This window comes from Doryrhamphus excisus, chromosome 5 (genome assembly GCF_030265055.1).
Source record: "Doryrhamphus excisus isolate RoL2022-K1 chromosome 5, RoL_Dexc_1.0, whole genome shotgun sequence".
NCBI classification, from domain to species: Eukaryota; Metazoa; Chordata; class Actinopteri; order Syngnathiformes; family Syngnathidae; genus Doryrhamphus; species Doryrhamphus excisus.
The window spans coordinates 20,354,879-20,499,057 of record NC_080470.1 but is presented as its reverse complement, the minus strand read 5'-3'; the positions used below and the strand labels follow the sequence as shown (position 1 = coordinate 20,499,057).

At 43.1% G+C, this 144,179-nt stretch overlaps 1 protein-coding gene across 11 annotated transcripts; it reads right to left on the bottom strand.

Moving 5' to 3' along the window:
* Window positions 1-32,442: 32,442 nt before the first annotated feature.
* Window positions 32,443-92,969, bottom strand: LOC131129213 (ephrin type-B receptor 3-like). 11 transcript variants are annotated; one of them, XM_058072495.1, is made up of 16 exons: window positions 92,360-92,969; window positions 64,130-64,194; window positions 57,764-58,436; window positions 53,209-53,364; window positions 52,155-52,490; window positions 50,541-50,665; window positions 49,821-49,983; window positions 48,498-48,606; window positions 47,231-47,283; window positions 46,864-47,091; window positions 43,734-43,981; window positions 43,237-43,452; window positions 41,965-42,150; window positions 41,194-41,393; window positions 38,125-38,280; window positions 32,443-35,933 (listed from the first exon to the last, which is right to left on the bottom strand). In XM_058072495.1, the coding sequence occupies exons 1-16, from the start codon at window positions 92,421-92,423 to the stop codon at window positions 35,825-35,827; spliced, it is 3,087 nt and encodes a 1,028-aa protein (XP_057928478.1). In that variant the 5' UTR covers window positions 92,424-92,969; the 3' UTR covers window positions 32,443-35,824. The 11 variants fall into 11 exon arrangements, with proteins under 11 accessions (XP_057928478.1, XP_057928486.1, XP_057928477.1 ...); XM_058072494.1 differs by having other exon boundaries at window positions 32,444-35,933; window positions 46,864-47,103; XM_058072497.1 differs by having other exon boundaries at window positions 32,444-35,933; window positions 41,965-42,114; window positions 46,864-47,103.
* Window positions 92,970-144,179: the final 51,210 nt, after the last annotated feature.

Genomic DNA, 144,179 nt, shown 5'->3' with positions numbered 1-144,179 from the left:
CTAACTAACTAACTAACTAACTAACTAACTAACTAACTAACTAACTAACTAACTAACTAACTAACTTACTTACCTACTTACCTAATTACCTTACTTACTTACTTACTTACTTGCTTACTTACTTACTTACTTTCCTTACTTAACTTACTTACTTACTTATCTACTTACCTACCTACTTACTTACTTACCTAACTTAACTTACTTACCTACTTACTTACCTACTGACGTACTTACTTACCTTACTTAACTTACTTACTTACTTACCTTACTTACTTACCTTGCTTACTAACTAACTAACTAACTAACTAACTAACTAACTAACTAACTAACTAACTAACTAACCTACTTACTTACTTACTTACTTACTTACTTACTTACTTACTTACTTACTTACTTACTTACCTACTGACATACTTACTTACTTACCTTACGTAACTTACTTACTTACTTACCTTACTTACTAACTAAGTACTAACTAACTAACTAACTAACTAACTAACCTACTTACTTACCTTACTTACTTACCTACTGACGTACTTACTTACTTACCTTACTTAACTTACTTACTGACTTACTTACTTACCTTACTTACTTACCTACTTACCTACTGACATACTTACTTACTTACCTTACGTAACTTACTTACTTACTTACCTTACTTACTAACTAAGTACTAACTAACTAACTAACTAACTAACTAACTAACTAACTAACTAACTAACTAACTAACTAACCTACTTACTTACCTTACTTACTTACTTACTTACTTACTTACTTACTTACCTTACTTACTAACTAAGTACTAACTAACTAACTAGTCATGTTCATGTTTCTTGTTCTCTCACCCTGCCTTCCTTTCCATGTATTTCACGCCAGGCACATTTAGTGTTTTGCTAACTGGTTAGCATTGCCCTAACTGGACTGGCTTATGTGCAGCAATTTTATGTGATTATCTTTTCATAATTTTACTTGCATTGGATAAAAGTGGAATATGTGACAAATTAGATTTTTTTTTCTGGCTGGTTTAATTGTATCCACAAATTAGCTAATGTTATTTTTAATCGTAATCTAAAGCAAACAAAGGCATTCTACATCGTTCTACGTTAACTCTGTGACTGGCCTTTTACACGCTTGAGACAAATAAATGGTTTTGGTTGCAATATAGGACCCCGCTTTCCCATTTCACTGAGAAATGATGATCCAATATTCTGCAGATTAGACGCAAACACTTATTGAAATGACAGCATGCATAATGTACTTACATAGCATGCTAAGGCCCAATATATAATTAGTGTAATACTCAACGCCATCAAGGCAAAAGGCATTATAAAGCAATATGGAAGAGTTGTGATTGCTTGATTGCTTTGATTTTCATTTCAGTCCATCTTTGCACGGATTAGCCATATGAACTTGGGTGATCACATGACCTCAAGGATGCCTTATCATTTCAATTCATTGAAAGTCATATGTATCCTCTGTATGGAGAGAAAATAGTTCCTTAGAAAATAGTTCCAGTTTTGATGACTTTGGGCCCGACAATGTCACCAACATCATGCAACTCATATAATGACTCTGGACTTGACTTGGATTTTAGTTTCATGACTTAAAAATATGTCATTTATTTTTCCAAAAACAGAAGAACACAGGAAGCTGAGGTCAAACGCTTGCTAAATATTGGAATGCAAACAGTACTCTTCGGGAAAACACAACTCATTACTACATACATTACATAACTGTGCATATGTTTTGCTTTTTCTTTGGCTTTTTGGCAACATTCATTTTATAAAAGCTGCCCAGATGCCAGCCTCTCAGGTTCAACCAACAAACAATGAAAACCAGAATATCTTCATCACTTTCTACAAAACACCCAGGGCATTGTGTATGTAGTATCTAGTATCTGCAAATAAGACTAAAGAGTATTTTGACAGTCGTGTCAAAGTGGCCAGTATGCATGCAAACGTTTGGAACAAAGCGTCTCTTCCAAGATGAAAGCGACGGTGACGGCCCGCTGCTCCCAACACTTCAAAAGCACAGCATGACCTCCAAAATAAATGGCCCCAAATTCCCTCCAGACTCAGGTTTTGGTAATTAAAGAAAGGATCATCAGTAGCGACCCAGTCTGCCGAAATGACTTTGGAACCTTGGTTGGCCTTCACACGGACTTTATGTACTTCACCTTATATGGTCATTTACAGAATGAGGGTGAATTCGTGGCATGGAAGCCCTCCCAAATGGTGTTCTGGGTGCAGGTCCTGCAGCATCTAAATCTTTACGTTGCAGTTTGCAAGGTTAGAAACCCCGGGGCAACGAGTGCAGCAACCACTCCACGCATCTGTGATCCCATGACATGTAGAATGCTTACATGTTCCTGCCATGCTCTTCTCACCAGAATAACTTTACATCCATTTCCCCAAGACACGACGCTGCAGTAATTGAAGTCTGAAACAACTGATGAGATTCCCGCCTGCATCGTTTCATCGTTACATCGTTACATGACTATGTAAGCAAACATCAAGGCTTCCCCTTCTGTGTGCTTACATCATTTCTATGTATGATGATAGAAACATGCAAGATGAATGTACATGATGACATAGGACGTACAGTTGTATACGATCAACGCTAGAGTACCCAAAGGAAGAAGGAAATCCCATGGACCATGGTGGTCTATTGGGCTTGGCATATGCAGTACACATGCAGTACATATGCAGTACACACTGAATGAGAAAACGTAGTTGTCCCATTTGGGACATTTGGGATTTCGAGTGATGCCAACCATTACTGATAAAATATGCATATTTAAGCAAATGTTAGATATTTCGTTTGCCTAAATTCATCATTTCCAAGTAGAAAAATGGTTAAATTAAGTCAAAAATCAAATATTGTTGGTTGAGGACACATCCAATTAAAACTAACCTCCAATAAAAGTTTGCTGTTCCAGCTACCAGGTCTGGTGCTTGTGTGTCTCATTACCGTAACACGTAAAGAATACTACAGTATAAAACACTATTTCATTCACATTCATCTTTGAATGCATCTACTGAATGTCTTACGTTTGTATTTAAGTTCATTTAGCGAGGCATTACTGTATTGCAAATCACATTCGCAGACATGTAGTATTCTGCACTGGTCACTAGGTGTCAGTAATGTTACATTGATGAGGAAACTGATGAGCCACGGCAGGATGAACAGTACAGAAAACGGAAGATAAAAATGCTAATGCTAACTTGTGAGTGTACATGTTGTCTTTTTGTCATAACTATTATTATATTACCATTATATTATATTACATTGGCTAATATGAGTCTAAAGGTGAATATAGGGGTTCTCTTCCATGTCGAGAGGGCTCTAATCATGTTAAAAATTATATTTACAAAGTAGTAAACATGTTTTCTATGCTCCAACTGTGACAATATTCGATTTATAAATAAGGTATCCAACTTTGTGGAAATCGACTTATCGATGTCGGGTCTGGAAGCAATTAACTTACCGTAGACGCAACGTTCTTGGCTGCTGTTTTTGCTGATTTAAGAGAATCTGTCCTAATGGAGGAAAATACCTATGCTATGTATAAAAAGCAGGAAAATAAATATGAGAGTAAAGGTGAATATAGGGGTTCTATTCCATGTCGAGAGGGCTCTAATCATGTTAAAAATTACATTTACAAAGTAGTAAACATGGTTTCTATGCTCAACAATATTCGATTTATAAATAAGGTATCCAACTTTGTGGAAATCGACTTATCGATGTCGTGTCTGGAAGCAATTAACTTATCGTAGACGCAAAGTACTTGGCTGCTGTTTTTGTTTTTTTGATTTAAGAGAATCTGTCCAAATGGAGGAAAATAACTGTTATGTATAAAAAGCATGAAAATAAAGTTTTTGTCTGAGTCTTGGGTATATTATAGATTATAAAGCAAATATTCACCAGTACTGTGTGTTACACATACGTGGGCGTTTGCACCATTCCCCCTTCCATTCAGTTTTACTCAATTGCCTGCTCTCACGGTATTTGCTGTCTGTCTCGCTCTGTCAACGTCTCAGCTTGTGAGGTCTCCGGTTACGGTTCCTCCACGCTAGTTCATCTTGGCCGTGTGCCACCACCCCCGCCAATTAGAATGTTGACTCTTTTTTTTTACAGCAGACATTTGGGCTTGTCACGGGCATAAAAAGCCCAGGTGTAAATAATAACACTAATGGCGGGCCCCAAGTCCATTAAGTGGCCTGGTAAAGCGTGTCAGTCAGTGAACAGGCACAATAGCAAACCCCGCAAGTGGTTTTCACCTGTATGGAATCCAGCCATCATTCATGCAATTAATCATCATTCCAGACGCGGAGTCCTTGCGTTGACATGTCAAAACGTCTGCAGTTGGAGTGTGGAGGAGCTGCGGTAATTTATGGTTAGCTTTCCCGGCAGTGAGTGCCTGCAATCAGCTCCACCTGATCGCCAACTAAGAACACGAGCGGCGGCTGAGGCGAGCAGCTCCGCACAATTAGTAGGTTATTGATACCAAATTCATTTCCAACAGTTATTATCTGCTATGCAGCTTGTGTTAAATACCCTCCAACATTAGTTGGTGTGATGTAAGCCACTGAAATGATTCATGCACGTCTTGTCTGGTTTTAGTCATAGGGTTCTTCTACGCACGTAACAGTGATTAAGAATCTGGGCAAAACGAGATGAATGAAACAAGGGCTAAATTATTTGTAAACATTAGGCAGGATAAAGTTGCCAGTACTTGCCTATACTACGAAATACTATATACTAATCACACAGAGACTGTTGGTTACAGGAGTTCCATAGAAACAATTCTTACGTACTGTATATGTGTATGGTTTAGTAGCTGCACTGTGGCCCAAAAAAAAGGCCTTCCAAAAGGTCATCAACGGTTGGTTGCCCCCGTCCTTCACTGGATGACCTTCACAGTGCTCGCTGTGCTAAAGTGTGTTAAAGACTCTTCCCATCCTGGTCACTCCATGTTTGAACTTTTGCCTTCGGGTAGACGTTACAGGTCAATTAAATCAAGAACAAACAGACTTAAAAACAGTTTTTACCCGACCGTCATAATAATCCTTAGCATCGTGCAATAGCATTTCAATTAATTTTATGCTTGACTGAATGTTTTATTTATTTTTAATTTATAATTTTTTTAAGTCTTATTTATTTATTCTTAATGTAGTTGATATGTGAATGATGCACTGACTCAATTTCGTTGTACTTGAATTTTACTCAATTTTACGTTGTACTAAAGGACTATTCTATTCTATTCTAATACTAATCAGCAGACGGTCACAGGGTGACATTGGGTGATCTCATGCCAGTCAGCCCCAGACATGAACCCCCACACCTCCAATGGGGGGGCTCAGTACTGTGTAGTCTAAGGATGCAGGAGATGAGTTGGTTTTGCAATACTTTAATGTTGGGGTGTCAAATTTATTAATCCAGGTTTTCTTCCCAGCCGTCAGTCACTAAAGCAGGTGATTTGAATGATGAACCTCCTTTTGGTTTGAGGGAAGGAGCTTGTCAATGACATCATCTGCTGGAGAAACTGCTAGGAAAGAAAAGCTGCAGTGCTCGGGCCCTCTTAGACACGTACTTTCATGGCTTCACCTCCATCGAGCCTGAATTGTTGATTGAAAAATAAACATCATAGTATCATAGTTAGGAGACTACATTCTGTTTTGCACCTGGACGGCACATGACATTGAATGTTTGGGCCGAGCGTTGCCCACCTGAGACCAATTAGTCATCAGGCCTCCATAAGCCAAGCTCTGTGACCCGGTCATTGTTGGAACGGACTGGCGCCACGCTTGACCGGTCCTCGTTATGTCACCTTGTGTGTTGTAGCTCTGTTGACCAGTCCTCCCAGTATCTGTGGGAACTTTGTGCCAGCAGCACTTTTGGTTCTCCTTTTTGGGTGCGGCTTCGCCCAGCAGTTTGATTGTAATGATTCTTTCTTTTTTAGTCTTGGAGTATTACTTTTTGTATTAAACATATTTCTCTACACATTTTATTGTATTGTCCTCTGTGCATTGGCATCCAAGCACTGTCTCGTGTCGCCCTTTAATGAAGATGTAGATGGACGATTCTCCCAGCATTACTGGTTCAGCCACTTTGGATCACACGCACCCAACACCAGATTGCACAATACTTGGTACACCCAATACTTGGTAAACCCAATACTTGGTACACCCAATACTTGGTACATCCAATACATGGTACACCCAACACTTGTTACGCCCAACACTTGTTACGCCCAATACTTGGTACGCCCAATACTTGGTACGCCCAATATTTGGTACACCCAATACTTTGTACACCCAATACATGGTACACCCAATACTTGGTACACCCAATACTTGGTACACCCAATACATGGTACACCCAATACTTGGTACGCCCAATACATGGTACGCCCAATACTTGGTACGCTCAATACATGGTACGCCCAATACTTGGTACGCCCAATACTTGGTACGCCCAATACTTGGTACGCCCAATACTTGGTACACCCAATACTTAGTACACCCAATACATAGTACACCCAATACTTGGTACGCCCAATACTTGGTATGCCCAATACATAGTACACCCAATACTTGGTACGCCCAATACTTGGTATGCCCAATACATAGTACACCCAATACTTGGTACACCCAATACATGGTACACCCAATACTTGTTACACCCAATACATGGTACACCCAATACTTGTTACATTGTTACACCCAATACTTGGTACACCCGATACTTGGTACACCCGATACATGGTACACCCGATACTTGGTACACCCGATACTTGGTACACCCAGTACTTGGTACGCCCAATTCTTGGTACACCCAATACATAGTACACCCAATACATAGTACACCCAATACATAGTACACCCAATACATAGTACACCCAATAATTAGTACACCCAATACTTGGTACACCCAATACTTAGTACACCCAATACAAACGTATCCAGTAAGGCACAGTCATTCGGCAATCTCCATTGGGAATGTTACACCAGTTATTCCATTTCCCGCATCAACTGTGTTCTGTTCTTGGTAAAAAAAAAAAAGTGGTCGTGCCAACCTGCCAAGTGTTGAAGCCCTGCTGTTGAAGGTTTGAAAGAAACCAACATTGTGGAAGAACCTGCGCTTCACTCATTGGACTCATTTTCACGAGAAACGTTGCCATCGTCATCCTCTTCATGAGAAAATGCTACTGGATTATCGGAAAATCCGCATGCTTTCTTCTGACGGGTATTCTCTGCACTAGCTGAAATATTCTATTCATAGACCAGAGTTGGACTCTCAACCGCCTGCACTTACTTTGAAAATCAAAGTCGGTAAAGACTTTAATCGCAGCGCGTTCAACAAATAAAGACAATCTGTCAGCTTTTATTGAACGTGAACGCGTGTGCGTGAGCTGCATGCCATTGTGGGAACCGGCTTTGGCTTTATCTCTTTGATTGATTATCCAGCCGCCTTTCAGCAACCTTAGCATCTTACCATCTATGCCCCCCCCCCACCCTCCCCCAATCTTACACATGTGCACACAAGCCATTCAGGGGGTGAAGGATGCACAGCTCAGGGCGTATTAGCCACCTGTGGGCAAGCCAAGTGCTGCGTAAACACCCATGGGGGGGGGGGGGGGGGGGGGGGTGAAGCTTTGGCGCCCTGTCACCCCTAATCTAGGAGGACACCTAATCTCCACAATCCCCTATAGATGCTTTGCCATCACCCCCAGATGGATGGGAATAATACCTGCAGCTCTGCTGGGACAAGATGAATGCAGGGAATCTTAGAGGAAATTATACCAGGATACAAAGATTGGTTAAGTGTCGCTTTAGAGTACGATGCCTCACTTTGGAAAAAGTGACATTAATCCAGCTGCAAAGACTTTACCATATTTGCTTTATATACACTCTATACTTCCATAAACATTTCTATAGTTTTGTGTGTGTAAGATTCTGTGATTGCTTGTGTGGACGATAGATAGACGAATCAATAACTAGGTAGGATTTAATAAACTTTGCTTCTTCCTGCTCCTATTCAGACGTTTGTAGCAATGAGGTGTATATGTATATGTGATGTAAATTAATGAAGAAAGAAACATGACCATTTTCGAGTTACAAACGGCATTAACATAATTGCTATTAGCAAATATGCATCATATTTCATAACAATAGATCAGTTTCAAGTTCAATTTGGTCCGTTCGCTGCACCATTTTTTTTTCGTATTATCACTTGGGTGGTACTTCCTCAAATGATTGAACAAATTTGTTGCATTGTTGGTTTTTGAGGGCATCAACCTTTGGAGACACCCAAACATGGAGTAACCTTTCTTCCAAACGATAGCCTCATCTTCCAGGGATAACCCCATATAACGGTGGACATCGACTTCACGGACCTCAGACTTCAGGAAGTACCGCAAGTAAGGTCAACTCCGATTGGCCGCCATGATTGATGGAGTAAAAATGCTCCCAGTTGATCGTTGTAATCGACCTGAGATTTATCGCCCAGCGCTAGATGTTTCTATGGTCTTCACAGCAGGAACTGTAACTTATTCCAAGGCAGTTTTACTTTTCATTGCACGGTTTAATGAGAGCCTCAGACAGAAGAAAATAAACATTATAAATAAATTACTGTCAAAATCCTCGGAGCAAAGGCATCGCTAACAGCCAGCAAGCACCACTTAAACTGCATAAATGACTATATCGTGTTTTTTGAGGTGATTTTGATGTAGGAACTCTAAGTATCCTGTAATGTTGAACACATTTGGACATGTCAAACATTTAAAGATATGATTTAATGTTGGTGCAGCTGTAATAACCCATTCAGGAGACATGGCTCTTTCCACTCGCTCTCTAATTGTGGTTGTTGAGCAGTTTCCTGTTCGTAACTCAGCCAAAGTTCAAAAGTGTGCCCTTGACCCATAACCTTGCCTTTGCGTAAGGATGTGGGCGGGGAGGGTGGAGAGGCGGCGTAACAATAAATAACACTCGGATTGAATGTGAAGCTTGTTTGGTCATGCCTCCAATAGCGAATCAGATATGCTCAGCAAGGACAGCCGAAAACGAACTTCTTCTGAAGGACATCAAAACACATTCCTTTGGTTTAAACATCTGCTAAAGTGACTGGTCAGAGGCGGAGAGCGGAGAGCCGTGTTTTTACTGGAACAAGGACCTTTCTGTGGAAGTGGATCTGAGCTGCATCTCCGCCCCAAATCCAGTTGCCCGTACCCGAACGTCAGAGCGGTAATTGCACGGCTGCACTTCAAATAGCACTCAAAAGGTGATGGCGAGGTGGGGGAAAAAACAACAAGCAATTAGCATTTTGCAAGTACCACTCAGGCGGTTGGAGTGCTAATGAACAATTCTATGATCCATTAATCTGGATCTCGTTTTCACACGGGCGCCATCGCAAAGTGCCGCTTGAAGTTCTTTAGTGGTTCTAATGTAGACAATGGGATTACCAGCGGTATTAATCAGTCCAAAGCTAGTGTGGATTCACCACTAATGCAATAAGAAATAGTCGATGAGGTGATACCTTTTATTATTTATTACCTTTGTGAGCCACGGATGGTTGTATTTTTAATTTATGCATAGAGCGGCAAAAAAGACAATAACAAAGGGCTTCAGTGTACATTGTAGGAAATTTGAAGAACCCAATAGCCTTCCATCATAATGTGTGTTTATGTGTGTAATGTTGTGCCCTGGACTCAAACCAAGGTCTGCTGAATGAGAGTCGAGAACACTAGCCATCAAGCTAAAAGTCCAGTCCATCAACTGAATGTCCAGATCAACTCTTCAGGTGTCGGAGAGTGATGTTGACCGACATAAATCTGCCCTCATTTGGCTCACAGCACCAATGGAAGCCACCTGGTTCAGCCAGAGCCGCGTTTGACTCCCAGCTCAAACTGAGGTCCGCTGGAGGAGAGTGGAGAGCGCTAGCTGACTCTCAAGGTGTCGGAGAGTGAGGTCTACCAACGTAGTCGTGGTGTAAGAATACTGGCATGCCAAAGACGCCAATGTTTGGGCCATAACTGTGTGGAATCCAACCAGATCAGCCTAATTCATCCAAAGATGGCATGCCAATATATTTGGCCATGACTGCCCATGCTGGCTAGCAGCCGTCATGCATGCAGGCTCAAGTTTGCTCAAGGATGCCATTCATAAACCTTAAAGATCAATTCTCCCCAAAACTTGGACCCCACTAAACCTCTCATCCGACATCGGTAGCCCAACACCATGTTAGCTTGCTGGGTAAAAGCACACGGTTGGTAGCTTGAAAAGCAACGTCAATGTTTTGTGGGATCTTTTTCTAAAGAGGCTTTTGTTCTTATGAATGGTAAGATAAAGACAAACAAGCAGGTGTCCCAATACTTTTGTCCATATAATGATGATTGAGGTGCATTATTTCCTTCCCGTCGTCCTTGATATTGGAGTCGACTGAGGACACCTTGCTTGGTGAGAAGCATCCATCCACCAGGAAGCATCCTTTCCTGGTATCATATCACCAGGACTGAGAAGTGAAACGTCAGAGGATTAGAAACCGAGTTGACAAGACAAACGTAGCATCATCAGACAAACACCTTTGTGTTGCTTAAATAGACAGGTAGGGTGCCCGGCATCGACCTTGATGATGTAACCCGCAGCCAAGTGCCAGAGGGGAAGAGGCGGACTTGGAGCTAAAGAAACGGTCTGCGGTTGAATTAAAATGACTTCTTTGTCAGAACAAGAATATAACGATAATAACCTTGGCTATAGCAAAGAATTGCAATAAAAGTTTTTCCTCCAATGATTAGTATACAGAATATACGTGTACTTGTCATGAGGGTTATGGTCCGACACCACCCCCGCACCTCCTGCCCGCTTGACATTGATGTTCTCCCCCGATTTCGGATCAACATTTGCAATAAAAGGTACTTTTGAAATGAGAATCAGCTCCAGAGTGCCCCCCCCTCTCGTTTTAATTGCCACTGTCCACTCAAGACCCAATCCAGGTTTAATTCCCAAATGTGCCCCACACATTTCTTAAACTAAAATGGAAAATAGAAAATGTCCAGGTTCTAATGAGGTAACTAATGAATGATCTTGTATGATGATGAACGTAGCAATGGTGCATACACAAAACACAAAAAATATATATATTTTTTTCTTTTAAATAAATAGACACTAATATTTTTTTAATTAATTACGTTACTTTTTAAAAAAAAACAAAATTCCTAAATTTCCAGGGCCATGAATGCTGAATTGTAAATGTGCGCTCGCCACTTTATACACATGAAGTTGGCATTGTACAAGTGATTCTTCTTATTTTACTACTCTTTTTATGAAATTAAACCAAATTAATAAAATCATAAATAAATTAATAAATGAAAAAATAAATCAATCATAAATAAATAAATAAAATTGAACAGCACCGAGACTCTGCGGGGCGGCTGTTCGTCTCGACCTGTTGGGTTCAGGTATAAAAATAGAGTCGAGGGCTCGACGATAGATAGATGAAGCCAGAAGTCTTAGTCAGTACAGTTCGCTTTGACTCGACCTTTAAATGCGGGGAGGGGGCCTGCCCCTCAGACTTATTGGAGGTGATGGTTCCATAAGAGAAGAGCCCTCCAACTAAATGCTCTACCTCCCATCCTACCTGTAAGAATTCAAGGAGTGCCAAGTCATTGTACATTCCGGGTGTGCAGTGTTCTCCTGGGTTGATGGAGTTCTAGGAGCTCTTTAAGATCTACTGGTGCTTGACCGTTTTGTGCTTTATATGCGAGAAGTAGAATTTTAAACCCAATTGTACGTTGGACAGGTAACCAGGGCAGCGAGGCTCGATGAGATACGAGATCTGGTGCCGGTTCAGATTATGAATCCTGGAAAACAAAGATGATGATAATGATGATGATAAAATGCTATCAATTATCATAGAGCTCGGTAAATTAGCTCAACAAGGCAAGGTTATCAGTGTATCATTTCCACCTCCTGCCGGGACATTTATCTCCCATCCATTATAAAAATGCTTGACAGGTGGCAGCCGGCAATGAGCAGGCATGGAGAGATCTGTTACACATTCCTTCATAAATAATGAACGGCTGTGGAAAATCATTCCATCAGTTTATCACAAATATCATAAAAATGGTAATGGTAATGGTTTAATTTCATTTGAACATGCATCAGATTCCAATTGAGTGCATCCCATAATCAGTTCCCAGTCCCACATGTCCAAAAGGAGTAGGAAGAAGCAAAGCTTATTAAATCCTACCCCTCCATCTGGTACTTTTACAATCAGTAACTGTTACATTTGTTCACTTCCTGCTTTCCATAATACAGTTTAAGGTTTTTTTTGTTTTTTTTTTTAATAATGTACCTCGTACCGAAGTAGGAGGTGATATGAGCATCCAATGCCATAATGTGTACCATAGTAAGTGTCAATATAGTGATATATATAGCACATCATGACTGGTTCAAGACTCTTCATCCTTGTATTTAGCAAACATCAACTGCTTGTATTGTTTCTTGAATTGGCTCATCGTTGTGCATTGTTTGATTTCCTTACTCAATCTCAATCTCAAATATGTTCATCATGTGCACGGTCCCACGACTGAAGAAAACGGGCTAATGTGCTGAATAATGAATAAACACGGTGCTTGTGATAATCATATTCAGTTTGGTGGCCTCGTCCTGCAGGAATGGCTACTCATCAGATGCCCCGTGAATAATCCCGGCAGCATTAATGCTCCATGTGAACCAACTCAATTTTCCACTTTGCCCTCCCGCCTCGCTTCTCTCTGCGAAAATACTTGAATGCGATCCCGGTGTTGGCCATGTGTCTCCTTCAAATGGCACGCACTGATATGCAAAATGGCCGATCTCCTCGACACAAAGACAGACAAAGAACATGTCAAACTGTGAGTCCCTGAATTGGAGTTGGGGATGCAGGGGGCGGGGCCGTGTTGGTGTCATGGGGAGGTTATGCAAAGTGTGTGTGTGTGTTAGCGATGGCGTCCAAGTGTATAAGCAGATGCACGGCAAACACTGGAGTATCTGTGCATGCGTCTTCACGTTCGGCTGTTTTCAATGATCGGTTCCGTCACACATCACCTTGTCACAGCATGTCACAAAAGCATCCGTGCACCAGTTTCCCAAGGCTTTAAGTACGGGGGTGGGGGGTGGGAGGGGGGGTCTGATGTTGCTGTGGGGCCCTAAGCCAGTTAATGATAGCAGGCACCAGAAGTCTCACAGATGGCTAATCTAACCATTGTCTTCCTCACCTAGCCCCCCCATGTAGCATGCCGCTGCTTACCTCTATTCCAACTGATGCTAATCCTGTTTAGCAACATTCGAAGATCTCTGAATGGCTGATCCCCTTCGCTATTCATCCCTCTAACTTCGTCTCCTTTAGTTTCTCCTAATGATAAAACAGGATGGCTGGTGAAGGTGGTTATCTTCAGGAGACATGGCTGCCGGTGCGGGTGGAAGGGCACCATCCAGGGGGAACTGAGGAATGTTCACTTTCTTTCAAGGCGAGTTCATGCCTCGGGGGCTAATTAACCATTATACGTCATAGGTTTTGCATTCGCTAATATGTGGGGGATGACAGATACGGTGCTGACACGCTCAGACTGCAAGACCTGCCCCCCCGGGAGGGGTCAGCCTCCCTCTCTCCTCTTATCATCTGTCACTCTACATCCACCGTGTCAATCTGAGCTACTGTCTGGCTCGCTGATACGGCCAGAATTGCAGTTATCTGGTGGGAGGTGTCCGTGTGATTGAGCTATGCTGGCTATTGATTAACGAGTTCCTTCGGTGACACGGGTGCAGCTTCTTGGCGTTTGCATGTTTATTGAAATCTTTGTTTCTTTTGCTGCGGTCCAGGTTGCTTTTAGCTAGAAAGTTGAGTAAGACCCTCAAACAATGCACAACGATGAGCCAATTCAAGAAACAATACAAGCAGTTGATATTTTAATTTGAATATTTTAAAATTAAAATTAAAATTAAAATTAAAATTAAAATTAAAATTAAAATTAAAATTAAAATTAAAATTAAAATTAAAATTAAAATTAAAATTAAAATTAAAATTAAAAAAACTTAAATTATATTAAGAAAGCAGGAAGTGAACAAATGTAACAGTTACTGATTGTAAAAGTACCAAATGGACTGTGAACTGATTATGGGATGCACTCAATTGTGTTCAAATGAAATAAAATGTTCAAATGAAATAAAAACATTACCATTACAATTACCAAAGTATTCCACTCATTCCGTCTGACCTGAAAGCAGACCGGTCGGCAAACATGGCCGACGACCTGGACAAGAATGTCATTCAGCATCTCAACAAAAATAGTCAGTTTGGCTGAATTACAGTTGATATCGTCATCCTGGATATGAATATTGCTTTGCTTGCATTTATACAAATATGTTGTCATGATGTACAGTCAGCATTCACATCACTAAAACTCACTGCTAGTTATTTATTTCTTCCACGCTAAGTCAGCAATAAGTTACTATTACAACATTTGAGGCCTAACGATGTAACGTTGGTGCATGTAAAAACTTCAAAAGTCAACTTTGTCCTCAAAAGTTGCAGCCAGGTGAACAAAAGTTCATAGGAAGTCGTTCCGGGAATAACTACAACCACAGAGTGTGGATGATCTAGACGCGGCTTCAACAAACGCCTTCAACGACGGCTGGCCAAGATGACTGGAATTTCCATCTTCACAGTTTTCCAAATGTGCCAGAATGACTTCCCCCACGCTGGATAGTATAACGCCGAAGTCAACAGTTGCAGGGCCACCTGGACACCATGGACAGAAGACATATACCATGTCCACATACGGACATAAACCCGCCCATTGTTCCAGTTTTCACCAATTAATGGCATGAACCTTGACTCAAAGCAAGCAGATGAGCCCACTGTGTTGAGTCTTCTGTTCTTGTCCTTTCACTGCTGTTGCCCCGCATATCAAAGCGGTTACTTTGCTAGCTTGCTAACAGGACATGTTGCCATTTATACAGATTGGAATAAGTGGATAAGTAGCACAAAGGCCCCCGCAGAATAGGGAATGACTTGGAAGTCTTTCATCGCTTGCTGAAAAGGACATTGTTACCGTCCGACCCCATTGCTGATTTCCATGGGCGCGGGGGATGGGTGTGGGGGGGGGGATTACAGGCGACGAAAGAATCCACTTACCACATTTTGTTTTGTATTTCCATCTTTTCTTCTCGTCTTATTTGCTCAGTGTCGGTTGTATGAAAAGGAAGAATTATTGGCAAATGGGATTTGCGTCTGTCGGTGGCGCCCAGGTATCGGCCCGCCTTCACATCAAAGGCCGTCGCGATGCTTTGAAGTTTAGCGTGACGAGCGACACCTGTGTCGTTCTTGTTCGAATCGTTCCGCACGCTTACGCTCAACACGTTTGCACGAGCCGAGCTTGGAATCTGTGATTTGTGTCGTTTGATGCCTTCCTGGATTATCCGGTATAAATTTGGGACTTTAGCAACAATGTTGGACTTACAACAAGCAACATGACCACAGAACAGAATCATTTTAGTTCCTGTCACCAGCGCCAATTCTGATTCTGATTCTGATTTCTGATTCTGAGTTCATTCGGCATCAAACTCTCACCTTAGCAAGCTTGGCTTCCATTTCATCCCTTTTTGAGAAGGCCAATTTTAGGCCTTGGTTCATTTGAAGAAAATCTGGTACTTGATTGAATTGGTGTGATTTCCAAATCCACACCAGGTAATGGCGAGGGTCCGCCCTCTTTAGATCGCTCCTCAAATGCAGGACTTTTCTTTGGAATCTTGCTGTGGACATTGGAAATGTTCCCTCTGGACGGATCTGGACGGATCTGGACGTTCTTGACGCTGAAGCACAAACAACAACACAAATGCTTTAACTACGACTTGTTCTCAACTCTGGCTTAGCGCTGGTTAAGGCCGTCAATGATTTAAGTTTTGAAGTTTGCCTCGCTTCCTCTTCCTCTCGTACGTCATACGTGCTGTGAGATCTCATATCTAAACGGATCAGCATTTACCTGCCCCCATTGTACCGTTACTTGGTCCTTGTGAGAAAGGGTTTGTGGCCTCGCAGTCTCCACGAAAAAAACGTTCAGAGTTTGTCTTCTGTCAAGGCATTAGTCTTAAAAGTTGGTGAGGACACCTGACCAAAGATGGTTCTTGTCAGTGTGTCGCCCAGCTCAGTTCTCCAGCAACCTTCTCCAAACCTTATTGATGATGCATGATGTCCGACTCTGCTAAGGGATTTGTGGACCAAAAGTCCCAAGAATGTACATTCGTTTGCTGGTCCCAAGGGTTCTATTCTGCTCTATTACAGACTTTGGGGATTATTTAATTCCTTATGTCACGTTTGCTGATTATTCCTAATGTTGTGAGAGGATCCATGGCAGGTATGAAGTGGGCCTAAGCACGACACAATCCTATGTATGGCCGAATCTGCCTCTCTGATATCAAAATGCGATGCTATGTTCGCTTCTTGAGGACGGTTCTGTCACGCAGTAATGGAGGATCTCGGGTATTTAGTGGAGAAGACTGGCCTTTTGAGTTGTCAGCTGCTGGGCTGCATGAAAACAAACGAGTATTATGTTTCGGACCTCAAGCCAAGCATCGGCAACCCCGCCTTGGAAACATTTCTCACATTCCTACCTCTTTCACCTTGCCTCATCCTCCTTACAAAAGGGACACTGTTTGAGCCAGAAACATCTCACATGTATACAGTACACACATGTTTCATATTCAAACAGCAGATTTACACACTAGAGATTGGGGAGAGCAGAAAACGTCGCCAGTCTAAATATCATATTACTTGCTGGGTTGTCCATGTTTCATTCGATCCTCATGAGGATCCTCTGAGGTCTACTCAGAAAAGAAGTTTTATTGTGATGCTCAGGGCACATTATTCCCATTCAAAGACAAGCAGCCATTACCTGAGACCCCCAGAAGAGAATGGCAGACGGCAGCATCAGCAGCTTAAACCTGGAATGCGTTTCCCAAGCTTAATGGGAAAACCCCGAAGAAGTTCTGTTCTCCCCTCTGATGAGACGGCAGAAACAAGCCGCCTCCTCTCTGAATCATTCTCCCAGGAAATGTCCTTCACCGCTGGCTTTTTTATGCAGTACAGCTCCCTCTGCCCGGACTCCAGGCACTGTAAATGGCGTGCTGGGTCAGAGTAATTGAAATCATTAATCGTGTTTTATTCCACTTTGGGGCAAAGTAAGCTTGAATTGCAAGGAAGCTAGTATGGATTATGGTCCAGTGTTGGAGCGAAGCGGGGACACAATATTGAGTTCTATGCACCATTGAGTTTCAGAGGTGGAATAGATCATTATGCAATCATAGTAAAACTACTGATTTATCACTTGCATTTATTCTCATACTGAACACAGACCCCGGAAAAGGACACACATGCTCAAGTCGCTTGGTACAAAAGGGCATTTTTAATATGCACCACACAGATCAAAAGTCGGGGTCCTTGACCAGAATCTGTCCATAATATCCTATCTTTAAAATAAAGATAGGATTTATTTTAAAGATAATATCCTATCTCTAAAATAAAGATAGGTCATTATGGACAGATTCTGGTCAAGGACCCCGACTTTTGATCTGTCAAAATCTGTCTTCGGGGTCCTTGTTATTATCCTTGATATTATCTTTAAAATAAATCCTATCTTTATTTTAAAGATAGGATATTATGGACAGATTCTGGTCAAGGACCCCGACTTTTGATCTGTGTGGTCTTTAAAATAAAGATAGGACATTATGGACAGATTCTGGTGTTCTGTAATTCTGCAGAATTACTGTTGCAACGACACATCATCAGTAGGGTAAAACTAACCTGTCTCACGACGGTCTAAACCCAGCTCACGTTCCCTATTAGTGGGTGAACAATCCAACGCTTGGTGAATTCTGCTTCACAATGATAGGAAGAGCCGACATCGAACGATCAAAAAGCGATGTCGCTATGAACGCTTGGCCGCCACAAGCCAGTTATCCCTGTGATAACTTTTCTGACACCCCCTGCTTTGAAACCCAAAAAGCCAGAATCTGTCCATAATGTCCTATCTTTAAAATAAAGACCCAACAAGCCAGAATCTGTCCATAATGTCCTATCTTTAAAATAAAGACCCAACAAGCCAGAATCTGTCCATAATAAAGACATTATGGACAGATTCTGGTCAAGGACCCTGACTTTTGATCTGTGTGGTGCATATTAAAAATGCCCTTTTTCACCAAGCGACTTGAGCATGTGCGTCCTTTTCCGGGGTCTGTGTTCAGTATGAGAATAAATCCACATAAGTCCACTATCCGTTCTTTAGATGCACACACATATGGATGATTGATTCCTTCGGAATGATGTGCGGGCAAACAGGCTAGTTTGTTAGTAGGTGCAACATTTGGCCGTACAATAACTGAGAGAGTGTACAAAAACCTAGACATATTTTTGGCACTATTTTCGTCAAAAGCCAAATTATGCCATTGTACTTGACTTGGTTATGAGCACAAACTGGGTTTAATTGGTTATTAAATACAAGCAATACAGTTCTCCATCCATATTTCAGGTATCATATATATTGGAATGTAAAGATGCATACAAGCATGGCAAGAAGGGCGACAGGTAGGTTACTCCAGGATAAGGCTTACTGAGGCATAGTCCAACGATGGCAGCACAACTGTTCAATGTCCCTGTCACCGTGCCAAATGGTTGGTTGATGCTTCGGCATAGAACGTCCAAAGCAGCTCCCCCACCATCAGATGAACCCTTTGGTACATTCAGTGATTAAGTATGATGCATCGCATATTGACATGCATGCACTGGATGATATTGCTCACACGTTGCAGCTCACAGGTTTGTTGTGTTTCCGTAAATCAAGATAAAGCTGCTCAAAGCGACACAGATGACTCGTAAATGTTATTAATTTCTGATACAATGGTGTAATAAAAGAAATGATACCGGAACATCATTTTAGTATGATTAAATTCTATAGATTAATGTTAAGTGGTCTTGTTGCCAAATTCTTACTCAGCAACACTCGGTAACCCCAACAACTTTGGAATCTCACGCAAATTAAGCTGAGCTTCCTTTAAAATCTCGGATGAACATAAATCATTGTTAAATATGTTCAAAGATACGTTTAATCTTTTACAAGGTTAAATGTTTTTTTTATGTGTAGGACGGACAAATCCTATTAGATTGAAATTATTTCCTTACAAAGAAATCCGAGTACCCTTTCTTGCTAATGGCAATTATCTGACTAAACCCTTTCCGAGAGGTGTGTGAACCCATTTTGGAGCTTGATTGAAAGCTATTCATCACAGTCAGAAGTCTCCTTGCTTCTGTGCTACATCACAGTCAAAATGGTGAAGGGCATTCCAGTCTGTGCTCACACGGAATGTTCAAGACAAACATGCTTTCGATCAGAAGAATTTAAATTATTCTTAGTGGATTTACCAGGTATGATTACCTATCATTCTTCCAAAAAATGTTTTGGTATTAAGTCGATTGGTATTAAGAGAGAGCAAATAAAATCATTCATCAGTTCACACAATCAAGGTCGGATATTTTAAGACTGGGGGTAATCTGCAGATGGTCATACTCATACCTGACTCCTTGGTGCCTGTTCATAGGATCCTGATTGTACACGAGTACAGATAGAACAGTTGCTCTTAAAGTTCTGTATTGGATGCATTTAACTCTTTCTAAAGTGTCCCAAAACAACCTTTTGTTTGGTTCACTTTGGTACAACAACTTGAATAGGTAAACCAATGAATGAATAAGTCAACAGTGCCATGAAAGAAAGTACTGTTGGATTATGACAGGAGTATTCAAACTGCTAGCTTTGTTTCATGAGTTGGCAATGTACACACTGTCCTAATAATTAGATTAGATTAGATTCAACTTTATTGTTATTGCTCATGTCACTTGTACAGGGCAACAAAATGCAGTTAGCATCCAACCAGAAGTGCAATTTTTATAAGTACATTAGTATGGACAGATCTATGTAAATAAAACTATACAGGCTATGACTATAATACAGTGAGGATATGTACAGGGATATAAATGACTATAATATGGCTATTGTAGATTATACAGATTATAAACAGTATGGGTATGACAATATATAATAACAGTAATATATACAGTATTGCAATGGAGTGACTGGGGTATGGAAATGACTATAATATGGCTATTGTAGATTATACAGATTATAAACAGTATGGATATGACAATATATAATAGCAGTAATATGTACAGTATTGCAGTGAAGTGACTAGAGTAGAGTATGGTTATTGCAGATTATATAAATTATAAACAGTATGATTAATGAATCAACAGATAGTATATGTACAATAGTGCAATAGTACAATAGTGCAATGAAGTGATGGGGGAGGGCATAGGTCAGCGGGGGGATGTAAGTAGTGGAATGGGTGGGCAATGGGGGGCAGAGTTCAGCAAGGTAATAATAGCATGGTACCAAGATGATGGCAACACCAGTTTGATCACTGATCAGGATTTACCTTTACCCAACTTAAGTCTGCAAAACTAAAATTGTGTTTGGTTTGGAAATCATGTTTGGTTTAGACCTGCGATGTTTAATGGATGGACCGCTAGGCTTTGCTTAGACCTGCGATCTTTATTGGATGGACCGCTAGCCTTTGCTTAGACCTGCGATCTTTATTGGATGGACCGCTAGTCTTTGCACTAAAGTACAAAAACAGCAAACATTGCCCGGATGCAAACATATATTGGTAATACATCGGTAAACCAATTCCCCGAGGTTAGACATCTCAGAGGAAACAGAGGAAAGCATGGCTGGACCATGCAGGTTAGAGTGGGCTTTGGGTGTCAGTCGGTACAACTGAACCAAAATACGTTGGTAGACGTCCTTCTCTGGCACATTAAGAGTCGGGTTGGACAATGAGTGGACAGTCTGAGTGTTTAGCTTAATGACGCTCATTCTGCGGACCTTGGTTTGATCATACGGACACTGTGTTGTTAACTGCCTGATGCACAAATTCTTGATTGTCTCAGTCATAGGTGGTGCAGGGACTACGGAGAAGGTGTAGCAAAAGCCACACCAAAGGCATATCATGATAATCACAGCTTGTCTCCGCCATCAACCAATTGATCCACACCCCTCCCAGGCTTCGTCCTTTGGGAGGAACAGAGCCATCAGTGTGTTCAAGGTTAACCACGCTTACATGTGCACAGACATGCGTGTTTATGTGTTACAAGCATGTGCACAGCGGTTTGTACGTGTGCGACAAACATGTTCCCTGCAAAGTTAATAAAGTCCAAAGATAATCAGCGGTCCATTGAGAGGATGTACGTCCCGAGGAAGCCAGTAAACACAACCACATGATGGCAAGTTCGCTGTGATAGAATTGAGCTTTTGACCGGAGGGTCGGCAGTTCAAACCAATTTAAAAGGTCTACACAGAAAGGTATGTGACATGTCTGTTTCTCTCTATATAACTTGGGAAATGCTGCCTTTAAGAAAAGAACAAACTGTTCCAATAATTCACGCTAACAAAAAAACGCTAAGAATATATCACCAGATATAATATTTCAGTCACAAATACAAAAAGGGTAAGAAAAACCTTTATTTCGGCATGTACTGTGTACGTCTGCAGGGGCGGGTATGAGCTGGAAGGTGCTACACCCAAGCTCAACAGACGAGGATCCGACTTTTACAACAAAGTGTCAGAGTTGCATGGACTTCATATACAAAAGGTAACAAAACAAACGATTTTCAGTTGATATAGAAATAAATACATCAAGGCATATTTGAAAACATCAATCCTCATGATGATTACGGTGTCAGTGCCGCGCCAGGGGGTTTGCCAACCCTCTGAAAAGTAAATAAGTGACAGAGACGGATTTTTTTCTATTTGTGTGATTTTTTTTTTTTTTTTACTATTTGACGCAAACCTGAATTTAATTAAATGTACATGGAAAACAAATGTACTTATTCATGTTGATTTGATTTTGTATGAAGGATTATTTTATGCAAAAATAACAAAATGAGTATAGAATAAATACTTTGATTAAATAGCCATTTGTCTTACTTGGGCACACAGAACAAGACACAATTATTGTAATGATAGAAGAATAGATTGGTTAAATGACACTTAAAAAAAGGGGCACTAACATAACATGGTGGCTTCTTGACAAAAACAAGCTCCCAACTAACCGCTTAAAATATTTTTTTTCAAGACACATTTGGGGTGAAGACCAGAACTAGAAGGAAACTCCAGCTGCCACCAAGCTGAGGCAGCAAGATCGCCAAGGCAAAGCGTGTAAGCCAGGGGTCTCAAACTCAATTTACCTGGGGGCCACTGGAGTTAGGGTCTGGGCAAGGCTGGGCCGCATCAGGTTTTCCAAAAAAAAAAACGAAAAAACGCATTTATTAAAAACAGAAAAATATACAAACTTTTTCAGTGCTTTGGTTCCGATTTTCTACAATAAAAGCTCTGATAAAACATTCCACTGTTCTCAAATATCTTATTTTTTTATATTTCTGCACAAAATAAGATGAAAAATAAATAAAGCTTGTGACCTAAACGGTAGCCTTCAAGTTATTTCCTTTAAACTTAAATAGCCAAAAACTTACCACTTCCACACGGATAGGGAGGATAACTATTAACAGTTATTTAACCTTTAACATGAACATTAATCAAACGTAATAATTTTTTCTGGGTACATGATACCATACAGCATCAATATCAAACTTGCGCGGGCCGCACTAACATTAAACTTTCATATCAAGGCGGGGGCCTCATACTAGTGTCCTTCGGGCCACATTTGGCCCACGGGCCGAGTGTTTGAGACCCCTGCTGTAAGCAAAGATACCGGAAAAGTTGTAGATCGTGATCGGCGTTCTGACACGCCCGCATCGATTGCAAGCCATTGTCCGTGGAGTCCACTGACTGTTTTTGATCTGGCGGTAATACGGGACAAAGTGCTTTTATTTGTAAATATGGTTGGCAAGCCTACCCCCCAGCCATGAGCCTCACCGTACGTCACGTCATTTCAACCGTTTAATGTCGGGTTGAAAGCCAAGAAAAGCAGATTGGAAATGAAAATGTAGAAAGTTGTGTGCGGGCGGCGCCTTTATGGCTGCGCTCCACTACAATTACATCCGTAGGCACAGAATCTCTCGCTGGGGTAAATCACGGTCGGAGATCAAATCAAAGTTTGCAATGTCACGCTTTCACGCATCTCCGTGGGAGAGAATTGAGTTGAGTGCAATGTCACATTTAAATCCAATTTATGTTATTGGAAATGTTATGTAAATACAGTCAAGCTAGCAGTTAATAATGCGCCAGGAGACGAGATAGCTATTGTGTCGCGCTTCTCTGCATATGTGATGTTTTTCATCACATCAAAGCCGACCGATGGAGCATGGTCGGTCGGAGCTGTGTCGGTATTCTTGTTGTCAAGCGCGTCTCTGCTTTTTTTACCCTCTTTTCTCAAACCTGTCGCTGGGAGCTGTGTGTCAACGCAGCAAAGCGATGCCTCTGAAGAAATGCACACGTTTTCAGCGGAGTATGACACAACATAAAAGTAAACATGAATAACAAGAGCGATAACCGCACGCAATCTCAAATGCACTCCGACACGCGCAACCAACGCAACCTCAGTTTGAACACTTTCATGATGATATATCGTGAAATAGGACTAGACTCCTAATATTGACTTCCTACAGACAGCACTGAGAACGGCACTACGGCGGCCATCTGGAATTGGTGTGTGCCATATTTATTTCATAGTTCAGATCCACATGTCCACGTTTGGAATTGGCCTGATTCCAGCCAGAGATGTCGGATTCCATTCCGTTCTCTCCATGCTGTCATGATCTACGCCTGAACTGAGCCACAAGATGAGAACTGTGTCACTTCAAAGACGTACCGTAAATCCGGTCTAAGGAGGCACAGACCTCCGCCAAGGCGGAAGTCTGGAGTTTGGCTGCCCAAATTGAGCAGGCCGAGTCCTGTAGGGTCGGAGGGTAGGTAAGGGTAGTTAAGTCAGAAGAATAAATTTTTTGACCAAAACTGAAAAAAGTGCAATAACAACTCTCCCGATAGCAGAGTAGATCCCCGCCTTTTTGGATCGTAACCTCGATCCAGACAAACCAACAATTGGCGAAAAACTCTCCTCCACTCCAAACCATTCCGCTAGCTTGACGCAAATGATCTCCGCTGATATCAGATGAACATCATCCGGGTTTGAGCCCTAATTGTGTTTCCCATAATTGAACCTTTAAGGTATAAAATAGGGGCTCACCACTCATGATCATTTTCGATGAACAGCCCTCATAGTCCAACTTATGCTAGCTAAGTAGCCAAACAAATTCTATGTCTCGTCACACAACTATGGTGCGTTCAAGGACCGCCCAACAAAGTGTGAAATGCTTCACGAACCAAGACTGAGTGAGGCATAAAGACATAAACATGCAAGTATAAATACGACATCAGGGTTGCCAGGTTTGTATACGCAACTTTGGACTTTTTGTAAAGTCGCTTGCAAATACCAAATTTGTTTTTAACACATATTCCTCTAGCCTATGATTCCATATTCTGACTACATAGTAATAATACTTAGATACGTGTACATTGTAATTACACCAACCTGTAAAAATGCTGCATCTCGTTGGTTGCTAATGCTAGTGCATCGTGTTTGTCTTCTGAATGCTTATGTTTGTATTTTAACTCACCGACATTTAAGCTTGAAAATAACTTCCCGTGATTTGTGGTTCATAAGGTGCTACTTTCTTCCCAGGCTTTGAACCATGCGGCATCGACAGTGATGCTAATTTATGGCTAAAAACAACATTGCCCGTGCTGCTTTTAGAAGTCGTGAAGTGGAAGCTAATCACGTTTTACGTCTTATGCAGACATCTCTGACACATCGTAAGCGTAGAAATACCACGGCTTCCGTTTGGATTACTCAGACCGCAAACACACCCCCAACAACAAAAATGGAAATATTTTAGGGGGTGTTAGCAAGTGGACCAAAATGTTAGCAGGTTGTTGAAGAAAATATCCGGATTGAGATATTTCCTATCTTGGAAGAAAATAGCTTCTTCCCACTTGACACAGCTCCTCTCCAGACGTTTGAAGTTTTCTATTTGGGTCGCTAAAATACCAAGTATTGACTTTAAAAGTCAACCTTTGGTAGCAAGACTCACATCACGGTTTTATTAGGAGGGGTTATACACATACGCGGGATGGGGGTAGGAGGTTGGAGGGGGGTAGCTTTTGTTCCGTGTGTTAAATATGACGGCTGTAATGATGGAGAATGTAATGAGTGGTAATTGCCTGCACTAACTACGCCGCTATCAAAAGCCGTTATTGTTCTTTATTGGACATCATTTACACTCTTGATAGCACACTCTGCTAAATTAGCCTTGATGCAAATCTTTGCTAATGTGCAATGTGTGAGCAGTGTGTGTTTAGCCTAGTCTGGGTACGGCTATTAAAGCCAAAACTCCGAGTGTCGCTACAAAGCCAACAACTACCATTAAAGCATCTAAATCGATGATTTAAATCTGTCTGCGTTTCAACACCATGATGGCTTCTCTGTTTACCAGCTGTCCTACTTTGGCTTTTTTTTTATTTCACGACTGCGCTCATCCTTCCTAGAAAAAGAGGACACATTTTACCCAAGATGCATCACGATTTGGCCTCAGTATGACCCCGACCAACGCCACGATGCCAGCGTCTGTCCGCGGGCGGGGTCACGCTTCGGTCAGCGTCAACCAATCCGAATTCCCAGCTGTGATCGCAGGGCTGCGATTGGTCCAACGTCTGACCCCAATGATGTGATTGGACCGAGTGCAGCGTAGTCAGGGCAGACACAATACTGTATGAAAAAAAAAACAACAACTTGTTTTTCCGAATAAAAAAAAAAACGCTGCGGCCGTCCCGCTGTGTTTACCCGTAAAAGTCGTTTTTACCCTTTCTTTTTCTGACGACTCCAGGCGACTACTGTTTGCAGGTCAGCGTCAATGCTGGAAGGTGACGCTGAGTCGGTAATGAGCTGACACTTCCAAAAAGGCCAGAAGAATGTTAGCACATTAGCCGTCGCCCCCCGCGGCCGCACCTTTGTTTGGCTGCCACTTGACATTAGCCTGCTTTTCCTCGCCCTTGTTAGCGGTCCTTGGGGAGGTCAAGGGGTGAAAGGGACACCTGACCATAGAAAGGCGTGTCTTCGGGCATCCAGTCGACCACTTTTTAGTCGCTAGCCGCAAGTCATTCATCAAACAGATTGAAGCGTAACGCCATTGTTTGGGTGCGATCTTGCTTTTGATGAATAATTAGGAAGTCCTTGTAAAACTCTCTTTTCAATGCCGTTGTCTTTTTTTTTCTTTTCTTTTTTTCACGGCTGTCTCAAAGTTCCTCAACCGTGCTGGACTGTTTAACTCGCCGTAAATCAAGGACAGCAGGGAGGACAAGGTATGATTGCTTTCCCACCCAGGAAGTAATCACAGCGGAGCTGCCACAGCTCTGATTAAGACTGATAAATATCGACGAGCAGTTAATGAGATGTCAGGCGGGAACAAGGCCCTTACCTTCATGGCCGCCGATGGCACCAATGGAGAGGAAAAATGACCTCCAATTGGCAATGTCACCGCCGTCTTTTGGAAGTGTGAAGCGTAGGCTCTTTGATTTTCTTGAGCCTTGGTTAGCAAGCAGATGGATAACAGGAAGCAGTGGCGGACATGTTGGCTAAATGTGTGTACTCGTTACTCAAAGAGTTCTTTTAATTATTCACAACTTGGATCATTGAATTTTTCATCGGTGAGTGGACATCATTTGGTGGCAAACCAATTCATGCTGAGAGATGGTCATTATAAAACATATGAATTATGTTTTTGGTCCAAGACATGTCCAGAATGCCTTGTCTTTCTCACTGCAGACCGACCCAATGATCTGCATCCATGTTGGATTGGAATTCCGTGGATTATGGCTGCTATTGACTGTCGACCGGTCCAGGGTGGACAAGCAAATAAGATCAGAAATATGAATTAGCTGTGCTGCGTTATAGTTGTTTACAGATATTTCATATCCTTTTCCTATGAAGTTATGACATTGTATAAAAGTAGCTTATGTACTGCGTGATGTTGGGCAAAGTCTGTGGCTTTTAATTCTTCTATTGTAATATTTCACAAGTATTATTTTATTACTTATTGTATATCAAAATGTTGGGGCCTCACATTGGCTTGGACCAGATGAAGACGCTGACAGTCTAAAACGTATCCGAGATTTATGCCAAGATTTATCTATTCTACTGAAATATAGATATATTTATATTACAGTCATTTTTTCATTAGGCCCCGAGTTGTTTGGAAATCGAATCATCATTACCTCACTGAGGATTATGCATGTTTCATGTTAGGCTCCATGATTTATTCGTCACGGTATTGCTTTTATGCCCTGTTTACTATAAATTAAGACTGTAATCTTAATAATGGGCCCTGAGGACGTCCTATCTTTCTCACAAACACACACACAAACACACACACACATAAAGCAGTACGGTGTCTTGAATGTGCCGATTCCCGGTTGAAGCGCCTCGGTGTACCTGAAGGCCAGCATAGTCTCACATGCAACATTGTAAAAGCACCTGTCGAGCTTTGACCATAAACTTCAGGTCGCTGGCTTGGTATGTGGTTGAGACTGTATTGACTACCCCACCCACCCCCCACCCCCATCATCCCCCCCACCCACACCGGCAGACATAATCATCCATCCTACAGACAGACCGCACAGCTGCACCCAAACAACCAACAATAGGAGGCTTGTGTGGGGCAGAAAAGCCCGTTGCCCTTTCGGAAAGCGGATAGCGGCAGTAAGTTTTGGAATAATTTATTTTCCAAAAAGCACTTGCAGATTGCTATAATTAAAAAAAATGCATTTAAGCCTGAGATGGTAAAAACAAAAATGAATAAGTCATGAGCTTTGGTGGAAAAGATGGCACAGCTTCAGGCAAAAGTGTTTTGTTTGTTGTTTTTTTTTCTCTCCCAACACTCCCAATTCTTCTTTCCGGGTTGTGGGATAATACATCCGAATGCTTTCAACTCCAAAGTGGGGACATTTCTAATTAAATTAGCGCATCGAGCCCAGGAATGCTTACAGTGACAATGAAGAAGATGCATTATTTGTATGAAGTTGGTAAATAGATTTTGGTGTGCTTATTTTAGTGCATTATCATTCCTGCATTTCACTTTCTGAAAGCTGTTAGCTTCATCTGCAAGTTTATTGTTACCGTGGAAAAAAGCATTGATTTCATCCCAATATTTAATATATGCAATTCCATGCAGGTTTTTTTTTTTTTTTACGTTGCTTTACTTTTCTATTTTTGCAGTGCCAGACTTCTTTTAATAATGCATGAAAACAAAGATCTGCAGTCAGAGTAAATCTTTGTCGGGAGTATTTGCCAATTAGCAAATTGTTGAGTCGGAGCGGTAATGAGGCTTTCCAGTCGACCGGCGTCTGTGCACGACTCGGCTGAGCGAGGTCCGAAGCTAAACACCTCGCTATTTGTCCAGCAATTATGTTGGGTCCCCGTGTCAGCGTACAGACGTGACCAATTAGCTGTGCCCGTCTTGAATGAAGGAGAGGGATTACTGCAAAGGAGGCAAGAGGAGATGAAAAAGTAGCTTGTTGTGGGCGGCTTGTCGGGGTGGGAGGGGGTAGTCAGTAGAGAGCTGATTAGGGGGTTGTGTAGCGCTGCGCGTTTCTTCGCCGTCTACGGCTGTGTTTGGCATTGATCATCGTCCTGACCGACATGCGGCTAAGACATGCTAATGCGCGTGGATATTTATGCTAATGCCGTTCTGCTGACCGAATAAGGATTAGAAATGAATCTTTATTGACGTCTCAATCAGTTTGCCTCGCATTCTACGGCATACTCTGATGAAAAAGTTCTGCGCACGATCAATATTTTTTCATCTCGGAGTTGAGTGACATGATGTCAATAGATGAAGTGACGTACGCGGCGTGCCAGTTCATCTTGCAATCCGTTTACTGCAAAGTGACAGATTGGAAAGCGATGATGGAGCGCTAGCCAAACAGCTCAGTGTGGTGATGATGCTGACTTTGTTTTGGGAGCGGAGTCGTTGTCCAAGTGGTTTTGGTGACTGAATGTCTACTCGAACACCAGTCTTACAATGTGGAATTTAACCCGCAAAATATACAAATAATACAACCTCAGTTTTTCAACACCCCGGATTTGGTTTTTGGTGTAAACATTATGTAAATAATGTCTTGGTTCTCATACTGTCTTGGTTATTGTATAACATTGCACCTAACAAACCTTTTTGTTACCTTCTGGTATGTTGGTAACGCCCAACAAATCCTGCAAACCTTGGTTTACACAGTACTACAGTATCACGTTAGGGACATCAAATATAATAACAGTATCCATTTAGAATTACATTGTTTTTTACAAGTAAAATAAGAATTATCTATATAAACGTTTTTTGTGCTGCACAGTGGCTTCATTGCCCCCCCCCAAAAAAAAAAAAAAAAATTGGGTGGGAATGGTTGTTTGTCAGCCCTGTGATTGGCTGGACCCCGCCTCTTACCCAAAGACAGCTGGGATAGGCTCCAGCATTCCCGTGACCCTCGTGAGGATCAGCGGTAGAAAATGAATGAATGAATGGAACTGATTATTTCCTGTGGGACAAGATTCCGTACATTTCAGTTTTCATCGGACATTTTGGAATACGTTCATGATACAAATCAAGGTACTGTATGCCTTAGTAGTCACACAAAAACCTCAGAATCATGCCAGACTAGACCATAACGGGCCCCACTGTAAAGGTACATGTATCTATCTATACACACATATATGTGTGTACATACAGTATACTCTAAGTATATACTGTTCGTCAGGAGATGCCGGCCCTTTAAGTGATTCTTCATCTGCTTGAGATTTGGATAAAGATAAGATAATTTCCATTTCTGCTTTCCGCAACACGAACTGCATCCATGCAGTATCTCTCCGGTGTACATCAAGGGGGAGAGTTTGTTGCAAATATCTGCTGCTCCCATCCAGACACCGAGACCACAGAGGCAAGGCTCTACATTTCCCGTAATTGGACAGGGAGAGGAAGACGACGGGAGCCTGGGGACAAGGCGCGGGTTGGATCAGGTAGAATCTATGATCTGAGCATCTTTCTCTTATTTGCTGCGAAACAAAACCGTTGGCTCGCCGCCCTCAGAGACGAGCTCATATTAATTGGTGTGCTGGAAACACAATACTGGGGATGTTGGTGTTGTCTTATTGGCACCGTTTTATTAAGACTTGGAAATTAGCTGACATCAAGGAATAACTTTTGGCTATTTTGGCTATTCTAGCTACCTATCCATGCATCCATCCACCCATCCATCCATCCATCTACCCATCCATCCATACATACATCTATCCATCCATCCATGCATCTACCCATCCATCCATCTACCCATCCATCCACCCACCCATCCATCCATTCATCCATCCATCCATCTACTCATCCATCCATCTACCCATCCATCCATCTACTCATCCATCCATCCATCCATCTACCCATCCATCCATCCATCTACTCATCCATCCATCCATTAACCCATCCATCCATCTACCCATCCATCCATCTATCCATACATTTACCCATCTATGCATCCATCCATGCATCCATCCACCCATCCATCCACCCACCCACCCACCCATCCATCCACCCATCAATCCACCCACCCATCCATCCACCCATCCATCTATCTGCTCATCCATCCATCCATTTACCCATCCATCCATCCATCCATTCATCTACTCATCCATCCATCCATCCATCTACTCATCCATCCATCCATACATCTACCCATCCATCCATTTACCCATCCATCCATCCATCCATCCATGCATCCATGCATCCATGCATCCATCCACCCATCCATCCACCCACCCATCCAACCATCCATCCATCCATCCATCCATTCATCCATCCACCCATCCATCTACCCATCCATCCATCTACTCATCCATCCATTTACCCATCCATCCATCCATCCATTCATCTACTCATCCATCCATCCATCTACTCATCCATCCATCCATGCATTTACCCATCCATCCATCCATTCATCTACTCATCCATCCATCCATCTACTCATCCATCCATCCATCCGTCTGTCCATCCATCCATCTATCATCCATCCATCCATCCATCCATCCATCCATCCATCCATCCATCCATCCATTTACCCATCCATTCATCTACTCATCCATCCATCCATCTACTCATCCATCCATCCGTCTGTCCATCCATCCATCTATCATCCATCCATCCATCCATCCATCCATCCATCCATCCATCCATCCATCCATCCATCCATCCATCTACTGATTATCCAGGTCTGTGTCCAGGGAAGTTAAATAGCTTTAGAAATAGATCTACTCAGTGTTTCCTCTGCCAAGGATCAATATGAACACAAACACAAACCTGTTTACGGCTTCTAAATAGGTTTTTGAACATTCCACCTTATACCATTAGAGCCTACCAACATGAAATAATGCCTATATAGCCACCTTTACATCCTCTACACAATACCCATATAATACAGATATAAGAAAATAAGCCATTTAAGACAGTTCAACTTGTAGGGGAGCAGATGGGAGACAGGAAGTGACATCAAGGGCAATCTGGCTTGGGGGGTGCTGTCGGGTTGAAAGGTTCACCAAGAGAACCAACGCAGTCATCATCTTCAAACTCAAAGTCACAAAACCAGCTGTTGTCATTTATTTCATTCCTGATTATACCCCCACCCCCCCCCAGCACCACCACACAAACGTATTATTTATGTATTTCTGTATCTGTATGAAGCATGGTATGGGTTGCATCATTCAAGGTTCAGGCATGAATGAAGACAACAAGTATCGTCTGTAAAGACCATCTACTTGGTTGTACTGTGCTGTCTGCCCGTCCTTGTATAAAGTACATACAAGTACAAGTACAACCACTTTATTTACCATATTTCTCCAGACCACTTGTGTTAGATTTATTATATCTCGTTATTCTTTTTCTCATATTTTCTTCATAGTGCTTGAGTGTTTGTCTTTTTCTTCTGCATTTGAGCTACTCAATAAAGATCAAGTCCTTTGAGAAGTACTGGGCTAAACACTCTGAAGGGGAATGTATGATGTATATATTATGTATGTATTATGTATGTTATCAACGGATAAAAGATACATCAGAGACACTAACACAGTCCACATAGCGCTTATTATTCTGACAATAATTTAATTGCATTTAAAAAATATTCTCCAATAATGTGTCCTCCTTTTTAAAACCAATTAAGGTCATTAGTTGAGTTTGCTTCCAACATTTAGCAACATTTCAATACACTTCAATACTTTTCAAAGAGAATTGAACAATTGTATCACCATCCATAATACAGTCGTCCCTCGCAGTATCGCGGTTTGATTTTGGCAATTTCGCTATATCACGTTTTAAATAAATTCATGAATGATTGCAGTTTTGTGGTCGACTTTTGTCGATCATAGTACAAACATATTGAAATGCAAATGATGTGCAGTAAAGGCATCCATCCCACTATTACCCTACCTTGTACTGCATAGAGACAGCATGGATGCAGACTGAACAAAGGTCCTCCTCCCAGTTGGTGTGAAAGTGGTAAGTCCTTCCCGACTCCATTTGAAACCCTAACTAGTTAGCTAGCTAGCTTGTCATCCAGCGAGAGTCCCAATAGCATAATAGTCTGGTGCAAACAATGAATAATTGGAGTGTCATGGTGACCGTTGGGGGGTTATTTCAAGGCTATACTTACAAAGTCATAAGCAAATTTCTGTTCCCTCAGAAAAAAATGTACCGTGGTTGAGTTGGAACCCAATTAACCGCTATAAACGATGGATGACTGTATATCCCATCTTCCCACATTCCACTTTCCTTCATGGTTATTTGGGAACAGAAGATGTGAAGTGAGAGTGCAAGGGCATAAAATACTCGTGTTTCAAACAGGAGAGAACAAGTCAAAGTAGAAAGATCTGTGACACGTTTGGTTCTCTGTGTTAAATGATTCAACACACAAAAAAAGGTGAGGGTAAAAGTACGTTGTGGAACCAAAGACTCAAATAGGGAAGCCATTTTCAGGCATAAACCAAAGTCTATTTGACAGTCAGTAGCTGGAACCGAAACTTTGAATTCTCTTTTCTGATTTGTAGTTTCGAATATTACAAGTACTGACTGTGTGGCCAATCCACTCCAAGGGTCTGAGGTCAAAGTGGAAGCCATTTAATAGTTGGAAGATGTGCAACACCAGGCTCATTTATTCTTAGCGAGCTGACACGCCTTCAGAAGCCACTTCATTCTTGTCAATTGTATGTTGTTGGGAGTCGCATCAAGACATTGAACCATGTTGCCACCACAGTTCGGTTCTTACCAACACCATATGCCAAGACTAAACACTCATCAGAATATCCAAACATAATAAAAGCTGTCAAAATGCATACATTTTTTTTGTCAATTTCAGGATTTTTACTTTGGCCTTGGCTCCACCTGTCTAGTTTTCCCTCGGACTTGAACATCTCTCAATTGAGACTTGAGATGAAAGATTTGAGACTTGCAAAACGGTGGCGATCTGCCACCTCTGCTTTCAACTGCATGTTAAAGAAATTTGGGGTTTCTATGCGTTTCCCATTGTTGCTTTTGTGCCAATTTCTGTCAACAACCAGGGGATTGCAGTTCGCATGGCACTGCCCTATGAAAGGATTGGCCTAAGACCTGGTCTAACATGGACTGAACTGTACTGTTGACTGGGTTTCTATTGACTGGTACAGTCGACTGATTGTAGGAATCATTCTACAGGCAAGGACTGCAAGCCCCCAAGTGTGGGGACAGAAAGCGGTGTAAAACAGGAAGCACACTGTTGTCTCGCACGAGTTCCCCTGTGGTACGAGACAGACCAACATCAAAACACTCCAACTACTCATCTTCATGTTCAACCCAAAGATCACAGACTGCATGGAAGCCGACCACCAGCTTCTAATCCGCCGGGCAGGCTGCATAAAGCAAGATGGAGCCTGCAGGTTTTGGTGCTGCTTCGCCAGGGCCGTTGATCCGGCACGGTTCTAATAATGCAGAACGATGAGCCGAGACAGGATGATTGCAGGCCCAGACAGGAAATGAAGAGAAATAATGATAGGGCGGCCAGCCATATGTCTGCATTCACTTCATCCCTGCAAAGTCAGACGGTTGGAAGCGTTAATGGACCCGACAGACAAGACCGACGCTTTCTCTTTTGACAGCTCCGGATTCTTTTTGAAGATCATCTTGAACAGGAAGTAAACAGAAGATTGGGAAACGGGGCAGTTGATATAATGGAGTTTGACGGGAGCTCCTATTAAATGTATGTTTAACAGTCCACGTAAATAAGTTGGGTAGACGTAAGCACGTAAATAGTTTGACGGATGTTTTTCAGTCTATCTTTGCTTGCTTTTGCTTCTCTTTCAATCAACACTTTGTTCACCGATCACGGCTTTTTGACAAAAATGTACAACAAAAATACAAAATGCAATGTATACAGCATTTATTTAGTTTAATCATCGATTCGTTAGCTAAATCCTTTTCAGGGTTCCATCTGATTGTTTCAAGTCCACCTTCCCATCCGGGTGGGGCGGTAGGGGAGTGTAGGGGCGGGCTCGGGGCACAAATAAATACATAGGGAGGGGTGTCAACAAATTAAACAATAATTTGATTATTTCTGAATCCAGGTACTAGTAAGTAGAAAGTTGTCCACAAGGTGTTTCTCTGCATACGTTCTATGCATATGTATTGTCCAAAGTTCTTCTCGTGAGTCCATAAAAAAGTAGTCCACAGAATATAGCATAATTCAGATATAATTGCTCCTTGTGTGGGTTCAGTTCATGCGTTATTCTCCACAGTGGCAAATAGCGGAAGCTGTATTGTACAGTATGCTTGTGTCCAAGCACACTAACCTACACACACGCCCACACGCGCACGCACATACAAAAACACACCAAAAAGGCCTAGTGGTCTGTCCATGGTGTTGCCACAGTCCTCGTGTCCTCACTCGGGGTACCTCACCTCAGTTTGACCAGCCATTTTGAAACCACAAATCTCCCAAAATGTAAGGAAGTCAAAAAGAAAGCAAAATGTGGACGAACAAAAATGAAAATGTGTGATAAAAAAAAAAAAAAACAGTGGACGAGCGAGTGATCCTGATCTTAATAACTCTCCTTCAGGTGCCGCCGCAGTCCAAAGAAGAGTCCCTGCGGTTCTTTGACCTCAGTCGTCACCCTGATGTTCCGCCTCAGCCCATCGTCGTACCTCACCCGCCTTCAGCAAGTGTCCTTTTAATTAACACCTTCAATATGAAGATGGAGAACAGCACGTGCGCAGTCAAACACCTTCTGAACTGCATTTTTTTGGGGGGGGAAGGGGGCGCTGTCATCAGGATCCAACTCCAAAGGCTCCCTAAAACACCGTCATGCAAACGTCAGCCAACACCAGAGCTTTTGAGGCTATATTGGGATGAAAAGGGGGGGTCCGATCCCTCTTGCCGACACACACAAAGTACACGATGAGTAACATAAAACAGGAAGTGGTCGTCGTGGAAAAACTCAAGAAAAAGTACATAAGTCCGAGGCACTGCAGGCCAGTTTCAAAGCATCTAATGAGCCGAGATGGGTCAGGCAGCTTGGGTTTTTCCAACGGTTCCGTCTGGCGTGGGTCCTCCCCCATGTGTCCCCCTTTATCTGGCCATCCTGCGACTGCGCCGGTCTGGGTGCCCGTTCGGTCACACCTGGACAGGAAGTGTTTGGTTCATCTGTAGTCTCATGTCCTGAATGCTACCTAGGATCTTCTTCTGGTGGCCGGCCAGGGTGACCCCTATCCGCAGCAAGTCCCTGGATGGTGGGAAGAAACAAGAAGAACATGGCCGCAGGTGGTCAGGTCATAAAGAAATAAAACAGGTAAACAAGACGAATCAAAAGGTGGATCATAAAGTTCACTTTCGCAAGGAACAATGATGAGCCGGCGGTTATCAACCATAAAACGCCACCCATGCGGCATGCTTCTGTTTCCCAGCAGGTGGGCGGAAGGGACGAGTTAAACGGCCGTGATGTGACAGTTAATGATTAAAAGGCAAGTGTAGCTACTGCATTATTTGATGTGTGTAGTCATGGAAGTACAAGAGGAAAACTGTGTAGACGTGATATTAGCATGAAGTAATTGAATGCAGTATCAGGTATGTGTTTTTTCTGCCAACGTACAGTACATATTGGCATGCCATCGATCACATGCTCCACACAGCGACAAGCTTGCTGGCTCGGTATGCCGTGTCAAATGATTCCCGGTTGCTGCCTTTGGATTGTAAATATGCGACGGGAAGTAAGACATCTTAATTTGATCGTTCTAATCGGTTTCCTTTGTTGTATTTGTCCAGAGTTTCAGACAACCTTGTTCTTGTACGGATGTTTGTGCCACATACTAGAATTATGCATTTTTCCAAATTAGCAGCCTTACTTATCGTTAAGGGATATCGTTAAGAGAACCAATATTAAGCCTGTCTGGAAACCAACCAAACAAAGGGACAATGCAGCGGTCCATGTCTGAGTCCTTCACCCTCCAAAGGCTGCGTTTTCCAGAATATGCCACAGTCCTTCTTGAATGAAAAGTAGGAATGTTTCCATGCCGTGTGAAATGATTCCCGGTCGCTGCCTTTGGATTGTAAATATGCGACGGGAAGTAAGACATCTTACTTTGGTTTCCTTCCTGCTGCGTTCACTGACTATATTAGCCCAGAGTTTTAGACTTTACCTTGATCTTATATGGATGTTTGTGCCACATAGAATTATGCATTTTTCCAAATTAGCAGCCTTACTTCATTGGATTCTTATTTGTGGCTTCATTAAGACGAAGAGCGGGAGTTTTTGGTTTGGCTATTGGTCATATTTATTTTAAGGACTTGAGCCACAAATACGGCATCATTTACGTTGCATAGTTCCGTTTTGTTTTATTTGCCCAAGAAGTACAATGTACAGTTTATGTACATGTTTAGTACATGGAATGTACTAAATAGTTTCAGGGTTGAGCTGCCGCCGATATCGTTATCGTAAAGGAAGCACTGGATAAAATCAGTGTTTGGGATATCGTAAAGAGAACCAATATTAAGCCTGTTTGGAAACCAACCAAACAAAGGGACAATGCAGCGGTCCCTTGCCCTCCTACCAGGTAATGAAATGTACGTAAGCTAACCAGCGTTCCAAATGTGCTGCGCTTTCCAGAATATGCCACATTTTTTCTTAAATGAAAAATAGCAATGTTTCCAAGCAGGTAAATCCACTAATTCAAAAGGCATGTGAGAGTGCATCATCTTCATTACTTAGGTGGAATAATCCAATCTGTCAGGGGAAACGATTAGTTTGCTGTCGGGGCTCCGCCACAGTCTGTGTCTTCTCCGTTCAATCACACCCAAATGGCGGATAATCTAATACCGCACTCGGGTACCTGACAGGGCTTGACTTGTGGCTTTTGTCTGTTTGAGTGTAAACCTGAACACAAACAGGCAGATACTGACGCCGCTCATTCATTCCCCGCAAGTCTGAATGAGGGTGCATCGTTGCAAATACACACAAATACCGTCACCGTGCGTGTTTTTCAGATTTTGTCATCCCCTTCAGCACAGCGACAGAGGATAAAATGATAATAAATGGGCGCCATTAGAGGAATTACTGACCATTAAGGGCAAACACAGAGCCATGGTACGCCACACCTGTCAGCCTGACCAAATTGAAACAAATTACCTTCACCTATATTGGCCATTATGGAGCTAATGAGGATGATTTATTTATTGTTACAATCCTAATTCATTTACTTGATCATCGCTAGCCTCCCATTTTCTTGAGTTGCATTACATAATCTCCTGTTGGTAAACACAACAGCAGGCGGGTTACTTTGAAGGTCAACAATTCCAGAATTGAGTGAATGATGCCGTACTTTTGTAAACGTTTAAAATATCTGCCATATTTCCACCATTTGGTTGTTTTTATTTATTCGGGTTAGGGTTAATTGGTCCTGACGAGCTAACTGACTCACTCTGCTGTCATCTGAGCAACCAGGTCAAAGGAAGCAAATCCGGCGTTGATGAAATTCTCCTGGTAGCGGCTCATCTTGATGGCGTCCAGCCAGTCCCCCACAGTGGTGAAAGTTGTGTAGTCGGGCACGCAGCGGTCAAGCAAGGGTTGGGATACCCTATGTGTTGGAAAGGAGGGGGGGGCAGAGAGAAAAAGAGAGAGAGGGTTAAGGTGGTTACTCCATTGCCTCTGTCGGCCAACCTATCGTCCCCCAAAACGCCTCCCCGCTGAACGCCACCTCACCACCTTACCACCTCTCCTCCTCTCTCCTTTCCTCTCCGCCACATGTGGGCGTTGCCTATGTGTGGGGGGGTGGAGCTAGGGCGGTGTCATGGTGTTGACTGTGGAGAGACTGGCTGGAGGTTTGGTCGGTGGATTCTAAAGCGGCAGCTGGTGAGGCTAACCGTACGGATCAATCTCGAGTGGGCTACGATCCGGATGAAGAACACGTGGACATTACACTAATGAACCGGTTTTTGAGTGTGTTCGATCTGGGATCAAAAGGTTGTAGCACCAATAATCAATCAATTCATTTATTGGTTGAGTCTTGAGTCTTGATTGCGATAAGAAAATAATTTTTTTATCTGTGTTTGTCTGACAGTATATGACTAAACCATTCCATGTGTTATTAAATCACCATGAAAGCCCAGAGGAATGCAGATTAGTGGTCCCCACGCATGTATGATTCCTCATTCACAGTCCTTCAAATCTGCGGATTTTTGTTTTTTTTCCAAAGAAAGCACATCTCATTCACCATAATATGTAATAATGTTTAAATATGCAATAATACATGTCAAATGTATAACATACATCTTCCTCAGTCAGTCTTTATCCTTCCTTTCTTCTGCTAGGAAGCTAAAGTTTTGATGGCCGTCAATCCCGCCTCAAAACAACAAAAGTCAAGAAATCATTGTCGTTACTAAGATTACTAAGTGTGGATTATGTAGAGGAGGCGTTAGCCTCTAGTGCTAGTCTGACCAGGCTGGATGCCACCATGACTGAGATGAGATTCTCGTTCCTTAGTGAGGCGTACCTAAACATGTACTGCCAAATTTGTACATGTTTATGTCGTTATGCTTCGCTGATGTTCAGCGGTCCTTGAAGGCACCGTAGTTGGGAGCTGTGACTCCGATTCCATTTGTTCATCGATTGTCTTACGTTACCGTCCTCAGTGGCCCCATAGACGTTTTCTCGATACTTTGCATGCATTTAATAGGTCAGGGATATTTTGATAAGATTGAGAAGTTAATGTAGGGTTAGGGTTAGGGTTAGGGTTAGGCGGCCATCAGGGTTAGGTGCCATCAAGACCTTTGAGGGTCTTGACGGCACATGAATTATGTGCAGTTTTTGGTAATTCACTGGTGGTCTTTGGACCGAACCCCAACAAAAAGCTGGGATCGACTGTCCTTCCGGTCTTTGATTCGTCAAAATCAATGTTGACCCACAATTTGGTTCGTTCCTGTCAAGTCCAACAAGGTTTAGGATTCTATTTGACAGTAAATCTGGAAGTGCATATTCACCAAGGTGATCATGCTTTTACTGTATAATACAGAATATTGCATGATCCTTCTTCACAATATGTCCAAGGAGACCAACTCAAGACCCTCTGCTGATCACAACTGCAGATAGAGGGGCCACCTTGGAAGTTTAATAAAAGTGTAACAACCCAGAGAAAAGAGGAGTAGATGAAGAAGAGAGGTGGGGAGGGGGGGGGGCAGCGTGGGATGTGAGGGAAATTTTGGGCAAGAGAAAGACCAAAGGAGCAACCGGAGAGAAAGAGCACTACTGTCTTCCCTCCTCTCTGCTCTGTTGATCCCTGTCATCCTTTTTGATGGCATTAGATTCATTAACAATTAAAAGAAGAATGAAGAAAGAGGGCAAAAAAGGGAAAAGGCAAAGAACTGAAGCTAATAACGATGATACAGAGGCTCCATTGAGTGGTGCAGATGGAGTGATTTTTAATAAGAGCTACGCTTGGGCGCTCAGGCCTGGGGCCGTGGTTAAAGCCAGACCGTGGCGGCCCCTCTTTAATGGGGCATTGTTGGCTCCTCCATCTCTAAAGCCCGCTTCCAAAAGATCTGCAAAGTTTCTAGGGACGTGTGAGCCACCAATTGGAGCACGGCAGGAACATGTTGGAGTCTCTCCAGACGTGCCGACACAAGCTAGTGTAAGAAGTGATGCAGTTTCTCCAGACTTCAGGTCATTACTGTTTGGAGAAGACTGCCAAGTAGTCCCTGGGGGATGTATGTTTGGGAATCGTACTCAAAAAACCCAACAAAACCCAACCCATATTAAAGCCAGACGACCCCCCCATCACATGTTGCTTCATTGAAATAACTTTTATTCCAAAGTATGTTAGCTAGCCTGCAGCCACCCTTCAATGCCAAACAGGACGACCATCTCTCCCCATTGCAGATTTGTCGGCAGGAGGCCACCTCTCTGCTGGCCCGTTTAAAATCTTGTTAGTGACTAATTAAAAGGCGCTCCCATCTCCTTTTTGCATCGCCTTAATCGAGCTAATTAACCGCAAGCCTAATCTTCTAAGAACGGCACTCCAGTGGCCAACCGAGACCCCGGTTTCCCCCCAGGGCACAACCCAGGATTGTCTGCAGAGCTCCCTCGGGACAAAAAGACCCCGATGCAGGGAGAGATAGGTAGGTCAACCCTTACCCAATCCCAATCGCTCAAACTCCAACGCCACCTTCTATCCTTCAAATACTTTCCAAGAAACAGCTTGCAGATACATAACGGCGGTGCTGCTAAATGTCAGTGGGGCATCATTTGGCTCCTCTGTTGGAAAAAGTAAAAGTAATTCCGATTCACGTACTGGCCCGAGTTCCATTCGTGGGAACAGGACAGACATTCATAATTTGAGATGTGCTATTGTGGTAGATCTGGCTCGGGCTTTTAGAGCACTAAATATCTGGGCACGACTTACTATTGAACGAAACAAGTCCAAGCCACTACATGGATACACAGACATGTTCCCATGTTCATATATTCCCATCCACCCCGCCTTCCTCCAACTTACCCGCTCGACTGCGTGCTGTTGGTGACCACCTTGAGGCTGGCGGCGTTGCGGATGAGTTTATCCAACGTGGCGACTATCTGAGTGAATTTGGGCCGCAGGTTGCGTTCCTTCACCCAGCAGTCTAACATGAGCTGGTGCAGCGCCGTGGGGCAGTCCATGGGTGGGGGCAGTCGGTAGTCCTGCTCCACGGCATTTATCACCTGTGGAAAGAAAGAGAGGTGGCCGTCACTTCCATACATGGTACACACAGAGATGCCCAAACTGAGATTTATACAAATGCCAACTGAGACCAACATGCTAACCGCTACGCCAACCATAAATGGATGAATGACTTCATTTTGGTCCGTAAACGCCGGACTAGCATCTTTCAACGAATATGCCTACGTCTACGAATTTCTTTTATCTCATGAAAACCAAAGCTATGGAAGAGAAATAGACCTCCCGAAGAGAACCCCCCACATACTTTAGGGACTTTAGGTCTTGTGATGTTTATCATTTACTGTAGGATAAAGATGGTGTCCTTGACCATGTGAACTGATCTGCTCCTATGAAAGTGACAGTGATAACCAAGCACAGTCGCACTCTAATTATTGAGATGGAAAGGTAGCATGTGGTCTGGCTGGAAGAAGTGATCTTGTACCCGTTCCCTCGGGACCTTGCCCTGCCTCACCCCAGTAGCGGTTTCATTGAATTCCTGTACCGTATTTAGTTTTCTACTTTTTCCATTCATATGTTCCGTGTACAATACATTTTTGCACTTTATGAACTTACATCCTGATTGCTCATGTCCCAGTACGGCCTCTCTCCGTACGACATGACTTCCCACATGACAATGCCGTAGCTCCACACGTCGCTTGCGGAGGTGAACTTCCTGTAGGCAATGGCCTCGGGCGCGGTCCATCGAATAGGTATCTTCCCTCCCTGGGGATATGCGAATGAGTAGGTGAGCATGAAATACTGGAGGGATGGAGCACAAACACAGTCACACACACATACAAGAGGGAAAGAGAGTGTGAGAAAAACGCAGTTTGAGGAAACATCGATGCACACAGCATGACGACGCATGACGTACGACACACGAGGTTAGTAGCATGGTTACGAAATAATGGCATGTAGGAACGTATGATGTTAGGATAACAATCATATAGTAGTCAACCAATGTATCAATGTATATCTCAATTGTCATGTTCATGAACATTATTAACAAATTTGCCCTGAATGTAATTGTTTGTGTTTGGTGCAAAAAATAGGAATTTTGGGTAATCAGGTAATTGGGCCATTTGGTAATCTAATATGTACTAATAGTAAAACGTCCTTGCAATCCTCCAATCGTGATTCAGCAATCATGGCCCTGCAAATTGTCAAAATCACGTTATTGTCTCCAAAAGTAGGCTAGATTTTTCCGCATAAAACACAACTTATTCACTGTAAATTGGTAATAATGTACGTAATGTAACGTAGTATGTGATGATACTACTACTACAAACATATAGCACTGTTAGAAAGTCCAACATGTTTATGTTAAAGTCCTTATGCTGCACTGATAATGTTTTTTCTCATGTGTTGAGATTTCACACTTTGTTCGGTGGTTCTTGAACGCACCATAGTTGTGGGCTGTGACACACAAAAAAGTTCAAAATTTGCAGCCAAGAGACTACTTAGTCGGTATATCATTGATACATTATCATAAGTCGTTATTGGCTCGTTATTGACCAGGCTAAAGCGAGCAACGTGTCAAAAATCGACTTTTTTTTGGAGCCTATCAATTTCTTACGGTTGTTCACCATTCACTGGGGGTTACTGTATGTTACCCCCAGGTGGAAACGTGGGGGTGCTGCTACTGTCCAAAGTAAGATCAAAAGCCCTTCTAACATGTCAATAACAATTTCATGTTTTTTCGTATGCTTTGGAACTTGAAGGTGTAGTGGATTCCTTTTGGAGTCAAGGCTATAACTTTTTTATTATTCTCATGTTTTATTTCTGTAAAAATGTTCCTTTAAACATTGAAGTACATACTGTACACACATATTCTTCCTAACTTACCAGTGAGCTGGTGTAGGTAGGGTCCGTAGGGTCATCTTCCAGGAAACGGGATAGGCCAAAGTCGGACACTTTGCACACCAGGTTGCTGTTGACCAGGATGTTCCGGGCAGCCAAGTCTCTGTGTACATAGTTCATATCTGAGAGGTACTTCATGCCTGCTGCGATGCCACGCAGCATGCCCACGAGCTGGATGACGGTGAACTGCCCATCGTTGAGCTGGCAAAAGAAAATGAAGAATGGCATGGATGAGTTGGATTGGAGAAGAAGGGCCGGCGTTCCGAGCATGACGAGTTGCATTTTTGGTAGAGTATACGTTATATATTATATAGTACATTATTATCGCCACCAAACTTTCTGGTAGAAATTGTATATTGTTACTTCGACACTTAACTTGGTGGCCATGTACATTCTGTCAAAATAAATATCAGCATTCTGGAGAAGACTTGTTTTCACATAGTTTCTGCTGCAAATATCTAAGGATAAAAGTTCATCCTCACCCTTAAAAACGAGTCCAGCGCTCCATTCTCCATGAACTCGGTCACAATCATCACCGGTCGACTCTTGGTGACGACACCCTCCAAGCGGATAATATTGGGGTGGTCAAACTGCCCCATGATGGACGCCTCGGAGAGAAAGTCCCTCCTCTGCCGGTCTGTGTATCCCACTTTGAGGGTCTTGATGGCAACGATGATCTCACGGCGGCCGGGAAGCTTGAGGCGACCGCGGCACACTTCGCCAAACTCTCCTGCGAGAGCCCAGGCGGCAGATGGCAAAGACGGAGAGGAACGATGGGAAAATGGGGAGAGACAAGGGGAGGGGAGAGAGGCATGATGGAACAGTGGAGGAGAGTGGGGGGGAGAGAGGGAAGAGGGAACAGTTAACTGGTTAGAACCAAGGAGCAAGGGAAGGCTAGCAAGTGTGGGACAGGGGGAACTGCACGACAAAGCCAGGACTCTAGGCCATAGTCAAAGGATGGCGGTGATGGAGGAGTGATTATGTAATAAACTACGGCAGTGAAGCATAATATGATACATAATTGCATGTGGATGGGGGAAGGATCAGGAGGGGGATCATTGACACAGGGATGTGGAGCTAAGCTTGGGAGGGGTCGGAGAAGTAGGCGCAGGAGGAGGAGATAGGTGGGGATAGAAGTTTGGGGGTGCGGGGGGTAGTGGATGCTTTACGTTTTGAGTCTACACCAAAGCAGGTACAGATACAAGAAGGATGCAAAGGTGACGGTGGAGAAGGTTGGCGGAGTTGGGCCAGGAATGTCGGGAAGGGTCAGGGGGGGAGAGGAAGAGGGACATGAAAAACATGGACTTGTCACTTTGGATGCTGGGAAGCGACGGGTTTCAAGTAGTAGCCTCAGCCGCAGTCGAGCTGTAGTAGTAGTAGTAGCAGTAGTAGCGGTAGTAGTAGCAATAGTAATTGGTAGTAGCAGAAGCAGCAGTAGAGGCTCCCTCCTCTGCCATCACAACGTCCTCCATTTTGGCCCAGTATAACGCTACAACTAAAGCTCACTTGGCACAGTCCTGCAGCTTTTTGAGCAGAGATATAATAACTATAAAATACAGCATATAAAACACATGTCATGTTTACCAAAATTACACAACCACAACATCAAATGTCAGGGGTGGGGGTTCTAAAGAAGAGAACTAACCAGACGAAGGAAGAGGTATTATGTGCAAGGATCTCGTGTCAACTCAAGTTACTTTTTTGGAGATTCAACAATGTTGTTGGCAATGTTATCCCAATGCACTCCAATGTCCTGCCCCATTCCCAAAGGGATCTTCCCACAGGGAATCTTGAGGAAACACAAGTCGGTGCTCCCCTGAAACTATAGTAATTGTATCAAAGGGACACCGCCCCCCAGGAGACGGCAGTACTCCATTGACAAGCTCTGAGTATCCGACTAGTAGTCGACTTTTTAACTGATGTGTGAGATCGTAATCGACATAAGCCAGTTGGTGATTTCTTCAAACGTATTCGTATGACACCGTAAACCTGCCTGTTGAGTTGTTATTAAGTTATTTTGTCATTCCCAAGACATCTTTCCTTGTCCTTGCACAGCAACTCTCCCGTTTTTTTGGGATGGTTTCACAAAGATGACATTTTGGAAAGATCGCATCACTTAGCGTTCCAAAAAAACGACCAAAAAGACAAAATCTAACATTTGCAGTAAGAAAGACCAGAACTGTGGCTGTCTAGCTAGCTAGCTAAGTACCGCCAACGGGAGGTAGACTCACAGCCAGGCAAAGTGTGAAAAAGTCACGGGTTTCATTGATGAGTGATCGGACACGCTGGCATGGCTTGGCCCAAATGTGCGTCCCTTGTCAGCTAAATATGGGATGCTTCATTTTGTTTTCAAGTGACGGTTGGTAACCCCAGTGAGACGACAATTGCAACCTGCTTAAAAAGACATTTTAGTCTCGTATTCGAGTCCATTTCTTGTAAGCCAGGGGTCTCAAACACGCGGCCCGCGGGCCAAATGTGGCCCGCAGGACACTAGTTTGAGGCCCCCGCCTTGATATGAAAGTTTAAGGATGCTGTATGGTATCATGTACCCAGAAAAAATTATTACGTTTGATTAATGTTCATGTTAAAGGTTAAATAATAGTTATCCTCCCTATCCGTGTGGAAGTGGTATGTTTTTGGCTATTTAAGTTTAAAGGAAATAACTTGGAGGCTACCGTTTAGGTCGCTAGCTCTCTAGTTTGCGAGTTAGCATGTGTCTCAAGACCCTGCAGTTGCGCAATATGTTGTAAATAAAAAGAGTATAAATGTGACTATAGTCGTGTTTTGTCATGTCTACAGGGCTCTAATAATGCTTTGTTAATTTTAATCTGAAAAAAATAATTTGTCTACCCACCAACTATATGTGGTTTATTAAGTTTTTATTATTATTTTATTTATTTATTTATTACTGATTGATTAATTTTCTTTATTCTTGATTTGTTTATTATTTTTCATCTTATTTTGTGCAGGAAAATAAAAATTAAGATATTTGAGAACAGTGGAATGTTTTATCAGAGCTTTTATTGTAGAAAATCGGAACCAAAGCACTGAAAAAGTTTGTATATTTTTCTGTTTTTAATAAATGCGTTTTTTTTTTTTTTTTGGAAAACCTGATGCAGCCCAGCCTTGCCCAGACCCTAGCTCCAGTGGCCCCCAGGTAAATTGAGTTTGAGACCCCTGTTGTAAGCCTTGATGGAGAACTTGCAATACAGAGAGCTGCTTAAGAACAATAAAAATCTTTGTATGTAGTCTGTAACGTTATCCCGGTATCTGGATTGCGACGACATATTTCATGTTAGTGGAACGTTATTTTGAGGGGCTTTCACAATCGACTGAACTGCTGTATTTGAAAGCGTTCCACCAAATAATGAGCAGCACCAAAAATTCCAAATACCGAACTTGCCACGGGTTGGACTAAGGAGCACAGCTCTTTGTGAAACCAGTCCCAGGATTGGGTTCAGCACAAAAGGGGTTCTACTCTAAACATTACGTGAGGACAGGGTGCTAGGACTGTGAGTCATTGAATTTAGCTGAGAAACCTGAAAATGACTAGAGAAGAATTTCTAAAAAGTGACAAGTGAGGTGGTGTACAGGGAAGGGGGGAGGGCATACCGATGAATTGAGTGAAAGTACCGCTTGGTGTGAAGTCCTCTAACGGTATGGCCTGGAGGTGACTAGCAGTCTTCCCCCTGTAGCTCAGGAGCTTTGGTGGGTTACCTGCGCCGATGACCTCCTCGATCTTCACGCAGGAGACGTCAATCTCTTTGGCAAATTCCCTCACGGCTTCATTGGGATCCTCATAGGTGAAGGGGTCAATGTAGACCTTCATTCCCGGAGTGACTATTGGGGATTCAGTGGCGAGAACGGGAAAGTGAATCTACGTTGCCAAGTTGAAGTTGACTAACTACCCAACAGGATAGTTTCCATCCATCAACAGGAAGCCAGCGTAGACGGTGACTGTGCCGGTAAAGATACTTACTGTACTGCTGCAGTTTCTCCGTATATTCTGACTCTGAACCGTTCCTCTGTTTTCTGTTTGGAAAAACAAAAACAATTCAATCACCTGGGCAACAGGACGGTGAAAATTCTGTGACAGTTACATGAAGCAGACATCATCCGCGGAACCGTACGCTGCACCGCGACAAGGGAAGCGCGGTGGATCCGTATTGCATCAGCGCCGGCTAGCAAATACTCCAAGATTGTAAACATGTTCACTGTCGCGACACTTTGTCTGATTCTTTCCGTACATTTCCATTTTTCCCGTCTGTATTTGGGGCGGTTGGGGGGTGGATACAAACGCGATGGCATCACGAGGGGGCCGGGATTTAGAAATTGCATGTTAATGCGCTTCCTTTGTTGTCTAACCAGTAACCAGGGCAATAATACCCAATGGTGATTTGCATCTTATTTCAAATTCTAATTTAGTTCCGGAATATTCCGAAGCCCTGCGTGTCTGTTATTATTTTCTCTGTGTTGCTGTATGGCAGCCTAAGCGGCGCTTAAGCCGAGACCCTACGAGAGACACAATGAAACGGTGTGAAAATAGAGGAGGGAGGTAGGGAGGAGGGGGGGAGCCGGAGAGATTATTATTCATTGTAGCGTGACCGATGCCCACGCTTGTCAGCCACTGCCTGAGAGGCTTGTGAAGGGAAGCGAGTGGGTGCCAGTCGGCGGTGGGTGCCAACCTTTCACACACGAATATAAACACAAATGTGGCGCTTTGCTTGTCAAATAAGTTGTGTGAGGACAAACAATATGGTTCTGGTTCCAAGTGATGTTCAACCAGTTTCCATCCTTTCAATAACTGCCCCCCCCAGACAAGGGCACACCTGGGGTCTTTGTGGTCAGAAAAGTCCACAGTGAGTGGCGAGCTTGGAGCACGGGTCTATCAGACCAAACAGCTGCTCCATCATACCGAGTCCTGTGTAAAAAGTACCGTTTTTTTACCCAACGCTGTTTACTATTCACACTTTCACAAGGCTGTCTGGCATTCGGGGGCCTCGCAGGTGGCGCACAGCAATCCACAGAGGCGGTTCTGGGGTGGTTTGGAGGACATGTAAACAATGTTGACATTTGGAGCTATCTCTGTTTATTCAAGTTGAACTGAAAATACCCTCCTCTAATGTTTCTGAAAAGTTCTGCTGTTATGCTACAAAGGCCTGGAAGGTAGATAGGTTTCCCAATCTGCGCATCTATTTTCGACACCAATTATTGCCAGATATCGCCAAGACTAATGACATGGTTACCTGAGGCAGACGATAGCGATGACCACAACGGCAATGATGAAGACAAAGACGGCGGTAGCTGATCCCACGATGAGGGGGAGCTGCTCTTGCCACAACTTGGGTGGGTCAGCTGAAGGATTAAGGAGAAAAAAAAGAGATGCTTAGCAAACTTGTAATTCCATCTGGATAAAACAGTCGGTTCGTACACTTTGTTGGATCGCAGGCTTCAGCCAAGAACACAAGCATGGCTTCTATGGCAAGTCTATGTGTAAGTCACACATAGAGTGCGGTTCTTTGTCATATCAAACTTATGGTAATGGTTTTATATCATTTGAACATGCATCAGATTGCAATTGAGTGCATCCCATAATCAGTTCCCAGTTCCACATGTCCAAAAGGAGTAGGAAGAAGCAAAGCTTATTAAATCCTACCCCTCCATCTGGTACTTTTACAATCAGTAACTGTCACATTTGTTCACTTCCTGCTTTCCTAATATAGTTTAAGTTTTTTTTATATTATTTTTGTCACGTACGTATTTTATTTTTGGCACGTAAAATTTAAAATTTAAAAATGTTTTTGTCACATACCGAAGTAGGAGGTGATATGACCATACAATGACATAATGGGTAGCATAGTAAGTGTCAATATAGTGATATATATAGCACATCATGACTGGTTCAAGACTGTCTTTAATTATAAATTTAATATAATTAAATTTAAAATTTTTGTTTTTTTTTGTCATGTACCAAAGTACGAGGTGATATGACCATACAAACGGCCAACGAGTGTCCTTCGTATGTTTCGCTCAGGTTTGGGCAAAATGTCATTTTTTTCATACATTGCTCTTGTGTACTGCCATGTACTGCCATCCCTAATTAGAGCAACCATGTTCAGATACTGTGTATATCCGCCATACTCCTTTATTGGTCACCACAACTACATTCTACACTAAGAAAAAAATAGCCATTTGCGGAACACCAAAAATGGGATGGCCAAATAATCCTTGGCTTTGGCTTTAGATAAGAATAGTACTTGAGTGAAATCAGAGGCTGTGATAAAGTGGAGTAGCAGCCATCTTTATTCAGCTGACCACCGTCTACTCGGCTCAGTCAGTCAGTTTAAGAATGTCTTTTTAATCATGAGTACCATGAGAGGCAAATCTAAGGATGATAGCTTGACTGATGGCTCGGGAGTAGATTTTCATCCATGAAAAATAGCCGTAGCATCAGCACACTCTATGAGCCTGCGAGCCGTCATTATGTTGAAAAGCATATTCAAATAACGATCTCGGGAGGTTTCCCCTTTAAGCCCCTGAATAACGAAAGCGGTCTGAGAGAGACATACTTTGCAGGTTGGTGCTGAAGTCGGCCGGGCTGCTGTAACGACCGTAACCAGCCACTGTCCGTGCCCGGACTTGGACCACGTACGGCGTCCCGGCCTTGAGACCTTCAACGCGGGCGTTGCTCCGTTGGGCCGTCATCGTATGAGCGATGGCTTCACCCTGATCCTGCAGAGGGACATAGTCAATGATAAAAACACGACAACACGTGCTGTACAAGACCCCGGGGTTGGCTCATTAATCATCATCCCGATCCGGTAGCGGCTGTTTCTATCATGGCTGACCAATTTCACTTTGTTAACTGAAGAAAAGGGATGAAAAAGTACAGAACCGAAATGGTGAGACGTGTTGGAGCTGCCTTGTTAATCCGATGGGACGAGGGCAAGACAAGAAACGGCAAATATACAGTGAATGCCTTTGTTTACTCCCCGAGGTACACATAGTCACAGTTCTGTGCACTCCTGAAAAATACTTTCTAATGGACGGCTGGAGAGAAGACTGAGGGTAATATGGGAGCATAATGGCAAGATGGCGGAGAAAGCGTGAAAAAGGGAAATAATTGGGGCCGGATTACCCAAACAAAGATGGGGAACGGGGACTTGCCTCGCTACAAGCATGTGTTTATCGGCAGCGCCATTGTTTCCTCGTTTCCAAACGCACAGATGAACCAGACCACTAGTGTCGGTGAAATTGGATCGAATTAAAGGACTTACATTTCTGCTTACCTTCTCATGGTACTTAATCTCATAATCCAGAATGATTCCGTTGGGTTTTTCTGGAGGCAGCCAGGACAGGCTCATGGTGCTCGCCGTGGCCGCCATCAGGTGAACCGTGGGTACTGCCGACGGCGCTACACAAGGAAGAAAAAAAGCAAATTCACGGTTTCAGATAACGGTCCAATCTCCTACCACGCATGTAAACGGACCGTTATGTAAGCATAATCCCGTCTTCCACTGTACATCGTCAGAGACGAACTTACAGAACAAATCAAACGGTTCTGTTCCACCCACCTTAGTTTCCATCCTGGCTCTATTTGCCTTTTCAAGCTAAGTTCTGTTGGCTTCTTTCCTCTCTTCTCAGTTCAAGTCTGGTCTGGCTCTGACTCACGTCTCCTACGTCCAGGTCTTTGTTTCGTAACGGTCTCACCGTGTACCTTCGTCTTTTTCCACATCTACACCTTCTTCGGCCACAGTCTTAACTTTTTATTACAATTCTGTCCTAAATAGTGCTGGTTTTGTCTCCACCAATACCCCTCCCGTCCCCTGGACCCCCAGGCTCCTCATTCTTCTTCAAACTTTTTTCATCCCCAGTTTTTTTCCTTCTTTGATCCCCGACCCCGTCCATTTTTTTCTTCCCCAAATCCAGCTTGTGTCTGAGGCCAGACATCCTTCTGTTCTTCCTCCCCTTGCAAGCCCACCCTACCCAGGACCTCCACCACACCTCAGTCCCTCCCAGAAGACAATGGTTACAGAGTAGATCCCCTGGTTACTCCAGCCAGGGGATTAGGCTCAGTCCTCCTGGGGGCAGATGTAGAAGTTACCATGGAGGTGGCCTCCGAGGGCTTATCGCCACCCGGGTATTTATTTTGGTTCTTAAAGTTGAATGCACATAAGGGAAAGTCTTGGAACTACATCGGGGGATAATCTAATCACAGATGATGCTCCTCCTGTTGTGATGTGACCCAGGCCGCCCATGAATGGACACTGGGGTCCGTGGTGTAGCATGCCTGTGCATGTGGCGCCGCACCCCTCATATATAAAACAATGAGCGCCTATCATGAGGCAGCGTAGAGCCTCCGGGTCCCAGACCCACAAAGAGAATACATTTCTTCAGGGCCACAAGGGTAAAGGACAAGGCCACGGAGCGAGGATGATGAGGGGGGTGGGGCCACGGATAATCCTCCATGTTGTCCAAGATAGGGCAAATTTAACAAAGCGACCAAACGCATCAAAAGCTGAACCAAAGGGGTCAGTGAGGAGCAGAACAAAAGCCTTGTTTACATGGAGACCCAGAAACGTCAGCGTAAAACCAAAGTCCAATCCAAGCCAAAATAGTATGGCATACAGTACATATGTATAGTACACACAACATGGCACGGCATTGACCTAGTTACTGGTATCGCTGTAGGCTGGCGGAGCAGTGGGTTGGGAGGATACCGTTGCTATTGCTATTTGCAGCCGTGGTAGAACAAAGCAAGCAGTGGGTGTGTGAAACAAGTCGTTTGCTAAGCTCATTCAGAACAGCGTCTTTGCTCTTGATCCCTGTTCAAAGAACAAAATCTGTACCACACGCCTACCTGCACACAAGGAATTGATCACTACTTTTGGGTGTTCACCTACCGGCCTGATTGGTGGTGATGTTGACCGCCGAGAACTGAGGCGTATACGGGCTCTTGTTGGAGACGCCGTTGACGGCCTGGATCTCGAAGCTGTACTGGGTGTGGGCTTGCAGGTTACGGACCGCCACCCGCCGCAGGGTAAGACCCAGGTGGCGCGGCGAGATATCCACGTTGTCATCGCAGCGGGAGCACATTCCCCGTTCGGGCAGGCACTTCTTGCAGATGACGTTGTAGAAGGTGTCGTCGCGGCCGCCCAGATCCCGGGGCTCGCTCCATTCCAGGACGAGCGAGGTTTCATTCACGCTGGAGATGACGTTGCGCGGAGCAGAGGGAACAGCTGCAAAAGGCGTGATGGGATGAGGAAAATAGGTTGGGAAGCGGTACGGATGAAATCTCCGTGCATAATGGGCGGCTCTTTGACAGTGCAGTCACGTACGCACAATGGAGTTCGGTTTGCATCATTTATTCAATCATCTCAGCATAACGTTGCTCTTATTGTTATTTTCATGTTAACTGGGGCGGTTTTCTCTTCCTCTTAATGAGTCTGAGAAAAAAGGGGAAACGAGTGAGAAAATGTATTGGCAGACACTTGGCAATTCTTATCCAATTACCGGAACCTTATCTCTCGTTGTGCTGCGGGACACAATGTACCCCCCCTCCCTCGCCCCCAATAAGCATCTCACCCCGGCAACAGACAGGAAACGCAGATTCTTCCCAGGTCTCCAGTGAATGCATCTGCTCCTACAGCGGCGTGTTTGCTTTTAATAAAAGCATTACGGCTACGCCAGCCAGAGATAGACTTCTCTTTGAAGGCAGCTGGGTCGGCATGATAACGTTTTGGACGGCGTTGGGAAAACAAGCAGAAGTGTTTGCCTTCTCTGTGTCGTGGTGGGAAACAAAACTTCTGTCCCAAGTGGTGATAACTCTTACCGAGGACCGGCAGGTTCAGGACTTGTGACAGTGACTTTAAAACCAAAGACCCACTTCTCACGCCGACACTTCACAGGATACGTTGGCAGGCGGATATGTCGTCAAATAAAAGCAGTTCCACTTACTGGTGCAAGGTGAGTCGGGCGTGTCTGTGTCCGATCGGTAGTAACCGTTTCGACAGGAGCAAACGCTTGCGGCTCCGGAGCTGGCACGGCTGTTTGCGGGGCAAGGCAGACAGAATCCTTCCCCTTGCTTGTACTTGAAGGTTCCAGGGTTGCAAGCTAACGTGGAAAGAGAAGGAAGAGCAAAGTGTGAAGAAACAAGAGATGGCTATCAACACCGTAGTTGCTTCACTTGGAAAAGCTCAGCAGCACAATTTAACCTCGCTACGCTTTAGCCTTCCTGGGAATCGTGTCCAAGCTGGCATGACTCACGTCTTTTCAAAAATGCTTAAGCTTGTTTGTTCCAACAACCTTTCACGCCGCCCTCGTCGCCCTCGCTGCCCTCGCCGCCCTCGTCACCCTTGCCGCCCTCGCCACTATCGCCACCTACTTTATCGTGGAAGTCCCGCACGTAATGTGCACCTGGGGCACGTGGCTGTTCTTTCATACATTCTAAAAATATACTTTAACAAGAATAAAAATCGAAAAATTGAAAATTCTGCAGTAATTTTATAAGAATAAATAAAGTCAGAATATTAAGAGAAACAATTAAAACAATAACTTTATAATATTGTAAGAATTTAAGTGGATTGAGAAAAAACAACAAAATTATTCAGAAAATGAAATTGTAATTTTTTGAAGAAAAAGTCATAATTTTAATAAGTAATGGTAATGGTAATGGTTTAATTTCATTTGAACATGCATCAGATTCCAATTGAGTGCATCCCATAATCAGTTCCCAGTTCCACATGTCCAAAAGGAGTAGGAAGAAGCAAAGCTTATTAAATCCTACCCCTCTATCTGGTACTTTTACAATCAATAACTGTTACATTTGTTCACTTCCTGCTTTCCATAATACAGTTTAAGGTTTTTTTAAAAATTTTCTCATAGTTTGATTCCACATACTGAAATGCTATGGCTTTTTAAGTAGTCCTAGCATACAACTGTTTCAAATTTAGTTTGGTTGCAGAAAAAGTCATAATTCAATGTATTTTGGAGAAAAGGGGCACAATTACAAGAAGAACATTTTGAAAGTTTGAAAAATGAAAAAAAGAAACAATTACAAGCATAAAGTCAAAATCATGAAAAGTGTCCTATTCTAGTGACAAACCGTTTTCCTCATAATGTGAAGAAATATAATGTATAATAATTTTAGTGGCCAGGTCAATGCCAATGATGCGTTGCGGTCCAAAACGGGCACCCGCAGGCGCCGTAGCAAAGCAGGTCAGCATTGCTCACGTCATGTGCAAAATATGCGCCTCTCGCAAGGAAGAATTATTACCACGGCTTCTGAGTTTGAGTTAGTTTTGGCTTCCTGTTAAAAGGTCGGAGGTCAGTGCAGCGGACCACTTAATGCGTTCCTGTCCTGCAAAGCCCAATATTAGCACACGGCCTCCAGTTGGCCGAGTGGTGTACATTAGCACTGCGTGTGTTTGTTCTTCCACCATTAATCAGAGTTATCCGCGGCCCTGGCTAAAAGGAAGTAGAGCTGGATAAACACATCAAATGTCCTTGACGTATAGCAGCCGGCTTCCTGCACGGCCACCCGCGGGCCCGGCCCATGCGGGTTCAGCTCAGTCCACCCCAAGAAAACCAGACGCAGTTCCTCTACTACAGAAGGGAGATACAAGTATCGGCTTTTCAACATGTTAGCGAATGAAAGATGTTGAGGAAGCCTCGCCATTAAATTGGCTTGAAAATGCTGATCAATCATTTGTGGCGCATAAAGGGGTCATCCTGGTGCTTTCATCCATTTCCCCCTAAGGAACCAACTAAAGAATGAGGAAGAAAGAGAGACAAGGAGGGAAAAAAAGAAAGGAAGAGGTAGAAGATGTGGAGGCAGTGAAAATGTTAATCCCGCAAGCGCTTCTCCCCCCCCACACCCGTTCCCCTTCACTCCCCTGTGTCTTATCCTCTCATGCAGAACATAGGGCTTAAGAAGCTGATTAAAATGAATTGTGAAAATGGAAAGTGTGGCGAGGGGGGGTGTGAGGGGGGGTTAGTGCTGCAAATGAGGGGAGAGGCAGGAGAGGCTCATCGATTAGTAGCGATGCAGACGTCCTTACTGTAAGTCGGATGGTGTATTAATGAGAGAAACGGCCTTCAGATTAGAATGAAATGAGGTGGGGGTGGGAGTGGGGGCGGTAGGGGGGTAGAGAAATGAAGGCGCCCTCCTTTGAAACAGGGGAGAGAGGGAGCAGAAAGAGCACGGTGAAAAACTATTATTGAGTAGCATAAAAGGTGAGGACAGAAAATGAGGCCGGACCAGGGAAGCTTGAGTAAAGAACGGGGGCCGGTCGTGGGGGGCCTTCACCTTCTGCTGCCGGGAACAAATTGCTTTCTAACCGTTCACCAACTTATAGAACCAGCAGGCCACTGTTTTAGTTTGATGCAAGAACTTGTTTCACACTTTTATGGAAGGCTGACCAAAAACTCGAAATAACCACTGACGATGGGCTATGTTTGACAAAAATAACCATAAAACATTAAGACATAAAGTAAATAATAAATAAATAACAATAAATAAAACAATAAATAATCCATAATAATAATCACAATATGAAAGAAAAAAAGTCCCAATATGAGAAACAACCAATAGAGTTGCAATTTCGGGAAAATCGCTAAATGTTAGAATGTTATGATCATAAATAATATATTATATATAATAAATAATAATTTATAATATTTATAAATAATAAATAAATGAGTAAATATTTAATAATTATAAATAATTATTATATCTCTGCATATCTACTGTATATGGCTTGTATTTTTAATGTAAAAGTGGCCCCACATTGACATTGAAATGAGCATGTCTCTGACAGCGGATGTCCAATTATTATTGTTATTGCATTATTATTGCATTATTATTGCATTAGTATTTCATAATTATTATTGCATTACTATTTCATTATTATTTCATTATTTCATTATTGTTGCATTATTATTTCATTATTACTGCATTATTGTTTCATTATTATTTCATTATTATTGCATTATTGTTTCATTATTATTTCATTATTGTTGCATTATTATTTCATTATTATTGCATTATTATTTCATTATTATTTCATTATTGTTGCATTACTATTTCATTATTATTTAATTATTACTACATTATTGTTGCATTATTATTTAATTATTGTTGCATTATTGTTGCATTATTATTTCATTATTATGTCATTATTATTTCCTTATTATTGCATTATTATTGCATTATTGTTTCATTATTATTTCATTATTGTTTCATTATTGTTGCATTATTATTTCCTTATTATTGCATTATTGTTGCATTATTGCATTATTGTTGCATTATTGTTGCATTATTATTTCATTATTATTGCATTATTGTTGCATTATTATTTCATTATTATTGCATTATTATTGCATTATCATTGCATTATTATTTCATTTTGACACAACAAACCCCCCCTGATTGTCAGAGTTGATAAGAGGATGAAGATGAAGGAGCCTTCCGAGTCCTAAAGGCAAGCCGCACACCAGACGCTTCTCCATCACCTCTGCTCATCAATAACCTTGCCACCCCCAACCCCCCTCCCCATCCTCCTGTCTCCATTTGACCTACACAACCTGAGCCTAATTTTCCGCCCTCATACCCCCCGACTCATACTTTCCATTTATCCTCCCCTCTCCTGCTGTCACCTGCACTCCATTTCAGCCGAGACCTTGCTTGGTTAAATTCACCTTGCTCTCAACCTCAGTGAACTCGTCGTGTTGTCCATCAGGCCGGGGTGGGGGAGGGGGGTGTACTGGGGTGTCCCGGCTTTCATAAACAGACAGCCTCTACTGCATTTCCATTTATTTAGCAAGCAGCTGCCAGGCGAAAGCGAGGTCAGAAGGGCGACCGGCAGACGGACGGCGTCATGTACAGTATGGCGGATTGTTTTACCTTATCGACGTTATGTCGTAAAATGACTTTGAATTGCAGGCTAAGTACTTTTAGCCAACATTAAAATGCAGTCAAACCATCAGACGTTCTGTACGATTCCGTTTTTGCAAGAAATTATTCCGTCAGGCTAAATATTGCGCGTAACAAACTGGTACCGTGCTCTTCTTTTGGTTTACGTTATTTCTTGGAAAAAAAACTTCAGTTGACGAACAATTTGGTTGTTGTCAGACCTGTTGGAGCAGATTACGCAACCATGGTATAGCGGTATGTACAATCATCTCCGGCAACATTCATGAAAAAGTTTCCGTTCTCTGAGTTCAGTTGAGTAACAAACTGAACAAACAGATTTGTTGGATGGGATTTGATGCTAAACGATGTTGAATATGAGCTTAAAAAGCCTAAGAACTTGACTAATATGAATTCCAGACGTATCGCTAAGTAGTCTGTGAGTCATAAACCAGCCAAGACTTTGATTCCAAAAATCTCAGCTTTGTTCTTTCTCTGTACAGACGGCAGAAATACTTCTATTTAGGAGGAAAAGACCACCTAGATCAATCCGTGCCGGGTTGAGCCGATGACCTCACAGTGCAACGTCTCTGTGAAACTCACCTTGACATTGAGTGTCCTTCATGGCGGGCTCAAAACCAGCTGAGCACGTGCAGGCGCCCACAGGAACCATCCATTCCCCATCTCCGTTGCAGTACAACTTTAGCGGCACGGACACCTCCAAGGCGTTGGGTACGCAAGTTCCAGGCGCGATGACCAAGGATGTGGCTTCGGCTCCGGTTGCTGTCTCTGGGAAAACTGCAAAGTTGGCTATGGTGGTGGAGCACTTCTTATAAAAAACCCTCACTGAGATGAGCGACATGCATGCCCCAAGGTCCTGGAACGCCAGATAGAACCCGGCTTTGGACAACGGCCCGAAACTCCTGACTTTAGTGTTAACAAGTCCGGAATCGAGCTTGGAAAAACTTGTATCAGGCGCGATGGTGTCCACTTTCACATACGGGTTTTCCATCCAGAAAGGACTGGTTGCTGTAGCTGAGTCCGAGTCCGACTCGTAGTAGAAGAGGTTGAAGGTCTCTTTGCAGGAGCCCGGGATGTTGGGGATGCTGTTGCAATCCCGTACGGTGAACTTCATCTCCACGTACACACGCAGCACGTCCTTCCGCGGGATGAAGTCGCTGCGTAGCCAGTTGTTCTGGTTGAGCTCTCGTACGTTGCAGACTTGGTACGTCCGAATGGGATTCATGGCGTCGTCGTAGCCACTCACTTCTTCCCACTACACGGAAACACAGACAAGAAGAGTTACAAGTGTCCTCTATCAGCGACCTTCAAACATAGAGAAAAATTGGGATTAACAATGAAAATGGTGACCGAGTGGTTAGTATGTTGGCCACGCAGTTGGGAGATGGGGTTTGAATCTCATTTTGCTCATCTCCATGTGGGGTTCTCCAATGCTCTCCAAAAACTAATTGGCTAAAGGCTACTTGGACACTCAAAATCGTCTGAAGGTACGTTAACGAGTGTGAATGTTTGTCTTTGTGCGATTGGCTGGAGACCCGTCAGGAGGCAACGGGTCGGGATGCGTTACACAAAACCAAGCTGGAAAAGTACATCCATCCATCCATTTTCCTCCGCAGTCTCAGTAGGGAAGCCCAGACTTCCCGGTCCCCGGCCACCTCCACCTTCTCCGGACTCCCTCAACACCTTGGCTGCGCCTAGAAATTCTGTCCATAAAAATTGTGAACAGAATCGGTGACAAAGGGCAGCCTTGGCGGAGGCCAACATTCACCGGAAACAGGTTCCTGCCCCGTTTGTACAAGGACCGGATAACACGTAGTAGCGCGCCACCAATCCCCTACTCCCGGAGCACCCCCCAAGGGACGCCACGAGGGACACGGTCGAATGCCTTTTTCAGGCCAAAAGTCAAGTTTCACTAAAAACTAGCAAAAACTGCAACCTGGGTACTTCCTTAGTTTTGTACATTAGAAATGTATACTTGGCTCTGTAGTGTTGTGTTCATGTTTCACCAAATGGTCGGAAATTTAGAGTCAGATAGGACCTTTTGTCTCCATGGAACAGGTATAATTCTATTTTTATCTTGGAAATATATGATACTTACATTTCGGAAAAAACGTTGAGAATTAGCACAGCTAACAGTAGTTGATGATGAACAAACCTACTTCAACCCAATTCGGTTCCTCAGTAACTTCGTCATTTTGTGTACTTTTACTGTAAAGTCAGACAAAAAAAGAACCAAAAAAATTTAAGCTACCAAAAAAATCAAAGAAACGATTTGGAACCCGACTCTTTTTAAGGAGTCGAGCCACAGGAGTCCATCTTCCACAAGGAAGCGTCCCACCAGACTGCAAGCATCCGTATTCAAATGGTCAATTCTCAAGTCCGTGCGGGAAAAATCCGAGGACAAGACCTGCAGATTCATCCAATTACAGCAGACCGCCCCCCCTTGAACCTGCCGCCAGCGCTTCACGTAGCGTAGCGGAGCTAGCGTACACGTGGCCTCACAACCAATTACACTTTCATTACACTGCAATTACTTCGCCGTCCTCTGATGGGAAGGGGGGCAGCGTGACGCTTAACCTTCATGCTTCCTGTTTCTTTCAGTTCTGCTACGTCTTTCAATGCTACCGCAGCCCCCAGCGGGTGAAGGGCTCGGGATGAAACCGGATGTCACATTTTCTAACCTTTGATGACCAGCTTCATGAAATGAGCGCGTGGAAGCGCATCAGCTGATGTCAACTGCTTAGTTTATTTGCATTGCATTCCAATAGCAAAGTTAATCCTAACAGGTGAAGAACGTTGCTCTTATTAAATCTTATCTAAAGCTTCAGATTGACTTTTTCACCTACTGATTGCAGAATGCAATTTTTTCCACTCAATCTGTAAAAATAAATAAGAAAAGGTCTAATCGGGAAATGTCCGTTTAGGGTTCCGATATGAACATCTAAAACCAAAACAAGAATCTGTCCCGTGTAGCATCCTCATGAGGGCTGGGATGTGGACGCCAGGGAGACCAGGCTATTCATCCAAGACCCAAGAGGCGCTAGATGGACATAGCCAAGGGATTAAAACGCTGATCTGACAAGGAGCGAGGAGAATGAGGAAGCAATAATCGCCGGCCGGGTCAATGGGACGACTAAAAGCATGAAGTGGCGCTGGAGATTTAGTTAAGTGTAAGACATCGCTCACCGTAGAAGGGAAGTGTTTGCAAATGTCTGCACTTGAACGTCAGTTTTGGTCTTCACAACAACGCAGTCCTTTGTCTGCGATTAAAAAAGTAAAAAACTACAATCGCTTACAAAATGACGATTCTTGGTAATAATTCTCAAGGACATCTTTACAAAGATCAAAAATTGTTTCCCTGAAAGTAGGTAGTTTTTTTGCGCAGTAAATGCATCTCATTCACTTAAGTGGATAATCATTGATAACTAGCATAAACTATGTGATGAAAAAGTACAGCATTCATGTACCACCGGTACCACAAGTACACAATTTTTACGCTTTTGGTGGTTCACTTTGTCAGGCGGTCCTTGAACTCACCATAATCGTGTGAGTCGAGATGTAACATTTGTTTGCCTACCAAAGCTTTAACTTTCACAGTCAATCTGGACGGCGTCACTGAATTTAACGCACGTAAAAACGTAAAGACCGCTCTCCTCATGGTCATGATGTCTGATGTCGCCAAGTCCTTCACATGCACGGGTGCTCAACGCTCGCTCGCGATGCCCGAAAAGGGGATTGGTCACTTGAAAGGCCTTCTGTTTCCTGGTTAGAGCCCATCTGAGGCAAAGGTCCCCTTTAACCCTTAGATGCATAAAGTGGGTCAAAAATGACCCGGTCAGGTTGTTTTCTTGAAATATCTGTGTAATGAAATTTTTTTTATCATTTCATATTCCAGGTATTCCTCAAAAAACATGTTTTTGATATCATGCCATTCACATTTTTAACTTAACTTTTATACATTTTAAGACATTTTTGTTCTTGTGTTACTACCCCAACCTTCCATAAGTGGGTCAAAAATGACGCGCACGCATTTTCTATGGAATCCAATAGGAACCTTTGATTCTTATCAACTTTGGCTATCAGGAATAAATAAACTGTAGACCACACAGACTTTATCAAAAGTGTCACCCCTCACGAAGATTATTTTACACATAAAGTGCTAATACAACAAGTATTATCTTCATATAATATTGTGTACTATGTGTCTTTCATGACTGTTAGTATTATCAACAAATTAACCTACTTTATAACTAGCTGGCTAACATGACTATATGTATTGTTGGGCATTACTCTTTTGTTTCTTCATCCATGCCTTGGCTGCTAGATACACAGCTGAAATGGTCCTACAGATGCTGGATGATGGAGAGGCAGTAACGGGGTTGGACTCTGAGTCAGAAATGTCTGATGACCTAGACTTTTGTCCAGGTGGCAATCCAAGTATGGCCTAAACATCTTCTGGTTGTGTGATGTGCGCATCCCCTATGCAACACACAATGTATCCTCACATTTTCTTTTTCAAAGATGTAAAAAAGTGAAAAAATTAAGATGTTTCTAACATTAAATAATTCTTGTGACGTTAATTCGTAATAATTCTTAAGACGTTGTGTCGATATGCTAAGACGTTATGTCGATATGCTAAGACATTGTGTCGATATGCTAAAACGTTATGTCGATATGCTAAGAAGTTGTGTTGCTATGCTAAGATGTTGTGTCGATATGCTAAGACGTGTCGATATGCTAAGACGTTATGTCGATATGCTAAAACGTTATGTCGATATGCTAAGAAGTTGTGTTGCTATGCTAAGACGTTGTGTCGATATGCTAAGACGTTATGGCACTATGCTAAGACATGGCACTATGCTAAGCTGTATTAATATGCTAAGACGTTGTGTTGATATGCTAAGACGTTGTGTCACTATGCTAAGAAATGTCGCTATGCTAAGACCTGTCATATGCTAAAACATGTCGATATGCTAAGACGTTGTGTCACTATGCTAAGCTGTGTCGATATGCTAAAAAAAAAGTGAAAAAATGAAGATATTTCTTACATGAAATCATTCTTGTGTGGTCCTAAATATAATACTAAATATCATACAAGTGATTATTACTAACCAAAATGGCAAAATTGGCATAAAAACGCATTGATTCTAGTATGGGTCATTTTTGACCCACTTATGGAAGAGTGTAGGGTCCAGTCACTCGTGCATCTAAGAATTAAGCACGAGACTGACGACCAGGCTAAAGGCTACACCATAATTCTGCGATACTTTGGATGCAACAAAAGTCAAGGAGTTTTGTCAGTCGCATACACGAAGCCCGTTTGTCCACAATGGAAGCTCCAACATCAGCAGATCTTGTGGATTTGTGATGTCACAAACGGGTTCAGGGAATGTCTGTGTGTGTTGTGCAATACCGCAAAACAAGACAGAGATGTCGTGACTCAGATGAGCCTCCTGGGATCATGTAGTCTGTTTGTTAGTGGGTCTATTTCCAGGTTTTGAGGGAGGTTTTTTTTTAGAATTCTGTATTTGACTCTTCTGTCTCGCTTCCTGCTCCCGGTATTTCACCACTGTGGTGGATCCTGAAACAACCAACCGTAAATAGCAGCACCGCCGAAGAATACACAGCATAATGATGAAATATTCCATAACCTGCATCTCCAGTGGCAAGAGACATCGCGGATAAATGCTACCTAAGCTCCCTTGGAAGTGTCCTTCACTTGAAAAGGAGCATCTGTTGCTCAAGGAGTTGTTTTTGTTGTTTATATGCTGCTTTGCATTGGTCCTTTTCCGCCACATTGAAGCTTAATGAGGGATCGGAAGATGGACGGCTGTGAGGGGGGCAAAGCCAATGGTGGGGGTTCGTCCATCTGATTGTTTCGGCTGGAGAATCTGGCACCACTAAACAGAAGAAGAAAAGCCAAGGGACACCGTGAAGGGCGGATGACTTGGAACAGCTGGGGTGGAATTTCCCTGTCCGTACGTTGGGGTGTAAACAAAATGGAAAAAAATGGGGGCCCCGCCCTTCAGAACATAAGGGCCACAGTAAAAGGGGCCACACAAAGGCTTGGGGGGAGTGCTGGCAGGCTTTGAAGTATAGTTGAGGAGAGGTCAAGACTCCTCTCGAACCCATTGTGAAAACCACATGGGAAAGAACCATGAAACTGTCACTGGTACTTTGTGTGGGGCAGACCCCCGTGCCGGGCGATGCTGCGGGCCACCGGCAAGGAAGGGCTATGCTCGTTCTTGAGGTTATTTTCATTTTTTTACATTTGAATTTCGGCAGGTAAAATGGAACATGCATTGTTTTCCATGCTAACAAGCGTGTCCGTTTGAATACTAAACATTTCCTGTTGGGAGCTTTGTTGATGAGGGTTGGCGTGACGACATGTGTAGAACTAAATCCCCACCAGGTGGTCCTCTGGTTACCCGGATCCGAAGATGTGTTGTAAGTCCAATTTTAGTGTAAGTCATAATTCATACTGAGGTCCCACATGCTGTAAACCGAACACACGGGGGAGTACATCCGATCATTAAACACCAAATACCAGAATGAAATGAAGTGAAACCGAGAGAACCAAAACCAACGCTGTGCTGCTCAGTAGCGGTGTCACCAGGCGATGCACGAGATCGGGTCTAGAAGAATGAGATTTTGAAATGTTGATAATTTCTTGAAATGCTGCCTTTTCAACTGTTAAAGAGCAGCATTTCTTTTGTAATTTATTAAACGCACGCCAATTCCATCTGGGTGCTGGAACCAATGGGAGTGATTTCATTTATTCATATCTGAGATACACTAGATATACTCTTTTCTGACGGAGAAACCTGGTCACGTGTTTCTGGAAGGAAATATGGCGCGCTTTTGGCGTCTGATTCACACAATGGACTTTTGCTCCAAGTCACCAAATGATTGACTTCAAGCTAAATAAAGCTGCACAGTAAAACTCACCCCGGTCTCAGGGTGCGAAGTCCAGGCTAATTCTGTTGTGGCCCACTTGGTGTCCATCAGTGTCTCTGAAAATGAAAGCAGAACATCCAGGTCAGACGAAGAGGAAGCCAATGATGAATGACATCAATAAAGATAGTTTACAATCACAGTCATAAAGCTCAAAAGACGAGATAAGAAGTCAGGATCTGAAATGATCCAAAGTGCAGGATTGGAGTAGCACCATGGTGGCCAAGACCAGGAACTACTGTGCGTGTCTGTACGTGGGAGCGGAAGATCTCCAGACGGGAGAAGGAGATCTTAGCGGGAGATCTGTCAAGTGATGTGGACCATTTTATTGCATCTCTTTGTTCAGCCAATTAGCCTTAATTAGACATGTGCGGTTACACAGAAGGAAGCGGGAGAAGAAAACAACCGTGTGCCATCTAGTAAAGATCCGCTTTGTGTCAAACGGATCCTTTGACTCTTGACTTGCAAACAAAGAAACGCTCTTAAAAACACAACGTGACGTGCCTTCTGAAAACCTCCTTTTCCTTTCTTGAACTCAATTTCCTACACTATGGTTTCTTCTTCTTCTTTTTGGCGATGCTGTCAGCATTGTGCTAGCAAGAAGGGGGGGGGGGTAACAAATGTGGAGTCTTTTATTACCTGGAGCTGAAGGTACGGCATGGTGCCGCCGTTATTATCTCTACCGCTGTGCTGTGCTGCAAGGCAGTCTAGCATGATGGAGTGGCCCTCTTGATCATGGGTAAAAACTTGTGTTTATCATTCGTTTAATGGGTGACCATCCTGACCACCTACAATTGATGTTTTGGAAAGCAACACGTGTTGATATGCTAAGACGTTGTGTCGCTATGCTAAGATGTTGTGTTGCTATGCTGAAACGTTATGTCGATATGCTAAGACATTGGCTCGATATGCTAGGATGCTGTGTCGATATGCTAAGATGTTGTGTCGATATGCTAAGAAGTTGTGTTGCTATGCTAAGATGTTGTGTCGATATGCTAAGATGTTGTGTCGATATGCTAAGAAGTTGTGTTGCTATGCTAAGATGTTATGTCGATATGCTAAGACGTGTCGATATGCTAAGAAATTATGTCGATATGCTAAGACGTTATGTCGGTATGCTAAGAAGTTATGTCGATATGCTAAGGCATTATGTCAATATCCTGAGACATTATGTCGATATGCTAAGACGTTATGTCGGTATGCTAAAACGTTATATCGATATGCTAAGACATTGTGTCGCTATACTAAGACGTTGTGTCAATATGCTAAGATGTTGTGTCACGATGCTAAGACATGTCGCTATGCTAAGACCTGTCGATATGCTAAGATGTTGTGTCGATATGCTAAGACGTTGTGTCGATATGCTAAGACGTTGTGTCGATATGCTAACATGTTGTGTTGCTATGCTAAGACATGTCACTATGCTAAGACGTGTTTATATGCTAAGACATTGTGTCGATATGCTAAGACGTTGTGTCGCTATGCGAAGACGTTGTGTCACTATGCTAAGACATTGTGTCGCTATGCTAAGACATGTCCATATGCTAAGACGTTGTGTCGATATGCTAAGATGTTATGTCGATATGCTAAAATGTTGTGTCGATATGCTAAGACATTATGCCGATAGGCTAATACGTTATGTCGACATGCAAGACGTTATGTTGATATGTTCAATGGAAAGCTTGATTCAGAAACCAGCAGGATTATTTTAACAGTTCAAGACTTACGGTAATGAAAAAATAGCGTTGCAAATCCTGTTGCCAGCTTCAGCTATGATGGTAAAACAACAATTTCATTTGAAAAAGTTTGACGGGCCGCCGTCTACTAATACTTGATTGAGAGCTTTGTGTCAAGACTTTTCAGGAAATATTCCCATGAAACGAAACAAGTGTCGGTTAACTTGAAGATCTGACCCCGCCGCCGCATTCAGGCGCACCAGAGGTGACAAACATCCTTCCACTCAAACACCTTCTTGTGAATTACGGCTGTGGATTTGGCAGGCCCCCGCAGCGGAGAATTCCTTAGGAATTACAGACCCTTGTGCTTTGGACACGAATGTGTGACAGTTGACAACTGGCGTTGAAATCGTTTTTTGAGAAAAATAACATTTGTGTGTAGCTGTGCCCCCCCCCCCCCCCCCCCCCCGCCCCCGTCAGGCCAGCGAGGGCTGTCTCTGAGGGAGGGGCTCCGGGAGGCTGCAGCTGTACAAAGTCAAAGCCGGCTTGCTTTGTCGACCATTCTCTGCCTCGGTGCTGATGCGGAAAATGCTTGGAAAAAAAAACAAATCACTTTTGTCCACGCGTACTCTTTGTGTCCCGAACAAGCGGCGACTTGTGTTTTCATCTCCGAACGTGCGTCAGCGGATATACGCTGCAGAACTTCTCATGACTCATAACATGACAAAGCGTGATTTGAGTCCGGTTACTGATACTTAGCTTCCCAGGTAGGAGGTGAGTCGATGCTGGGAAGGCTGGGAATGCTGGGAAGGATGCCTCTACAATGACTGCTGTTCTTTTATTATTATTATGGCTGAGACGTGTTGTTGTGTTTGTGTCGAGCTTATCATTACACTTGACCTTGCTGAGGATGACGCACACACACACATGCATGCACACACACACACACAGTACAACAGCCGGTGAGAAGAGGGTGCAACGACGAGGGAAAACGAATGAGATGTGAGGAAACGAAAGCGAGATATGCAAAACGCACACCTGTGCAGTTTGACTTTGTGGTTTGGATCATTCGGGAGTGTGTCGGGAGCACTACCCCCCCTTCCCTCTTTTCCTGATGCATCTGCATTGTTGAAGCTCATCAGGTTTGAGCTTGTATGCATCCAAAGGGGTGTGTGTGTGTGTGTGTGTGCGGTGCAAAGCCGTGCATTGTGTCCAAAGTGGAGCACCGATTCCAAGTCAATGGGGCAAAGTGACCCCTCCCTGTTGGTGGCTTTTTGTGTAAAGCATCTTGTGACAATGGCCATATTTGGTGAGTTGGAGTAAAAGGTAAAATAGTGCAGAACCAGAAGGACGGGTTGAATGGAAAAACAAGCCTAATGTCAACATGACCCCCCCCCCCACCCCCCATACAGAACATGCTTGGCTCTGCCTTTTTGCTGTCTATGACTTCACTGAACTGTTTCCAGTTATTCCAGCATAATTGGAGATCGAAGGAGATAGAAAAGCAACGAAAGTAAAACAGGCGAATGCTGACGGGAAAAAAAAAAAGAGTCGTGTACTTTTGACGGCGTGACCTATTTTCAATTCTGATCTTGAGGCGTGTTGTGTGATAGACGTCACTTTTTCAAGCTGTTCAATGAGCGCGTCTCTGTTTGAGTAACACGGCTATCGCTTATTTAGGATCCAGGTCAAAGACGCCTGGGATTAGCATAACAAGCGTGGCACTGACATTTGTCTTCTCCGCACGCCCTGATTGTGTGAGACAAAAATGGGAATGCCTGGAGAGATCACAAAAAGGCTAGAGTGTTCACGCAACACACACATATATACACACACTGGTACGGCAGGTACATGCAAAGCACCCCTTCACCCCCCCTTCTAATCCAGTAATGACAGGGCAGGGCTAATAACAGGGGAGGGCACCCAAGCATCCGTCCCTATGGCCGCATCCACACACACACACACAGCTTCTTAAAATATGTCTTTGTTCAAACAAGAAGGAAGAAGAAGGCAAGAATTGAAAGACTATAATGAGGGAAGGGAATGTGGGGGCATCTGGGGGCAGGTAGGGTAGTTTGGATGTTCCCGCAGCAACACGCATATTTTTAGTCTGGATCGTATCGATAGCCACGAAGATTTACATTTCTTTGCAAAAACAAAACAACAAAAAACTGCAGAGTCATCACTTTGGATGAAGAAGAATCAAAGCTAAAACAAAGCTGGTCTATTGGGAATGATGACATTAACGACATTCTGACAACTTTAATGGCCGGAACCAGGCTTCAATGGAATGGTCCAACAGCTTGTTTTTCACCAAAATGACAAATGTAGCATTCCTACAGATTCTAATCTCATAAAGTAAATGAAAGACTTGAACGTCCCAATGTTTGTTATCGAGGCAGACCAAATAATAATGGTAAATAATAATGGCACCGGTTCCCAGGTAACGGTACGAACCAGACTGAATTACACAATAAAATTACAGAATAAACACAGTTATCGGTGCCTCTTTCGGGTGCTAAAATAATGCAGACTCAGCCAACCACAACAAGTAAGGTCAAGTAAGTAATGCAACGTCGCCATGGAAACACACAGCCAACCTTACAAATTTCAAATGTACAAAAATGTACAAAAATGTACAAAAATGTACAAAAATGTACAAAAAAAATCAAAAATCTACAAAAATTTACAAAAATTTACAAAAAATCTACAAAAATTTACAAAAAATTACAAAATAAAAAAAACCTTGCAAATTTCCCCACTGACAGACGAATAAAGGCATATCTTATATTAATACGCCCACATGGACAGTCTGGATACTGTACGAGACAGCACTTCTTCACATTCATTTACAAATTATTTTTTTGTAAATTAAAAATTTAGAAAAATTTAGAAAAATTTAGAAAAAATTAGAAAAATTTACAAGAATTTACACAAAAAATTACAAAAATTTACAAAAAATTACAAAAATTTACAAAAATTTACAAAATTTACAAAATTTACAAAAATTTACAAAAATTTACAAAAATTTACAAAAAAATACAAAAATTTACAAAAATTTACAAAAATTTACAAAAACCTTGCAAATTTCCCCACTGAGGGACGAATAAAGGCATATCTTATCTTAAGAAGCCAACATGGACGGTCTGGATACTGTACGAGACAGCACTTCTTCACGTTCATTTACAAATAACGGAAAATCAGGTTGCCAGAATTGTACGTCAATTATCAATTTCTGCCCAAATTGTGTTGACATTGTGTAACGAATGGACATAAAGACAGGAAGTGTTAACATCTATATCTATGATATAGTTTTAGCCACATTGTAGCGGCCTAACAGAAGCATAATATAGCGCGGTTTGACGCACCCAATCAAGCATTTAAACCTGACTCCACTCACCAGTGACAGGGACTGCTCATCTTTGCTGTGATACGTAGCTAACAACCTTATGTCAACCCCAGGTTGAAACATATTCAACTTCAGCGGATCTGTGCCACCACAGGAAACTTGTGCATTGCAAGTTTTGCACTCAGCTACGACGTCTTTTTCGGACTTTAAGAAACAACGCAAACGACTGACATCACGCCGACTCCACAGAAAACAGGATGTGCCAGTAGAAGAGATTTTGGATACAGGTCGATATAATATGATATCGTTTTAGTAAAATATAATTTTAGCCCGATATCTAACCCTAATATTGGCATGAAAACGTATGGACTTGCCATACTGTATTAGTCAATGATGAAGATGAAGAAAAAGTCACATGAGTGGGGGGGGCTTTTAAAACCTGTAACGACTCCTTCCCTGAACACCCCCCCCCCCCCGTGCCTCCTCCTCCTCCATAGCTTAATTATCTCCCCCGACCTTTTTCTGCAACTGGCTTTTGTTGGGTTGCTCCGCAGTCAAACACAAGGAGCACATGGAAACCTGGCATGGGGGTGTGTGTGGGGGGGGGCACTCCAGTCAAACACTGCAGGGCCTGCTTGCCAAACACTCAAGCGTCTGTTTAGACACAGAAACGGTGAAATGTGTCAACATAGCGTGTGAGGACCCCGCGCTCAACTTATTAGCGCTATTAGCCTGATTGCTTTGTGCGCAATCTTTGTCGCTCGCCCTTTGTCATCCGCCGAGGAAGAGGAGGAGGGACAAAAAGGGAGCAGGAGGAGAGCTGCTATTGAAATTCAAATCGTTCAGCCAGCCTTTTTGCTTTTGGACGGGGCCAGAGAGCCACGATTGGAGAAGTCCACCCCCCTCAGGAACCTCCAGTTTTTGGCAAGACCTTTTAGCGAGTACACACACACACACGGGTGGTAATTGGTTGCTGTGACATCAACAGGCCAAGGAGGTGATTCCTCTGTGGAATTCCTGAACAGACTTGCCTTCAATGACGGATCCCCCCCCCCACTCCTCCATCCGCACACACATACTTCACCCCGCTAGCACTCTGCGTCAGTCACGCCACAATGGCCGTCACACAAGAGATTTTCCTTGCATTTGTGCTAACAGGGTTGCTAGCAAACGGCGATCCGCTTGCCTTCCCTTCCTCTCCTTCAATCTTCCTCGTGCATCCTCATCCTCGCTCTCAGCGGAGAAGTCTGATGAACTGTCTGTGCCCTTTGCGTTTTGTCACAAGACGCTTGCCCTCAATTATTTCCTCCCTCGTCAGGCTCAGCGCCGCCGCGGATGCAATAGCCTCCTTTCTTCTTTAAGTAAGGGAGGCCATTGGTGATAAATAAAACAAGCATACATTTCATTTTCTCTTGGAGGTTTTGTGCCTGCACAGCAGCTGCAGGAAGACTTTGATCGCAGCGAGGGAGATGCTACGAGTTGTGCAAATTGCATTTGGTGTGTGTGTGTGTATGTGTTATGTGTGTGTGTTGTTGCCTTTTTCAAGGGCTCATGAAGTCTAGCCCGGTTCCTGTACTGCCGATGGAATGGACCTCTTTGTCTTTGCCCCCCCTTTTCCCCTTCCCCCATTGCTCTCTCATCTCTTCTTCTAACCCCCCCCCCCCCCCCCCTCCTTCCCATCTCCTTCTCGCGCTAACTTTCCTAATTACAAAGCAGAGGATCTGACGGACAGGTAGCCCTGGGGGGCGACTGTCTGTAAAAGCAGGTGTGCTCACCGTGTGGAGGCTAGCGTGCACGCATGGCCGTGCGCTTTTATGTCACGATGCGGTGAGGTGATCCCCCCCCCCCCACCTCGTGACACCTCTTTTAGTTTCCTTCTTTGCCTCTCTTCCTGTTTCCATGCCCTTATTTTGTCACTACTTTACAGTGTTGTTCCATTTCTAGCGTAGTTTCTCCTTGAATGCTTTTATTTTTGTATTCACTTCCTGTCTTGCCTGGTTTCTGTTTCCTATCTTGCACACCTGTTTCTAATTTCACTCTGTTTGTTGGGTCTTTGTCGTTTATTTGCCTTGCTTGCCACTTTCTGCTATTCTGCATTATTATTATTATTATTATTATTATTATTATTATTATTATTATTATTATTATTATTATTATTATTATTATTATTATTATTATTATTATTATTATTATTATTATTATTATTATTATTATTATTATTAAAACTAATACTTTGTACCTGCACTACGTTCCTGTGTCTGCATCCGGGGGTCACAACCATGCAAAAACGTAACACATCACACGTTGTCCTCCTGCACGTTGGTCGCTGCCGTGTGTTTAACATGACCAAGTCAAACTGGAGCCGCAATTTGGTTTGCATTGGCACCCGAGAAAATATTTTTCAATCAAAAGATGTCCTGACTAAGACAAAATAAATGAATAAATCATCAAAATAATAATTAAATTAAAATTTAAAAATACAAAATAAAAAATTGAAAATGAAACATTATGAAGACTAATTAGTTAAACACTAAAGTTAGGCAAAAACACCAAATTAAGTGTTTTGGGAGGCAAAAGTATCATTTTTGGTTCATGTTGCAGAAAAACATAAAATGTTTTGCACGTTTTTCCGAATGCAAACACATTTTATGCTTCTGTTGCTCGCTGTTATTGCATATTGTTAAATATTTTTCAATAAAATCTTTGCATTTATTTGCGGCTGTTGTTGCGACCAATCAGATGATGATAATCCCAACCCACCACCACAAATAGATTACAGTCCTGCTGGAAGGACCACATTTTTGTATGGAATCCCACTAAGGAACCGGTTGGCCAACCTGCAGGCCCTTCCAACGTCCTGGGACGACTGTCCAGTTGAACACATTAGCATACAAATTAGCATACACATTAGCATACACCACCAACACATAGAGACGAATCCTGCATGGATTCACTGATTGGCTTCAGGAATTTGTTGCCAGGATCAACGTGATTTCTTCAAATACTGTCCCAGCTGCATTGTACTGATGCTGGCTTTGAACCTTCAACCCTTTGCTGTGCTGCCTAGTCCTTTGCATTAAGACACGACAAGAGAAGGTAAAGGCCTTATTTTGCCGTCCCTAACATTCCACATTTATCTTCCCTGTCTCCGAACGTGAGCTCTGTCATCTTCATGCGTGGGCCTCACTCACCAGACTGCTGACTCGTGACTTAATAACACATTTCTGAGTCTGTGCGCTCGCTGACGTTGACGTTTTACGTTTTTTTTGTTTTTTTTTTTACGAGTACTTCATAGGCTGACGCAAAGCTTTCGGTGCTTCATCTCCTTAAAAAACGGTATCGCTCAGTAGGAGTCATCCCCGCCGCGAGCTTGTCTGAAATTGTCGTCCTGTCGGTGAAATTAGAGCTTCTGGCAGGACACTAATCATAGTGTCACATGTCTGATGCTGACATCATCCTACATTGCGTTAAGCTCCTGACGGCGCAAACCGTTTATCCAAAAGTTTGGATGGAGGCAATAAATCTGACAAGAATAATAATATACCGTGTATCGTTTTCTAACAATCAAAAGTCGTGCACGAGAAGATCATTGCGTCATACCTTGGAAAGGTGCCTTGCTGGTTTGTAAACGCTACGGGCCCCCAGTCTGCCAGCGTTTAACCGCATCCAGGATACGGGCATGGGGCCAGACTTGTCAGCGGGCACGGGATGTTTACATCACATAGCATGGAAACGCCTCAAACATCTCACAGTTGTTTCCATCTTTCACATTCAGCAATTGATTTTGGTTCCGTGGTATGCTAGCTATGCTAGCTGACTGCTCCAGCCAGGAACGCATTGACTGGAGCAGCGTTTGCCTCGGCGTCTGACTTCTTGATGCCATCATCTGATTTCCTGCCGAATGCCTCAGCCCCCGTTCAGGACCACGTTGGCCTTCAGCCTGAGGATCCTCATATGGAAATAGCGACCTGATGGTGGAATTCTGCGGGCTAGTCGGCGCGAGACGGTAATCTAGTCTTTGTGTGTGGGAGTGTGTTCAAATCCACAGCTGCTGATTTCATTCTGCATTACCTGCTACACGACTGACATTCAAACCCTGATGCGGAGAAAAGGCAACCTCAGTGGGCTCTGATTGATTCATGAGACTGTCATGGAGATTAGAGGCACACGAGCAGAGCAGATCTCAAACGTCTATAAAAAGACTTGAAACAAACCAAAATAACAAGCAGGCAACACTCATCCATACTCCCAACGTTATCATTACCAGCATTTAACCATCGCTATTTATAAGCCCGACTCTAAAAGATATCTATCTATCTGTCTTTGGGAGTCAAACCTCACCTGGCGTCTTCGCCCGGGTCTTTTGTAGTTTTGGGTAGGACGTGGCCTCGTGGATTTACTGTAGCAAACTGTATGCTGCTGTATGCACGCAGCAAACGGTGAAGTTGTACCGTGTACTTAGTGTATCCATGCCAATATCTGACATCTCCATTGTTTGGAGAATGCCAGGATTGGTGTACCATCAAGAAGAAAGAGTTAGGGTTGAAGACACAGCATGAAGTTCCTGAATCCCAACGTTCCAACAGAACCACGAATGACAAAGAGAAGAAATGCTACAAGAGTCAATGGGAACGTATGTCACTGGAGGCGTTGGGAGGCGCAGGCGCAGGCTGAGCAGGATGAGGCCTTGTGGATTTACTGTAGTATGCACGCAGTAAACGATGAAGTTGTACCGTGTATTCCGAGCTGGCGTACACCTGGTATACTTGGTGTATCCATGCCAATATCCGACATCTCCATTGTTTGGAGAATGCCAGGATTAGTGTACCATTAAGAAGAAAAAGTTAGAGTTGAGGACACAGATGAAGTTCCTGAATCCCAACGTTCCAACAGAACCACGGATGATAAAGAGAAGGAATGCTACAAGAGTCAAGGGAGCGTATGTCACTGGAGGCGCTGGGAGGCGCAGGCGCAGGCTGAGCAGGACGAGGCCTCGTGGATTTACTATAATATGCATGCAGTAAACGGTGGAGTTGTACCGTGTACTTGGTGTATCCATGCCAATATCCGATATCTCCATCGTTTGGAAAATGTCAGGATTAGTGTACCATTAAGAAGAAAGGGTTAGGGTTGAAGACACAGCATGAAGTTCCTGAATCCCAACGTTCCAACACAACCACGGATAACAAAGAGAAGGAATGCTGCAAGAGTCAAGGGAACGTATATGTCACTGGAGGCGCTGGGAGGCGCAGGCGCAGGCTGAGCAGGGATGTAAAGTCAACAAAGGAGAGAAGACGATACATGGACGAGAAGCAGATAGAGGTGTTGGTCTCCGATGTATTCCCTAAAGCCGAGGCTCTTTTTTTTGGCATACCGCATGGAAAGGCCTTCCGAGGTTTATGTGTGTTTGTCTTGTCCCCGCTAACGTCTGCGCTTCACGTGCCAGCCTGATGACGACTGCTTTGGATCATCGCATCTTTGCAGCCCTGGGAGTCCGCCGCTTTTAGGACTTTCACTCCGTTTTTCTTTACTCTTTACGCTCGTGTGCCAACTGCAGCATCCACTCAAAGAAATTCAATAGCACCGCCACCGAAGACGGGGCGGCACGGTGCGATAGAAGCGACATGTCCTTCGGGAGCTTTGTGTGAATTTTCAGCGTTTGAGTGCATCCAGTCATTGAATGAATGGGAATACGTATTTGCTCCTTTGGGTGGAACTCTGGGATGATTTGGTCCGACTGGAAGTTTAAACACAGGCCAAAACACACACACATATGCAAACAGTTCCACACGTTCTTCCTAATGGGCTCCTCCGCTTGTTGGGGTCGGTGCCGCACAGCTCTAATAGCCAGTTTGGGAAAACGTTGTGTCAGCAGCGGCGGACCCGACAAAGAGATCCTAATCACAAGGGAACCACAGCCTATATTGTACACTTACATAATGCTAATGCACACAATGACTTGTTTATTTCAACATTATTAACACCTCCACCAATGAGACACGTTATTCTCCCCCTCCCAATCTGTGTTTATTCACCGGGCTGTAGTCGAGAAAGAGCTGGAACTGGGCTGTTGAATGAAAGCCGCAGCTTTCTGAATGGCTGAAACACCACAAGTAAAAAAGGCTGAGCGCCGGGCTTTGCCTCCGCGTCGCTATCGCCGCCGCGTCTCTTTGTCCCGCCTCTCCTAATTCAGTCATCTGCCAAGATATCACATCACTTTGCCGTACACTTCCAGAACATGGAGTAATGACCATGTTCGGCCTAATTAAAGATGTCCACTTCCTGTTACACCCGGAACAGCTGCCTGCGAGTCTGCAACGAGGGGCAAAAAAGCCCAGCGCGGTCTGCATGTTCCACATACCAGTGGCTTCCGATTACTTTAACACACGTTGAAAAACACGGCGATGGTAGAAAGCAAAAGATTTCAGCTTCGCTTGTTGCTGTTCTGCTTCTCATCGGAAACATATCGCAAGAGTCAACAAAACAGCTCAAATTGGACCAATCAGGAGCTGTCTCTGGGCGGGTTTATGATTTATGAAGATGTTGTAATTATTCATTTGCCAGGTATGCCCTTGTGTGCCTGTCAGGAAGAAAACTGGGAAAATGGAATAGGCAGGAGGGGAATTTTAGCAGATGAGTAATTATACTCTACACACACACACACACACACACGTCCAACCAGCATGCCTATCTTGTTTTAAAGCGGGGTGTCCAAACTTTCCCACGAGGGCCACATCGTGCAAAATAAAAGGATGCCAGGGCAACGTTGATATTAAACGTTGATGTAAACATGCTAAGAAGTTATAAAAAATATCTTTCATAATCTTCATAAATGTTCATTTTATGATTTAACGACTTTATTCTCATAATATAAAAACCTTCTCCGCAATCAAGTATTGTTTGCTTCTCACTTTAGGACTTAAAAAACGATTTTATTTGAAATATTTATCTTTTTTTTCAGAATATTACACGTTTATCTCAGGAAATTGGAATGTTTTTCTCATGAGAAAAAAGTAACATTTGACTTTCCAATAAATTCCAACTATTTCTTGTAGTTTCTCTGTTCTTCATGCCACAACGTTATTGCCATAATAATAATTTTTCCACAAGCTAATTTTCCAATCATTTATTTTGTTTTGTTTCTTCTGGATGATAATCTTTTTTCCCCCCCTCAATTTATTACAATGTTTTTTGTCTTTCCTTTTTAATAACCTTCACACATTTTCATCTCTTAATATGATATTTATTCCCATAATATAATTACATTTACCACAGCCTAATTTTCCAAAAATGACAATTTAATGTTTATTTGATTTTCATAATATTAGGACTTTTAAAAATAGCATAATTTTCTTTGATATTTCAATCCATGCTGCTCCTGAATTTGTATTGTTATTGTTGTAAAATTATGATTTTTTTCATGAAATTACAATTTATTTTATGTTAATATTTGGACTTTATTCATGTAATATTATTCATGTCATATTTTTCAATTGTTGCTGTTGTTTTTTCATGTTAGCTTTCTAATGAAATTAGATTTTTAGCATGTGGTAAACCGCGGGTGGGGGGGGCACGTTGGACACCTCTGTTTTCAAGAAAAAGCAATTCCGGTGACGTAGACGCCAAGTGCTTTTCACAGCGGCTCGTAAAAAAAGGCAGATGTCTGCTTACGGCTTACGGCCTACCTGTGCGGCCAATCATTCGGCAGTCAGGTCAAAAAGTGCGAGAACAAAAGCGCGGCTCGGGCAGTTAAAGGGAGGAATGTAACCTGGCGGGTCGAAGCTCCGAGGGCGTGTACGACTGACACGCAGCGACATACAAAACCTTTTTTCTATGAGAGGCACGCAAATTCACATCCGCCAAGTTAGCATTAAAGTGCAGATATCGGTTTCCCGATCGGCCACGCAACAGGAAGAATCAAGGGAGGGGCGCTGAAGGCGTCGGACATCTCCACGTCAAAGCGGACAGATGCCATCAGGAAGGCGGGCACCTGAGCAGCAGCTGTAATGGAAACACCGGGTGGCTAATCTGCTGTTGTGCTTTGCTTTGACCCTCGTAAACCCGTCTCCTCTGCTTTCCCAGTATGGCTCTGCTCCCAAGGAGGGTTTTCCAGAAACAGTGGAACTTCCAGTTTTGCCTTTTTTGCAGGCCAGACAAAATCCGAAACAATTGTCTGTCAACAATCATCATGGCACCCACTGGCTGAAGGAACTAGGGTTAGTAGGGTTAGTTCCGTGTCTTCCTTCAAGGGTTCCCCCGGATTCGGTTTCTGTGTTAAAGGGACGAGCGTATACCCAACCATGTTTGGCATAAAAAACATTCTATGTTCTAAAGCTCTATCACCCACTTCAGTAACGTCTTCTTGTCGTATTCCTTTTCACAACGATTCAAGTACGGGACGCCTGGGAAAGATGATCATTATTTACGGCTGGTTTGTTTTTAAACGTTGGGGCAAAGTCGGGCTGCTGTCAGAGTACCTGCCTCTCCGCACCTTCCACTCCGCTTCCACGGGATCTCATTGGCCGCTGAATCTTAATCGTCAGCCAGTTAATTAATCTCACACTTGGCTGCTGTAATAACTTGACTTGTTAGACCTCTGCTGTGTGAATGGAAATTGCCTCTTTAGCGGCTAAAAGGGCCGCTAATGAACCAGCGCAGATAGAAACAGTGTGCGTCGTGAGCGGCCATAAAAAAGCATCCATCAAGGCCAATATGGAGTTGGCCTTACGTTATACTAACATTTGGGAATGTCTGTGTGGAGCCGGAACTCCTGGTGTTGCCGTATGAGTCTTATCACCGCTGCTCTGGTGATTGACAAGCTGCAGTCTCCACAATAGACATGCAGCTTGTCAAAACATGAGCGGCGGGACTAACGTCATGTAACAAACAACCAGAAACCACACTGACCCGGTTCCGTCATTTATTCCACTTTGGAGGTTCAGGAAATCTTAGTTTCATCCTTAGAAGGCGTCACCATGAAATGACATCTGAGTCAAAAGCAAACGAAAATTTTTTTAAATTCAAATAAAATCCTAGCAAAGTTAAGTAGAAAAGCAAAAAGGTGTGTATGGTACTAGAAGACTAGTACTACTGATACAAAATGTTTTAGAGGTCAAAGGTCACATGACCTGTAAGGTATTGATAATGACTTGTGTAACAAATTCATATGAAATCTGATTCAACATTATTTGAAAAAAAAAAAAAAAAAAAACGCAAACGAGTCCGACCACGTTATCCGGTCAACCTCCCGGTCAGGGACTGCTGGGTCCCAGGGCTTATTAGATATGAATGTATTTAAGCCACGGAGAAACCACTGGATAGATGGCCCAGGCACGGCAGCCCGGCTCTGGGCAATTAAAAGAAATTGACGGATGGACAGACATCCAATTCTGCTGAGGTCCATATGGCGGGGGGGGGGGGGGGGGGGGGGGCTTCAGAGGCCCACTTCAATTACATAAAGACCTCTGTGCATTGGCATGGCACACAGAAGGCCTCCGACAGCAACAACAGAGATAAAGACCCCCCCTCGCCCCCCCACACACAGCACATGTGCACTTTCACATGCACAAAAACAGACGACTCGAACACAACATGCAGAAGCTGGGTTCTCCATCTTTCCGGACGGGCACAAACAACTCCCAACATCATCATCATCCTCCAAGATGGATGTCTGAATAGTGCATCATGATTACGGAACCATTTGCGTCGCTGACCCGTGCACAAGGACCCCCGAAGTTTACGGGAACTCCATTAGCCTTAAAGCAGCCGAGCGCTCAGGAGTTTGTCTGCTTTATGGCTCTTTGATGCGCCGGGTGTCCTGACGTCCTCAAAGCCGCCGTACGGCCGCATAAATCTGGGACGAAGGAGATGGCCGTACGTCAGCTCACGGCGGAGGACGAGGGGGGGGGCCAAACAGGAAGTGAGGCATTTTTTAAGATCATGTTTTTATTAAAACTCCCCCTTTTGACTCCCGTTTTTTTATGTTGACGTCTATCTATCTTCACTTCCTTTTTTGGGTAAAGCGAGAGCGCCATGTGGGCTACGCCGCGGGCTAATGCATTATTCAGCCTTCATCGACGTGTTACTACAGCTGGCAACTTAGAGGGAAGGGGATGTCGACCCCCCCCCATGTAACACACAACATATATCTGCACACGTGCACACAAGGCCAGCAGGCACTTGATGATTGATTTATGGGACACGCGGCGCAGCATCATCCACCCCACACATCTTCCTGTGGTTAAAACACACATTTCCACTGAAGGGGTGTGTATCCGTGTGGGCGTGCATGTGGGCAGTGACCCAGAAGGTCATTCATTAACACCGCTTTGACGGTGCGACCACTCCCCGTTTTATTTTAGACATATACAGGATATACTTTTATCTGAACAAAGCCGACCAGCTTTTTATTAGATTTACTTTACTAATTTTTTTATGTATTAAAATGTGTACTTAGCTAGGAGACCCGAGTTCAATTCCACCTTCGGCCATCTCTGTGTTGAGTTTGCATGTACAAGAAGTACTTCGGTTTCCTCCCCCATTCCAAAAACATGCTAGGTTAATCGGTGACTCCAAATTGTCCATAGGTATAAAAGTGAGTGTGAATGGTTGTTGTCTATATGTGCCCTGTGATTGGCTGGCCACCAGTCCAGAGTGGACCGCTGGGATAGGCTCCAGCACCCCGGCGACCCTTGTGAGGATAAGCGGTAGAAAACGAATGAATGAATGAAAATGTGTACTTGTCTTCACCAAGACCGTCTATAAATGGATATGTAGTTAATTAATTCAATTCAGTCATTTTAATAATTAGCTTGTGTTTGGGTTATTAATCACGTTACTAACACGTAGCCTCTGTACACGTTTCCTCCTTTACACGGACGCTTTGACAAAACCAATGTGTGTCTTAAAGGGGAATAATTAACTTGACTAAGTTTATCAGTCGCCATGACTGGTGTTTACTTCTCCTACCCGTAGGGTCTGTTGTCATCCTGCGAGGAACAGATTGAAAGTGTTAATGAGTAACCATCTTCGTGTTCATGCATAAACGCTGCATTGGTGTTCACTATGACTCCCATGCATTTGTAAAACGGTGCACCACACCCCTAACCTTGGGGGTCTCAGTAGTGGAGCCGGCAATGCGCCAGCTACGAGGTGTGGCTCAGCGGTGACCTGATTAGCTGTTGGCCCTGACCCGGCACCAGGCGAAGCGGGGAGAGCAATAATGAATCCCCAGGGAGGCCGGCTGGTAAATCTGACTTGGGATCAGTGTTAATGGGATTCTCTTTGCTCTAAAAGCAAGGCCACAATGGATTGGAACAACTAACCCTGAGTAGGGACGTCAGGGAAAATGGGACTTAGCCAGGAGTGTTGGTATTGGTAGATGGTGGATTTGGGTTACCTTGCATGGTTCCAGGTACCGGTGCGGATCACCCAGTCGTAAAAGTAACAGCAACTAATGCTTCATTATCCGTCCAGTCTTAGACAACCTACACCAGGTCCACTACAAAGGACGGTCATTTCAGTCGCTATCGGCGATCTTGGGCTTTTGGTCACCCCCAAAGCTCATGACCACAGGCGAGAGTAGGAGCGTAGATCGATGGGTGAATCACGAGCTTTGTCTTCCGGGTCAGCGACCGCATTGCTGGGGACGCTGTGCCAATGTCCCGAGATCCCGAGATACTTGAACTTCTCCGCCTGGGGGAGGACCTCACTCCTAACCCAAAGCGATGGGAATTGGAGTCCCGGTATCGGAGGTGCTGAGTCTCATCCTAGAAGGTCACATTCCCACTTCACCGCTTCCATTATTCCAGCAAATTCCTTTTAAAGCCTTTGTCAGGCCAGGAACCAAGTGCGGTACTTTTAGTGGGTATTCACAATGGATCCCCGTACCGCATTTTGGGGTTGATCATTGAAACGTCACTGAATACAGCAATAAATGTCAAAGCTTGCATTCTCCGAGTATTTGAATAAATGTACGATGGAACTAGACCAGTGGAGATCAGTGGAAAGTAAATTCTTCAGCAATGTTCTTGCGCTGGGAAAGTGTTAATATTTCAGTCCAACCAAGTCTCCGTTCTGTACCTTCAGGTCCTCGTCTATATTTAACGACTGCCAACGCTAACACATCTCCAGCTGCTCTATTCTCGGGTTAATGAACAGTTGAGGAATTGCTCGGACAAAATGGCTTCCAAATTGGTGGTTTTTTATCACGTGTCCATACGAGAAGCACTTTCTCCAGAAGAACCCAAACGCAGCAGCAGACGGCGGGGGTGGAGGAACACCAAGGACATGTGTGGGTGTTGCGGTGTGACGTCGGGAAAGAAGCGGGGTCATCAGCCGTGGCTGAGACTGTATGGATCGTCTGGAAGCAGCCCCATTAGTAATGGACTAATTAGGGAAGGCCAAGTGATTTCCAGTCCCGGTCGAAGTCGGGATTCATAAATAAGTAAATGCGAGGGCAGCCTGGATGCTTAATTAACAAAGTGTGAAAAAAAAAGTGCATGAATCTCAAGAGGGGCCGAGTCAATCTGCTTGCAGGGATGGAATATCGGCAGCGTTCTTGTCCATCTTGGTGGCATTGATTGATGCTAAGCCAAATTGAATCGCTAATCATCACCAGCCTTTTAGTCCCCGCCCCCTGGGGACCGAGAGAGGCCAAAAGTGGCAATGGCGGTAATGCTTTTGTATCCCCTTCCTGAGACCGGAGGCTTAAACATTTTAATTCCCCGCAACTTTTCCACCCCCACTGCTCACTTGACCCCCTCCCTTCATCTGTACAGAGGTCATCTGACTCTTTGGGTGTGGGTACCCCTTAGCGCTTCCAAGTGCCGGCTGCTTGTTTTCACGCTTTTTGGCTAATACCTTAGGCGTTTCAAGGCCAGACACCTCACACTGCTAACACCTAGCAACACATCCTGTTGCTGAGACGTGTATTACCCCCCCTCGTCAAACTTTTACGGCCGAAGAAACGCTCGGGCAAAGATATCAGACCTGTCGTACTAGTTGTTGTTTCTTTCTGGGCACCAATGATGCCTTCATGGGAAGTAGGGAGCAATCTCGGCCCCGTTCTGGGGGGACGCCTTGCCTTTTAACGGCACACTTTCTTTGCTCAAACCACAATAGGGTAAGTTATCTTCACAGTCACCTTATCAGAAAAAGGCCCCCAGAAAGGCTCTCTAACAGTAAATAGCATCTGCCTCAGGTGCCTGCTGGGATTTTTCTATCACACACGCTTGAGATAACACGGAGAGGAAAAGAATACCGTAATTAGTGGCCAGTGTACTTGTGATAAGATGAAGCAGAAGTGGAGAGTGGCAGCAACAGAACGGCAGAATGGTATTTCAAGAAGAGATGTGCTGAGCTTTGGGCAAGACTTGGGGGAAGGGAAGCTAAATAAAGTGAATAAAAGGTGAAGGCTTTTTGCAGGACATGTTTTCACTGAGAGGCAGTTTTTGGGTTTGTCGGCATGAGTCAAGCAAAGGTCTCACTTTGGAAAAAAAAGTCATCAAATATGACGCCAAACTCCTTTTGATGAACATGCCTTTGAAATCCTCGGGAAAATGGAGCATTTGCATGTTAAATAGAAGCTACAGTACCGTTACGCTCGCAATCACGGGCTCAAATGAAATTCATGTTTACGCTCCCCCGCCCTCCCCTTTGTTCCGCTTTAATTATTTTCCTCCCCAACACTCACCCGTTCTGACACTATCAGAGATTAGGCTTTGAAACTGTCACACGGCGTTGCTATTGATTAGGACAGACTTGCTCTTTCCGAGTCGTTTAAAAAAGACAGACTGGGAACTTCCATTTGGGGAGGGTGTGAGTGTGTGACAGTTAATGAGTGAGAACGACATGACTGCACTGGGGTGCGTTCCTTCAATGTGGTTCTATTATTTCCTACTCTCTCCCGTCCCCCAACACCCCATTTGGTAATGGTAATGGTTTATTTCATTTGAACATGCATCAGATTACAATTGAGTACATCCCATAATCAGTTCCCAGTTCCACATGTCCAAAAGGAGTAGGAAGAAGCAAAGCTTATTATATCCTACCCCTCCATCTGGTACTACAATCAGTTATCTGTTATATTTGTTCACTTCCTGCTTTCCTAATATATATTTTTTTTAATTAAAAAAAATGTTTTTCAATTTGATTAATTTTTATTAGTTTTATTTTTATTTCATTTTTTATTTACAATGCCATAATGGGTACCATAGTAAGTGTCAATATAGTGATATATATAGCACAACATGACTGGTTCAAGACTCTTCATCCTTGTATTTAGCAAACATCAACTGCTTGTATTGTTTCTTGAATTGGCTCATCGTTGTGCATTGTTTGATTTCCTTACTCAATCCATTCCATAGTTTGATTCCACATACTGAAATGCCATATTTCTCCTCTCTTGTAGAGAAGTATTGGATGACATTTTTAGCTAATTGCTTATTTGTAGCCTTATGCATGATTTTAGCTGTGTGAAGATGAACTATATCAGCAAGTTGAAGTATTTGTCATTTTAGAAATAAGGAGTTAGTATGTTCTCTGTAGGCGGCATTATGAATTATCCTTACTGGCCTTTTTTGCAGTACATTTAGCGAGTGAAGATTGCTTTTATAGTTATTAGCCCATATTTCCACACAATAAGTAAGATATGGTAGAACCAGAGAGCAATAAAGAGTGTGGAGTGATTTCTGATTGAGAACAAATTTTGCTTTGTTCAATACTGAAATATTTCTGGCCACATTATGTTGTATATTTGTAATATGAGGTTTCCAGCTCATATTTTCATCTATTGTGATCCCCAGAAATTTATTTTCGTTCACCCTTTCAATGTCCACACCGTCTATTTGTATTTGCTGGTGCGTGTCCTTTATCTGTTAGCAAACAGCATGATTTTAGTTTTATTTAGGTTCAAGGACAATCTATTATCAAATTATCTTTTTAGTGTGACCATTTCTTCTCTGACCGTTCTAATGATTTCGTCTGTACTCCCTCCAGAACAAAAAGCAGTGGTATCATTTGGATTTGGGTTCGAGGGTGAATCCTTACATACTGTACAAATTGCACTTTTATTGCATTCAAGTACCGCCGAGCAACATACGAAATCTCAACGCTTGATGAAAAAACGCAGACATATGTGTGTGGGGATTGACATTTTTCTATGCTAAAAAAAGCTCCCATTTGTTTTAAAGGGGGGAGGATAGCCGCCTTAAAACGTCCTCACGCCGGCGTCTTCCCGTCATGGTGGAGGTTCTAACTAACAGAAAGGTAAAAAGCAAGGTCAGATCCCATGAATAAACTCCAGCAGGCAGCAACTTGCCTTCTTGATCTTTTTTTAATCCACTCACTCTTTCATTTGAGACACACACACATTGCTACACACCACATCCAAACGCCACATTTCTGGAGGAAGTACAGCAGATAAGAAACCCGAGTCTTTGAACTGTCTGGATGTTTCAAAGCCCTTCTTCCTTCTCCAAGTCTGAACTCTCCCTCTGCTCTGTGGAGACCGGGAGGAACGGGCTGATCGATGGGGGCTGACATCAATGGAACCCATGGAACCCATGCAACCGGCTGATTGGTTCATTAGCGGCGGGACAGGCGAGGTGGATGCAATGGGTGGGGATTCAGTGCTTGGCCCATGGGCAGTGAGTGAAGGTAGCGAGTTAGCGAGTGGCCGTCTTGTTAAGCAACTGTCACCTCTCGCTTTGTGTGTGAGAGGTGGGGGGGGTTAGGAGGATTTAGACATAGGGTGTGAGAGGAGAAAGGAAAGCTGTTTGTGGCCTGACTTGGCACAGGGGGAGGGGGTCAGACTGCATTGTGCAGAACTTTCATCTGGTGCATTGCAATTAGGCTTCACGGCACCCATTGTCAACCCCCCCAAACCCCCAATCCCTCCCCCCGGTAGAATCGCTGCTTGCTAACAACCTCAGCGCCACAAGCATGGAAATCAACTATTGGACGATGTTTCAGTCACACAATTTCATCATGCAAGGACTCAACCTGAGGTTCTGGGTAAGTCAGTGGTTCCCAAACTTTTCATGGAGTGACCCAGGTGAGGTGTCCCCGGTGTCCCAGGTGTCCCCGGTGTACCAGGTGACACAGGTGTCCCCAGTGTCCCGGTGACCCAGGTGTTCCCAGTGTCCCCGGTGTACCAGGTGTCCCTGGTGTCCAGGTGACCCAGGTGTCCCAAGTGACCCAGGTGTCCCCGGTGCCCCAAGTGTCTCCGGTGTCCCAGGTGTCCCCGGTGTCAGGGACATCTCAGTCATGAAACACCCCCACATTTGCTCTGCCGCCCCACACGAGCAGGGTCCTCCCACTGGGCATTTAGACTCTTTGGTCCTTTGATCGTCCCCTAACTATTGGACAATGTTTCAGTCACCCAATTTCATCATGCAAGGACTCAACCTGAGGTTTTGGGTAAGTCAGTGGTTCTCAAATTTTTTTTGAAGTGACCCGGGTGAAGTCCCAAGTATCCCCGATGTCCCCAGGTGACCAAGGTGTCCCAGGTTTCCCTGGTGTCCCAGGTGACCCAGGTGTCCCCAGTGTCAGGGACATCTCAGTCATGAAACAGGGTGCTCCCACTGGGCGTTTAGACTCTTTGGTCCTTTGATCATCCCCTAACTATTGGATGTCTTAGCACTAAAGTCGCTCTGTCACTGTGACTCTGGTCCGACTTGAGGTGAAATAAATGCTGCCGCAGCTGGCAGTGTCTACAGGAGGCGGCTCCATGGGACCACGGGGATTATGTAAATATCACGACAAAAGGTCACGTGTGATTGGTAGCGCTTCAACGGAAATGTGCCGGGGCGAGCGTGAAAGACGTTAGCAAGTAGCATGCAGCTGAAAAAGAAGAGTCAGTTGAAGGCTGCTCTTCCTCTCCAAAAGTGAAAGCAGGAATACATGATCCATGACGTCAGGAACGCTGAGAGTCATGTGATGAATGTTTTTGACACCACGCATGAAAAATGGAATGAATGAAATACAGTAGCAGCCTGGAAGGATAATATGTAGACACTCCAAAACTAACTGCTTTCTTGTTCATGATTATTATGACCATATCCTGTTGTCCCTCGCCACATCGCGGTTGAATGCAGCCTATTATTAGGAATATATATACATATTTAAGATAATTGTATTGTTGTTGTAATTTGATTTTTTGGATTTAAATTAATCATTGTCAAGCATGAAAATGGCGAAATGAACAACAGGCACAATAGTCATAACATAATATTAATCCTGATAATAAATCCCATGAAAGCCAAAAAAATCAACACTGAACTCTGACATCATTTCCTGTCCTCCACTCAGAACACATTTACTGTGATACACAAGCACAGGTTTAGGTTTGCTTGATGTCACACGAAGACTTTGCTTATTTTCTCGCATTATATTGGGTAATATGTGTGTAAGGGTGACTGTAGGGGTGCTATTTTGTGTCTAGGGGGCTCTAAAAATGTTAAAAACACCATCCTGCCCACACGCAAAACCAAAACTTTAAATTATTATTATTATTTATTCAAAATTATTTAAATTATTTGTACAAATTACTGTTTACGCTGTACGTTGTTGTTCATAATTGATGTCATCTATTTATTCTCCACATTATTATTATTATTATTTATTATTATGCGGGAGCCAGGCAACGACATTTCGTTGGCAATTTCACTGCTGTGTTATTGTGCAATGACAATAAAGAAATCTATCTTTCTATAACCAGGTTGTCTACGCCATAAAATATTCAATCCATAAAGAAGGAATCCTATTTTGCGTAAATTCACTCATCATGGTCCAACCTGGAACCAATCAACCGCGGTAAATGAGGGACGGCTATGCATCGGAAAACTGTTTTCCTCATCTGAACTGGTCTTTCCAAACACCCGAGTATGAGAAGCCTTCTCCGTCCCCCCCACCAAATATTTGGCTTGTTATATTTAACAAGGCCTGTTAACCTGAAGCCAGGTAGAGTGCTTTTCCTCTGCCTCCAGGCACCGACTTGGACGGCGACGGCCGCTCTCCCGACAGCTATAACTGTCCGTTTTTAAAAGACATACAATATATCAAAGTCCTTTTCTTCTGCCCGGTCGGTTAAATTTGTTACAGGAATCCGAAGGTGGTAAAAAAACTGTGGAAGCGAGCCCCGAGGTGGATTCCCCCCCCCCACGCCCGACTCCACCCTCCTGCGTTCCTTCGACTGTCCGTGAAGTCAGGAGCGAGGTAATGGACATCACATGTGCGGAAAGGCTCCTGGACTGGACCCCTCCCTTAGGCCTCCATGTTCAGTACTCCTGTGCAAGCGCCAAGTTTTTGAGGCTCTTTGGGGAACCAAGCAGAGTGTTGGTTGCTAGTTCTTGGCTGGTTATTGCACAGACCAGACCAGACCAGGACTGGCCATATCCTCTCTCGTGGTATTTTTATTCACCACTGCAATAGGATAACCCCCGGAGCTTGATTGTGTTGGAAGTGGTATTGTTCAGAAGGAACGAGGCCAGCCTTGGGGACTTAACCCCCTCTCAGACTGAGCCCAACAGAGGCCGCCCATGACCTCCGGTTGAGGGTCACGGGATGCGTGTAGCGTGGGTGAAAGGCACAGCGGGTACTAACTCTGAATTTTTGGACACACGTTGCATTTTATGGACATCTGCTGCAGGCGGCACCAATAAAAGGCCAAGTCCACTGACCGTTAGTTCCATAGTTCCACGTGTCACCAGGAGAGGGATCGCCCAGAAACCTTATAGTCTTTTTTTAACTAATACGGATTGTCTGCACAAACTGCCCCCGTTCATTCAGTCATTCGCCCCCTCGCTACGTACATGTGTGTGTGTGAGTGTGTGAGTGTGGGGGTGTGTGTGTGTGTCCTGTTCTGCTCTGCTGACTCCAGACAGCAGCGGTGGTGGGCAGGCCCAGACACATTTGCCCTCCTTTGCTTGGGCCCAACAGCGGGTGTCAAAGACTTGCCATCCCGCAAGGCCCCCGGGCTCCGTGCGGTGCCAGCATAAGCCCCCCCCCCCTCCCCACACACACACACACATGCATACAAACAAATAACATCTTTAAAACAGCGTCCTCCACCAAACTCTTTGGAATGTCGGACGGCTGACAGGCGATACGACGATCTCACGAGTAAATTGATGAAATGTCCCAAACTAAGATGATACTGATCTCCTCCAACTGTTCCGACGTGGGACACTGGAGGTCACTTCTGTTGGCGGCCATCAAACCTTTCCAACCTTCGACCCCGACCTAGCTTAGCATGCGATTGTTGATTGTTGCTGTCTGTCAGACCACCAGCCCTCATCATCGTGCACAGTGAATTATAAACATGAATTATTATGCAGCTATTCTTATTTATGATGTATAATAATTGTATAATCATATCCTGGGCTAATATTCTACTTCACTCACCTAAAAACTGAAAAGTAAACCAGAAATGAGAAAAAGAAAACCCCTTTCTTTAGTCCCCGTGTTCCCTGTCTGCCTTCCGGCATGGCGTGTGAAGGCACCAGCTGGCCAAAGATGGCCGTCGCTCGCTCTTCATGTGAAATTCCAGCTCGCTAAATATTTCCACGCCGCCATTTGAGTCATGAAGTCCGGCTCTGTGCACATGAACGCTCATGCAGACCCGGATCGCTGGGTTTCTCCCTGATCCGGGTCTGCCGTGTGTGGACCCCCCCACCCATACCATCCAGTCCAGCCCCCCCTCCTTCCTGAGAGTCTTACGGGGAAGACCGAGGGCCCAAAGTGGTCTATTTCCTGCTGCCGTTGTGTCGATATTAGCTAGCATTTAAAGGACCATGGAAGCTAATGCACATCAAATATAGAAATAAAGCAATATGAACACAAATATAGAAATAAATCAATATGAACACAAATATAGAAATAAAGCAAGAGGAACAATGGCGCTGAGTGCAGCCAAGCGGTTTGGACCAGGGCAGTAGCTTAGACAAACGACAACAATGACAAATCCTCTGGTGGGGGCTAAGAAAGGGTGGCACCAAATATTGAAACATTTATGGAGACATATTGTTGGATTGGTTTATGGCTTCTATTCTTGTATGTTGCCATGGCCCCCTTTTCCTGATGAAATAAAGGCCTGTTGTCACCCCCCCATCAACTATCTAACAACAAACAACACATTTAAAATGCCACTAAAATAACAATAGTGATAATAATACATTATTATTATTAATATTATTATTATCATCATTATTATAATAAATTATATAATATAATAATACATGTTATTAATATTATGATTATTATTATAAATTATATAATATGATAAAAAAAATTATCATTATTATTATTAATTATTAATTATTATTATTATTATTATTATTATTATTATTATTATTATTATTATTATTATTATTATTATTATTATTATTATTATTATTATTACAGCCTCTTAAATCGACTGACGCCCACTGATGAATTATTATTATGAATTGATAATTGCTTCAGCAAGAAAGCCCCACTCCCCCCGCCTCTGCCTTTTCAAAGAGCCGCAGAGCTCGCATCGATTCCCGGATCGATAAGGAGCACATCAATCGGCACTTTGGTGAAGTCTTCGTGTGACAATTACACTCGTTGCCAAACGCTTATCTTTTTTTCATAACAGGAATCAAGCGCACACGTGGATGACTCTATTATTACTCTATTATTAATTTTCTATTATTAATTGTCTATTATTCCAAATGAGAAGCCGGCGGCCTGAAAAAAGATCCGCTAATGGACCGATTTGACTTCCCAAACACAATGTTTGCCCTTTTTAACATAAGAACACCTCCTCGGACCATCGTGTCACTGCTGGGGGGGGCAGAGTGGGACAACAGAGTGGGACAAAGGACGTGCGTGTTTCCTCATCAAGCTATTTTCTATGTCTTTATGTCTCCTATCACGGAGATCTACGCGGCAAAATTTGCCGCCAAAAAGATAATAACTAATAACCCGAAGATGATGACGATAATGACGACCCATGCTGCCTCACACGCACACGCACAGTATCAATCACCCGCCAAGTGTAAACGGCTCCCGTGGAGGTGTGATCTCACCCACGTAAACACATAAACATGCGCGCATCAAAGCAGCCCATTTGCGCGCAATCACGCCAAATTGCGCCATAAATCCAGCTTCCACGCTGTAAAGCTTTGGTTTATTCTGTAAAGGTCCGTTTGTCTGAGCCGCGCCAAGAAATTAAACTTTTTTTTTTATATGAATAAATCATCTTTGTCACCAACATCCGGGGCTCAGTGGAAAAAAAATCGAATGCACGTGAACGCAGCACTGCTACTGGAAATATTAGATTACTTTGGACTAAACTACTATTATTTCATTATTTTTATTAAAATTTATTATTTAAATTTTATTTTATTGATCTGCTCCTTCTACTTTAACTTATTAACCAAAAACTGGTTTTAAAAAAACATTTCTGGGCCAAAACATTGAACCTAACTTTATAATAATTCAATGCGGATACTATTTGTATTTTATTTATTTTAATTTCCATGAAATTGCAAGCCCACTTCTGGTCAGGGGTCAAGGGTCACTTCCAATCGGTCACCCAAGAAAAGCCGAACTTAAAAAGTTTACGCCAGTTTATGCCCGAGTATGCAAGCTTAAATCGCTGGTCCACAAAGTCTGGCTCGGGGGCCACTTGCCACCCGCAGCTTGACCATCAAATGTCCAAAAAATGCCTGAAATGTTGATAGTATTAACACCGTGTAATAACTCCTTTTCCGATACAAATACTCTTGGAAAAATGGCTTTTTTGTGCAAAATGACCAAAAACTTCCAAAGGATTCTCCTGTGTGTGGCACTTAATGGAAAAAGAATGAACCCCCCCACTCTAAATGGGAGTTGGGCCGAGCGAGCGGGAGGGAGGGAGCCATTAATTACTCCCAGGGCTGTGTGACCTCGGCCCGGGGAGCATCGCCGTGGGGGCCGGCTGCACTCCCCTAGCAAGGCTCGGCAAAAAGAGGCCAGCGTGTCCGGCATAAATCAGCATGCTGCGTTTAAAGCCGTCAGGTAAAACCTGTGTTCAGGCAGCGGGACACAATTTATGCCAGGACTTTCTGTTATATGCTGCGTGAAGTCCGTTTATTTAGGAAATGACTGGCAACTCTTTCTGTCTCCATGTGGAGTCCGGCCCTTCCTTTCCCAGCATCGATGCCCGACTGGCAACCGCTGACCTTCCCTGGATGCGGGTCACCCGCAGGCCCGGAGTCTTTTACACGGTTCCTGTCTTTTTTAGAGCTACAAATGTTCTTTAGGTTTATTAGAAATAAAAAAGGTAGATTGGGAAGTAACTTCCTTATCCCAAACTTCCCGGGAAGGATTTGGGAGATCAGAGCTTAAACTTCCACCTAATTTACAGAAACAAATGTGACAGGAATTCTTCACTTTTTTCCCCTTCCAACTATTTTATATGTAAAAAAACAACTTTAGTGGAATAAATTTGACTTTTTTATTTTTTTCGTTTTTGGTATGAAGCATAAACGGGAATAGTCGCGTTAAAACGAAATGTAGCCTTGAGCGGCAGGTTCGTGTTGCGTTCAAATAAAAGGAAGGAGCTGTAATGCAGAGTGGTCCGATCCCACCTTGGCGGGACCCCAAGGCGACCCAGGGGGGCAGGCTTTAGGGCAAAACTTGGACTCTTTTGCACGGCTTCTTTCTACACCCCCCCCCCCCCACCACCACCACCCATCCACACACACACACATACACTGTACAACTGACCTACGTAATTTATTTTAAAGTTAATTAAAAAGGAAACGTATGACCGAGAGGAATTAGGCCGAGCTAAAAAGGAAATGGAATTAAATTCGCCATTTTTAAAATTCGATTTCTATTTTTAAAACTGCTTTGCCTGTTTTACATGTGTGACAGTCAACAGGCCAAAAGGTGAGATGGAAGGGGGTGGGGGGGGGGTTAAAAGGAGAAAAGCGGGTCTACTCCCCGGGGGGGTTCAGTGTGGGACTAATTTCCTCTAAAAGGCCAAGAAAGCAGCAGCGGGTGATGATTAATGTCCCAAAAGAAGAATACACAAGTCCCGGCGAGGTGCATGGAATACACGCAGAGACGGATCGAGCTAGCTGGGTGTAAAAGTGGGGGGTCCCGGTGTCCCGGGAGTCCGGGGGTCCTGTTCCCCTATATCGTTAAGCATCCTTTCTTTTCTACTTAAAAGGTGAAACGTCTTACCTTCGACCGCGGAGGCCACAGCCAGCAAGAAGCCGCACCAGAGCAGAACGTAATCCATTGTCATAGCCCGCTCATGTAAACAGACCCACGGCAGAGCGAGTACGTTCCGGGTCCGATCCCTCCACAGTCCGCTCCTCGCAGTCCCGGTGTTGTTAAACCCACGGAACCATTCACGACAACAACAAAAACTGAGCCGTTTACCAGGAAAAAACGACTCTTCTTTGGGTCTCCGGAGGAAAACGCCGCGAGGACCCAACCGCTGACCCGCCAGTCCGTGCGCACTGAGCCGGTCAGCTGCGCGCAGGGAGTCCGGTCCGGCACCACACCATTTGCGCGGTATACTTCCACAAAAACCCGGATTTCCACTTCAAATAGTCAAGTGTGAAGACAAACAATGCTGCGTGGAAGATCCCCAAAATGACTTTCGGCGTGGTCACAACACGAGACCAGAAAGACGCGCCCGTTACGCAACCCCACGCGTGGAGAGTCCTCGCAAAAGGTGTGCGTCTAAATGATAGTCCAGGAACCGCTGATGAAATGCTGTTTATTCCCTGAGAGGATTGATCGGCTGCTGCGTGGACCTTCTGCTTCTCTCCGTGTGCACACTGGAATGAAGCACTCGGCGAGAATGGGAGAGAGAGCGAGTGTGGGTGAGAGAGAGAGAGAGAGAGAGGGAGGGAGGGGGGCAGGAGTGCCAAGGGGAGGGGTTTTAAGGCTGCTCTGACAAATCCTTCATTTTGTCTTCTATTTATCATCAAAATTTAACTTTTTCACCTAAAAAGCAAAAAAAGCCCCCCCTCCCTTTTTTTGGGAACAACTACAGCAACTTGACCTGTTTTTTCTCCAAAATGAAAAACTTTCCATTTATCCAAAATGGGAATGTTGGACAACAAATGTTGGATGAGAACATTTGATGATTACTACGTGAGGTTCTTCTCTTTTTTTTTTTGCAATGGGACTCTGCCTTTTCCTGTCCGTGGGATTCTTTCCACGGTCTTCCCTCCCCCTTCCCACCCATCCCTTGCACAGGCATGGGCAAACAGCGCCCCCCTGCGGATCCCCTCATAGAGAGTTCATTTAACACCTTGACTAAGTTCTATGACTGGATATGACTAAATATGGTCATAAACTCACTTCCTGTTCATGAATGACTTTATTAGGGTGTGTCAAAAACTTCTTGGTCCAGGGTTCTTAAGGGACCGGGACCACCTGATGATGAAGATGGACCTCAGTCCACATGCCAAAGCCTGAGTGAGGCAAGTGTGGACTCATAGACCCCCCACCAGTGTTGCCAGGTGCGCTTATAATAAGCCGAGCAAATGTTCTCTCAGGAGACCTGGCAACATCGGTGTCCTCCATGCAGCCGTGGAAGCAGTTTAGTTTCATGACAAATGTGGACCACGTTGTTCGGTCCGCTTCTCCAATCAAATCCAACCAAGGTCATGTGACCACTAGGAATATTTTGTCCAGGTCCATGTCCTAGCAGTGCTCCATGATTATTGTCCTACTGGATTCATGTGAAGATTGTGGTTCCCCAAAAAGAAACATCTCCAAAGAAAAGTGTTCAATGCGTGTGTAGAAGATGTTGGACATCCGGAAGAAGCTGAGAGAAGCTGAAATAAAGTTCACCTGTAAAAGTTCAGCCATGGCTGAAATGTCCCGCACACCTGAAGGCAATCATGATCAGGCCTTTATAAATAAGCCTCAGCTGTTGCCAGACGGGTTGTTGCCTCGGTTCTTCCTCTGCTTCATGTGTGCTGCCACTTTTTGCATGAGTAACCTTCTTAGTTTGACCTCCTGTTTTTTTTGTATTTGTTACTCCATTTGTGTTTTTCTGAGCTTTTTTCCTGCTTTGCTTTTCTTCTTGATTAGTTAGTGTGGTTTGGTACTTTGTTTTGGTATTTATTCCTCCACTCTGTTGGAGCACATCCTTGTAATAAACCTCTCTACTAATTCTACTGTTTCTGTCCTCCTGCTTTGGGTTCCAATTAGCGGCTATGCTGTTCAAATAGTGTTTAATGTTGCAGGGGCAGATTCCATGGTCTTCTCTGTAGCGACGCAGCATTACCTGGATGATTGATATGTGGCTAGAAATTTGGTAATGGTTTAATTTCATTTGAACATGCATCAGATTACAATTGAGTGCATCCCATAATCAGTTCCCAGTTCCACATTTCCAAAAGGAGTAGGAAGAAGCAAAGCTTATTAAATCCTACCCCTCCATCTGGTACTTTTACTATCAGTAACTGTTACATTTGTTCACTTCCTGCTTTCCTAATATAATTTTTAAAAATAAAAAGAAAAGCTTTTTAATTTGATAGATTTTTATGAATTTTATTTAATTTTTTGTATTTTTTTTATTTACAATGCCATAATGGGTACCATAGTAAGTGTCAATATAGTGATATATATAGCACATCATGACTGGTTCAAGACTCTTCATCCTTGTATTTAGCAAACATCAACTGCTTGTATTGTTTCTTGAATTGGCTCATCGTTGTGCATTGTTTGATTTCCTTACTCAATCCATTCCATAGTTTGATTCCACATACTGAAATGCTATGGCAAGCATAACTCAGTCCTAGCATAGAAGTGTTTCAAATGTACTTCTTCCCTGAGGTCATATTTCTCCTCTCTTGTAAAGAAGTATCGGATGATATTTTTAGCCTTATGCATTATTTTAGTTTGAAGATGAACTATATCAGCAAGTTGAAGTTTTTGTCATTTTAGAAATAAGGAGTTAGTATGTTCTCTGTAGGCGGCATTATGAATTATCCTTACTGACCTTTTTTGCAGTACATTTAGCCAGTGAAGATTGCTTTTATAGTTATTAGCCCATATTTCCACACAATAAGTAAGATATGGTAGAACCAGAGAGCAATAAAGAGTGTGGAGTGATTTCTGATTGAGAACAAATTTTGCTTTGTTCAATACTGAAATAATTCTGGCCACTTTATGTTGTATATTTCTAATATGAGGTTTCCAGCTCATATTTTCATCTATTGTGATCCCCAGAAATTTATTTTCGTTCACCCTTTCAATGTCCACACCGTCTATTTCATCTCAGAAACAAATGGGCAACATATGAGGAACAAGGAACTGATCATTGTTCTGGGAAGGCCTTGTTTGACTAAAGCACAAACATAATACTCTCACTTTTAAGGCTAACATTTAAGCGTAAAAAACGGTTGCGGATGAAGGAGAATGACTCCTCGATGAATCGATGCAGCTCTCGTCAGATGTGACCAAAGTATTTCTTTTTTTCAAGCAGCCTACACGTGTGAATGCACCCCGTTAAAGGACGCTAACACACAATCTTTATTTTTCCTTCCTCGGCCCACAGACGTGCAAAGTGTTTTGCTAAAGTAAAGCCGCCAGCAGGAAGAGGGGGGGTCGGGGGGCGGAGGGGTATGTGCCCCAACTAGCACTTTACAGCTTTTCTGCCGTGTCACTTTGGCCTCTGCGCTTGTTTTAGTGCACGGCTAAGGTGCTGAAAACTAAAGCTAAAACATACCACGTATCCCAAAGACCACTTTGCCGTGTTTCGTGTTTTTTAAGCGGTCGTTTGCAGATAGAATCGTACTCCCAAGACTTGAAATGTATTTTGATTCCCCTTTTTTTTAAACTCTCCCAAAGATGATATCGCTGATAAAGGAAAAGCGACATCGAGTAGCTTGAGTAGCACAAGTGGGCTTAAGAATAACTCGTGAATAAACCACAAAATTTTTTGTAGCATTTCATCCAAGCTAATTTGTGGTGTCAAATATCTTTAGTCGCATTCATCAGCAGAAAAAATACATTTGTGAATTTTGGCCTTTGCCTTTCAACAAGGCGGAAATGCTAACAATGCTAATAGTTAGCATTCTAACAGTTAGCATAACAAAATCCTGAGCTGATATGCTATGGCTTATTAATCGGAGTCACGCTAAAGTGCTAAAGGTCAATGTGATGATCCAAATGCTAAAGCTAGCACCTAGCATAATGGGCACGGTGGAGATAAATGGCCTTCCCTTGCATTGTGCTGATTAGCTTACTAGCTCTTTTTTTTACCATATGACTCGATGGTTTTCCTAATTTACTGGCCTACTTAGTAACTTTTTCGTGGATAATGTCGCCATGGAAGATGGACTGTTCCGAAATGTAAATAGCAACGCTTTAGTTTTTATTATTTCAACTTGATGATATTTTTCCTCTTTGTTATCATAACTTTATTCTCCAGTTTCTTTTTGAAACATTTCTGCTTTCTTATCATACATTTTGTCTTTATTATTATTATTATTATTATATTACTATTATTATTATTATTATATTGTTTATCATAACATTTTGCCTCTAATATTATTTGACTTTTCCCCAAACTTACAATTGGGATTAAGAAATTGCAATATTACTCAAATTTCAATTTAATTCTTTGTGTTTTTGTTTCTTAGAATATTACAACAAAAAAAAAATCTTTAATACTTCAACTTTATGCCATTTTTGTGTTTTTTCTTTACAATATTGTCGCTGTCTTTTAGCACATTTAGTATAGCGTTAGGTATTTGTTGTCATACTATTTGGACTGTTATGGTATATTATATTACTTTAGCCAACCTAATTCTTTTAAATTGCAGCTTTAATTTTGTTTTCATGAAATAACACTTTTAAAAAGAAATACATATTTTAGTTTTGATGCTATTTTTCTCTGTATAATTCTTCACCAATTTCTGCTTTCTTCTGGTACATTTTGTCTTCCAATATTAGGTTTTTATTCTCATAATATTATTAGACTTTTATCTACGTCATTTTCCTAAATTGCAAACCTTTTTCTTAGTCAGGGATGACAAGCTCGGCTTTGTTTTTGCTGCTTTTTGTCTAATTGTCTAATTGTACTTTTAGAATGTGCCAAGGGCCAATAAAAAAAAAAAATCCCCAGAGCTGCAGTTTGGACACCCATGTTTTAAAAACAAATGAAGCTCTGTAATGTGTTGCTTTATGTAATGTTTGGTTTCTGAGAAGTAAAAACAACCGAGGACAAAGAAAGGAGATGACAACATTTGAAACTGACAGTCATAATAAAATAATATAATAATAATAATAATATCAACAGCAAGGACAATCATGTTGTTATTATGATTGATAAATAAAACAATCAAACGTACTTGAAGGTGTCACATTTTGAAGTAAAACAAGACGAGGGAAAGAGCGACTGTAATGGGATCCGTGGCGGCTGCAAAGCCGACCATCTAAACCCGGCGAGTCCCGTCTGGGCTGCTGGTCGCCATTCGAGGCCGAGCAGAGACACGCCAGGCCGGCGGTTGGACGCTCGGAGAGCAAAGAAATGTCATCAAAATGAGGTCAGAGAGCTTCCTGATGGAATGATGTGACGTCAAGACTTGTTATTTCTAAGACTCCTGCGTTGCGTTCAAGTACCGGGAGTTTGGAGCCTTTATGGAGTGGATCATTTGGCTCTTTTTTGCGGGGTTGCCATGTGTGAACGACAACAGTAACGCATTCCGCTTGCCTCGCTGTTAACGCTCTTAACAAAAAGCAGCCTGCATTGTTGTCACCATGGAAGCAAAAATAGCTGATTTTATCCGCTACATTATGCTATCACCTTACCAAGCTAGGAACAACTTTACTTCATAATCCGTCAGATCCACAACCGATCCATTTTGCTCTGATCTGGTTTCGCGTGTGACCTAATAGAAATAGCAACACACACACAGGTTATGGCTAATAATGCGCCGTAAGGAGCGTCTCCCAGCACCTGGCACGTATTAGAGACACAGTCGGCAAAGTGGCGGACATTTTACCGGCGTATGGAAATGTTTCATGCTAACACCTCGTGGGCCCTCAGCAGACACTCACGGACCCGGGCCCGGCCTTCCTCCCACTCATCCAGTGCCAGGATATCAGTGTCTCTCCACGCCACTTTCCCTGTTTTGCACCTTGGACCACGGCAGACTTTTACTTCTCTTCCGCTCTCACAAATCAAACGGCTGGGCTCGAACACAAACACACACGTTCACTCCCTTTAGTGTGGATCATACTTTTTACACACACACACCGTAGCTCTCATGTCTGGGTCTGGTCTAATAGCAGCACTAATGTGATGTGAGTGTGAGCGGATCGCTTTACTCCTGCAATATTAAATATGGCGGCTGCTGGTTATGATGGAGTGTCTTTGGTGTGTGTGTGTGTGTGAGAGAGAGAGGCATGGAGTGCTGCTGGTCGTCGCACCAGTGGAGGGGGGAGTGGGTGGTTCTGGAGAATCTCAATACGTGGGTGTGGAGGGGGCGGCGGGCTGTTCACAGAGGTTTTGGAGCTGGGGGGGGGTTGGGTGCCTAATCCTTCAGGCCTTCAACAGTGACCGAGCACTTAACACAGGATCACAAATGCGGCTCCGACCGAACCCCCCCGAGGACCACCATCAGCCGGCCTCCTCTAAACACCCCCCCCCCCACCGCTGCCCAGCTCGCACCTCTTGCTGGGGTCCCCAAAAGCAGCGACTGTCTGACCCCGATGGCTGAAGCCATGGTGCCAGTGGGCGGCTCCCCACGGCCAGCCGCCCACTAGCCAACCAATCTTTCCTGTTTCACTGGGTTGCTGATTCTAAAAAAAAAAGTGGCACTGAAATGATTTAGCTACCTTTAGCTTGCCTAATTACAGATGATATAAAATGAGTAATATAAATATGATTATATTGTATTGTAATCCAATTGTATTGTGATGCAGTACTATACTGTAATATAAACATATACACTATATATAGCTGGGGCCCATATTTAAAAAAAAACAGTAAAAACAGACAAACGAGCAGTTATTTTCTAGGAATAAAAAGAAAATATTAGGAGAATAAAATCACAATGATAAGAAAAAAATGATGGCTGTCAAAAATAACCTCATTTATTTATTTTATTACTCAGGTAAAATATTGCGGAATTAACACGTATGCATCAAGCCATGTTTAATCATGTTTATGCATTCGGCCATCTTTGTTCTTGTTTCCTTTATCACATGCTCTGACATGACCTTTGTACGTTTGTATGCATACAGGAGATCCTTGAATATCCACCATTTTGATATTGAATATTGAATATTCATCCTTTAGCATTAATGCGAGGTTTTTTTTAATGTCATTCATCATACGTGGGTAATAACTTATGAATAATCTAGGTAAAAGAAAAATTAGACATTTTATGGGCTTGTCCATGTCCTGAATGTGTGTATTTACTGTATTTAGGTTTTAAAATGACTTGGTTTGATTTTTAGTAAAGGTGGGTTGCTAGTTCATATCTCTTAGGGTGAAACCAGTTGAGCATGTGTCATTATTACATTTGCCTAATATTGAGTCATGTATACTACAATCAGAGATAAAGTCCAGACCGAGAACGCTAGACTTCCCAAAACCAGGTCAAGACCTTGTACTTCGGTACGGGACAAAAATGTAAAAAATTCAAAAAATAAAAAAATACAAAAAATAAGCAAAAAAAACCTTAAACTTTATTATGGAAAGCAGGAAGTGAACAAATGTAACAGTTACTGATTGTAAAAGTAGCAGATGGAGGGGTAGGATTTAATAAGCTTTGCTTCTTCCTGCTCCTTTCGGACATGTGGAACTGTGAACTGATTATGGGATGCACTCAATTGTAATCTGATGCATGTTCAAATGAAATTAAACCATTACCATTACTTCAAATGTAACGTTCCATGACAGGTTACTTGACTGCTGCTTGTTGTGTCAGAATCTAACTTTATCAGTAAATTGTCCAGTGTTTGCCTTCAGGGATAGTCCTCCTTACAGCTCCTCCTCCACTCAGCAACAGGCTCCAAGTCGCCGTCTGAAGGAAGCGTTGCCGTCCGAGTGACACACGGACAGACACACACTCATCATCAGTCATACATTACACGTATCAGGCCAAGCCGCCATTGAAACGTCCACACCGGGGACCGGCGCTGACAGAAGTCATCTTTCATCACCGGCGTAGGATTATGCGGGGAATATTGGAACACGGGGGCTGGAGTCTGCACGCCACTCGGATGGGAAGTGGGAGTGTTGCGGATGAGGCGGCAGACAAGCGATTACGTTTGCTCCCAACTCAAACGGAATGCACTTATTTTCTTTCTAAGAAGTCTTCCACTGTGAATGAGGTTTCTTTTTTTCCAGACAGGACTTTGGAAGGCTGGAAATCTATTCTTGACTTTGTCAACAAGCCATTTCTGTTGCTATTAAAAATAATGTGTCCGTAGGGGAACGGCTCAGCTAACACATCGGGTGTGCTACAATTGCCTTCAGAAAAAGAACAACAAAAAAGTCACTTCTGAAGTCCCGCATGGTTGGAAAGCTTCACTGCGCGGATGATGTATGCGTATGAGTTTGGCATCGTAAAAGAGCCTCAAAACCAACGGAAAGTTGAAGGCGCGAGTATAGAGCAGATCTGTGACATCCAAACTAATTTAGACGTCAAACGCGGTCCAATACGCCGTTTGTACGAGTGTGATACGGAAAGTTGAGGCCTCTGGTGAACATGATTTTCTTCGCCGGCGATGATATTTGAAACAAGCCGTTCTTGGCTGCGCTGCTGAATGTCATAACAGGTGGGTTTGGCTTCGCTTGCAAGCCAACACGTTCCGCCCAATGGAACGGTCCTGTGGGCATCGTGTTGGAACCGCTGCCATTCTAAATACAAGACCCGATCAAAGTGATTGCTCCTTTTGCCACATTCCAATTTGCTACTGCATCGTGGGATGCGATTCTTTGCTATTCGACTCTCGAAAGCTGTGACGAGTGCAAAAATAACCGATACCAAAACTGCAGTGGGAACCTTGGGACAAGCTAGACCCGGGGTGTTTAGTGTTGGTGCAGTCCACACTTTCCTGGGGGAGTTACGTATATTAAAGTGATACACTGCCATTGGCTGGCCACTAGTCCAGGGTGTACCCCGCCTCTCGCCCGAAGACAGCTGGGATAGGCTCCAGCACCCCCGCAACCCTCGTGAGGATAAGCGGTAGAAAATGAATGAATGAATGAAAACTGCAGTGGGAACCTTGGGAGGAGCTAGACCCGGGGTGTTTAGTGTTGGTGCAGTCCACACTTTTCCTGGGGGAGTTACGTATATTAAAGTGATACACTGCCAATGAGTGACCACCAGCCCAAAGTGTACCCCGCCTCTTGCCCAAAGTCAGCTGGGATAGGCTCCAGCGACCACGACCTTAATGAGGATAAGCAGCATAGAAAATTAATGGATGGATATATGGGAAGATGAGATCTTCCAGGTACGATTTGGGTTTGAAACCCTTTGGAGTCTTCTGATTGGTCTTTTTCTGTACAACCATGAAAGTGGGAAGGTAATGCCGGTCTACCTCTGATAGTCATAAACGGCCACATAGCCATTGGAGAAAATGTGGAACAAAACTAACAACCCATTTTCCCCCAAAGCATCCATCTCCCTTCAATTAGCTGAGCTGGTCGAGACCATGGATGGACCGAGTCCGCTGTGCAGTAAGAGTTCATACGAGATGCCTCAGACGTGGACCACAATCAAAGGTCCAGGATGAATAATCACCGGGCGCTGGTCCAATAACATCATGATTGATTGTCCCTCAGCCTCACACTGTCTGAGATAACATTGCTCAAAGTGTTCAAACACTATGTCAACACAGTGTCTCCCTCACGGGGCCCCCGGGCCGCCTCCTATACCCAGAAATCCTATGTTGGCCTTTCACCTTTCCAACGTGTCCAGCTGCAAAATACAACCCCCCCTGCGGTCTGTGTCACCCCGAGGGCAGGCAACGGTGGCAAACTGGGGCTCATGCTGTTTACTGTAGGCTAGTCAGGGTCACGGTCAACATCCTTTTGGATTGGGAAAATGGTTTAGAAGGGATTTGCACCAGCAGACTCCATAAGAGTACCTGTCCTGGTAATCTCAGTGTCAGTGTCCAGTCCAGTACTCCACACAGGTAGTTACAATTTCTGACCAACCATCTCACCATAACAAGCACCTGGTTTAGTTTACCCTGGCTACCATTCAACATGGCTCCCATCTCGGTCATGTGACATGCCATTAACCGAATGCTGTGTAATGGGAAGCAGAGTACGGTTACCCCAAGTCTACGCTCAAGCGTACAGGAATGTGAACGGCTAAACAAAGCCTCGGCGTGAGATACTTACACACCCCTGGCAAGATGTGGTCCAGTTCTTGCGTGAGCCAGACCCTGATTGCCCCGTGGCTGGGAGTGCAGTGGTCTGTGTAGTGTAGCCTCTGTGCTTGCATGCAAAGTCTGTATTAGTCGGACTATGTGTAATGCATCACGGTGCTTATTATTACCTTGGCATTGCGCTGTGTGTGTTTTTTGTCCCTATTAGCTTCTTCCTCCATACCAGATGATTCTTCCTGATCCCAAAATGGAGGAAAAGCCAGCCAGGACGGTTCCCACCAGTAGGAAGAACCGTATTTACTCAGCTGAGACAAATGACGGCGTCAATGTGAATTAGTTTTGAATGACTGTGGAACCTTGGTTAGCATCATTATCTGTTCCAGAAGCTACGACTCAAACCAAAACGTACACTAACCAAAATCTTTTTTTTTTTTTTTCCATAAAATGCAAATCCAAAAACGCAGAACACTTAGTCTAGGCTACGTTCACACTGCAGGTCAGTCGCTCGTTCGTATCATCTACCCGACCTATACGTCATCCAAAGGCCTGTTTGACCGTGCTTATGGCGACTTGGATAAAGGTACACACTCATGTAAACAAAAGTAATACTTGTCATCCGAAATTATTTTTTAAACTGTCACACCAACTAATTACTTCTGTAGGTTACATTAGTAGAAATTTAGGGTGTACAAACTGAGCCCGGGGACCATTTACGGTCCGCAAATGCTTTTTAATTAGCCCTTGGCACATTCTAAAATATAATTAAACAAGACTATTAAATAAAAACAACAGGAAAATAGAAAAAGAGCACTAATTTGGAATGCAGATAATAAAGACTAAATATTATGAGAATAATGTTTTAATATTAAGAGAATAAATAGCAATAATGTGAAAAAGTGAAGAAAAAAGATCTAATACAAGAATAAAGTTGCACTTTTTATGGAATTGGGAAGGTAAAACTTTATAATACTATGATAATAAAGTCCAAATATTATGAAAATAAAGTCATAATATTATGATGATATGTGGAAAATAAAAACTAAACAGCAGAGATAAGGTAAAGTAAGGTAAGGTAGAACGTTTATATTGGCCTTGTCACTCATAACTCGTCATGTTTTGCCTATCTACAAATAATGTCAACACATCCTTTGACTTTTCAATATGCGGCCCTCGATGTCTTTTGTGGGACAGAATATAGCATATCCCTTATTCCGGTATGGATCCAGACCGACCCAACATGTCCACATTGGAAGTCCAGAGATGCAAAGCAGGACAAAGATTCCAAAAACCTCATTCAGGTTTTTTGGTCGAACTCATGATTGTTTACACTTGGCTTCGTTTGGTGTGAAAATGTTTGCTTTGCTTGTATATGGTCCAAAAGCTACAGCCTTGTCCTTGTGAATGATGAATACACAGCAACCCCCCCTACAGGTATGGAGGCATATTTGCCCTCACACAGATGTGGAAGGAATGTGTTTGTTTACCTTCCACCGTGGCCAAGTCCAACCTTTATACTGCTGTTTCATTGCATCTGCTCTACTTCATAAAAACGTAAAAACCCTGACAATGAACAGTAGAAGGTACTGGCTTGTGAGGGACGTTCACAATAAAGTTGACACAAGAGTTGCTAAATTAGTACACACTCTCTAGAACCAGCTGGGAAGCATTTGAAGTCAGCAGAAGACGGCGAGATCCACGTTTGCGTGAATCCAAAGTGTTTTATTGCCATCATGACATCACACCAACAAATCCAAAGTTATGATGTGGTTCCGTATTTGTTTACTAGTCTCAGACTGCATGACTCAACGCGGATCGAGCGGCCGACATCATTGTTTTCGCCGCAGGGATCTGACTTGTCTGTGCGTTTCAAATGACATCATCGCTCTTTGAAGGAAGTGTAACCTGTGTTGCTACGCTAGAACGCCTGACACCAGCCAACGGAATCATCATGTGGAGGCTAAGCATTCTTAGCAGTGTGGGAGACCAGGAACCCTTTCTTCCACAACCAGCTTTTACTGGTTTGGGTGGGATGTTATGTTATATCTTCCGTTGGCTTCAAGACTCTAAAAGTCTTCTATCGGTAAACTCACATTTAGTGTCCTGATTTGCTGTGATGAGGTAATAGGCGGCACCCCCGTTGGACAGGGCGGGGTTGTAAATCGAGAGCATGCAACCAAGCCCAGACAAGCCTCTGCAGTTGGAATGGATGCATTCAGTTTTTCACACATTCACATAAGATGAAGCACTGGCACAAATCCCACACTATTTCCTGTTTGCCACCATCCACAGTTGCATGAAACAAAGTTTAATACCGTGATTAATACCGTTACCTGAACTAGCATGATTACAAATTTCCATTTATGAGCTGCTAATGTCATAATGATGTACAGTTGGCTCCAGGTGGATTGGATTCCACCAACGTATTGAAAATCAATCAGTCAAGAGTAGATTTTGCTCAAGAAGGTTCACAGAAATATGCAACCCTACCCTTCTCTCTTCAATTGCCATTGTTCACTTGCAGGTTTAAGCCCTAAATATGCCTCACTTTCAATGTTAAATGTTCAACCAAACAACGTATCCGGCATTGTAAATGTAAAATGATTAAGGTGGTAGTAGACGCAATGAAAGTACAGTAGAAAGGTACTTCGTGGAGCACAGTCTTTCAGCACTTGTCCACCTTTGTAGTCAAGCCGAGTCGATTTGAGTCGAGTCAGGGCGATTTGATTTGAGTTGATTCGAATCGAGTCACGTCGATTTGATTGGAGTCGAGTTGAGTCAGATCAATTCAATTCGAGTCGAGTCAGTTCGATTTGATTGGAGTCGACTTGAGTTGAGTCAGGTTGATTTGATTCGAGTCGATTCGAGTCAGATCAATTCTGCTGATTGAATTGACTTAACTTGATTTGACTTAAATTGACTTGATTTGACTCGAGTTGACTCGGCTCAAATTGAATCGACTTGAATCGATTCGACTCGAGTCAGATCGATTCCAGTCGAGTCAGGTCGATTTGATTCGAGTCGATTTGAGTCAGATCGATTCGAGTCGAGTTGATTTAAGTCGATTCAATTTGAGCCGAGTCGACTCGAGTCAAATCAAGTCAATTTAAGTCAAATCAAGTCAAGTCAATCAGCAGAATTGATCGACTCGAGTCAGATCGATTCCAGTTGAGTCAGATCGATTTGATTCAAGTCGATTTGAGTCGAGTCAGGTTGAGTCGGGTCGATTCGAGTCAGATCGAGTCGAGTCGAGTTGATTTAAGTCGATTCAATTTGAGCCGAGCCGACTCGAGTCAAATCAAGTCAATTTAAGTCAAATCAAGTCACGTCAAGTCAATCAGCAGAATTCATCTGACTCGAATCGACTCGAGTCAGATCGATTCCAGTTGAGTCAGATCGATTTGATTCAAGTCGATTTGAGTCGAGTCAGGTTGAGTCTGGTCGATTCGAGTCAGATCGATTCGAGTCGAGTTGATTTAAGTCGATTCAATTTGAGCCGAGTCGACTCGAGTCAAATCAAGTCAAGTCAATCAGCCCTTAGTCACAGAATAGCCTCAAAGGACTTCACAAGAACAACAGCGAGCAATTGTATGTTCTCTTATCAGCATCCATGTATTCCTGCATCAAAATTCAATGTCTTTTACCCCCACCCCACACCCCCCCACTTCCGCACGACCTGTACGTCTAGAAATCACTGAAGTCCTTTTTTCACCAATAATAAATACTTGAAGTGTTTGCAAGCTGTGTCAACGTTTGGTAGAACAATAGAGCTATTGACAGATGGAGATTGTAAGACTAAAAAGAGGAATAAAGGACGCGGAGACATGCTGGAAATGTTGGGTAGGAATGGAATTATTTTCCAATTTTGGATGTAAACCACCGGTGCTGCGAGACCAAACAAACGCCACCGGAGTCGTTAATTTTCAGCATTGTTGTGTTATTTCATGTTCCCCCCCGCTGAAAGTCATCACGGGGTGTTTAGTGACTTTACCCAGTTACCCCCATCCCTCTGGACTTCCCACAACACACACACAGGTCTGTCACCCATGGCGATGTGAGTGATCTCTGTATGGACGCTGCTGAGCAGCACAAGGGGGGCATCTGGTCTTTTTCCCCTCTCAGTTGCTGAAATGTAAACACACCAGTTGCCTGGATTTGCCAAATGAGCACCTGGTATTTCAAAGTGGACTCTTTTTTTCATGTTGGGGTGGGGGCAAAGCTGTTCTGCATTATGTAGACTTCCACACAAACAGGCTGTTGCACACTCACTCGCCATTCCTCCCCACCAAACATCTCACGGGAACGGCGGCGGTGGCGGGGGGGGTGCCGGGTGAAACAGGCCAACAGGCCCACACATGCACATGCTGCATATTCACACCACGCCACCAAAACATCTTCTTTGGTCCAATCACACACAGGATGACCGAGTACTTTGTCATTCTCTCACCTGGCCTTGTTTAGTCTGTACGTACTGTAACGCTCGATGGGAGGATTACTGCCATTCTTGGCCGCTACATTACGGTGGTGTGGTATGCGTCAAGACCCTGTCCTTGTCCCTGCGGGCTGCTTGTGATTTGCCATCAGAACAGTTAGCCGGAGATTAGCCAGAACCCCAAACCTCATGCTGATAATGTGAGAAAAAATGGGGGTCAATACGGGTTATATCCATTGTAAAACCTTTACGTCCCACGGCTTTTTTCGGTTGAAAAAACATTTCATTTCTTGAAAATTCCCAAAGCTTGAAAGCATAACTTAAACCTTATTTAACATCCAGTTTATAGGGTTTACAACATGAATGTTTTTTACATGCAATAAGCTAACTTACCAATATTTATGTATTCACTGGTCAGTCCGGTGAGAAGCTTGTCTTTTTAAATAAATCCGGTTCTTTTGGTTCGGCTCCCTAAAGTCTTCTTTGCCTCCCAACCACTCCTCAGATTTTTTTTTTTTTTTTGCATAAATTGATTTATTTTCAAATGACATGCAATATGAATTTTGACTGTAGGAATATAATTAGCTTTATAATTTACTTTTTTCATAGGTTGGCTGTTCCTGCGACTTATACTGCAGAGCGACTTATAAATGAAAAAAACTTTTATGTTCCATAAACATTGGACACTTTTTCTGTTCATGTTTATTTTTTTATGTAGCTGAATAACCATTGTGTTAGCATATCTTACACCTATTCAGCCCGTTCTGTATTATTTTATTAATGTTTGAAATTGCCTTAAATTAATTACCCGCAAAAAATGCGACTTATAGTCCAGTGCGACTTATGTATATTTTTTTCTACTTAATTATGCATTTGGGCGGCACGGCGGTCTAGTGGTTAGTGCGCAGACCTCACAGCTAGGAGACCAGGGTTCAATTCCACCCTTGGGCATCTCTGTGTGGAGTTTGCATGTTCCTCCCACATTCCAAAAACATGCTAGGTTAATTGGCGACTCCAAATTGTCCATAGGTGTGAGTGTGAATGGTTGTTTGTCTATATGTGCCCTGTGATTGGCTGGCGACCAGTCCAGGGTGTACCCCGCCTCTCGCCTGCTGGGATAGGCTCCAGCACCGCCCGCGACCCTCGTGAGGAAAAAGCGGTAGAAAATGAATGAATGAATTATGCATTTTTTGGCCTTATACTCCGGAGCAACTTATAGTCCAGAAAACACGGTACATCAGCTATATCTCACCATGCAATAAACTGTTATGGTTTGCTTATTTGTTTCAGACATGCGTTACATTACAATTTACATTGAGGAAAATCACATTTCCACAATTCAACACGTCTGAAAGGAGTAGCAAGAAGCAGATAGCAACTAAAAGAAATGACACAAAAACAAAGACCCAACTCAACTTCCCAGCTCACTTCAAAGAGCCATTTTGTTTGTTACCGAGACATCACTACTGGACACCAGAATGAGGCTGGAGGCTAACTAACTCATAGACTTCAATGGTTTTATGTGGTAATACACAAGGTAATACTACACCATAATAATCAGCATTCAAAAAGACTTACAGTACCTACAGTATACTCACATTTGACTTGAGTGTACTTCACTCCCCAGAGGGGATTGGACTATGATGTTTTTTATTAACTGGGTAAAAAAAACACTCAATTTCCCACTCATTAATGTACTTTTGTTGAAGTTGGGCAGTTTTATGTTTTATGTAACATAGTTTTATGTGCTCTCTTTCTGTCCAGAAATGTTGCATGTTGTTTAAACGCCGAGCAAACAATCGTTATCCTTAATCTTAATGACTTCAACAAAGGAGAACTGCTAATACGATAATCACTCATTGAGAGCTAAGACAGAAATAGCATGATTTCTTTCATTTTCGATTTGTTTTCATCTGATTACAGTACGAGGAAAAATTGGCGAAACTTGGACGCTCCCAGGACGGGAAAGTGTATGAAGAATAGAAAGTTGGTGTCCCCGTAGGGCGGCGTTGTCACTCAACTATTCCCACAACAAAAAGAGTTAGGATTCAGAAGATCCCAAGTGTGATCTTTTTTTTGCTCCTTCATAATGCCTCACCAAATATAATCACAAAGCTGCAGCCTACCAGATAAAAACAACAACACGGCCATTTGGCCCAGGGAGCCTTTTACTCATCCCCTTTCCGTCTTCCTAAAATGGAAAATGCGGTCATGTTGCTTTCAGTGTTGTGATTTGTGCTGTGTTGCTTTTGGGTCTGATTCACATTCATGTGATAACAGTCTGTCATGCTACCGCATGCCTCATCTTTGACAGCGAGCGGTGAACACTGGTCGTCTGTCAGCAGCACATGCTGACGCTTCCTGGCCCACGCCCTCATCAACCTAACCGGGGCCTCGTTGGTTCAAAGTCAGGGGCTCCTTTGGATGCCGAAAGACATTCCAGGCTAGACAATCATCGCTTGAATCAGCAGACTGGAAGAAGAAAGTTGGTTTTGTGTACAGTGTGTGTGTGTGTGTGTTAACATTTACGTTGACACACAACTGACCAACAGTTGCAGGTTTTGGGTGGAGGTTGGTACACCGTGCATATACCAGTCCCGTCCGTCTCTTAGTTGACTACCCAGATACTAGCAAAGCTGCGTTGGTGTCCAATGTGCAAATGGAAAAGTTGGATCAAAACAAAGAACTTGTTGAAACGTCTCAGATGTTCGTATATTTACCCACTCGGTGGCGTTGCTAAGTTGTGTAAAGTCCTGGAGTCTAGGGAATGTTGTGTTGTGATCCATTCATTGTGGTTTTGATACCGTAACACCTAAACACTTTTGCACTCCAGTACTTTAATACCTAAACACTTTAGCACTCCAGTACTTTTAACACTTTAGCACTCCAGCACTTTAACACCTAAACACCAGCACTTTAACACCTAAGTACTTTAGCACTCCAGCACTTTAACATCTAAACACTTTATCACTCCAGTACTTTAATACCTAAACACCAGCACTTTAACATCTAAACACTTTAGCACTTCAGTACTTTAACACTTTAGCACTCCAGCACTTTAACACCTAAACACTGTAGCACTCCAGCACTTTAACACCTCAACACCAGCACTTTAACATCTAAACACTTTAGCACTCCAGCACTTTAACACCTAAACACGGTAGCACTCCAGCACTTTAACACCTAAACAGCAGCACTTTAACACATAAACACTTTAGCACTCCAACACTTTAACATCTAAACACTTTAGCACTCCAGCACTTTAACACCTAAACACCAGCACTTTAACACCTAAACACTGTCGCACTCCAGCACATTAACACCTAAACACCAGCACTTTAACACCTAAACACCAGCACTTTAACGCCTAAACACTTTAGCACTCCAACACTTTAAAACCTAAACACCAGCACATTAACATCTAAACATTTTAGCACTCCAGCACTTTAACATCTAAACACTTTAGCACTCTGGCACTTTAACATCTAAACACTTTAGCACTCCGGCACTTTAACATCTAAACAATTTAGCACTCCAGCACTCTAACACCTAAACACTTTAGCACTCGAGCACTTTAACACCTAAACACTGTAGCACTCAGCACTTTAACACCTCAACACCAGCACTTTAACGCCTAAACACTTTAGCACTCCAACACTTTAACACCTAAACACCAGCACTTTAACACATAAACACTTTAGCACTCCAACACTTTAACACCTCAACACCAGCACTTTAACATCTAAACACTTTAGCACTCCAGCACTTTAACACCTAAACACCAGCACTTTAACACCTAAACACTGTAGCACTCCAGCACTTTAACACCTAAACACCAGCACTTTAACACCTAAACACTTTAGCACTCCAACACTTTAAAAGCTAAACACCAGCACATTAACATCTAAACATTTTAGCACTCTAGCACTTTAACATCTAAACACATTAGCACTCCAGCACTCTAACACCTAAACACCAGCACTCTAACACCTAAACACTTTAGCACTCGAGCACTTTAACACCTAAACACTGTAGCACTCAGCACTTTAACACCTCAACACCAGCACTTTAACGCCTAAACACTTTAGCACTCCAACACTTTAACACCTAAACACCAGCACTTTAACACATAAACACTTTAGCACTCCAACACTTTAACACCTCAACACCAGCACTTTAACATCTAAACACTTTAGCACTCCAGCACTTTAACACCTAAACACCAGCACTTTAACACCTAAACACTGTAGCACTCCAGCACTTTAACACCTAAACACTTTAGCACTCCAACACTTTAAAACCTAAACACCAGCACATTAACATCTAAACATTTTAGCACTCTAGCACTTTAACATCTAAACACATTAGCACTCCAGCACTCTAACACCTAAACACCAGCACTCTAACACCTAAACACTTTAGCACTCGAGCACTTTAACACCTAAACACTGTAGCACTCAGCACTTTAACACCTCAACACCAGCACTTTAACATCTAAACACTTTAGCACTCCAGCACTCTAACACCCAAACACTTTAGCACTCCAGTACTTTAACGCCTAAACACTTTAGCACTCCAGTACTTTAACACCTAAACACTTGAGCACTCGAGCACTTTAACACCTAAACACTGTAGCACTCAGCACTAAACACCAAAGCACTTGAGCACTCCAACACTTTAACACCTAAACACTTTAGCATTCCAGTACTTTAACACTTTAGCACTCCAGTACTTTAACAATTTGGCATTCCAGCACTTTAACACTTAAACACTTTAGCACACACCCAGTGTTGGTTCTACAGGAAAAAGGAGGTTCTCACAGATTTCCAAATGGTAACCTTTGTTGGGATTTGGTGAACATGAAAGAAATGCTCCACTCACGGCGCTTTGGTTACCACCTTTACGGACTGATAAGCAAAACTCATGGGAGGACGGAGGATCGAACCAGCAACCCTCAGGTTGGGAGACGACCGCGATACCAACTGAGACCCGAGCCGTGCCGCCCCTGTGCTTGTTCAAATGCTGAAACTAGTGCCAATGTTCCTCTCCACATCCTGCTGTATTCCCGGTATTCCAGGTTCTTGTGCTTTATGAAATGTGCTGTCCTTTCTGGTCCAAATTCTGGTCCAACGGACTTAAATGAGCATTCAACCATCTTGGCTCACACCCCCAACACAGACAGAAGAAAAGCGAGTTGAGTCACGATGGAATTGTTCTCCACTCTCCTGTAATCAAACATGACACCTTCTTGGACTGTCCTCCATGCACCGCACCTTCTTACTTGAATGAGATCAACAGATAGCCAACAGTTGGAGCTTGGAGATCCATTCGGGAAAGAGTTTGCCATTCGGGATTATTTTATTTAGTCTTGGCCGTGTTCTTGTCTGTACGTTTACATCTTGGCTGCATTTCAAACTCTACGGAGTCCTCAAGGAGTTCTCAAGGTTCTTCCCGTTTTTGCGTTCCCGATTGTTCCGTTCATCAAAACTTTGGCAAATTTGGAGCTCATTGGTCTCCTCCTATGCGCTGGGGGCAAAGGTGCTCCAGATTAAAAGGAAACTTGCAAATTGAATTCACACTTGATGAAACAAACACATTTGCATGAATCTATCCATCCTCAGATGGGGTGACCAGCTCCAGGCAAGGAGTTGTCCCACCTCTGAACTGTGTAATGTACTAAACTAATTACTGGGCTGTAATTGGAGAAATGTGTCACAGAGTTTGAGGCGAGGTGATGTCAAGTGGTGCGACCCCAGCCCAAAAAAAGGTCACGGTTCTTGCTAATAGCTCTAAACTGGGTTGCCGCAATGAAGCCTACCTTGTGTAGTTTTATAGTTTGGTGAATATTTCTTAGAATTCTGTGTTTACGTCGTGTCAAATGGCTTATATTGCGCTTGTTTTCCCTGTTATGGTAGCAATAAAGAACCCCCGCTGTTTTGACGCCATATTGTGGAGACAGCTGTGTATTCACAATCTATTACCCTCCCTTTTTCATCAAATTATGTTTCATCACATTACATCAACTTGAAATTTGGAGTGAAACGCTGAGGCAATGAACGTATGAGAGCTGTGGGGCCAATTTGCGTGATAGACTGTGTTTCCGTAACCGTTTCCTGCGCTCTTCTACTGGGGCGACACATACAATGACATCAGGCTGTGTGTGCTGCGTCTATTCTGTTTAGTTAGCCATTATGGCGGACGGTTGCCAATGGAGGTCAACGGGGACTGCAATCGGTCGGGCATCAGCAGCCACAGATAATCCCTCCGCTCTGTCTCGCAGGGCATGCTGGCAAAGTGTGGGCAGACAGGCTGACGTGTTTCCTCCCTCTCGTTGTGCCTTTGGCTATTTACCGGATAGAGGTCTCATCCCAGCAGGAATTTCACACCCTATTGCTGAAGCGGCTTCTGTCAGCTGCTGCTTTGGGATGAACAGGAGCCTGTTCTTCCTTCCGTCGCTTCCTTGTTTTCCGTTTTAATTCTTCAAGGGACTTCTTCAAGTTGTTAAAAGAAAAGTCAGGGGTCCGGATGATAGGCAATCAGTCAAGCGATGTGTACCCAGGGTGGGGCTGCGATTGTACGGCGGTCTGGTCTGTTGGTTTATTGGGGGAGGACTCTGCTGTTGAATGTGACGTTGGGGAAAAAAATGGCTGGGCCAAAGGTGACGCTTATCTGCGCATGTAAAGGAGATGATTTTGCAATTTGAAGAACTCGGTTTTTCCTTTTCCTGCAAGTCTTCAGCTCGTCTCACATTTCACTGTTTTATTTAACATGATATTGGGTGGCCGGCGCGGCACGGCGGTCGAGTGGTTAGCGTGAAAACCTCACAACTAGGAGACCAGGGTTCAATTCCACCCTCGGCCATCTCTGTGTGGAGTTTGCATGTTCTCCCCGTGCATGCGTGGGTTTTCTCCGGGTACTCTGGTTTCCTCCCACATTCCAAAAACATGCTAGGTTAATTGGCGACTCCAAATCGTCCATAGGTATGAATGTGAGTGTGAATGGTTGTTTGTCTATATGTGCCCTGTGATTGGCTGGCGACCAGTCCAGGGTGTACCCCGCCTCTCGCCCAAAGATAGCTGGGATAGGCTCCAGCACCCCTCGCGACCCTCGTGAGAAAAAAGCGGTAGAAAATGAATGAATGAATGAATGAATGAACGGCCGGCACGGATGATACGCATGCAAAAAACGGACTTAAAGGAAACGTGGAATGCTGCCATTATCCACAGTCCTTCATACATGGACAATATAAACACAGCTAAAACAAGCTAATAGGTTTTACGGTTTAATATCCATGTTGTGACCATGTAGTAACAGGCACATTTGACATTCCTTTAGAAGATACTTTCAGAAGACAGATTCATGTCTTACATACGGATTGTGTACAACGGCCCAAATATTGTATATTGTGACTGTTTAGTTGTACTCTTCTTATGATGGCAATGTAAGTCAGGTTGGACCCTAAACAGAAATGAAGACCTACGTCAGTCAAACTGCACAACAAACACATGACAGACATGTCAAAACAATGAAATGAAACGGTATTTAAAGACACACGAAGTCCTGACCTTTCCCTGGGATTGTCTTGCACACCGGAAGGGACGTTGCAAGGGAAGGAGAGAAAGTGTGAAGTCAAACAATGAGATCATTACACTGCCTAGTTATTACTGTCCTTTCACGTGACCTTGACGATGACCATTGCAGTGTTTGAGTAGCATGTTGCTCGTCAATTTTACAATATCGAACTTCACCTTTTCTTTGACACGTTGGCATCGGAGAGTCTGCCTCACACTTGGGAGACAATGGAAGGCTAAAAAATGTAACTAAAACGAATGAAATATCGTATTCTTCCCGTTTTTTTTTTTGGTACAATATGAATCATTTATGGAAGTGCGTACATAACCATAAAACATCATAACAGGAGCAGCGCCTGTACGTTGCTTATTGTAAAGATGTTGAAAACAAACTATAAATTCTCATTTCTAAATTGTCTGCCTCCTGCTTTAAGGTGCAATTCCCATATATTATTTTTTATTGGGTTAGAGTTCACTTTTCCTGAAATGAATTTGTGCGTGGGCGTTTGCGTGACAACTGCTGAATAAAAATAATGTTTTTGTGTGCTATCAAAGCTTTTCCAGATAAAGAGTTGAAACTGAAAATAATAATATAACATAATAATATCATATGATAAGCATGCAGTGCTGTTTTCAGCAGTAAATGGATATTTTTCACAGAACAACATCAGCGCCGAACTGCCGGTCGTATAGGACGTATTAACAACTGCCAAGGTAACGACTGCTTTGATTCCGAACAGTCTGCCTTTCCAGAGTACGATACACTCTCCTAAAAAGCACTTGTCCCGAAAACAACCTCTTAATCCCACACATCGCTCGTGTTCTGCTGAAGGCAAAAACTGGAGGCTGCTTGTATCTATTAGTTAATCCCATGTTAAACCCGGCACACCTAAATAAGCCTTAAAAAACGCTATTGTTATTCTAAAATGGATTCCCTTGACTAAGACTGTCATAAAACATCTCTCATCACAGATATGTGTTCCTTCCTAAAAGGGAAAGGCCACATCCTTTCCTGCAGCGAGACACGCGTTCGAGGAAGGTGAATGTTTTCCTGTTCGCTGTGGGAGTGAGCACGTCTTGACCGCCGAGATTAAAGCTACATCGCGCTTGTTTATTTGAAATGTCACGACGTAGTCCGTGGTATGATCAATGACTGTGACACCGAACACAATCGGGTTGTTGTTTTTTTTTTTGGGGGGGGGGCAGAGAAATACCATTTTTTCCTAGACGTAGCAGAAATGTAGACGCAAAGTTTTGACATTTTCTACTGAAAAGTAGAAGGGGAACACATCATTCAAATAAGCTGTGATTGGTCGGCTCAGATCACATGATGTCCTCTCTGCCAATGACTCGTTCACAGGGTCAGAAAACACATCCATTACTGCCAGTTGCAATAACCCTTCTCTCTTTAATTACCACTGTTCGCTGCTACATAGGCGAATTGCAAACTGGTCAATGATGCTGTGGGTGTTATTCATATTTACATATTATTCCACTGCCGGTATTTTATATTAACTCCTTCAATCCCAGCCCTTCAGTAGCAAGGCAAGGCTATACGGTATAAAGATGGAACCTACCAAATAAAGATTAGACTCCCAAGTTTGGTTCTGGGTGAAGATCCTGCAGTGGAAAAGGGCCACGTGTTATGTACTTGTAGGATAGAGTTGTGGAAGCAGCTGAATGAGATGGAATTAAATAGGAGAAGAGGTAAAAGAGTTAATTAGTTTAATAAGACAAGGGAGATGGGGAACGGTCGTAGAAAAGGTTTTGTGTTGGGTTATATACAGTACAGACACACAATGGGGGAGCTAATCTGGGAAATTGAAAGCTGCTCTGAGAGAGTGGAAGGTACACGGATGTGGTACATGGCCTTTCATCTCCCCATTGTAAAAAAAACATTCATTTTGGGGGCTCCTGAGATCCTCTCTACTCCTTCCACCACTTGATGAAAGTCTTGTATTGGCTTCTGAGAAGAACATACCATTAAGTTGGTTAGCTAATGGATATTGATTGATAATTATTCACTGTGGTTTGTTATTTGTGGGTTTCCATGGCCGCCCTCTGCTCAACCCTCATTATGTTACTGGGGTTCAAAGAGAATGTATACAATCTTCTTTTTCTTTGGCTTTTCCCTTCAGGGGTCGCCACAGCCAAATAATATCCTCAATCATCAATCAATCCACCCATGCATCCATCCATCCATTCATCAATCAATCCACCCATCCAGGCATCCATTCATCCATCAATCCACCCATGCATCCATCCATCCATTCATCAATCAATCCACCCATCCAGGCACCCATCCATCCAGCCATCCATCCATTCATCAATCAGTCCACCCATCCAGGCATCCATCCATCATGTATCTATCCAATCATGCATCCATCCATCCTTGTATCCATCCATGCATCCATCCATCCAGCCATCCATCCATCATGTATCTATCCAATCATGCATCTATCCATCCAGCCATCCATCCATCCATGTATCTAGCTATCATCCATGCATCCATCCATCCATGCATCCATCCATCCATGCATCCATCCATGCATCCATCCACCCATCCATCCATCCATGCATCCATCCATCCATCCATCCATCCATCCATGCATCCATCCATGTATCTATCTATCATCCATGCAGCCATCCATGCATCCATCCATCCAGCCATGCATCCATTCATCCATCCATCCATGCATCCATGCATTCAGCCATCCATCCATCCATGTATCTATCTATCATCCATGCATCCATGTATCCATCCATTCATCCATCCATCCATGTATCCATCCGTGTATCCATCCATGCATCCAGCCATCCATCCATGTATCTATCTATCATCCATGCATCCATCCATCCATGTATCCATCCATTCATCCATGCATCCATCCATCCATGCATCCATGCATTCAGCCATCCATCCATCCATGTATCTATCTATCATCCATGCATCCATCCATGCATCCATCCATCCATGTATCCATCCATTCATCCATCCATCCATGTATCCATCCATGTATCCATCCGTGTATCCATCCATGCATCCAGCCATCCATCCATGTATCTATTTATCCAACCATGCATCCATCCATGTATCCATACAGCCATGCATCCATCCATGCATCCATCCATGCAGCCATGCATCCATGCATCCATGCATCCATGCATCCATGCATCCATGCATCCATCCATCCATCCATCCATGTATCTTCTATTACCCACACCATCACACCACCATTATGTTCTCCATTCAGCTACAGGGATGCCACTGAAAGATCTGTGAGTGAGCAGCCTTCAATGGGAGACGGTGATCAAGGCCGGGTTGAAATCCCGTGTCAGATATCAAGGCCAAACAATCTATGTGGCTGGCGTTGCCTGTAGTTACCTCACAAACAAGAGAACCTGATCCCAAACTCTTCTGGCAGACATCATCTGTGCTTTTATGAGCTCATTCCTTCTTGCTCGTCTCGGTCCATCTCTGCGGCTCTCTCCACGTCTGCTTCCAATGACACCAATAGTTGTCCTAGAAAATGGCAAATAAATAATTCAGTGCATAATTACATTTACAGTTGATATAGCAAATGCTCTGGAGACGATTCAAAATGTAACATGCTGGCAAAAGATGTAAAAGCATGTTTATTGAATTGAGTCATGAAGTTTGTTTACGTGCCAGGAGGAGGTTGGCAAGAATGTATTCTTGATAAGACGCTCTTTGTTAAGATGCCACTTGTTTGATTGAGCCAATGTGAGAAATATGTGGATGGAGGGATCCAACGACAACAAAATATCTCACCAACGGCTCCTCCAGTCTACCTCACAATGGCGGCCATGGCGAGGAGCCAGCTGGAGGAGGAGCTCCTCTCATGTTCTACTTTTACTGCTTTCAAGTCACTCAGTCAGAACCTGCCAGCTTTCTGCATCCAAGATCACAAGTTGGTGCACTTGAATGTGCTATGATGGCTAGGCTGACTGCTAACAAATAGCAGGGAGATATTGATGGGCGTATTGATGATTTCATATTTATTGATTCATAAAAAGTATTGCACGTTGTGTGATTTTGCTGTAATGTTTTTACTTTACTTTTTTTTACTTTTTTCAACTTTTTATATTTTTTTAAACTGTTTTTTTTACTCGTATTTTGGTATGTGACAAAAAATTGAAAAATTAAATAAATGAATGAATGAATAAAAAAAACCTTAAACCATTTTTTTACTTTTTTTTTTACTTTTTTTACTTTTTTTAAACAGTTTTTTTTACTTTTTTTACTCGTACTTTGGTACGTGACAAAAAAATTAAAAAATTTAATTTAAAAAAAACCTTAAACCATATTAGGAAAGCAGGAAGTGAACAAATGTAACAATTACTGATTGTAAAAGTACCAGATGGAGGGGTAGGATTTAATAAGCTTTGCTTCTTCCTACTCCTTTTGGACATGTGGAACTGGGAACTGATTCGGGTTAGGGATGTGCTACTCGGGATGCCGAGATGCTAACAATTACGGGAAGACTACAGGAATGAGAGGACATCAGGAAAAATGAGCGAATACGAAGCACTGCCCTAAGTGCGAGTTTGGTGCTATCATTGTTCGATTGTCATCTGAACCCGGGTTTGATCCTCACGGCCATCGGGACCAGGCGGGACCAGTCGGGTTACAAGTGCAAGCTATGATTTGCTTGTGGATCTAAGCAACACAGTTTCAAACAACCAGGATTGAAGTATTGTGACGCAGATCAAATCCTTTTACGTAATTCATTACTCAAACACTGACAGTGCACCTTTCTTCTGGGCCATAAGTCACAATAGTCATTCCCTAGTCCTATAGTCATGCCCCCGTTGCACATGTTTAGGACCAGAATGTCTGTGGTGCTGAAAGGCAACCAAACATTGACGTCTTGTTTATCATTTGAGTGGATTCTCCTACACTTGGGTTTGTCAAGGAGTATGTGGAGTACCACTAATATTTGTTCGTGGCATCAGGCATCACCGTCCCCGTTTATGGAACACATAATGTACCTGAAAGACTGACATGGACAAAAACGACCTTAGTGAAGACCTCCATATCTGAGGACCGCTATGAGAGACAGCCAAAAGGGTGAATAGAGGACGGGGAGCAGGTATCGACACCAGTACCCAATGTTCAAGAACTTTTTTCATAAGGTCGCTACCGCACCGCTAAGATAAGCATTAGCCTGATCTTGGTGATCTTGGTCTCGGTTGCCATAATCGTGATCTGTTTCAGTTTCTATTTCTTCCAGCGTTTTCTGTCCTTCATTTCAGTTTGTGGGGTCACACCACCACTTGAATCTGTTGTCTTTTACAATAAATTCGAAATGATCTTCTTTCAATACCGCAGAGTGGTTTTATGTAAAGCGCACCTCCATCCCAGTGATGAAAGCACTCCCATTAAGACTCGCTGAAGTGGAGAGAAACCAGGTAGAGTAGATGAAGACACCAAATGAAATGCCAGCGATGGATTTAAATGTCTGAGTGGAAGCTCAGGGTGGATTTGTCATTGGCATGCAAACCGTTTTACACACAAGGCTCTATACCGAGGGATGGAAATTAGCATACATTTTGATTTCCGACGCTTTTTCAGCAGACGTGCCAGGATTGGACATGTGCTTATTCACGACACAGCCATTCATTATTCATGTTTATGTGCATGCGCCTCTAACTGCATTATTCACAGGCAGGTCTTGGCTCTTGTGAGCGGCCTTTTCATGCCTGACAGATTAAATCCTACAATTTTGGTGACTTTCTATGTAATCACTGCATACGTAAGCGCATTTGGGGGGGACCCGGCGCAAAACCCCGGTTTGCTTAATCACTAAACCTGGTTACATTTCACAGCTTTGGATGAGCGGGCGCTCAAGTAAGGGCGGGGACAGAGGTGTTCGGTCGAGAGATCATCCTAACTTGTGCCGAAATAGTGACGGTAAAAATTGGTCATATGCAGATATCCTTCATAAATTGGTAATTGTAATGGTTTAATTTCATTTGAACATGCATCAGATTACAATTGAGTGCATCCCATAATCAGTTCCCAGTTCCACATGTCCAGAAGGAGTAGAAAGAAGCAAAGCTCATTAAATCCTACCCCTCCATCTGGTACTTTTACAATCAGTAAAATTTGTTCACTTCCTGCTTTCCTAATATAATTTTTAAAAATTAAAAAAAAATGTTTTTTAATTTGATTAATTTTTATTCATTTTACTTTTATTTTTTTATTTTTTTTATTTACAATGAAATAATGGGTACCATAGTAAGTGTCAATATAGTGATATATATAGCACATCATGACTGGTTCAAGACTCTTCATCCTTGTATTTAGCAAACATCAACTGCTTGTATTGTTTCTTGAATTGGCTCATCGTTGTGTATTGTTTGATTTCCTTACTCAATCCATTCCATAGTTTGATTCCACATACTGAAATGCTATGGCTAGCATAACGTAGTCCTAGCATAGAAGTGTTTCAAATGTACTTCTTCCCTGAGATCATATTTCTCCTCTCTTGTAGAGAAGTATTGGATGACATTTTTAGCTAATTGCTTATTTTTAGCCTTATGCATTATTTTAGCTGTTTGAAGATGAACTACGTATATCAGCGAGTTGAAGTATTTGTGATTTTAGAAATAAGGAGTTAGTATGTTCTCTGTAGGCGGCATTGTGAATTATCCTTACTGGCCTTTTTTTGCAGTACATTTAGCCAGTGAAGATTGCTTTTATAGTTATTAGCCCATATTTCCACACAATAAGTAAGATATGGTAGAACCAGAGAGCAATAAAGAGTGTGGAGTGATTTTTGATTGTGAACAAATTTTGCTTTGTTAAATATTGAAATATTTCGGGCCACCTTATGTTCTATATTTGTAATATGAGGTTTCCAGCTCATATTTTCATCTATTGTGATCCCCAGAAATGTATTTTCACCCTTTCAATGTCCACACCGTCTATTTGTATTTGCTGGTGCGTGTCCTTTCTGCTGTTACCAAACAGCAATAAATTGCATATAAAATTAGAGTTCAAACCCAAGTAAGGCACAATGGTACATGCAACATTTAGTTTCCAAGAATATCGATATTGGTGGGGCTGTTTCCGTCCACACAGATCCAAATGAGTATGGATTACTCTCAAAGTATTGGCACTTCCACGCCTTTTAGAGTAACTTACTACATACTGCAACAGAGATGTGTTCCATTAGGGAAACATGCCAAGATGTACCCTGTATCGTACTGAATAAACTAATCACAGTATTTTTATCCCAAAACACCTCGACTGATCTCTCTTTGAGAATGCCTCACACAGGACGCCATTCCGACCAAGTGGCTCTCACTTCCTGGGTCATCCGCCACCTCGGTTTTAAAGGGCCCACACTTGACTAATGATGTCTATTTCCCAGTACAAAGGGTGTGGGCTCCAACCTCCAACCTCCAACTCCTGACCATTTGTGCTTTTGTAGTCACAGCAAGATGAGACATCCCAGACACCTTTTGTTTGTGTCGAAAACGTTGAAAGTGACATTTCCTTACGAGGATGCTACCATATGTTTGACTGTTGTAGGTGATTTGGTGGAAACGAATAAGGCCAACTCGAGCGAGGTTAACCATGAGTCCATTAACCCCGCCGGCTGTGGAGCTTTTGATCCATCTATTTATTTGCAGCGACTTGCCTTTCATATGATGAAAAGAAGTGCAACATCTTAGTCATTTATTTTCTCATAGTCTTTTATTCTTTCCAGAAGTGCTCAAATTGTGTACAAACTGACTTCAAAGTCATACCATAGCTCCGGGCTGTCAAGACTAAGAACAATCCCATGACTGGAGCTGAAAGATGGCGGCGTACGAGAGTAATCCTTGACAATTTCACACCAACATTTACACGCAGAAGTGAAAAAAGGGGAACGTGTATTACCTCCCATGTATGTTCACTTTGCATTTCAAAGGCACGGCCCAGTTAAGGGTTTAATCCCGACACGGATGAAGCCCGCGGCGTCCTCCGTGAGCACCATCCTGGATGTCCAAGAGCAGGCTGGCAGGGACGGGTGGGGGCGGGGGACAGGTGGTGTTGTGGGGGCCCACTTTTATCCGTGAGAAGTCACACCAAGTGATCGTCAATGAGGAAAGCAGATTAGCGAGTGAGTGTTTGAGTTGGGTGGACGGGGGGGATAACGCATCATCAGAAACTGCTGGAAGTCAGGAGGTGACAGAAGAGGGGTGATCGGGGGGGGGGGGGGGGGTAGGGGAGAGAAGTGTGTGTTTGTTCAGCCAAAGGTGACAGTTACAACCCTTGCGTCTTCTGAGCCTGCTTTGTTTAACCTCAATCCATTTTTCATAAACCGACCTCATTACTCCCAGTCCGCCATCCCCCGCCCCCCCTCGTGGGACGGCATCGGTCTCTCACTGCGCCACTTATATGTAAAGTGAGATAGATGTTCATCATCAGGGATACTCTTCTAAAATGACTCCCATTTTCAAAAAGGGTACATCTTTTCAGACTGAGGTTGTTCCTTCGATTACGTCATCAGCCACGTGGGGCAATACGGTGTAGCCCCATGCCTCCGACAAAGACGGCGTGGCTACTGTCAATGATTCATCAACAAAAGAGGAGTTTTTCACTTCTAATTGCACACACGTGACAATTCCCTGTCCATCCGCCAAAACACGGTGGCGTCGCTACTTCCATTGCTGAGCAGGTTGGAACTGCAAAGGGTTCCAAAAGTGATGCAGTATACAGAGAACAGGTATTTTAGGAAACATCCCAATGAAAAAACTAACAATTCAAGCAACAAGTATTCTGAACTGACAACAGCAGCCTCATGCTAGGTGGAAGGAAACAAGGTAATTCATTCATTCATTCATTCATTTTCTACCGCTTATCCTCACGAGGTGCTGGAGCCTATCCCAGCTGTCTTTGGGCGAGAGGCGGGGTACACCCTGGACTGGTCGCCAGCCAATCACAGGGCACATATAGACAAACAACCATTCACACTCACATTCATACCTATGGACAATTTGGAGTGGCCAATTAACCTAGCATGGGAAACAAGGTAATTAAAAATGTTATTAATCTCCTTTTATGCACTGTAAAAAAAAATCCAAGTTGACTCAACTTAAAAAAAATGTGTAACCTCGCTGCCTTAAAATTTGGATTAAATCTAGCAAATTCTTTCAGGTAATTTCAACTCACAACTAAGTTTCTCCAAATTAAGATTAAGTTGATTTGTTTTGGGAACTTTCTTTATTAGGTCAAATAAACAAATATTTTTGTTGTATCAACAATAGAATTCAAGTAATCTCAACTCACTTTTGATTTAGTCTAACTAATTAGTTCAAGTAAATTCAACTCACAATTAAATTGAAATTAATTGAAATTGTTAACCTGATTTTGAAAATGAGTTGAGATGACTTGATTTACTTGACCAAAATATTTGGTTATTTGACCTAAAAAAAGTTCCCATAACAAATCAGTAAGTCACCTGAACTTGGTCTTTTAAGTTGGAGAAACTTAGTTGTGTGTTGAAATTACGTGAAATAATTTGCTAGATTTAATCAAAATTTTAAAGCAAATTTTTTCAAGTTGAGTCAACTTGGAATTTTTTACAGAACGTATCAGCTCCTTAAATGCAGTAGTTGGGGTTGAAATCTGACACAAATGCCATGTTAAATCAACTATTTTGTTACAAAACAATAGGCTACCAAACAGAAATTTGAATTAAAGTAAAAAAAAATGTCTGACAATGACAATGTAAAAACATTCTTTGTACTGTAAAATTCACGCTGGACCAGCTGTGTGGCCTGTACTTTGTACATTTACTTCCTTTTACAGTATTTGGTTTTCAGGATAAAGACAAACCTTGACTCTGAGACGTACGTTCATGTTCCTAAACAACCTTGTCAAGTTATCAAATGGCCAAAATAAGAGTTTCCATCTGTTTTCCACTAAAAATACTATCTCATGTAAACTGCTCCAGGCCATATGGTCTGAAGACAAGTACTACTCATTGACGTTCTTGTACATCACACAGGAAGAGAGCCAGATCACACCGCAAGACTGTTACTTCCTGTGGACGACTCCACCGACAAGTCATTAAGAGATCAATTCTAATTGCCTTCGTCTTCACACTTGTTTTCTGGTGTGTGTTTGAGTCCTACTTCACTTGGTCTTTGAGACCAAAGTTGCCATCAGGATGTTCTCGCAAGCCATGGTTGTTCCAAGTGTCTTATTTGGATTCTTCGGATCCTGCAGTCAATCTATTTATGGGGACAACAACTTTGCATTTTTTCAGTATGTTTGGTACAGTGACAAATTAGGATTCAAATTTTTGGGCTTATTTCTTCATAAACAAAACACCGAGAGTAAAACGGCCACATGGAGCAACACAGCAGCTTGATCATTAGCGTTATAATCCTCGAACTGAATCCAACAGGCCGCCCACTCCACACCCGTAGCCTCCCTGAAAGTGGACTTGGTCTTTTAACCCCTCCACTGTGACCTCTACTGGTCACATGGTGAGCTAAGCTCTGACCCTTTGTGACCCCCCTTGGGTAAAGGGGGTGCAGCTGTGTTGGGGAGGTCAGACGGAGCTACTGCAAATGACAATTTACGTACTTTTAACTCTTGGATTTGCCGGCTGAAGGAAAGCGTGCTTAATCGTGTTGGCAGGGCCATCGGAAAGGAGTTAGAGATTGGACTTAATAACCGATGTATATATTGTATGTATTTAGTATGTGACACAGCCGCTGAACTTGATGACCAATGTTCAATCACTGTCATATCGTAGAAAACATAGAACATGTTTCCAGATTGTTAAGATTCTTTTATGATTGGTTATATAATTTGACTTGACTTGACATGACTCGACTTGACTAGACTCGACTGAAACTGTAACTATATTATGTTATGTTCATGAAAAATAGTGGCAAATAAAACCTTAAAACCGCACAAATAATCCACGTCAATGATAACAGTCATGATGATTGGACACCACAAGATGAAATCATCAATTAAAAAAAAACAGCAATCTTCATCCAAGATTTGTTTTGTTTCATAAATCAGCACAAATGACGCCAATTGTGTGTGTGTGTTTTGGGAAGGGGGGCAGTCCAGTCCCCTGCGTGGATGGGGGGCCTTTGTTCACAGTTGAACACAATACGTATTGAAGGACAAAGCTATGCGCTATTATTAGTTATTGATATAAACATAGCCTTTGCTGTATTCTTCTCATTTTTGCTGGGTTTTATCTGATTTCTACAATGTCTGACGAGCCAATAAAAAACAAGCCATGGCCAGCAAATGGCCCCTGCACTGCACTTTGGCACCAATGTGTCTCTTGTCTCTTATCAATGATTTAGCTTGTTAGCGTCCGACATAGCGAGCCACAAAGGGGAGGGTTGTTCCAACCGGAAACTAATCAATACGTTCACAGAGACATTCACGGATAAGATGGCCGCTCACGGCCTTAAATGTTCAAGTCGCCGCACCTCAATGAATGTTTGACGTTTGACATTCATTCATTTTCTACTGCTTTTTCCTCACGAGGGCCGCTATCCCAGCTGTCTTTGGGCGAGAGTCGGGGTCCACCCTGGACTGGTGGCCAGCCAATCACAGGGCACATATAGACAAACAACCATTTACACTCACATTCATACCTATGGACAATTTGGAGTGGCTAATTAACCTAGCATGTTTTTGGAATGTGGGAGGAAACCGGAGTACCCGGAGAAAACCCACACATGCACGGGGAGAACATGCAAATTCCACACAGAGATGGCCGAGGGTGCAATTGAATCATGGTCTCCTAGCTGTGAGGTCTGCACGCTAACCACTCGACCGCCGTGCCGCCCAACTGAACATCAGTCACAAATTGACTCGAATTGAGACAAAAATAGCGACACGTGAGCCGACCCTACATAACCTTTCCTTGGCTTCTTTGCCAATGTTTGACCTGTCGGGGGTATTCAGAAAATCATCTTTAATGAAAATCCATGCTAAATAGCTTCCATAGTAAGTTCCTCCAAGGTAAGTACGCCATCCATTTTGGGTTCAAAGCAGGACATCTGGACAATGTACTTGTTTTCTCCAGAAAGCTGAGCTGACATATTCCCGCATGAATCCATTCATATAGGCCAGTCTACTCTTTAAACGGGAACACACGCTTTGTTTCAAGTTTGTCTTGGCAGAGCTTTGGAACAGCAGGAACCCAGAATGCAGACGGCATGCCCCCGTGGCTACAATCAGCACAGAGGCGCTGGTTTCTTTTAGAAGAATAAATACGGTGTGATATTGGGGTCGCTGCCACCGGCTGTCTGTTTCAACGCCGCGCTCGGAAAAAAACATGACGGTTTCTGTTTCTCCGTATACGTTTTCCGAGCTGTGTAATTAGCTCCGTCATTTCTGTTTCTCGGCAACCGCAGCAGGCAAATTGGGATGAAAAAAAAGGAGCGGTTTCAGTCGGTTTCTTTGTTCAAGGGTGTGTAGTTGAAAACCCTCAAGTCCCAAAGTGTTGAATTCGCTCACAGTGTCGTCAACGGGAATGTCAGATGTGTGACTTGGGACAATGCCCCTCACATGACGATCCCTTATGCAAATAACGGACGGCGAAGGCTGCCAAACTTTGCCAATGAGACTGTATCACGACTTACTGTGCGGCGCATGGAATCTCACCCTTCCTGCGGCGGTCTCGATCGAGCATGCCGCTGAATCTTCTCCGCATTGCTTTGCATCATTAAAAATTCTGACTGAGAGAGTTCAAAACAGCAAATCCCCAAGGAGCATGGCTGATTCCACAACAGAGCTGCGCTGGAGGGCGACCCGCTGAGGCTTCCCGTGCGGTTGTGAAAACTGATGATTCGGGTAGGACGAGTGAGAAGGAATGTTGGGAGTCGTTGATCATCTTCTCAGCAGCTGTGCAGCAGCGTCGGCCTTTGGTTCCGAGGTGTCTGTTTTCTTCATCTCGTGTTAAAGGCGAGAACACTTGGGTCACAGGTAGCAATGTGGAAAATGAGTCATGTTGTTTTGCATAGACGAGTGGCGTAACCGTTTTGGGTTCGCAAATACCTACAAAAGCTACTGCTGATGATGTCATAGATCGTTGACTGAGCAGGGGGACATTGATTTCGAACAAGGGCTCGAACAAAGGTGTGCAGAATGAGAGTTGAGAGCACTAGCCATCAAGCTAAAAGTCCCAACTTGACATCCGGTGCGGCTCTTAAGGTGTCTGGGAGTGAACCTTACCAATTGGCCCAACCCGTTCAACCCCAACCATCCCTTACTCGTCCACACCGTTCTCACCTCGTCCATCCACACATAAACTGTTTCGGGTTAAAATGGCAACTATTTTATCGTTTCAGCCTTAATCCCCTCTGACGAGGGCGCTCGGAGTGCCCCAAACTGTATATATTAAAAATCGCGTCCAGAGTAGAAACATTTTAACATTATTAGACCCTTGGAGACGTGAAATAACATCCCCATATTCTCCATAATCATCACTTTTACACTCCTGTTACACTTTGTTTATTGTAATGGTAATGGGTTAATTTCATGTGAACATGCATCAGATTCCAATTGAGTGCATCCCATAATCAGTTCCCAGTTCCACATGTCCAAAAGGAGTAGGAAGAAGCAACGCTTATTAAATCCTACCCCTCCATCTGGTACTTTTACAATCAGTAATTGTTACATTTGTTCACTTCCTGCTTTCCAAATATAATTAAAGTTTTTGTTTTTAATTTTATTTTATACATTTTTTAAAAAATAAAAAAATTGTTTTACATATTTGTATATTCATATTTTCAATTCATATTTTTTAATTTATATTTTTTAAACCATGATTTATTTTTAATTATTTTTTTAAAAAAAATGTATGACCATCCAATGCCATAATGGGTACCATAGTATCATTCTAATGCTGAAGGGGTTGCTGGGTGGTTTATTTGGGATTTAGTACTCCAATTGTATTGTATATTGTATCAAAAATAGGATCAATGCAGTGTATTTAACGCTACAACGGCAAGGAAGATAGATGAAAAGCCCACGTTACATTTGTTCACTTCCTGCTTTCCTAATACAATTTTTAAAAATTAAAAAAAACGTTTTTTAATTTTATTAATTTTTATTAATTTTATTTTATTTTTTTATTTTTTTTATTTACAATGCCATAATGTGTACGTGTCGTACGTGTAAGTGTCAATATAGTGATATATATAGCACATCATGACTGGTTCAAGACACATCATCCTTGTATTTAGTAAACATGAACTGCTTGTATTGTTTCTTGAATTGGCTCATCGTTGTGCATTGTTTGATTTCCTTACTCAATCCATTCCATAGTTTGATTCCACATACTGAAATGCTATGGCTAGCATAACGTAGTCCTAGCATAGAAGTGTTTCAAATGTACTTCTTCCCTGAGATCATATTTCTCCTCTCTTGTAGAGAAGTATTGGATGACATTTTTAGCTAATTGCTTATTTTTAGCCTTATGCATTATTTTAGCTGTTTGAAGATGAACTATATCAGCAAGTTGAAGTATTTGTCATTTTAGAAATAAGGAGTTAGTATGTTCTCTGTAGGCGGCATTATGAATTATCCTTACTTACCTTTTTTGCAGTACATTTAGTGAGTGAATTGCAGTACATTTAGCGAGTGAAACGTCACATTGCGGAGGCTGTGGGATCTCTGACGGACATAACAGGTAGCTGCCACTAGCATAGCGAGCTACCAAGCTAATTGGAGAGTTTCTTCAATGAATAATTGTTTGAAAAAGGGCGATCTGGTGAGGGAGTGATAATTGAACCTCGAGGGATGACACTGCACACTTAGCGTCCATGAGCATGGACTAATTTCCATTGGCGATGGAGACGCTAACTTTTGTCTTTTTGTAACAGCCAAAGCCCCAACACTTTTTTGCTCTTTTACAAACTCAAAATGGTGCATAAACGACTCCAGAAATGTGGAGTGGAAGCAGACACAGCCAGAAGAGAGGAAAGATCAAGATCAACTGATGGATGGACAGAAATGACAAAAGACAGAGTTTGTGGATGGATGAATGGGCCAAAAGGACAGAGGGTTGGCAGAAGTGGAGACAATATGGAGGTTAACAAAGGCCAAAGACAATTCCAAAGGAAGAGAAGAGGCCAGGGTGTCAATACTGTCAACAGCAGGAAGTCAAGTTTTGATAAAAGGCAGAAAACAAGTCAGGGCTGGGTGAATGTCATGGTGACGGCTCACGGCATGTTTCTGTTTTTTTGTGTATGACTTGTTATTTCACACTTTCGAACAGGAGACTATAGCGCTAGATTAATTATCCTTGTAGAAATTGGGATGTATACATTTAAACCACATCCCTGTCCTTTCAACAATTAAAGTGACACTCTGTGAATATTTGCGTGCATCATCATGTCAGCCTGAGAAATATAAGGACATCTACCAGGAGATAATGAGCCCATCAATGCTTCTTTGTCCTCAAATCCCAGTGTTGTCCCAGGAGAAAACAGTCCTGGAGCTGCATTCTTTCACTAAAGTGAGAATAAACTAAACGCTTGGCATTTAGAGCCGTTCTGTTAGGGAATCTTTCGTTTACACGGGACATATCATTGCTGGGCGGCGTGGGGATGATGCACGGGTTACGGGGGCGGGGGGTAGAGGAGGGAGGAAGCGGGGGGGCGGGTGTCCCAGTCCCCAGGAGAGAGGCTGGGCAGGCATTAATCTTCTGCCTTCGACAGCTCCCTGAAAGTTTCTCAAGAAGGGCCATTTCCTTGAGCCATTATAATGCTTCACTCAAGCACAGCCCTAATGAAGAGTGTTGGGGGGGGGCTGGACCGGACCGGACGGATGGAAAAAGAAAGAGACTTGTTTGTTGGAAGTATGAGGAGATGAATATTGGGGATCATTTCAGGTGTTTACATACATTTCACAGTCTTAGTTGGGTTTTGTCTGCCGCTAGCCGCTAGCCGCTAGCCGCTAGCCATTACCGCACCAGGACAGTAGAGTCAATTCTAGCTAAGTTGGCCGTTCACTTCAAAATAAATGACACAATACTCGCGAAGTTGGCCGTCCACTTCAAAATAAATGACACAATACTAGCTCAGTTGGCCGTTTACTTCAAAATAAATGACAATACTAGCTAAGTTGGCCATTCACTTTGAAATAAATGAGAATACTAGCTAATTTGGCCATTAAATGACACAATACTAGCTAAGTTGGCCGTTCACTTCAAAATAAATGACACAATACTAGCGAAGTTGGCCGTCCACTTCAAAATAAATGGCACAATACTCGCTCAGTTGGCCGTTTACTTCAAAATAAACGACAATACTAGCTAAGTTGGCCATTCACTTTGAAATAAATGACAATACTAGCTAAGTTGGCCGTTCAATTCAAAATAAATGACACAATACTAGCTAAGTTGGCCGTTCAATTCAAAATAAATGACACAATACTAGCTAAGTTGGCCGTTCACTTCAAAATAAATGACACAATTCTAGCTAAGTTGTCCGTTCACTTCAAAATAAATGACAAAATACTAGCTAAGTTGGTTGTTCACTTCAAAATAAATGTAATTCCGTCTTAAGCATGGAATAATTTTAAAAACTGGGAATGATGCAAGTTTTCCTACAGTGACTGAAAATTCAACCATCAACTATCTTTATGTTGCACATGGCAACTAGCGTTTCTAGTGTTTGACATAAAATCTCACGCTACGGACATGAACTGCACAGATGGACACCATTGAAATCTACCAATGAAATAGTTTCCCGAAAATGTCCTGAATTCTAACTTTGTTGTCATAATGGCAATCTGCAAGGACACTGACAGGAAGTCTTTTCCTGTCAATTTCCCATACTCTCTGATGTGGGCTGCTAACTACAGCAGGTGGTGAGTTCAATTCCCAGACTGTCATGTACATAAGTCCAGTTTTGGTGTAAGTCAGCCAGTCTACATGCGTGGTGACGGTGATGTGGTCTGACATCATGTTTAATCAGTGTAACATTACTGACGCCGAGTACCCAGAATGCTACACATCACTTCTATATCAATATATTCTGACTAATAATAGACCACAAGCTACCATGAAAAACAACAATATTGCAAAGGGCGATTGTCCACAGAACACATGAATGACAGAAATACAAGAAACATAAAATAGAACAATTCAACATCTGGGAGACGTTACGATACGACCTTCATACTTAATGATAGCTACGAGAGCCAAGCCACTGAGACGAGTACGAACAAGTGAATACATCACACAGCATCTGCTCATCAAAACGGTTGTCACTCAATTCATTGGCGTGCGTACATAACCTCGAAACAACGGCACATTGAACACCGTAAACCAAGGACCACTTCTATTACGTCAAAGGGTCTTCTAGCCTGATCCCGAGTAAAAGCTCACACACACACCTGATAGACTCCGTATTCTTTATGATGCAGTCAAAGCGGGCAGCATAAGGATGGAGGGCAGTCACAGGCTGTCCTTCATGTCTTGGCAGACATTCACGCCACGCCCTCACATGCAAAACCACACCATTACTTAATTCCGACTTCACCTCTGATTAAAATTCACCACAGATCGTATGGGGGTCAAGGCCACTGGCTGGGCTGGGCAGCTTGGAAATCAGACAACAAATTACTTTCTTGACACACCCACCACCTTCGGTTCAAGGGCAACTGCTGCCTCCTCTGGAAGATCAGGGTGGCTGATAGCTTGCTAGTACAATAAAGGTCTGTTTTTATCCTGAAGTCAACTGAGTACAGTTAGCATTTTTTGGGGTTTCCTATGTTCGGCCGGGTGCTGGTTGCGGTAGAACGTAAAACAACATTGAGAAAGATTGTGAATATTACTAATAACTACTCTGCTCTTTCAATACAGTTCAAACCCTGAAGCACCGGTATCGTCGTTACCCCAGTAACTTGTTTTTTGGTAAAACGTTTGATGTTGGTCTAAGAGTTTGGCGATCAGGATTTACTGGAGCAAACATTGTAGGTTTCGTCATTTTCTGGGTGATCAAGTGTCAAGTATTCAGCAGCCCCAACGGTTAGCATTTTTTGGGGTTTCCTATGTTTGGCCGGGTGCTGGTTGCGGTAGAACGTAAAACAACATTGAGAAAGATTGTGAATATTACTAATAACTACTCTGCTCTTTCAATACAGTTCAGACCCTGAAACACCGGTATAGCAGCTGTTTTTTTGGTGAAACGTTTGATGTTGGTCTAAGAGTTTCGCGATCGGGATTTACTGAAGCAAACGTTGTAGGTTTCGCCATTTGCTGGGTGATCAAGTGGCTATTCAGCAGCACCAACGGTACAGTGACCCATTCGTCATTGACTCGGTCTTCGGTCTATAGTATAAATATACTTCAGCCTTTTGTGGATCTTTTGGTCGTTATGGGATTTGCACCAGAACATGTCCGACCTGTAGAAACGGGTACTTTTGCAATATTAGAATATTTTTTTATATAGTTTTTTTTTTTTGTATTAACCCAATATTAACCCAACACTACAGTAGATGAATCAGGTCACAATTAGCCAATCGACAAACCAGATTGCAGTACAGTACAAAATCTCAATTCAAGTAAAAAATTTCACATGCAGATCTTTGACATTTTATTTTTTGTCATCACTGAACCACCCACTATTCGAGAAACTCTACTTTCAGTGCATCGTTGAAATTCTAAGAAACACACAAGACGGATAACCTGTAAATGATGCGTGACCATCTGGAAAATTGATATATAAGTATCTGGTCTCATCCTTGCTTTTCCGTACCATCATTCAACACGGGGAATCGGTAGAAGAGTGAAGACAGGTTTCAGCTGGATGATGAAAGACAACCTTTCCCCCATCATGGCGGTAGGCCAAAAACCGTGTCTTACCCGACCCCGGATGCTCCGCTCACCAGTCATCAGCAGGTCACCAAATGGGCAGAGACAGTAAAGGTCAAGTCAATTGGATCCGCTCGGCGTGATGGATCCATTGCTCCTTGCGGAAAGCAACAAAAAACGGGATGACTTAGGACTTCAAGCCAGATGAGTAGCAGAACATTATTTGAGTGTGAATTGAGTGCATGAGGCACTCGTGTATTACTTTTTTCTCTTTACATGTCATGGCTGACACACGTATTTGGCCTTCAAACAAGGTCAGCCCGTAGCTCGGCAACGATCACATCTTATTAAGATCCCGGACGATCCACTAGACTGGATATTGATGTGGACAGCCTGTCTGAGGCAGATTGTCTTTGGAATTTCAAAGCTGTCTGCCCCATTCCGTATCCTGTACCTGAGAGGAATGTCCAGCCCTGTCAGACCCGTCTTGTCCGCCCTTCACAGTTAAGAGTCTGCTGAGAACTGAGCGGAAGATGGCACCTTTGGTTTGGATTGGCTGCTGATCAACTCAAGGGTTCGAGTGCCACCATCAATTGTGGGGAAAGCGGTAATTGTTGTGGTCGTGTGATCACCATGAATGGATATTTCTTAACGAGATGCTTCTTAAGTCCAGAATGTTGTGTGGAATTATTTCAGCATAGTTTATGACGTGTGTTGGAGGATATGATGTACTTGATACTATGTAAATACATTAAATTAGTAAGAAAAAGTAATGTACAACAATGTTCACATGATCACAAAAACATATTTTAACAAATGTTCAACCCTCCATGACCATGTGGAAGTACCCTTGGGCAAGATACCGAACCCCCACTTGCTCCTGATCCTGCATTATTTGGAGCTAAATGTGGTGCTGTGTACAGTACCTTGAAGTTAGTAAAGCGAGAACTTCTATTTGGCATTTACTGCCGTTGTTTCAACGGTACATTATTTTATCATCATCCATATCTACAATAAATATTTCCACTTATTAAAGTCCAACATGTCACTGCAGATGGACGATTCTGCAAATGTTAGCTATCAGGGGGTGAACTGTAGAAAAAGGATGCCGGATGTAATGGCTGACTTGATGCTAACAACCCCGAATCTGGTGCTACATATCATGCTGGGCATGCCCATGTCTAAGACGGGCTTTCACACGACACAATACTAGCTAAGTTGGCCGTTCACTTCAAAATAAATGACACAATACTAGCTAAGTTGGCCGTTTACTTCAAAATAAATGACACAATACTAGCTAAGTTGGCCGTTCACTTCAAAATAAATGACACAATACTAGCTAAGTTGGCCGTTCACTTCAAAATAAATGACACAATACTAGCTAAGTTGGCCGTTCACTTCAAAATAAATGATACAATACTAGCTGAGTTGGCCGTTCACTTCTAAATAAATGACATAATACTAGCTAAGTTGGCCGTTCACTTCAAAATAAATGGCGAAGTTGGCCGTCCACTTCAAAATCAATGATACAATACTAGCCGAGTTGGCCGTTCACTTCAAAATAAATGACACATTACTAGCTAAGTTGGCCGTTCACTTCAAAATAAATGACAATAGTAGCTAATTTGGTAGTTGACTTCAAAATAAATGATACAATACTAGCTGAGTTGGCCGTTCACTTCAAAATAAATGACAACACTAGCTAAGTTGCCCGTTCACTTCAAAATAAATGGCTAATTTGGCCGTCCACTTCAAAATAAATGACACAATACTAGCTAAGTTGGCCGTTCACTTCAAAATAAATGACACAATACTAGCTAAGTTGGCCGTCCACTTCAAAATCAATGATACAATACTAGCTGAGTTGGCCATTCACATCAAAATAAATGACAATACTAGCTAAGTTGGTCGTTCACTTCAAAATAAATGGTTAAGTTGGCCGTCCACTTCAAAATCAATGATACAATACTAGCTGAGTTGGCTGTTCACTTCAAAATAAATGACACAATACTAGCTAAGTTGGCCGTCCACTTCAAAATAAATGATACAATACTAGCTAAGTTGGCCGTTTATTTCAAAATAACACCAGGAAAAACTTCTTTGCAATTGAATGCATCAATTGCTTATTTTTGCCATTTTTGCCGTGCACTTGCTGGAGAGGTGCCTTCTGCCAATCATCTACAATTTCTACTATTTTTCTAACCCTGACAAGCGAAGCCCCAATATTTCCATAACCTTGGTGTCTCACCCAGAAACACGGCTTCAGGTCATTGCAGAAGCAGCCATAAAGTTTTTTTTTTTTGTGGTAAAAGTAAATATCTGGCATCCAGCCATTCTTCACAGCAGCTTTCTGTGGTATCATGGGACTTGTAGTGAGAGGTGGGGTACACGTTGGGGTACAGGACATCGGTCATTTGCAGGGATCCAATATCTGCAATAGAGCTAAAAATGTGACTTTAAATACCAACTTCTTTAGCTTTAGTGGAGATGTTTTACAGCCTATTCCATAGCTTACGGCGACCCCGCCTATTGTGTGATGTAAAAGTCATATAAAATAACAATACTTTCTTCTATTCCCCAAGGCCTTACATAAATGAAAGTATACCACAGGATCTGCTGAATGCACAGTAATTCTCTATTCCGCATAAACATTCAAAGGTCCGCTGGCATGCTGAGGCCCTGCCATTCACTACCTTAACACCGCTCTAAATATCTCCATGAGCAACACATCAACCACTCGTGGTATTCAGGCTACATGCTTACACAAACAAGTCAGCTCAAGCAGGAATCCATCAAACGCTGCACACAAAAAGCACCTGTTGAAGCAGGTGAGGAAAAGTAATGGCGGTGCCGCTTACAAAGGGGTTATTTGGGTGACATGAACATGAAAGGTGTTGTCAGGCACTGTCTCCATGTGTGTGTGTGTGGTGACTGCTGTGAGTAATGGCTCCTGCCTGACAGGACCCTGGGAAATGGAGTCAAAGCAATCGATACGTTATAATGTTAACAACGATTCCTCCTCCCGTTGTGCTGCCCGAGACAAATCTATTAAAGATCCATCTCATTCCGTCATCAGCCGCCACAGCCAGCAGCATTACGTGGCCCAGGATGAAGAAAAAGATGGCTACTTAAATACAATGGTGGCCTGCAGAGTTGCATCTTGCATTGTGTGGGAAAGTGCTCGTTCGATGACGTTTTTTGCTCGCTTTTGTTGAGTTTTATGTGCGGTCGATATTCAAGTAAGCAACGTATTTTGCAGCATTCACATTCTGGACATCTAACAATGACTTTAGGCGAGAAAACACATGTTCTTTAAAAGTCATTTTAGTTGGTGTTGGGGGGTCAGGAGAGGCGTCATTTAACAACAGAAATAGTACTCCCACGACTTTTAATGGCGGAGGGAGACGCAGCATGAAAAGTCGCTATTGTTTCACCAAAGCACCGGCTTAAACACTTCAGCCTGCCACTATATCTCCCCAGTGGAATGAGCGTGGGGGGGCATTTGTCATTTTTGCACATTTGAGTGAGTGGCCTTTCGTTGCAGGATGAGCAGCGAAGACGGCAAATGTCTGCTGAGCCCCATCTGCAATTTCCATCACTGGGTTAAGTCAGGAAGCTCGCATGCATGCAGGACCCTCCATGACGTGGATGGATGAGGGGGACATCGTCAACTGAAGCTTGACAAGGTATCCTCCCGGTTCACCCACCAACCATGAAGATGAATGTTTACAAAGAGAAGCGAACCAGCAAAGGGAAGAAGTGACACCATATTTCTTACAGCCGGTCTTAGATTTATGCCATTCCGTGTTCCGATGACAAAAACCTTCATTTTTGCTGGAAGAATTGTGCTCATTATGGCTGCACTTGTCTCAGTCACCTGACCATCATTAGCATCATTAGCATCATTAGCTGCTTCACATCCAGAGAAGCCGGTCGAGGCTCGGCCTTCTCGTCCAGACATCTCCTGGAACGCCTCAGTACCCCCGGTGGAACTGAAAGAGGCAGTCAGAGGCCCGGACATCTGGGGTTCATCCTGCTACCCACGAGAATACGCGGAAAAAAATGCAAGGATCGATGGATGAATGGTTAAAAACAAAAGACGCTACCATCGGCCAAGCAATGCCGAAAGAACATGAACAAACTCGACTGGCCTCCCGCATGCAGTAAAATCAAAATCACTCTCAACACGACAGATAACTGCTATCCTTGAACATGTTAAAGGATCTTCTCCTACCAGTAATAACTAAGCAGCACAATGCAAAGTATTTAATGTTTGTATGTGCTGTTTTTGTTTCATTGTTATTCTTATTGTTATTGACTTTGTGGTCATTTCAGCATGAGGTCCAATTTACAATAAAATTGGACCTCCACAACGTGTGGATGGAAAGGAACCTACCCCCCCACCCCCTCACCCCCAACCCCCCGCGAGACGCCTGTATTCGTCTGGGATATTTTTATTTTAGTCTACATAACTTCTTCCACAAAAACGGTTTGGTTATGTGATGAATAATTTCCAGTGAAAGTAAACCCTAAGTGTCACGTTTATATGAACGTATTTACCGATAGATGCCCCCCACCTTGCAGACCCCCCCCCTGCAACCACAGCAACTGTACATTCTGACGTTTGACAGTCTTGACCTCATATGTACGTACCACAGAGTTGCAGCGAAGAGATCCGTTTAAGTGAAAGGGACGCCCCCCCTCATGCTCCTTCCTGTTACGACCCCCCAAGCAGTGGACACAGATCAAGTTCCACCCCCCACCTCCAGATGTGATCATGGGGGCATCTTGGAACTTCAGCAATGTATAATGTGTGTGTGTGTAGGGCACACTCCTGTGTCAGCAATGTCACCCCCCAGCATTTGACGCCACTGAGCTGTCAATGAGATGGATAGGCATGTGATGCAGACATTAGGGCGACCGGAGGGGAGCCGGGGGGCATACTGAAGGATCCCCTTGCTCCCCGTTTTTGGTACCGTGTACACACGTTATCATGTAGGATGAAATGGTTCTGTTGCTGAGGATGTTGACCTTGAACGTACTTGAGCGTGTGTACCTAATATTGTGGCTGCCGCCACCTTAAGAATCCACGCCCTCAGAGGTCTTCATTTACGGCTTTATTTACATCAGCCCCCTTCTTCCAACATCAGGCTTAATATTGTGATGGCATATAAATGTAGTTATTGATCCTTCTCAAATGTTAATGGAGGATTATTACCACAGGATTATGTTTCTTCCTTGGAGTGGGTCAGCCTCTCCGATCTCAGACGAGCACCGGGCAGAGGGGGGGGAGGCATGTCGTAAGTCAATCCAAAGACCAAAGTGGTAACACTCCAAGACCTTTCACCCCCCGTCCGCCACTTGAATATGGATGCTTCGCTGCCCCAGACGTCTCCTGAGGTCCTGTCATTACTTTGCATGTGTCAATTCCTTCCCGATACAAGAGCGGGCCCGCACATCAATAGGTGCTAATTTATGATCAGGCTGGGATACTTGGTGGAATTCCAATCAATAAAATATTACCAGGCAGGTTAGAGGTTATCTGTTTGAGGAATCACCTTTCTGCTTCCTTTATTTCTCATCACAGACTTTGAATTATTTATAGACGTGCCTATAAATCTGAAAGTGTGCTTTTCTTAAAGCCATTACTCAACTTTGAGTCACATGCAAAAAGATGATTTTTCATATATGAATACGAGAAGACATTGATGAGAGGTGAGGCTCATGGCTGGGTAGGCACGACGCCTCTTTATGTTAATACAGGTTGCACAGCACAGTGGGGGGAGGGGGGCGGCATCATGATCTGGGGTGTGTTTTCCTCCCACGGAAAAATGGATCAGCTTCAAGTTGTGCAGGGGTGTCAAATGGCAGCCAGCTGTGTGATGTTGCAGAGGGCACCCCTCTTGACCGAAGGGTTAGGGTTAGGGGTTAGGGTTAGGGGGTTAGGGTAGGATTAGGGGTTAAGGTTAGAGTTAGGGGTTAGGGTTAAGGTTAGAGTTAGGGGTTAGGGTTAGGGGGTTAGGGTAGGGTTAGGAGTTAAGGTTAGGGGTTAGGGGGTTAGGGTAGGGTTAGGGGTTGAGGTTAGAGTTAGGGGTTAGGGGTTAGGGTTAAGGGGTTAGGTTAGGGGGTTAGGGTAGGGTTAGGGGTTAAGGTTAGGGGGTTAGAGTAGGGTTAGGGGTTAAGGTTAGAGTTAGGGGTTAGGGTTAAGGGGTTACGGTAGGGTTAGGGGTTAAGGTTAGGGTTAGGGGGTTAGGGTAGGGTTAGGGGTTAAGGTTAGGGGGTTAGGGTAGGGTTTGGGGTTAAGGTTAAGGTTAGGGTTAGGGGTTGGGTTAGGGTAGGGTTAGGGTAGGGTTAGGGTAGGGTTAGGGGTTAAGGTTAGGGTTAGGGGGTTAGGGTAGGGTTAGGGGTTAAGGGTAGGGTTAGGAGTTAAGGTTAGGGTTGGGGTTAGGGTAGGGTTAGGGGTTAGGGGTTAAGGTTAGGGTTAGGGGGTTAGGGTAGGGTTAGGGGGTTAGGGTAGGGTAGGGTTAGGGGTCAAGGTTAGGGTTAGGGGGTTAGGGTAGGGTTAGGGTTAGGCACGTAGGGCTGAGCCCCTCTGCCCCCTTTATTCGGGGGGACAGCAGAGAATGCTCTGGTCCCCCTCCATTTGGGACCTCCCCCCTGTCGGGACTGGGAGATGGCCCTCCGCGGTCGTGCATCCCTCCTGCGAGCACGGGCACGACGCCTCCCGTGCTGCACCAGTGTCCAACCCCCCTCCCTTGGGTCCATGTTGGTATTTCTACTTTAGGGGGGATTTCAGTTTTTTTTTTATCTTATCAGAAAATGTTTTACTGAATAAAATGTTAACAACGATTGGACTTTTTAGAGTGTTTATACACTTCAGCAGACAATTATTGATAGGTATTTAATGTTGTGTTATTTTTTTTTTTACTTTCCATCATAATAGACCTCCCCTGACCGCATGTCCTTGCTGGAAGATATTCAGGCAAAGTCGACAGATAAATATGAACACATACGCAGAGCCAACAACATTCTCAGCAAACTCTCCAACAGTCACGCTCACACAGTCGGCAATCTAACCTCTAGCCTGTTACTGTATGCTACTCCCACATAGCCCTGCAAATGAATGTCTGCTGCTGCTGGAGCCAATTGAAAGCATTACAGAGCGCATGAAGATGTGCAAACTTGAAACACTTACTCGAGATCCCACTCAGACAAATGTTCCAGTGGACAGACAAACGTACACACACACTGAAGAGATACTTTCACCCAGGGGGGATCTTCTCAATGTGATGCACATACACAGGCTGTCAGAGGAAGAAGCCACAGGATGATCTTGACATATTTGATTTCAACACCGCCCTCCAAAGTGTCTTTACGTGAGTCCTTAAAGGCAACGGTGACATCTGTCAAGTAAAATGTGCAACCTCGCCATGAAGGCCTCTTAAATAGAAAAAAAACAATCCACTCCAGGATGAATTCAAAGCTAATGCGGTTTAATTTTGTGTTTTTTTTTAGTGTCTCCTGAGGACAGGAGTGTACACCTGCTAGGAATAGAATATCAGCATCTTGGAATCACATTCACGTGAATACCTGGCTTCATCCACGGTAAACAAGACCGCATGCAGTCAGGCAGATAGTGTTACACAAATGATATTAGTCCACTCTATTACCCCCCCAAGAGCAGTCGGGCCCATCAGCCTCACTGCTTTAAACAATAAGAGCTGTTTGTTGCCGTTGTTTGAAGCAGCACTCTTCCGCCAAACACAATAAGCACTCCGGCGCTTCCGAGGAATGGATTTTCATTAAGCATGGATAATTTAATTTTAATACGTGAAGTGTGTAAAATTTTGGTACCCAGTTGTCGCCTTGCACGAAGCAAGCAAGTAAGTACGTTTAACCCTCCTCTTGTGTTAGGGTCGGCACCGATGCGTTTTACATTTTAATGCATAAAAAGAATCACATAACATTTGTTTATTGCATCAAGGCTTTTTGACTTTGTCAGGAAACTCTTTTTCAACAAAATAAAACCAAAAAAATAATTTTTACTACTTTTAAAATGGTCTGGTTGAAATTATGACCACTTTATTGTTAGGGTCGGTTTGGACGCGGTTATAATAATATGACTATAAAGCAATATTTTGAGCCACAACTGAAATCATAAGTGTACAATCAGGAGAATTCACTCATTTGACTGGCTGATTTTACATTTACAATTTGGATCATGGAAAGAACAATTTGGATCATGGAAAGAACAATTTGGATCATGGAAAGAACACTTTAGATCATGAAAAGAACACTTTAGATCATGAAAAGAACACTTTGGATCATGGAAAGAACACTTTGGATCATGGAAAGAACAATTTGGATCATGGAAAGAACAATTTGGATCATGGAAAGAACAATTTGGATCATGGAAAGAACAATTTGGAGCATGGAAAGAACACTTTGGAGCATGGAAAGAACAATTTGGATCACGGAAAGAACACTTTGGATCACGGAAAGAACAATTTGGATCACGGAAAGAACAATTTGGATCACGGAAAGAACAATTTGGATCACGGAAAGAACTATTTGGATCATGGAAAGAACATTTTGGATCATGGAAAGAACACTTTGGATCATGGAAAGAACAATTTGGATCATGGAAAGAACAATTTAGATCATGGAAAGAACAATTTGGATCATGGAAAGAACAATTTGGATCATGGAAAGAACACTTTGGATCATGGAAAGAACACTTTGGATCATGGAAAGAACTATTTGGATCTTGGAAAGAACAATTTGGATCATGGAAAGAACTATTTGGATCATGGAAAGAACATTTTGGATCATGGAAAGAACACTTTGGATCATGGAAAGAACAATTTAGATCATGGAAAGAACACTTTGGATCATGGAAAGAACAATTTGGATCATGGAAAGAACAATTTGGATCACGGAAAGAACACTTTGGATCGTGGAAAGAACACTTTGGATCATGGAAAGAACAATTTGGATCATGGAAAGAATGACCAGAAGTACAGTGAACCAAGATCTGGACCTGTTCTGCTTTTTGATTTCAGTTTATACTAAAGTTCTGTAACTGAAAACAATAACTTTTTCTACCATTTCTTGACATTAATATATATGGGTCAAAATTGACCCGAACACCATAAAGTGATTAATAGTAAAATGAGAAAATAAATCAAACTAATTGATTTAAGAGATATGTTCTATATCCCTCAGTAATAGCCAGGTAACAAAAGAATTCAATTTATGAATATGATTCTTTTGAGGTTCATTTGACCATATTTGGAAATAGAAATGGGTGGGTATAGTGACAAAAAAAGGCCTCCATGCCCACACAAAAAGTATAAAAAGCAACATTTTCATAGATGAGGAAGCCTAAGAAGGTAACCAAGACATGAGAAGCAAATTTGATGGTAACTTATTGTTTTTAGTGTATTTTATAGCTGATTTAATACATGGGTCAAAACCCACCCGTTAACGTAAGAGATGATACTAGAAAGCAAACACAAGAGGAAGGTTAAAAAAGTAAGCTGTTGATTATTCCCCTTTTCCGTGTCTGTCATGCTGATGGAATCCCGATGGCTCGGGGCTATTGTAATTCCACTGAAGATATTTTATTATTGTACGCTGTAGTTTACGTGTTTAATGATTGAGATCCAACATGTATTGCTTCATCCATCCACCGATATGAAACCACTTCCACATGGAATCCCATTCATGCTGCTGCTTGTCCTGTTCGGGGTCACGGGAGACATGGCAACCGTCTCTCTTGTATTTAGAAACAAAACTGGGTACACTCCTTGTCCCGTACCGTAGTCCTTAATCTGTTCTAGAAGACCCGACTCCAACCGAATGCATATTTCTGATAAGAAGTAATGTAAATTACATGAATCCATTTCAGAAAGCCAAACATATTAACATGAAAAATGTTTATATAGTTTTACAAGCAGGTAAAATTTTGCTAAATACCAGTTATGATGTGCTATATATATTACTATATTGACACTTACTATGGTACCCATTATGGCATTGTATGGTCATATCACCTCGTACTTCGGTATGAGGTACATTATTAAAAAAAATAATAATAATAAAAAAATTAAAAATAAAAAAAACGAAAAAATAAAAATAAAAACAAATAAAAAATTCCCAATTCCCACCAACCAGATTTGGCCAAAAATTTTTGAAACTTATGACACAACTGTGCGAGTCAAACGCCGATGATAAACAAAATTAGCTTTGACTGAGACCCTTTGGAAACATTTCCTGGAAGCCACTGCAAAACCAGGCATGCCCATATAAGGAAGTTTGTGTTGCAGTGACGTGAAATTTGGTGTACACTTTGCAGATCCATACTAAACTGCTATCACGAAAATACAACATTTATAGGTCAGAAAAGAAGAAAAGGTCTCCTTTAATTAATTTAGCACCATATTGTACGCTAACCAGAAAATACACACAAACGGAAGTAAAATATTGACGGAATCGGGGGAATGCTAACCGAGGCGTCCCATTTGAAATTCCAAAATAGTTAGTAAAATGTCATTGCTTCATATGCAATTTTATAGCAAACGTATTCCCAGCTTCTTCCTGCGCTGGACACACACCCAATTATCCAATCCGTATTCCACGCATAAATAATAGAGAACAACATGGCCGGCCAAGCCATTGCTCCTTTATAAAGTGACTTAACTCTCAGGAGAGTTGAGAGAGTTGTGCTTCTCGGAGTCCACTTAGGGCGCTCCGTCTTTTCTGCCTTAATTGCCCTTCCATATGTGTGGCCAGCAGACCCCGGTGGGGGCACATGAAAAGGTAAGGCTCAGACGGTTAAAAACAGTACCCTTCTA

Excerpts from the sequence above, each read along its gene's own strand:
- LOC131129213 (XM_058072494.1), bottom strand. The coding sequence starts at position 92,423 with ATGACAATGGATTACGTTCTGCTCTGGTGCGGCTTCTTGCTGGCTGTG. Across the intron at positions 52,491-53,208 it reads GCCCGACTCACCTTGCACCA|CTGTTCCCTCTGCTCCGCGC; the intron begins GTAAGTGGAACT and ends CGCCTTTTGCAG. Across the intron at positions 38,281-41,193 it reads AACAGCACGCAGTCGAGCGG|GGTATCCCAACCCTTGCTTG; the intron begins GTAAGTTGGAGG and ends TCCAACACATAG.